The sequence below is a fragment of the Adiantum capillus-veneris genome, chromosome 30, assembly GCF_014529385.1.
Source record: "Adiantum capillus-veneris isolate H3 chromosome 30, ASM1452938v2, whole genome shotgun sequence".
NCBI lineage: Eukaryota > Viridiplantae > Streptophyta > Polypodiopsida > Polypodiales > Pteridaceae > Adiantum > Adiantum capillus-veneris.
In genome coordinates, this window is record NC_140960.1 from 67,191,870 (window position 1) to 67,336,048 (window position 144,179).

The following is a 144,179-nucleotide window of genomic DNA, read 5'->3' on the forward strand; positions in this document are numbered from 1 at the left end:
TGGAGCGTTTGGAGGGTGGCAAAGTGTGGAATCTTTTCAAAGGTTAAACATAGACCTCTGAGAGATTGTTCTACAAGCTGTTTACAGCGAGTTGCATAGCCATTGCCAAGCATTTTGCTGTTCTTTTTTAGGCGCTTGGCGATGTCCATCTCTGTATGTACATAGGAAAAGCTCTGACTTTTAGCATTCAAGCTGGTGTCATCCCCATTAGGCTGCTCCTCATTCAGGATTCTGATTCTTGGGGATGTGAATCTTGGTTGATATGTTGTACCTACATAGACCTGTTGTGACGGTTGCGGCGGCTGGCTTTTTTGCAAGCAAAAAGGATTCTGAGTCTTGTGCACAGAGTTATGTCTGTGGGTGTCTATGATTGTTGAGCATACTCTCATGCCTATTCCTTGGTCCAACAGAATATTATGGAGAGAAGCATGTGGAGATGAGCTGCCTTGTGCTATGTGATCTTTGGAACATCTATGTCCATTCTAACAGGAGGCAGAGGTTTGCACCAATCAACTTGTTCCTATATTTGCATTGATTCTATCCCTGGAATTTGTGCAGGCGAAGCAGGCTGTTTTGGAGCCTTATGCCCTATGAGCCTCTGTATTTGTAAGCCTATTTTTGTATCCTCACATCCTTCTTGTGCCTTAAGTGAAGTTTGTCGTCCTTATTGGAGCCACCATACTTATTTGATCTTTTGCTTTCAACATTTTAGCTCAGGGGGTCCATCTCAAAATATTCAAGTGTAGCATGTATATTTCAAAGAATTGCAGAATCATGTGTACAAGATGTTTAAATTTGAAAGCTCAAAAAAAAAAAAAGGTTTATAAAAGAAAAGGGGTCAGTTAATTCTTGGTGGAGTGTGTATGTAGAGGTGTTTTATAAATACCTCTCGACGCATGTGTTGTAGGTATTTTTGAAAGGTGGACCCCTCGAGCATTTAGTGGATCAATTTGCTCATATTGAGCGAATGTTTTAGCTAGATATTTGCCATGGATGAGATCACTCTTCTAGTTGTTGGAAATAGGGTGGTGTCTAGTATTCGATGTTCATAAAAACACCGGGTTTTAGTGTATTTTTATCTAGCTAAAGTTGCAAAATCTTAGCTAGATTGCAAGCTTGCCTTGAAGACAAGAAGTAAAAATTTTAGAAGTTTTATTGTAAACATTGGCAAATGTCGCAAATTTTGATCTTAACCCCGAGTGTTAAGTGTGATCTTTTTCTCTAAAGTTAGAAAAAAATCTTTATAGGGAGCTTTGGTAACTATGAGTGATTGACCAAAGCAAGGAATAGAAAATGGGAGGTGTTGGCTCTAAATACAAAACATGTTCTGCATGAGCACGTTGGTGGTGTCTAGTGGGGTAAGGTGCATTTCGCACGGGAGCTGTGGCAGCATTTGGCCAATGTCATGGCTGTGTGTCTTCACAAGAAGTTTTGGATAGATTCTCACAATAATTCCCACATTATGACTTACCTCAACATCATGCGCTTCTGTGAGGGAGGCACGGCATACCTAGCTAGGTGTGATTGGGGGCAGGGGATCGTCGGCCCGGTGGGGGGGCCGGTGGTCCTCTGTCCCCAATTGTACCTATCTAGGTATGCAGTGCCTCCCGAGCAGAAGCGCATGATGTTATGCATTGTATGAAAAACACCGAAAAAGGCTCCCTTTTCCTACATGAGAAAATTTCTAAATCTTCTTGTGCTTGTGGCTGCAAGCGAAGCCTAAGGTTTGCAACTTTGCCAAAATTGGTGGAGTTATGTTAACTCTGCCTTTCTCTGTTATCCTTTTCTCCCTCTCTCTTCTCATGCTCTGTGACCAGGAGAGTTGAACTCAAGACTTGTTATTCAAGAGGGAAATGGCATAACCAATCTACCACACTTGGGTGAGAGAGAGAGAGCTCTTATTATTGCTTTCCATCCACATGCACAGTTTGAGACAAGCATGCCCTTTTTACACGGGCTCACAAAACCTTTGTATCAACACTACCTTTCTCTCAAAAGGCAATGCCAACAAAAGGACTTCTTGGTGAGGGTTGGATGTAGGGGATTTACCAATGAGTAGAGTTGACAAGACTTTAAGGTTTAGTGGCAAAGAAAGGATTCTTAAAATTGTGGGAGGATTAAGGAGTGGGTTATGAGACTTATAGGAGATGATGTTGAAGCAAGCCTATAGTAGAATATAGGGGCCGCCTTTGGCTCTAAGGTATCCAAAGATTAGAAATCAAAATTTGAGGCACGAGAGTATACTTGATTGTGTCTCTCAAAGGGTGCACCATGAGAGTTGTAGTTCTAGAGGGAGTCAAGAGCCTCTCCATCTTTTGTCAAACATCAAAAGGCATCATTCAAGTGATGGACAAAGTTTTCATTCTAGCAAAGGGTGCACCATGAGAGTTGTAGTTCTAGAGGGAGTCAAGAGCCTCTCCATCTTTTGTCAAACATCAAAAGGCATCATTCAAGTGATGGACAAAGTTTTCATTCTAGCAATGAGTATGATTCAAAGTTTTAGCTTGCTTAAGCAACCTTAGTTTGGATGGTCTCCCCTATGTCCATGGATTGACAATACTCTACAAGTTCTTCTCATGAGATAGCCCTAGAATTTTAAATGTCCTCTCTACCCATTTGTGATGCCCAATATGAGTGAAGGGAGGTCAACCCAAATGTAAGAGGTAGTGTCTATCCCTTTTACAACCAATGTAATTAGTGCAAGATCATCATCACAGATGCAAATCAATGCATACATATGAGATGAGGAAGAAGGCTCAGGATAGCTTGGAGGCCTATAATGCACCTCAAGAGAGTCCATGATAAATTTCATCGCAATTACTTGTTAACTTTTTGTGTTTTTACATCAGCTCTCAAATTCAAGGGATTTTGCTATCATCTATGCAGGATCTCGCCTCTACTTGCAGCCCCTTTCATTTTGCAGATTTTTATTGCAAGAAAACATGTCAAATCTATGTTTTCTTATAGTTACTATATAGCTCTGTTTTTGCAAGCTTTTGGAAACAATGTAAAATCTCTCTCCCAGCGGTGGAAAGTCTAGTTTAGATCGTATATAAAGAGAGCTTAAAGCTAGAGTTTGGTGAAAGTGAGAAATAGATTATAGAAACTTACAAAGTGACTTATATACTAAAAATCAGTTTAAAAACTTCATGGAAAATCCAAAAACTAACTAAAAACTTAAAAATAAAACAAATTTTAACGACAAAATAACAAAAAAGACCATCTCAACTTATGACAATCGCAATCAAAGAAGTTCAACATTTTCTCTCATAACTTATTGAAAACCAAAATACTTCACAAAAACTTGAAATGAACAAATATGTGCAGAGATGAGATACAAAAAAACCAGTGTCAATTACAAACTTTTACATTAATACATCACGAGAATGCGATGTCCTCACAAAGAAACCTTTTCTTTTTTGAACTGAACAACTTTGTCATTGACAACAGAGATATATTGCTTGGGCAATCTATATATCATTGTGAGATGCTTGCAAAGATGGTCGAGGTGTCAGTCGTTATTGACAGTTATCGTACACTGCATCATCATGTAAACATATTTGAAGATTTACAATGTTTTAAGTAGCAACATCAAAGTCAAGTGTCTCTTTTACTTCCATCGTTTGCTTTCACCTCATGTAAGAAAAGACCATTGGCAAGCTACGCTTTGCAATGTGGTATCTGAATACCAATTTCTTACCAATTACGCATCACTTTCTGGCATGTTCCATTAAGAAATAATTTCAGAGATTATTTAGAGGGCCTTTTAGAAGAGAGAAAAAAGAGCTATCCTGGGAGGTCATATGGAGGCCTTGTAAGAAATTATATTTCTCTCTCTAGAATTTTTTCTTAAAATACACTCACACTTATTGAGTATGTCCAAAAGGACAACTAGACACTCTAAAAAGTGAACCAAACTTTCCACCGATCTTTAAAAACACTCACCTTTTTATTCAATGCAAGTGTCTTTTTCATGGCGTACGCGTCACTCATTTAAAATTGCTTTTGTCACCGTTGAAATGGAAAAAAACATAAAACCGTCATTTAGTGGCAAAATTTGAAGCTTTTGATACCTCTAGTGTGTTCAGAGCGCCCAAAAACATAAAAAATGAATATCTACATGCCTCGTTTTGACACGTGAAGAGGGAGAAAAACCCAAAAAAACACTAAAAAGTGGATTTTGGACAATGTCACATAGAGGCCATTCCAAACCAAAAGAAATTGGAATAGCCTCTGCACGCCATTCTCCAAAAAATTGAGCAGCGACTATGTCATAAGATACTTGCATTGAATGAAAAGGTGACTGTTTCCAACAATTGCTAGGATTATTAAATGAGTAGGTAGGTACTATTTTCATATGTTTGTTAATATCAGTCTAGTTTTCTACGTATCGTTGGTTGTTCCCTCATTGAAAGAGCTCTTTTTTCTCTCTCTTCTAAAAGGCTCTCCAAATGACCTCTAAAATTTCCTAATGGTTGCAATGTACACATGGAGCTTATCTTCAAAGTGGCCAAGTGTTCACTATTTATCAACACATCAATGTCCTGAAAGGGATTCTCAGCAGCATAAACATCCATAATTTGATCCAAAGCAACCAATCACATAATGCCACCAAGTGTAAGCAATTGACAAGATGAAGTTTTGGGTATGGATTTTATTTTTATTGGAAATCGAGTCAGTTTGTACTTTGCAATGGCTCCATTGACTATTTTCTCAACTAGACCTTCATCTAAAAATGCTAAAATATCTTTTGTGTCTAGACACTTAGCTTACATCATGATTCTATATGATTTTACATCTTTTTTAAGTCATAAGTACAATTATCGACATAAAAAATGATGCTCTACTTTGTTTGCTTGCAATGGAACCCCCTCAGGACTATATACACATGCACATTTAAGAAGCTCGTTCATGGGATCGACGGCGCAGAACTGGGGCCCGATCGGCGAGACGATCTGGATCGTCCGCCTAGTGGGGCCGGACTCGGGGTAGGAGGTAAACCCGGGCAACGAATGGCGGGACGACGTGGCGCCGGGCGGGTGACGTGGCCTCAGGCGACGAGGTGCCACGTGGATAAAGGGGCAGGTGGATGGCCGGGGCGGCTTTCCGTGCGCGGACAATGATTGTCAGTTAGGGCGCCGAAAGGGATTGCTTCATGCAAGGTGGGGTGGTGGGGTGGCAGGCCAGTTTCATATTTGAATTGGGGAAGGTCATGCAAGAGAGCAGGTGTAGGGGTAACCCCGGGCTTCTGAACAGGGGGCGCAGGCGGGTGTTTTGTGTTGACGAAGATGCACGCCTTCGCCAGTGGAGGGGCAGCGGTTGGGGGGCCTTGGGGGTGGGATCTGAATGGGTTGCTCTTGCAGCTACAAGGCAATGAGAGCTTCGGGGAGCTTGATGGTGCTTGGAACGAGTCCGAGGGGGGGGGGGGGGGGGGGGGGGGCGGTTGGCGCTTCGGATGGAAACTCAAGTGATATGGATGAGGTGGAAGAGTTCTTTGAAGAGCATCAAAGTGGGTGTTTGGATGCATTTGCTTTTGCATCAACTAGGTACTTTGCTTTTGATAGAAAAACATACGGGCTTATGATAGCTTCTATCGAAAGTGGCCAAACGATTGCCATAAGTGCTCTCAAAGCCCATGACAAGCGAGGTGTGCTAGACTTGAAAAAATGGGCAAGAATGAGGGATTCACTCCACGTAATGGTTGACCAAGGTGGATCTTCACGTCTTGTTATTGGGAATGGAAAGTTGATTGCATGTATAGAAGATTGGGAAAGCATTGTTTCCGCATGCCACTCAAACGACCATTTATGCTTGCGGGCAACGATGGCATCCATTGCATGTACATGGTGCACAAGTATTAGACAGCATGGAATCCCACTTGCTTATGTGAAGGAGTTTTTGGACTTGTGTGTTTGTGCATCGTTGCCCGGGTTGGGGGAATTGGAGAGCCATGACACCACTTCCACAGAAAATTGCCCGGGTTTACAAGACAGACAAAAGAGTCCCAGCAAGGATGAAGGTGGTCGTCGTCGTCGAGGGGCTTCATTCAACTTGTGTGTCATCGCAATGGGGAGGCACGAAGAAAGGGCCACGGTCATCGAAGACTGTGCACGTCAAAGAAGTGTGGATGCCCGTTTACTATCGTCATTCAACGCGTCTATGATGTAATGGAATTTGCCTATTCAATTTGAGAGTAGCGGAATTTAATGAGAGTTCTTTCAAGAAATGATTTTGTGAGCATAGCGGGTAGACATAATTGAAGATAGCAACATAATCATAGCAATTAGTTAACTTGGTATGGACAATACTTTTGCAAGAGAGAGAATTTAGAGAACATGACAATAGTTGAGGACCGGATTTATGTGGAGCCGGTCCCCCCTCCAATAGGCATTTGTATTATGATTTCTCCCATAAAGAGAGACTTGTTACAATACATTCTTTGTGTTCCTTGTGACCTAGGTGAAGCAATGAAGATGGAAAGCTTCATGCATCACCATCATAGCATAACCTAAACTTGAAGAAAGCTTTAACTATACCAAGCCTCAGTCCCAAGACCTCAAACACCTTCAAAGGTGGAGAGAGCTAGCAGGGAATGAGGGTAGGGAGGAGGAAGAAGAAACATTTCGTAGGAGAAAGAATTAGTTCCTCACTTATCATACTCTTGTTGCTAGCATACATAATAGCATAGTAATGAAGAAGAAGGAGATGGTAAGCTTAAGCATTGAAGCATGGCTCTTGGTTGGATTTGCACTCCATAGCCAAGAGTGTTGGTGTAGGCTCTCAACCTTTACTTGCTTGGAGAGGGAGAGGGAGCTCTTGCACTTTGCATAGTACACAATGAGAGTGTTTGTGAGTGTGTGTGGGTGAGTATACCCCCTAAGCACCCCCCTAGCTTGCTTGGGTCGACCCCCCCTTGTAGCTCATGCTTGAAGCTCATTGGACCCCTCCAGGCCTAGCCAATCACAAGCAGGAGCCATTACAAGCAACATGGGTAGCCTTGGGACAAGTGTCCCCCTTTCCCCTTTGAGAGAGAGGACTTGATAAATGCAAAATCAATTAATTAAATATCCTAAATTATCATTGGACCCCTTGGGTGGCCAACCAATAGGCTTCAGGCACACCATGAGGGCAACATGAGGAGGAACTTGACAAGTGTCCTTGCTGCCTCTTCAAGCTGGGGCTTCCCTTGTGTGTGTGTGTGTGTGTGTGTGTGTGTGTGTGTGTGTGTGTGTGTGTGTGTGTGTGTGTGTGTGTGTTCTCTCTCATCCCCCCCCCCCCCCCTTGTAGGCTCGCCCCCCTCCTTGTAGGGATATTTTTGACTCTGGATGAGCAAGCCCCTTAGTCATCAAGCATGACTAAGCACTTGAAGTAGGGGGTGTTCCCACAAGCATCTCAGTCAAGCTTCTCAAGGCACCTCAAGCACCTTAATCATGCACCAAGTCAAGCACCTCAAGCATGGAGCCAGTCAAGCACCTCAAACATCTTAATCAAGCACCTCAAGTATGACAAGCACCTCAAGCAGGACAAGCACCTCAAGTATGACAAGCACCTCAAGCAGGACAAGCACCTCAAGCACGACAAGCACCTCGAGCTTGGGCCGGGTTCCCACCTCAAGCTCAGCCCTAGCTTACCTATGGTCAAAGGACTTCTACACACATTATTGGAGGTCTTCAATGAAGCTAACCCTAAGGTCTTATGCTCCATTGGTTAGCCTTGCTCTTAATAGACCATCTCCCATTTGGGCTCCTTTACTATTGGCCCCGTGTTGAGATAGATCTATAAGCACATATCTATATCTTAACACTTGTTCCCATTTATTCTCCCACATTAAGTGATCAATTTAATATGAGAAAATCATTTGGGTTGGTTAGATATTAGATTTTATGACATATGATATAAAGGAAAGTGTAAGGATAAGGGTTCATGTTGGGCACAAAGGTCATGTGTCGGGATCACGTGAGGATCTTTATCACTTGCCGGTGCATCCTACTGTGAGGAAACGATGCATGGAAGATTTGTTTGATGTTGGAACATGTCACCATGTCACAAAGATGAGTGTCTCCAAGGAGCTATTTCACTTCAATATGGCATTGCCGATAGAGCAAGTGTCACATAGATTCTTCATGATACCAAAGGAAATTCAAATGATGGCATATCAGCTCCGATCCAAAGGTAAATAAAGCCCTGAATGTCTCGTTGATGGGATAATCATAGGTTTGTATGGGCTTATCTGTCATGGTGCCTGGGTTTATTTTGGGATAGTGCCTGGGTTTATTTATTATTTTTCCTGGGTTTATCTGTCAGATTCATTTAAGACTTGAGTTTAATTGACTGCTTTTGTTTAGGGAGGCTAGGAAGCGATGACTGGTCTTCAATGTACCAGGAGGCTCTAAAATTAAAAGAGCAAAACAAAGTTCTCTATTGTCAACCCGGATGCCTTCGATGAGATGGAAAGGCCATTCATACTCATTATTCAAGATGATTGGATGCTCGGCATGTGCTTGTGTTTCTCAACAAACAATGCTTGGGCAATAGACTCCACATTCAAAACAAATGTTTTTGGGATGCCACTCTATGCAGCCGTATTGCCAAATCAAAATGGAATTGCTTTACCCTTGTGGTTTATGTTGTGCACACATGATGTAGGAACATCTCAAGAAAGCATTTCTTTGCAAGTGACACTAAGGCTTGTGTTCCACAGAATGAACAACATTCGCCCTCGAGCATTGGTGAGTGACAAGTGTATGACTTCATTATTGGCCATCAATAAAGTTGTTCATGCTGATCAATCTTGTTGGGAGGTGGACAAAGATGGGACAACTCAACAAGTTGCATCATTAGAAAGAGAATGGGGTCTAGGAGGGCCTCTTTATTTGGCAGTTTAAGGGAGTCAGACCTCTCATATTAAGAAAGCAGTCAAAGACCGGTTTTTGATGTCAAATAGGCAAAACGGCTAGTTTATTTGAATTCAAATTTCCCCCTGAAATGAAATTTAAAATCTAGCGGAAAAAACCATATCATGTAACATATCTATGGTAAGAGCTGGACGTGTAGATTACAAATCTGTAATCTCCGCTCAAATCGGAGACCATATGTAGGAGTTATCGAAGGCCAAAAATCATAAAGTTGTCCTTCCCCCTTTTTGGGGGGAAAAATGAATCCTTTGACCAATCTTACACCTCTCTTACACACCCACCATTCTTGCACACATGGCGTGCATCTATTTGTCAAAATGTTAATCACCTCCATAATCTCATGGCAAATAAAGAGGCCCTCCTAGACCTCATCCTCTTCCTAATGGTACTGTCTTGCTATGTTGGTTCCATACCAAGAAAGCATGGGTGGAGCACTTGCTTCCACAGGTTTGTAATATGGTTTTGTATATGTGTACGTTGTCGTGCAGCTCCCCCGACAACGTGGGTTTATCTGCGTGTTAGAGGTTTATCTGTTAGTGATTGGGTTTATCTGTTAGTGCCTAGGTTTATTTGTCAGTGCCTGGGTTTATCTGTCTATGCTTGGATTTATTTGTTTGTGCCTGGGTTTATTTGTCAATGCCTGGATTTATTTGATGGTGCCTGGGTTTATCTGTCAGTGTCTAGGTTTATTTGTCAGTGCCTTGGTTTTTCTGTGTGTGAGAGCTTATCTGTGTGGACTTGGGCTGATATGGGTGAACTATAGATTATCTCGTATATGTTTCTTGATATGCCTGCCCACTTTTTTTGCAGGCTCCTAAGGAGATGCGTGAAACCCTATATGCATCAATGGAAAATCTAATGCAATGTGGTACAGAGGACAACTTCGAGGCTCGGTATGCCTAGTTGTTGATAGAATGTGAAGGCCACCCTAATATTGTAAGGTATATCTGCAATGGTTGGGCTGCGAAGACATGCATCTGGCGACGAATGTGGCCAAAATATGGTCATTTATTTCCACATGGGCATGTGGACACTACCAATTTGGTCGAGCAACTATGACAATATGTGAAATACACGCTTCTAGATGCAAGGATCAATCGATCAGCCTTGGATTTATTGCATGCCCTGGTGGGTGACTCCAACACCGGGACACGAATGGGTGGCACTGCCATCGAGTTCTTTTGTCAAAAGCAAGAGATTGGTATAATATTTTCTTTTCATATTAATCAAAGCAAAGGCAATGGGTTTTTCTATGACTGCCTAGTAGGATTATTCGTTTGCATGAAGACTTGCATTTGTGCCTTGGTTTATAGTATGGTATAGGTTTATATGGTTGCTTGGGTTTATCTGTGTCTAGATTGCTTCTGAAGCTGATCACTGTATATTTTGTGTAGTTGACTCTGGAAAGCACAACATTTATGGAAATGATCGGCTGCAGACCACAAGACTTGCACGAGGTGAAGAAATCTTAAGGAGATATGCAAATGACCCATCGACGATTCAAGTTATTGATGAATTTGCACTCTTATTTAAGGTCTTGAGCATGTCATCCACAGGGACATGGTATCAAGTTAGTATACAGTCGGCATATTGTGACTGCCCAGATTGGTTTAGCAACTGCAAGCATCTGTATGGAATGCGACTCATCTTAAGGGACCTCTTTTCTCATATTAGCCATATTCTACCCATCATTGACACAGCCTGAGAGCTAGTCATGGAGCACGATCCTGAACAGTTTGAGGATACTACCATCGATGTAGAGCCTCCTCCAACACAAGTTTTGACTAAATGCATTGACGAGCTAAAAGCACTCTTGCACAACATTGAAGAGGGCATTCCATCATATAGTGACTCAAAGATCTTGTCATTGGTGGGGCAAGTGCGAGCAGCATATGTTGGCCTCTTTGCTCAAAGACCACCCATGGAGATCGATTTGCCAAAGAAGGGAAGTGTAACACAAGTACAGGCACATGTAACTGCCACTCGACTTGGGGCTTGGCCAACCTAGGCCAGAAGGAGTAAATATGCAAATCACGGTGCCCACACGGCCTGCTAGACAAACGGGTGCCTTGCGACATAAGCATCAAAGGGGCCGTAAGCGAGTTAGGTTTGCTTCGCAAAGGCGGGTTTACTGTCATCATTGTTGCACAAAGACTTTCTTGGTGGACGAGGGGGTCGATACATGCCACACTTGCAATGCATTGTTGCCTATGACTCCACGGCTAAGAGCTCAAGAAAAGCTAGGAGCATTGATAGGCCGACAAGCCTTGTTGTTTCATGGGTCTAATGCTTATGAATGCCTTGTTACATTCGTGGTATGCGGACCAAACAATGACGATGAGCGTTTGTTTGATCTGAAGTTCAATGATGGGGAAACCATGCATGGAGTATTGGCATCAGCTCATCGAATTGTACTTTTGTAAAACCTTGCAGTAAACATCTTCCTCTTGCCTTGCTGTTTTTCCCGGGTTTATATGTATCCCATGTTTGGTTATTTGTACTATTTTTGGACCTCTCAATCACCTACCATATCTTTTCACCTGAAACTGAGCAGTAAACATCTGCCTCTTGTCTTGCTGTTTTGCCCGGGTTTATCTGTATCCCATGTTTGGTTATTTGTACTATTTTTGGACCTCTCAATCACCTACCATATCTTTTCACCTGAAACTGAGCAGCAGTAAACATCTATCTCTTGTCTTGTTGTTTTGCCCGGGTTTATCTGTATTCCATGTTTGGTTATTTGTACTATTCTTGGACCTCTTAATCACCTCCATCTCTTTTCACCTGAATAAGGCAAGTTTTAAACTTATTATTATGGTGGTAAAGGAGTGGACTATTCTTACTTTGTACAACTTGATAGGCTTTTTGTTTTTCTTTCAATCAACCTTATATCTGTTTTGGGTTTTGCTCAACCTATCGGCACTACTTCTTGTCTTGTGATGGAGAATTTTGACTCATTACCTTCCCTAAAATAATTTTCAATACCTCTACTTTATACACTTAATTCCATAGCTATTTTAATTGACCATGGGCTACCTCTTTATGTGGCAGTTCATTCTCTATGCCCTCTTAGGATTGTATTTCTTGTGCAACTATTAGGTGTATAGTTTTTCTCAACTTTGATAGAGATTGCAGTGTCTATATAGTTAGATTTAAGTTATGCAATAATAATTTTTTATGTTAATATTAGACTAATTAGGTTCAAACAAACACACACACACACACACACACACACACACAGAGAGAGAGAGAGAGAGAGACTATCAACATAGTTTAGTTGTAGAAATGTACGTGATGCAAGTGGAGAAGAGATTTGTCATTCTAGTATGATTGTCTTATACTCTTGGTAGCATCTTCCTTTCCTCTTTCTACCATCATCATCATGGATTTTCACTACGAGCACTAATACTACTACCACTACTAATAGTTTAGGCACAATGGCAATGTCAATGTTTTTTTTGAAACTTGTCCAAGGAAAACCAAATGCATGACTAACGCACCAAAACATAAAACACGATGAGGCCTCATAAAACATTGGATGAGTTTTCGTGTGTGTGTGTGTGTGTGTGTGTGTGTGTGTGTGTGTGTGTGTGTGTGTGTGTGTGTGTGTGTGTGTGTGAGAGAGAGAGAGAGAGAGAGAGAGAGAGAGAGAAGCTTTCAAACCATATGGTGAAATTTGCCATGATACCAAACAACACAACTTGCAAATACAACTTGAATGACAGCTTGCAAATACAACCACAAAATCTACGCACTTCACAAGTTTTCACACATACCATGGATGTCTACCCAAGGCACACTATTCAAACTATGAAGCAACTTAATTTCATAGCTTAAGCCAAGAGAGAGAAGGGAAAGCCAACACATTGCATGCTAAAGCTGATGAGTATGTGATGCAAGTTCATACAAACAGCATTTTGATAATTGATAAAGTAAACCCGTTACACATATCAACCCAGGCAATCCATAAACCCAGACTTAATTTAACATCCGAACATGTAAACGTGGATAACATGTCAACCCAAAAAATTGTTTTAACCACCTAGCATAAGCCGAGGAGAGAATGAAAAGTTCACATTCCATGTTAGAGCTGATAAGTATGTGAAACAAAATCATACAAACAATCTCAAGCACGTGAAGATAAAATCTCTTGCGCCTCATCCTCGTCACTACTAACATCTTGGGCGCCATCCTCACTGTCCCCTTTGCCACTTCCACTGTCGTCATCCTCATCATCAGTCCCATCATCCTCACCGTCATCACCGCCACCACTTATGTCACCCCCACCATCGTCATCACCGCCACCACTGATGTCACTCCCACCACTTATGTCATCACCGCCACCACTTGTGTCACCCCCACCATTGTCATCATCGGCACCACTTATATCACTCCCACCACTTATGTCATCACCGCCACCACTTGTGTCACTCCCAGCATCGTCATCATCGACATCCCCATCGCTACCATAATAGGGATCATCATCCCCACTCCCATCCTGGTTAGACTCGTTATCACTCCCTCCGCTACTCCCCCCGCTGCTTTTATCATCGTCACTACGAACAATCAAGGTCCCCACTTTGATCCGGCGCTGCATTAAAACAGATTAATTTAAACTCAGACATACAATAAACCCAGGCACTTACAAAAACACAAACCCGATTAAAATAGTAAAGTTGGCTTCTATGACCATAGAAATTACCCTAGATTCGTAGCCTTCCTCCACGTGACTCTTGATCTCCTTTTTCATTGCCTCTTCCCTTTGATCGATCGTTTTCATGTGGTTGGCCACAAACTGCATGATAAAAGTATCTTTCTTCATGGCCGTTTGAGCCTTGCACGAAAGAACGTCCCAAGTGAGGGCTGCCCTATTCTTTGCTCTCTCCTCAATCCTCTTGCGATTTACTGCAAACTTTTGACTCACATCCTTAAAGCGTTGTTGGGCCCGTACCTGATCTCGTATACTTGACTTGGGCACATCGTTGTTGACACTCCCTCGAGGCCGCCCTCCGAGCCTTTGAGGGATGAAGACATCCAGCCCATGTACTTTCTTTAAGTGTTGAATCATCCGTGATCGCTTCTCCATGAGAGTGTTCCGACTCGCACATGGTGGTTCAGCCCGACAAATCCTCTCCAACTTACCCCCATTGATAACCTCAACATAAGGCGTCTACATCCAATACAATACAAAAGGCAAAGCAATTCAGTGAACGGATAAACCCAGGCAATAAAAAATACTAGACAGAGAGAGAGTTGCACACCATGCCGTGAGTGGTAAACCCGGGCAATAAGAATACTAGAGAGAGAGAGAGAGAGAGAGAGAGAGAGAGAGAGAGAGAGAGAGAGAGAAAGAGAGAGTTGCACACCATGCCGTGACAGGTAAACCCGGGCAATAAGAATACTAGAGAGAGAGAGAGAGTTGCACACCATGCTGTGACAGATAAACCCGGGCAATAAGAATACTAGAGAGAGAGAGAGAGTTGCACACCATGCCGTGACAGATAAACCCGGGCAATAAGAATACTAGAGAGAGAGAGAGAGAGAGAAAGAGAGAGTTGCACACCATTCCGTGACAGATAAACCCGGGCAACAAGAATACTAGAGAGAGAGAGAGAGAGAGAGAGAGAGAGAGAGAGAGAGAAAGTTGCACACCATGCCGTGACAGATAAACCTAGGGACTTCTTACCATAGTTGTGGAGGTAGTACAGCTTGCCCTTGATTGTTTTGCTCTCTTTACTTGAATCTTGGGCCGCTTTGAAGAGCCGACAAGGGCAAGAGCCTTATCCCCCGTCCCTTCATCCTCTTGCCCCGTCTCCACATGCTTTTTAGCCTTATTCTTCACACCATCCCTCTTTACAACAATCTTAACCTCTGGCACCTTCTCCAACTGCCCCTTGCCCGTGTGCCCTTTCACCTTGACCTAACCATTTTATCAAAGAAGAGGAAAACCATAAGATAAAAAAAGACAATTCATTGGCTTCTTGCACAACACTTGAGGGGCTTACCTCGTCAACAGCAAGTTTCCGCTCGACGGGATCACGAACTTCCACCTCTTTCATCCTCTTCACATTTTGTTGCTCGGGGACAGCCGTTCCTTCTTTCTCTTTCACATCGGCCTTGGCCTTTCTCTTGTTCACCTATGACAATGCACTCAGACATAAACCCAGGTGCAAGGACCAAAAACACTTGCAAGGCACACTTTCATTGCAATAGTCTACCTAGGGCCGTTTGTTGCATACCTGTGTCTTGGGTGGCTCGGAGCCTGCTGTGCCACTCAACTTCTTTGCTTGACCACTCTCTTGAACCTTCAAGGGAATTGATCCTTCAAGCACAATTATATCCTGCACACATTGCCACCCGTGAACACCTTACAGCTGACACAATTTTCAAAAAAATTGTACAATACCCGGACACTGACAGGTAAAGCCGAGCACTGACAGATAAACCCGAGCACAGACAGATAAACCTGAGCTAAACTCGAGCACTAACAGGTAAACCCAAGCACTGACAGATAAACCCGGGCACAGTCCTACCATTTTAGTTTGTTGGGCCTCCTTTGCAGCCTTATGAGCCTTTGGAGCTCCTGGTCGGGTGCCCGCTATGCCGCTCACCTCCTTTGACTGACCGCTTTTTTGAGCCTTCAACGCGCCTAATCCTTTAACCAGATTCAAACCCTGCACATCTTAAACACCTAAGCACTTAACAACTAGCAAAACTCGGGCACTGACAGATAAACCCAAGCATTTCTCCTACCTGTTTTGTTGGTTGGATCTCCTTTGGGGCCTTTGGGGCCAGGGCCTTCTTCATACTAGCATCTTGGCATGGCTCCTAAGGTACATCCGATGACAGACGAGCATCTTGACCTTGCACAAATCTTACATGTTTTGTTGGTTGGGCCTCCTTTGGGACCTTTGGGGCCTTTGGGGCCTTCTTCAAAACAGAGCCTTGGCCTTGCTCTCGAGGTACATCCGCCGACAAAGGAGCATCTTGGCCCAGTGGCATTGCAATCTTCAAAGGCGTTGCAATCTTTGGGGCCTTTGGAGCCTTCTTTGAAGCAACACCTTGGCACGGCTCTCGAGGTACATTCGCCAACAGAGGAGCATCAATCTTCAAAGGCGTTGCCCTCTTCAAACCCTGCACATGTGAACACTTAACAGCAGGCACAAATTTCCCTTAAACCACACAAATCTTCGGGCAATGACAGATAAACCCGGGCATCTACAGGAAGAGTCCTACCTGTTTTGTGCGTTGGATCTCCTTTGGGACCTTTGGAGCTTTCTTTGAAGCAGCACCTTGGCACGCCTCTCGAGGTACATCCATCGACAGAGGAGCATCTTGGCCCTGAGGCGTTGCAATCTTCAAACCCTGCACACGTTGGAACAAATAAACCCAAACGTCCATAGATAAACCCGGACATTCACAGGTAAACCCGGGAACTGTCTTACTTGTTCTGGCTGTTGGGCCTTTAAAGCCCCCTTCTTCCCTTCCTTGGTCACAACAGCAGCAGGCTTGCATGGCTCTGGTTCTACAACCGCCAATGGAGGAACATCGTCATTGTTTGGTCCTTTCCCCGCTTTCTTCTTCCTTTCCCCGGTCACAGCAGCAGTCTTGACCGACGAAGGCTCCGGAACAACATCGGGTTGAGACACTGCAAGAAGGAGCTCCCCCCCCCCGCCTCTTTGACCTCCTCAACCGGGGTTGGCCCCACCCTTGACCGCGTGGCTCTCATCGCAGGCGGCTTTTTGGCTCCCCCCCCCCCCCCCCCCCCCCCCCCCAAGCCCTTCCAGCAGGGTTCTTTGGCGGAGGTGTAGAGTAGGCGCCCCTCATTCCCGTCCTCCCTCCCTTCTTCGCCTTGCCCGCCATCTCTGCGCAATCCTAGACAGAGCTCCCCCTTGCCCACGATGCCCTTGAAACCCCCTGGACAGACCTGCGAGATGCCCTGAAACACCCCCTCAAACCCCAAAAGAGAGGTGGCAATTTTGAACGCCCATCTTGCAAGCTGTACTACGAGGTGCAAAGTGAAAGCAATCCGGGCGACATGGCGGGACGACCTGCAGGCTCCCCTCACTGCCTGAGGTGAGGTGAAGTGACACACCCCACTTCAAAATCATGGCAGGTGATCCCGTCGGATTTCCCCCCCCGTCATAATTCGTGCCGACGTGGATTGTCCGTCGCCATCTCACCCAAGTCCCGAGGCCACGTCACCCACCCGACGCCACGTCGTCTCGCCATTCGTCGCCCAGGTTTACCTCCTACCCCAAGCCTGGCCCCGCCACGCGGACGATCCAGATCGTCTCGTCGATCGCGCCCCAGTTCCGCGCCGCCGATCCCATGAACGAGCTTCTTAAATGTGCATGTGTATATAGTCCTTTAAACATTTTTGGATTCCAAAAAAGATCTTGCACTTGTAGTGTCACGTAGCCTATAACGATGGTGACTAGGTCTTTTGATCGTAGAGCTGGGAAGGCGAGGTTCAAGGGGAGACCGTCGGTTGTAGTGCCCAGGCAATCGGAATAATATGGACAACAAGCCACAAGTATAAATAGGGTTCGTGGATAAGGGGTGATACTCATTGTCTCATAGGTTGGGTGGTAAGATTGGCGACCTAACCCCTTAGTGTGTAGTGCCTGTAGTGGTGCTATGATGACATAACATTGATATCATAGATGGGTCTATCAGTGGTGCTATGGTAATATAACACTGGTATCAGCGGCCAGTCTATCTTCGCATGTGAAATCTCTTGCTCACTCTTCTCTCTCTCTCTCTCTCTCCCTCTCTTGTGCCACTACCTTGCACTATGACTTGTACCACCTCGCCCACCACTTGATGTCCACTCGTCGCCTCCATCGCCGCCATTCACCTCCTTGCCACCCCCACCTATTTGCTGCCTTTCATCGCCTGCAATGGCCACCGACGAAGTGCAGCTATTGTTCCAACTTCCTATCTCCGAGCCACAGAGGACAATCGCCAACACCATCATCCACCTGCTGAAACTGCTAACACCGCCGCCAACCTTCCCACACCTTCGAGAGGTGGTTCCCACAGGGCAGCGACCATAAAGGAAAGTTGGAGGACTCTACCAAGGTGGTCGCGACCGGGACCCCTCTCCTTGCGGTCGGCAAACATGGAACACAACACCTCTCTTCGTAGCATTCAAGTAGTTATCTAGAGGACTCTTCACGCGTGCAAGGAATACTTTTCAATGCCAAATTTTGGTTATATCAATTTCAGATTTCATAGTACGCACTCCCGCAGCAACTCATAACTAACTCCAACGCGGATTTGTTACTCTCGAAAGAGAAGAGGGTGATTATTTTACGTCTTGCTCATATTTTCAGCATTGTATACAAAAAGCTCTATTTTTTAATTTTTTGTGTATTTATTTGCTAGGAAACATTTTTTAAAAATGTTGCCCATCGTAGTGTGTCCCCACCACCCTCTAATTCTCTAGGTTTTTCGGGCTTCAAGCTATCATTAGTTGCAGGCTTAACCCTGATCTAGCTATCTAGCCATAGACGCCAAGTTCTTTTCCACTTTGGAGCACGTTTGCCAGTCACCTTACATGATTTGCCGATGCCCTCCATGGCCGTAGACCCCACCATTAGATCCGGTGTGCCCCTAGAAGCCGTCGACCATGACGATCTGCTTCTGGACGATGAGCTAGCTATTAAGGAGACCGACATGGTCAAAGGGGACAATGAGGTGTCAATGGATGATGATAACAAGGACTATTACCTAGCCAATCTTGTCGATGTCTTGATGGTGACGAAGCTCTCTAGCAGGATATTCAAATATTTCAATGCAAAATTGATCGCCTTGAAAAAAGTACAGGCTAATGTAGTCACGATGCTTTCGCATCTCCACACTTCTAGATGCATTGATAGCCACTTCAGGTGGCTCTCCTTTTTCTCGTAGTAAGAGGATACCCGCTGCACGGTGAGCATAGGGCCTCACCCGTAGTCACGGGGTCCAGGCAAATGTACCTACAGGGCCGTCCATAGAGAGAGCATCATCTCTGCTCAAGGATTGTAAATTGCGTATCTTTGGAGGTGAGGAAAGAGAGCAGAACAAAGATTCTATCAATATGTTCCTTACAAAGTGGTCGGACATTCATGCACTGTGAAAGTAGCCTAGACGTGTGTGGCCCGTAGAGGCTAGCTTCTTGTTGATTGGCAAGGCGTACAAGTGGTGGATGAGCTTGACTACTCGTCTTGCCGCTTGGGTGGAGTTCAAAACCATGTTTTGAAAGGAGTTCTTGCCATGCAACGAAGAAGAGAGAAACTAGGAGTCATGAGATAAGTATTCGATAGAGAACAAGTTCCTACTCAGTACATCTCGGACTATAGAGAGATAAGGAATTGATGCATTCCACACTTTTTGGGGCTTCAAGAGGGGCCTCACAAATGATTAATATCTTGAGTACATTGAGCTTCTTCATTCGGAAGTCTTATCCAAGGCAATTAAATATACACAAATCTATGACGACATCAAGTACCGTGGTGCATGAGATGGGAAAGGTAGGGCTAGGGACACGGAGAAAAAGGGGTCAGGGTTCAAAATAAAGGGGTTTTGTAGTAGTGAGAGGCAAGGAAAGAGGACGGGTTAGGGGCGTCAAAGTGGTCATTGGACTTGGCGATCCAGCCAATGGTTGTTCTTGCCTTGTGAGGATGTTCTTTGAACCATACTCCTGAAGATTGGCTATGAACATGAGCGTATTTGCATCCATGGAGTACTGGTTTTTTGTGGGTTGTGGCACGTGCATTGGTTGAGTGTAGTTGAATACCAGTTTCCCATCGTTTAGAAGATGCGAATGTTACCCTGGCATTTGTTGCGGCTTCGGTTGAGTGCTACCCCATGGAATGGGATGATCCCCTCCACAAGTATTACATATCCTCAATTTAGGTTGTTGTACAATTGGGTTCTGTTACATTGACCATTCAAAAGAAAAGAGAGTTAAAATCCCAAAAAAAAGAGCTACGTTTAAACGCAAAAGGAAAATCGTTGCTTTAGCTGAAATAAGGTAGGTCACACCAAGGCCAATTGCTCTAAGGTTAAAGCTAGCACTAGTGGCAGTGAGCCTAAGAGAGATGGTAAATCCTCTAGATAGTTGCACATGGTGCAAAGGCTCCCTCTCAGTTCTAGAGAGTTAAGGAAGGTGACGGTGTGCCACTATGATGAGCGTCATGCTTGTTCAATGACATCGGCTATCTAGTAGCTTAGCTTAGGTCCTCATGACATGGTGTGCATATATGATATTTTAGGTGTCCATAGAGTCACTGCTTTCATAGATGATGGAGCTAGCCATAACTTCTAAAACTACTTGTTGGTTAAGAAGTTAAGGTTGACCGCGATCGCAAACGATCATGAGTACATTGTTGGGTTGGCCAACAATTATGATAAGACCGTATGGAATACAGCAGTCTTGGGAGTTCCATTAGCCATACAGGACTACAGGGTTTCTCTTGACTTTCAGGTCGTGCACTTGGCTAGAGTAGATGTGTACCTAGATAGGGAGTGGTTGTATAGTCTGGGCCCTATTTTGTGGAGGAGTTATTTTCATAACACACTACCTTCTTATAGATTAAGCCACTCTGAAGCACAAGAAGTGGAAAGATAGTTAACGGAATACTTGAGAAAAGGCTTTATTAGGCCTAGTTCTAGTCCATGGGAATCACATATTCTTCTGGTAAAGAAGTACAATACGGATGTGTGTAGATTATAGGGCTCTTAATCAAATAATGATTAAGCACAAATATCTTATGCCGCTTATGGATGAGTCATTTGATCAAATCTTTGGGTCAAAGTATTTTTCAAAGATACACTTGAGATCTAGTTATCATCATGTTATAATTAGACTAGAAGATGTTGCGAAGACAGCATTTAGGACCCGTTTTGAGCATTTTGAGTTTTTGGTCATGCCATTTGGTGTAACCAATGCAGCAATGAAATTTATGACGTTGATCTTAGGAAAATTTGTAGTATTTTTTCTAGTTGCAGATATAGTAATTAGTCTAAAGTAAATCTCAAAAAGAACATAGAATATTTACGTATGGTATTCAAATTATTGAGAAAACATAATTATTTGCGAAGAAAAGCAATTGCAATTTCTTTGAGATCGGGATTCATTATCTAGGTCACATTTTATCCGTAGAGGGAACGCAAATGGGAGTTAAGAAAGTGGAAGCTATTCTCAGGTGGCCAACACCAAAACATATCAAATAATTGCATATTTTTCTTGGTATGTTGGGCTTTTATCAACAATACGTGGAGGACTATACGAATATTCACATTGACATACCAATTGAGGTCAAACAATACAAGTATAAGTTGGGGGGAAGCCCAACAAAAAGGCTTTGAAAAACTTAAGGTGGCTATAGTAGTTGCACCTATATTGAACATAGTGGATTCCATTGAATTGTTTGTCTTGGAAATAGACACAAGTAATGAGGCTATTGGAGTTGTGCTTATGCAAACTATATTGAACATAGTGGATTCCATTGAATTGTTTGTCTTGGAAATAGACACAAGTAATGAGGCTATTGGAGTTGTGCTTATGCAAAGGGGATGCTTGATTGCATTTGAAAGCAAAAAGTTAGTCATGGGTCACACACGTCCGCTCGGATGTGTGTGAGACTAAAAGTCGTTTGTCAAAGAATATGTCCATTGTGCGAAATTACTCGGGGGAGACCCCTCGCCCATCCCCGCTTCCTGGAAGACATACTCAAAAGCGATGGTGCAAAGTGCACTAATAGGATTCAATCCATCGTGCATTATAGGCGGGGGTGTTACACCAGCTGGGCTATGCCCATTCGACGACTTCTCAAGTCAAAAAATAGAAATTTTTAATGTTATCCGCCTTGTATGACAAAAAACGTGTCCAATTGTATATTTCAGGGCCCTGTTCAGCATCCACGTCTGATAAGGGCCTTAGATCGTGCTAAGCGTAATTATTCAGTCTATGAGCGAGAATTACTAGCTATTGTACATGCACTTAAAAGAGAGATATTTATATGGTGCCACTTTTGAGGTCCAAATGGACCAAAAAAATTTGAAATGGCTTTCAAGTGAGAATAAATTGAAGGACATAGAAGCTCAGTGGGAGAAAACCCTATAGGAGTTCGGCCTTCACATTTGTTACCAGAGAGATAAATATAACATAGTGGTGGATGCACTTAGTTGCATGCCACAAATTAATGACTCAAGCTTCACAGCCTCAAGAATGAGTTCTTGGAATTACTATGTGTCTTATGTGAGTATGATCCATCTTTTACAGAGGTGTGGTGCGATGTACGTGCTCACCATCTCACAAACGCAGTCACCTTCCTCATTGGCATGTAGTGCTAGTCTAGAGACTCTAGTCGTAGGTGCAACGAGTAGCAAAGTGAGAGTTAGTCCATATAGACTAATCAAGCCTTTGAAGTATAGTTTGTAGCCAGAGAGTTCTAACATAAATCCTTCATCACCTTTGACAGCTACGGCTTCAAAGGGGGGTGATAGACTTCGTCGAGAAGAGAAGTATGCTAACTACTCCATTGATGTCAAGTACTTACTCTACAAAAGTAGGGGGTGCGTACCAACTATTGGTGACTTTCAATCTCACATTCTTAAAAAAATTCACGATAGTTCAAGTGTTGATATCCTAGGATTCAGAAGACCTATACACTAGTTAAAAGACAATTTATTTGGCCTAGGCTTTTCGAGGACGTCCAAACTTATGTGCCAAAATGCAATAAGTGTCAGGTCAATAAACATGAGTGTGTCAAGATTGAGAGACTACTTCATCCTTTGGGGATTTCTCAAGGGAAATGGGAAAGCATTTCCATGGATTTCATTACCGGTTTACTTAAAACTAATCGAGGGAATGACTCAGTGTGGGTAGTAGTTAACAAGTTACCGAAATGGAAAATTTTATTGCCACAAAGAAAACAGTTAAAACACCATAAATGACAAAACTCTTTATTGAATATCTCTACAAGCTATATGGCATGCCCGCTAATATAGTGTCATATAGAGATAGGAAGTTCAATAGTCAATTTTGGCGGGAAGTCTTCAAAAGGTTGGATACTACTTTGAGCATGAGTACCGTTAGATCATCTACAGTCTAATGGTCAAACCAAAAGGGTTAACCAAATCCTAGAGGATATGTTGCGTTCTTATGTAATTAAGAAGCAATTTAACTAGGAAGAATACTTACCCATTTTGGAATTTGCTTACAATAGTTCCCACCAAACATCATCATTCACGTTGATGTATGGTTTCCAACCAATATCTCCTATCGTTGTAGGCTTAGAGAAGGAGAAGATTCAATCTGTCAAGGATTCAATTAAAGATATAAATGTTATGCTAAAAGTAGCAAAGGAAAGCATTTGTAGTGCACACAATTGTGCTAAGACGTATGCTAATAAAGGACAAAGAAAAGTTACCTTTGCAGAAGATTACTTTGTCTGCAAAGTTAGAAACCATGAAAATAAAAAAGTGTGACAAAATTTATCATAGATATTGTGTCCCTTTAAAGTTCTTAAGAAGGTTGAGGATGTAGCCTACAAGCTTGAGTTATTGGAGAGTTCTCAAGTTCACCTTGTCTTCCTCACTAGTAAACTAAAGAAATCAATTCATGGTTGGTGACTTAGTTTCTCGAAAGATTTTGGTTGATTTGATAGAGCCACCAAAGATACCATCTGAGCCAAAAAGGATTTTAGGATATCAAGATAGACAAACACGTCATAAGGTGTACCATGAGGTTCTAGTTAAGTGGATAGACTTAGACAAAGAAGCGACAACTTGGAAACATTGTAGTGAGATTTCCAAGAGATTTTTCCAAATTGTTTTTTAGAACAAAAAAATCTTTATGGGGGGTTGTCAAAGTCGGCGATGCACAAGCGTAGAGACCAAGGGGAGAAAGCGCGCGCGTGCACGAGAGAGAGAGAGAGAGAGAGAGAGAGAGAGAGAGAGAGAGAGAGAGAGAGAGAGAGAGAGAGTCTTTTGAACCAATCAACCTTGGAAATGAATAATTAAAAGTTTTACAATGGGGACATTGGGTTGCATATATACCCATCTAAGTAAATTTCCCTACACAGACTTTGACAAATAAGTAAAATAAATACCTAAATGCCAAAATAAATAATGGGATCACATTGGGCAGTTCATTTTGAGATGCCATAACTTTAACACCCACTTTGCAACTCATAGTGGATATAAATGGTGAGACCAAGTCAATGAAGATGCTACCATGGACATCGTTGAAGCTGCAAACTACCAGATACACCTTGGATTTGCTACCCTCAACTTTGTACCTTAGAAAATTGCCACCTTCAGCATTTGTTTCCTTATAGAAAATTGAAGTGCAGACCACACTACGCCCAAGAATACCCATTCATGAACTATGAACACATCACATCCAAAATACTCCAAGATAATGAACTTTGTGACACATCATGTCCATAATCCCACCAACAACAATGTATTGGTGCACTCATCCATAGTGTTTTAGGTATGTTTGATTGGTTCCCTACCAGATGCATGTGCCTTGAACTCTGACCCACAGGTTCAAACACCAGTAATTGAACTCTAACACAAGCGTCCAAATTAATTATATGGATCACTATTTGCCCCTCTCTGCCACTCACAAGCCTCTCACTTACTGAAGCTAGTGGCGGCAGTGGCCTCATGACTAGAAATCTGGTGACATGGCCATTGTGGTTACTACTATTGAGATCCATATGTTATGTTCATTTAGTGTGCTATAGGTGGAAATGGATTCGATAATTGTGCTAGACCGTTTTGACCAGGTGGATTCCATTGCTTGAAAAAGATAACACACAAAAGATAGAGAAAAAACGGTAGCAAGAAGAGCAAGGAGAACAAGGTGGTGGGAATATGGGGGAAAAGAAGGCCATGGGAAGATTCAAAATCTCTATTTTCCGGTGAAAGGGAAATAAAAGTATCGGGTACTTCTTACCTCAGTCTTTCAAACAAGAATCATTTCAAAAATTCAAAAGCAATTTTTAAAGTTGAGGTTCCGTAACGGATGTTGTCCCCTCATTTCCATAGATCACTCTCTCTCTAAATGCTAAAAGGCAAAGAAATGACCTCAAAATTCTCCTTATGGATCTTGTACCTGCACCTTCCAATTTTGGATTGACCATTTGCATTGTCGCATAGCATACGGTTGTATATTGTTTTGATCATATTGCATAACTTTTTTTGAGGTCCAAGCAAAGCGTATGTTGAGAATATGTACAACTATACCAGCTTTTTGTATGATTTCACACCATACCTACAATGTGTGTACTCCAGTTAGAGGGATATTAAGCACCCTTTTTTAGGTTTTAAGGTCCAATCAAAGAATGTATACAAATATACAAACACAATGTATGCAATGTATAGATGTGCACTTTGCTTAGAGCGATATCAAGCATTGCTTTGCAAATTCAATATTTCAAATGTATGTCTGGAGCTTTGCTCCATTATGCACAATCCAAAGATTGGGAAACTACCATATAATTTAAACATAGATTTTTTCCCAAAAGAGCTTGTGTATGCTATACATGCATTTAGGAGTCTCCAAAGCACATGCCATATCCCATTCCACTGTTTAATCACCAAATTTATGGACACTTTGCAAACTAATCAAATATAGAATTGGAGTTTGGAAAACCCAATGAATTATTTTGTAATCTTCTCTATCACCTTATGTCATAATCACACTGCTCAAATGCAATGTACATTTTTATGATTGCACTATCCAAATGCAATATACATTTTCAAATATACTTTTTTAACATTCCATGAACAATCGTATCGAGTGAATAAATAACTGCCCCAAAGGACCCAATCGACAAAAGGGCATTCTCAAATCTCATGCTAGAATACCTTGAGTCCCCTTCCGTAATCGATGGGTCCATTGCATGGCTCGTGAGTATGATAGTGACCCTCATTCTTTAGAATCTTGTATCATCAAGTTTCAAAACAAATTTCAAAACTACATCATAATTCTCTTAGCTTACCTCAAATAATTGAATTGCTTTTATAGGAAAGATCGTTCTCTGATCACTTAAATTGCACATCACTATGTTAATATAGGAAAACATAGATTTGAGAAGGCACCTCACAACAGCTCTATTGCCAAGTCTCTTTAGACCTAGTATTCTCCTTTGTTCTCAACTAATAAACCTTCTCCTCTAAATCTTCAAATGTTTGTTTATTTGCCATAAGCTCTTGTGCATACAGCTTGTTTGATGTATACATATTCATCTTCTCTTTTTGTACAATATCCTTTCATTACTCTACATTCTTAACTCTTATCTCAAATTGCCAAGTATAACCAGATAAATCTTGTCCACAGTTACCGATGACATGTAGCAGATGAGTACTATTGAAAAATGGAGGTGGTGCATTTTCAAAACAGATCCCTCCGACATATTGTCCCATCTACCACAAGTCAAGTGATGCTCCGCATTATTGCTCCTTTGTTCTCTCTCCTTGTGAGGTGACCGAAAAGTCTTGTTGTGTTACTTCAAGGGCTTGTTTGTTTGTTTAGTCAATATGCACATGAAGATGGCACCTTTCATGTGGTTGTTTAAAGGCTATGCAGGGTGAGTATTGATTGAAGTCCCTATATTGAAATTAATGTCATCTACAAAAACATTGTTTCTACTTGTGATGAATGGTGGATGGAGAGAAGAAAGAGGAAAAATCTATGGGAGGCCCTTTTGTCTCTTGACTTCTCCACAATCATGATCATGAGTATTATTCTACTTTCAAATTTTTAAGAAATGGAAGATCTAATTAAATATCTTCCTTATTTACGTGCATCCAAAACAAATACCATAGCACGATGAAGGTCTCAAAGATCATAGTTTTTTTTAGTATAATGGAAAAAGAAATAAAATGAGCCGACTTGAAAATTTGGCCATTTTGTAGCCTATGTTTATTTTCTCTCTCTAAGATGATGTGCCACTTATTAGAGGGCCCAAAATTGAGTCCATGTCTCTCCTAATGACACATCGTATATAAGACAATGCAATTCGCAAGCTTAGCTATCTTGTTGTTGTGTTCATAATACAAATATTTTAGGAGGTGTTGACTTTGTCAAGAGCATTAGCGTGCCAGCATTAGAGCAAGAAGCAAAAAAACAAGACAATACATTTCAAGAGGAGTTTATAACGTATTATGTACATCATTCTAACTAGCAAAAGCAATAATCCCTCTCCTAGTAACAACAGGGATGAAATATGCACCTAAGGCTCCGTCTTTTTCGTCTTCATTGCCTTGCAGCACAATGGTTTCTTTGCCTTCCGTGCCTGTAGGTTCCCATCCAAGCTTTGACAGGCATGTATTGTGGCGTCGAGGAGGAAAACTTTTGAGTAGTCGGGTAATTTACGTGGTCATTGCAAATGGGCAAGTGAAAATGAAATAGGTTATCAACTAAAGCAGGAGATTCACTACAAACAATTGAAGAAGAGAATGAATGCACCTGTGGGTTTTTTGCCATCATCTCGGGAACTAATCAATTGGAGGTTGCACGTTTGTGTAAGCTTCATCAAGCACAAATATGTCAATAACATCCTAGTATGTAGTTGTGCATGGAAAAATCATGCATTGCCGTGGCGCTCTATTCTTCTTGAACGGCATACCGCGACCTTGGAAAGGTGTTATCCAAGATGACGATGGGTAATACTTGTCAAACCTAAGCAGGCGGTGCATGTTCAAGCGCTGCAAGCCCCCATGCAATGCCTTCGACCCTACAGTTTTTAGCGCTGCAAACTTCATGTTGCAGGCCACCATGCGCTTGAAAAAATCCCCATGCATTGCCTTTATTAAAAATATCTCCATGCAGACTACCACACGATATTGCAATGCAATGTTTTTTCTAAAATTACGTCCACTCACCCTTTCACTTTCGAATGTTTCCCAACTTCCTACAACTAATGACCATTTTACCAAATTTTCCCCAACTAGTACCTCCTACGGATGTGTGTTTAATAGTAAGGTATTGTAATCCTCTAGTACTTGGTGCCACTAAAAATTTGATTGCTAAACTATACCAATTCCAAATGATTGTTAACAAGTCTCATTACTAGCAGACAACTCCGCACAAATTAATATAAAACTAGATGACTCTTTCTATTGAGTATAATGGACAATTGGAAGAAGACATGAACTAGACAAAATTGTCAAGGAGACATACACAGAATAGCAAGTGACTGAATGGATAGGTTATAGTTCTTGGATTGGAGGCAGCCATAAATTAGAAGGCTGTATACAACACCCTTCCGAGGGGGTTTACCCTTCTAGAGAAAGGCTAGATTGCTACCCTATAGTACGAACTTTGGAAGATAGTTTGTATGCAGAGAGAAAAGGGGAGTTTCTTTATGGCCTACAAAATGAAAGGTAGTCACCCTCCAACTTTGAGGGCTGATTGGAAGTGCTTGAGACGTTGGATGCTCGTCCTAACAAACAATTGCAAGTGAGTTATGCATAGTAACATTAATTAGACTAATTTAATCCTTACATACTCTGAAACGAAATAATAAGGCTCAAATCATGCTATCGTCGTCATGTACCATTCTCTCTCTCTCTCTCTCTCTCTCTCTCTCTCTCTCTCTCTCATGCTTGAGCCTATCCCCTCGTCCATGATACGCACTATCGCAACCATTCAGTTTCGCTCTCAATCTTCAATGTGAGAATGGACATTGGAGCAACGGCAAAAAGCCCCATCGACTATGCACACCATGCTCACAAGTTGGAGTCTCAAGTAAGTTTTGCTCACATCAGAACTTGCTTCCCTCACATTTTCAGCCATGACCTAGACCTACATACTTTCCTCTCCCATCCACAATGTGGACTCTCCATTCCCCCTCGTCACCATGATCTTTGAGCATCAAGTCACTCATCAGCCCCACACATAGTACACCACACGTATCTCTGGTCCAATAGGTCATATTTGACCTCCGTGGGCAATAATAATCTATGTGCGCCGGCACACGCACGCGGGCGTGTGTGCGTACACATGTATCAATAGGTGCACATCCTTCAATGGCTGACGTCCTCGGAGATGAGCTTTGCTATGTGGTTACCTAATGTCTCCACAAGCAAGAAACAATCCCACAAATAATACATTTTTTCAACGTAAGTACCTGAAGCACCAAAAAAAAAAAAAAAAAGACATCATATAGAGTGAATATCTCCATTAGCAAAACAGAAGTCTTCTAACAAAACCTGTGTCAACGTATCATATATACACGTTGCATTCGGCATAATTAAAGAAAAAGGCATCACAAACCTTCAGACACTTGGATATATTGATACAATCTTTTGTTTTTGTGTTTTGTAAAGGATTGTGTCTGCCTAAGCTCGCATTAGGCAGCACGAATCCACATGATTGTATCAGCAGTAGGGTAGATGACGTAAAAGGAAATGGATGTTTACCAAAAGACGGAAACCATTGCACAAGCTCTTAATTATTTTATTGTTTGATTGTTGGTGAAGCCAAGCTTGCCAAGTAAGGCTTCTTAGGACTAGGGGGCCTCTCTTCTCTGCTCGTCTCGAACTTTTCTTCATTTTGAGCGGTTGCCTCTGTATGCTGCTGCTTCACTTGTACCCTGCGCCATTAAAAAACAAGGTGAAGGTTCACGTTGGCTCTCCAAAACAATAAAATGGAAAGGAAGTCATGTAAGGGACATTTTGACAAACTAGAAACAAACAAAAAATTCAATGCTTTCCATTTCACATAAAAAGGTAGGTCCGGTCGATATACAAAATAATACCAAGGTGAAGAGTCACGAGGTCTTGCCAAAGTTAAGGGAGGATGAGAGTTATGGAGAGTAGGCTCAAATGAGCACTTACAATCGCATGTTTTCTTTTTGCTGTTTTAATTGTCCATTATACACACATAATCACGAATGCCTTATATGTTACAACCCGCCTCACTTAAACAACAAGGTGAAAGACACACATTCGCATTTTAAATCAAAATACAATGAAAAGGAAGTAAAATAAAAACAATAAAATAAAGGGATCCTCTGACAAACTAAAACAAAAGAATATTTTAATGCTTTCATAGGCGTGGGTCTAATAAGCATAAGACATAATAAAACAATTTAATAAAATGGACCTTTATAAAGGTCCTTAAATGAAAGGACTCTTTCGCAAAATAAAATATCAAGGAAAATTTCACATTGCGTGAATACTTCACATCATGGGATCAAAATCCTATGAATGCACTCCTTGATCCCTTGTTCTCTAAGGCCTTCTTGGGCCGGCCAATAATATCAAAATGTATACCTAACTCACTTCTTCTCTAAGGCTTGTTTTAAAAAAGCCAAAAACAGGGTATTTGCTGCGTCGGCCTTTCAAAACAATAAAATGAAAAGGAAGTCATACGAGGGTCTGAAAAGAAGGGCCCATCAACACACTAAAACCAAAGAGATTTCAAAAATTCAATGCTTCACACCCAAAGGTAGGTCTAGTAATTAAAAAAAAGGGAAAATTACCCAAATACTCTTGGAATTTCAGGAAATATACCTAGATGATTCCAGGATAGGCCCAGATTCACCCTTAAAAGGAAAGTGCAAGGTACAGACCCATGGTAGTCACCCACAAGACAATATAACCATCAGCTCCGTCATGCATAGTATTGACTAAATACCACGACATCCCCACTAACATCGTCAGTGCCCAATAGTGGGTGTAGAACTGGGTACTAACATATGCTCCCAAACACAACACACAACACACACACACACACACACACACACATGAGCATACATCAACACAAAGTTCAACGTACTGAGTTTCTGTCATGACTCCGGAGATCAAGGGCAGACTCAGCCATAATGAAGCCTAGCACTAAAAGAAGCATTAAATCGAAAAAATTAGCACAAAAATGAGGTAGTTGATAGGGCATACGCACCGCAAAAGATTGAAAGAATTAGCACAATATCAACTGGTCGTAACTCGGACGAAAACTTCACAATGTGAAGTCTGCATGTCCGCTATACGACTAAAAAATATACCTAGATGAATCCAGGATAGGCCCAGATTCACCCTTACGAGGAAAGTGCAAGGTACAGACCCATGGTAGTCACCCACAAGACAATATAACCATCAGCTCCATCATGCATAGTATTGACTAAATACCACGACATCCCCACTAACGTCGTCAGTGCCCAATAGTGGGTGTAGAACTGGGTACTAACATCTCCAAAATTCCCTAATTACTCCCCATATCTTGTCAAAAATTTCCAAAATGCCCTTTTTTTTCAAAAATCCTTGTTAAAATTGCAAACATCTCCAAATACATTTTTCTTTGCAACTCTGTATAAGAAGACTGCTTCCCTCTCAATAAAAGATCTTAGAGCTAACATTTTAGATATTTTTTGAGAATTTTTAAAACTTGGGGGTTATTTTGGGAACATCCAAAAATTTCAGAGGTATTTTGGTAGTTTTCACTTTTTAAGAAAAGAAAATATTCAAACGTATGCCTATCTCCCTTCTTTACGAAGGCTTGCTATAGACCGTCAAAAGAATGCTCGATACATTAAAACATTCACAAGCTCATACTAGCACTAAACCATGCAACCAGTAGAACTGTATACACAAAAAATAAACCACAACATTAGAATGCATTTAAACATTCTCCTTTTCCTCACCTGTCCTTTCTCTTCTCCAAAAAGCGAGCCAATGAAGCTTTTCTTGCATGTGGAAGCTCTGTAAATGCGAAAAAACAAGGTGAGATTTCATGAAGGCCTTCTAAAAAGGAAATAAAAATGTAAAAGAAACAAACACAAAAGATACATACTAATAATATCTTTTGACTTTATAAAAAACACAGATGAGTAATGAACAAAAGACAAGTAGACTGCAAAAAGAGAAGAAAGATGAAAGGTGAGCCACACAGAAAACATTATTAAACAATAGACGAGCTTTGTTTTTTAGACGACCTTTGGCAAAAGGAAACTAAGACCTTTTAGACCGCCCAAAATAGAGTATAATCTAACCATTTAATGAGAACAGAAGCTTAAAGGCCTTTCAGAATACCAAAAAATAGAGCATAATATAACCAATTTAATCAGAACAGAAGCTTGTCATGTTCTGACAGTTTTCAATTAAGGAAACTCTTGAGCTTACCAATTAGAGCATACTCTAACAATTTAATGAGAACAGAAGCTTAAAGACCTTCTAGAATACCAAAAAATAGAGCATAATCTAGCCAATTTAATAAGAACAGAAGCTCGTCATGTTCTACCAGTTTTCAATCCAGTACGGAATCCCCTGAGCTTACCGATTCCCGCATGTGGCCTCTTTAGTGCAGCCTGAGGTTTGGGCTCCATTGTAAACGAAGGAGAAGGTAAAGGTGTTTGAGGTGAGGAAATGGTGGGCGTTAATGGGTTGTTGGTTACATTTGATGCAGGGGGCACACTGAACCCCATTGCCTTGCCAATACTTGCGGAGGCTGCACTCGCACCAGCGGTTCCCCCCACTGCCGCAGCAGCACCCATGTGCAGAGGTGTTGGGGACGGAGACTTCAACATCGTCGGAGAAAAATCTTTATTGCCTTCATCGGGTTGCTTCATGGACAAAGAATTTCCTGTCCCTGCTAGCAGCATAATAGCATTTGCCTGCAATTTAAACAAGGCCACCACAATGAATTTGTTTCAAGGAGTTAACAATCGTAAGGTCCCTTTTGTAATCTGTGCAACCTTATTGGTGGAAAAAGACTATTAGCGCGCTCTTTTCACAAAGGACGCTAGCAAGCATAGATCAACACGATACCTTGTCGGCTGGCACATCATCATACACATTCACTGTTCCTGAGTAAAATATGGTGAGTTGAGCAGTAGGCTGTCTCACAGGCGTACTTGAAGGGCTGGGCCTGCAACACAGGCAAAACACTATAGAACGTGAGTTTTTGTTGCCATTGTCATGGCTCACAGGAGTGATTAACTACTCTAGGCTAACATTGGACCCAACATGGCTAACTTATCATTTCATAAGACCCGTCCGTATTCTTAACGCCGTTCGATCTAACATAAATCTCTCCCTCTTAAGTACCATGTCTTGAGCTTAAGACTCACGAAAATTTGTGAGTCTAACTTATCATTTCATAAGACCCGTCCGTATTCTTAACATCGTTCGATCTAACATAAATCTCTCCCTCTTGAGTACCATGTCTTGAGCTTAAGACTCACGAAAATTTGTGGCCTCTTGGGATTGTTCCTACTAGGTCATTATTTCTGCTCTTATGTGCCTGTGGGCACAAGTATATGTGCGTGTGTGTGCATGCGTGCCTGTGGGCACAAGTATATGTGCGTGTGTGCATGCGTGCGCGCGTGTTTTCGTATTAAACATACTAGAACTGTCACAACAGAACGTTAGCAATGTTCAAAAGACTTATGGGCTCTTTGAAATCAAGAGAGTAGTACGAATCCTCAGTTTCTTATGGGTTTTGTACAAGAATAGATGGCAGATAAAAAGACGATCGACAGTATAATGTCATAGTAATAGAGGTGAAATATCATCGCGGTCCATCTTTTAGCAGCAAAAAACTCCAAAACCAGAGAATGGGAGTCCTGATACCTGCATCCATCCAAACAAGCAAAACATTTCAAACATTTCGTTAGACGTGACGGATATTGCAAGCATCAATGGACCCACCCACATGTTATTAATGTCACAGTTTTGAAAGTCAATTTACTGACAAAACTCACAAGATATCAGTCAAGGTACAGTGGTACAACCAAACCATAATATAACACACTTAGCTCAAAAAAAAAAAAAAAATCAGAGGCTTTATAACGTAACGAGACGGGCACCACGTGGTGCCAACCAAAAAGAACAGATTGAGACAAACATTTAGCACTTCAAGTAACTGAACCAAAAGATAGAGAGAATCCACATGAGACACCGAGTGGCGAAGTTGCACTCCTAGACTGCAATGGCCCAAAACGATGACGCCCCTTTCGGTATTTCTTTATATTACTTCGACAGGGTACAATTGTCAGGTGCAGCAGAAGTGTAAGGATTTAGCTCGGATCTAGTACTCTGCACACAAACACAAGGTTGCTTTACGTATTACCCTTGGTTCGCCAAGCCGAAGCACGCACAAAGCTCTAATACCAATGTCACGTACGGCGGAAGTGTTTAAGGATTTAGCTCGGATCTAGTACTCCGCACACAAACACAAGGTTGCTTTACTTTACTTGAAAGAACTGAACTGAACTGAACTGATGAAAGAGAGAGACGCAAAGAGAGAGAGAGAAAGAGACGGCACAGCATCTCGAGTCCCAACCACCCTCAAGGGCCCCCTTGCTCTATTGCCTGAGCAAGTACTTGCTTTATTACTTGCAGAATGTTGATACAATGATGCTAAATGCTGAGATGTTGAGATGCTAATGGGTACTTGATGCTATTGATGCTCGGTATTGATGAGGTGTTGAAGGATACTCCATAGACGCTTGATACTGCGAGGCTAAGGACTGGGTACTGCGGGTACTTGGTGCTTGGTATGGCGGGGTACTTTGTACTGTTGGTGCTTGGTGTTGCGGGTACTTGGGTTTAAAGGACATGGAGGTCCTGATGATCCCTACGCTAGGCTATGTAGGAGCCAAGCCAAAACGCAAGGGGTGCTAGATGCTAGGGTACTACATTGACGAGGACGACGCCGAGGGGTACTTGCACGGCGGTGCTGCTCAGGTACTAATGGGTACTGCGGGAGATGCTTGCGACGACGACGACGACGAGGCTGTGGGCTGATCTGCTATCGCCGGGGATGGTGATGGGCTGAAAACTGAAAACGCTGAAGGTAATGCAGCAATGACTTCAGCCGCAGTGAGGCTATACTGAAAACGCTGAGGGCTGAAATCTGATGGCGATCGTAGGGCTGAAAACGCTGATGGCTACTGGAGATAACGTTGGCTGATGGCTGCCCAAGCGTTGGTACTGCTGAGAGGCTCTTCTACTATTGCTTAGAGGGTTTTTTTTAAAGGTCCTTTAGCCAATTTCCCTACCTACTTTCAATAAATGTCATGTCAAAGTTATTACAAAATGACTTTAAGTGATTGTTCATATGCCTATATGGTTAAGTGACTTAATTGTGCAAGAGAGGGTATGCAACTACGACCGGCCTGGACATGCACCTTCTGCTAGAGGCTCACAAGGGTGCAAGGCTAGGTCCTATGCTAGACTACGATTGATGCTAAGACTGTAGTCCACGTGGCGCAAGTGAAGTGCGCACATGACAACAATTGTGGCTCTGTTGTGCTTCTCCACGCGGTAGAATGCCAGAGAGAGAGCCCACAACACGTATTTCAAGGCCCTGGCCCTATCCAAAAGGAGTTACATGAAAAGCACTAGGTTCTAAAAGCATCTGATCCCAAAAGCAAGAGCCCTTGGGGCTTTCTATACACTGCTTGTCACAAACTGGTGACGTGGCAGGTCCCTCGAACACACACACACACACACTGTTGACGTGGCAGCAACTCGAAAAACACACCGACATGCTGACATGGCAATGTACGGAAACCAGCAAAACGTGTTGGCTGGCTGACGTGGCACCGTACCTCTCCCCGTGTCTTACGCTAACAATACGGATTTCCGCAAATCACACTAGCTAGCTTTTGGGAATAATGCTTTTGAGTTAGAGACCTCTTGGGAAAGGGTCTTATCCAGCCGAGTACTTCACCTTACTGCTCTCTGGTGTTGTTGGTTTTGAAGAAAGACGGATCTTGGAGAATGTGCATTGATTATAGAGCTCTCAACAAAATCACCATCAAGAACAGATTTCTGATTCCTAGGATCGATGATATTCTAGACCGACTACAGGGATCCTCCTGTTCTGGCAAGATCGATTTGAAGAGCGGATATCATCAGATCCGAATCGCGTCGGGAGATGTCTACAAGACAGCTTTTCAGACGACTTTCTGTTTATTTGAATTTTTGGTGATGCCTTTTGGCCTTACAATGCTCCAGCGACCTTTAACCGAATGATGGATAGGATTTTCAGAGAGTACAGATCTTTTGTTGGCACTTTCTTTGATGACATTATTGTCTTCTCCAAGGATGAGGCAGAACATAGGGAACATCTGTTACAAGTCTTTCAGGCATTACGAGATCACAAGTTGGTGATAAATGCAAAGAAGAGTGAATTTTTCCTACCAGAGACACTTTTTGGGAAACATCGTCTCAGCAGCAAGAGTGCAGATGGACCTGGCCAAGATTGAGACTACACGTGATTGACCCGACTTGAAGAATGTCCATGAAGTTTGAAGCTTCTTGGGCTTATGTTCTTACTACCGGCGGTTCATTAGAAAGTTTGCAGAGGTTGCTTCCCCTTTGCATTTGTTGACACAGAAAGGAGTCCCCTTCTCGTGGGGACCCACAGAGGTGATTGCCTTTCAGACATTGAAAGAGAAACTGACTACAGGACCAGTTTTGACTTTGCCGGATTTGCAGAAGTCATTCAAAGTATATTGTGATGCTTGTGGTCGTAGTCTTGGTGCAGTCTTAATGCAAGATGGCCATGTCATTGCCTATGAGAGCGGATTGTTTTCAAGGCCAGAATTGACAGCACAAATATATGAGAAAGAGCTTTTGGCAATTATCCATGCTCTTACTCAGTGGCGACATTGCCTACTCGGAGCTTATTTTACGGTCTTCACAGATCATCAGAGTTTACGCTACTTCTTGTCACAGAAGCAGCTATCAGAAAAGCAGATGCGGTGGGCAAACATCTTGTCACAGTTTCACTTCCACATTGTCTATGTGCAGGGACAGAAGAACTTGGTGGCAGATGCTTTGTCCCGGAAACCGTTGGTCTTGGCTATTTCCGCGATACATCATAGAAGCTTCCAGGATATGGTCGATCAGTACGCCACAAATCCAGATTTTGCATATGTATTCGATCGAATACAGAATGGGGAGGTAGTAGCAGCAGGATATTCCATTCGGGATTCGGTCGAATACAGAATGGGGAGGTAGTAGCAGCAGGATATTCCATTCGGGATGGCTACTTGATGAAGAAAACGATGTTGTGCTTTACACAGCCGTTGAGGGAAAAGGTTCTAACCGAATGCCACTGTCCACCATTTACGGGTCACCACGGCATTGATACCACCTTGAAAGGTGTGCAGAGATACTTCTTTTGGTCGAGACTCAAGAAGGACGTGGACAATTTTGTACGCAGTTGCTTGGTATGCCAGAAGATCAAATTTGGCAGGCACAAAGCACAGGGATTGTTACAGCCTTTACCCATTCCCACCCGCCCTTGGGAAAGTAGTGCTATGGATTTCATTTTTGATCTCCCAAAGACACAGAGTGGGCACGATGGTCTCTGAACTGTTAGGAGTTAGCTTCTCCTTTCATCCAGATCGGAACTCTATTCCGGCGTAGTAAAATTAGTCATCACACCCATACCGTACTGATCTTCCACGGGTGTCCTGATGCACTAAAAAATTACATACCCAGGCAATCTCATCCAATTAAGAATATACAGTAGCTGGCACATCACAATGCAACACAAATGCATGTTACAAGACATAGAAACATAAAGCCGCCGATGAACACTCCTCCCGCATAACCTAACAAGGTTCGGGCCGAGAGATATTCAACGACTCCCTCATCACTCCTCCCGCATAACTTAAAAAGGTCCGGGCCAAGAGATATAGAGGCCTTTTACAACCAAACGCCCCCCTACACCGCAACCTGCGTCGTTTGGAGGTGTTGAGAGTAACCACTGCTCAGACTTCTTAATACTCCTCCCGCATAACCATCCAGGTCCGGGCCAGAAGTCACAACAACAATACTCCCCTCGTAAATAACCACAAGGGTCTAGGCCATGAGTAAAAAAAACAACACTTTTCAATCATTCAATACTCCCCCGCAAATAACCACATGGGTCCGGGCCATGAGTATGAACAAGCATTCTCAAACATGATTTCTTACTACTCCACCCAGGAGTAAAATCACCAATCATTGAAACCAGTATTAAAACTAGAGTCAAACAATTCAAATTGACACCAAGACAAGTCCAAAACAGATACCATCCATTTCAAACAAATTCCAAACAGGATCACTAAACAAGTTCTCAAACAGATTTCAAACTTAAAAAGCAATCTCGACATCAATCGAGCTCGAAAAGTCGATTGACTTTCCATCCCGGAACTTGCACCAAAAATTAGGGTTATGTTCATTCTATAAGGTCGTAGCCGAGCACAGCATGGTCCATCAGCTCTTGGACAGACAGTGTTTCTTTGGCGGCGATGGTAGTCCCGAGATAGCAATCACACTGGACCTCCAAGGTCATCTGCTCGTGAAGAGACATCTACTGAGAGATGTTAAGAAATTTCAAGTTATAATCTGCTAGGGTTTCCATGGCAAGCATTTCAGGATATCCCACTCTGCCAAAAGTTGCACTCCGAAGGAAGATGTCAAAAACCATATAACTTCGGGAAAATTTTTTTTTTTCTTGAAAGCTTGCCAAGTACTTGGAGTATGCTACTTGGTAGCTGCAGATATCAACATCTACATGGCACTGCTTGTGAGAAAAACAGTGACTTGAAACAAATATGGATCCTTCTCTTGCAAGTGATCTTAATTGGCTTATGCCCTGTAAGACATGAGCAGTGAAGACGGGAGCGCGCCCGATGCGCGATGAAGTAAGGGTGGAAGTGGCTAATAGATCTCTCAAATAAAATTCCATCAATAGCTCTGTCTGCTCTTTTGTAGGACCGGTATGCTTTCAGAAAAGCACACGCCTGATGCTCTGATACGACTGTCACAAGACAGACACCACGTGCCAATAGAAAAGAACAGACTGAACAAACTTTTAGCACTTCAATAACAACTGAACTGAAAGAGAGAGATGACGCGCGACACGGAGTGGCTAAATTCCACCCCAGAGAGTATTGGCCCCAAACCTTGGCGCCCCTTTTGGTATTTATTTATATTGCATCAACACAGTACAAGCCGGTACTCTAGACTCTGCACCTTCTCCAAGAAGCATGCCAGAGAATGAGCCCTAGCCTCTTTTTTTTTTTTTCAAGAAAAAGATCCTTCTATTAGTAACTGAAACTGCCCATAGGGCTACAACCACCTCTTCAAGAGAGGGCTACAACAACCATGGTGGGAGACTCTCCCAATGAAAAAACCAACATATGTACAATGGGGCTAAATCAAGAAATGGGAGGAGGGAAAAGCCACACAGGTGTTCGGTAGTGCCATCATAGTACACCCTGGACCATGGTGTAGAAGGGCCCAGGACGCCAGAGTCGTAGGAAAGCCTCTCTGCGCTCCCGCATGCGGTCAGAGCTGCCCTGTAGTCCCTCGAGCTGTCCTCTGAGAGTGTGGATCAGCTCTAGCCAAAAATCGCGTACACTCTCTGCTGGTGACACAGGGCGAGCCTCAAAGATGCGGAAACAACGGGCCCGCCAGATGAACCAAAGTGTCAGGCCACTGATGAGCTCCCAACACTCCTCTCTCTCTCTCGCAGCACCACTCCTGTGGAGTAAGCTTTGTAGCAAGCTGAAGTGTAGGCCGCCCCTCTTACATCACTATCATCCTGCTGGTGGAGGATAGCTCAAACTGAAGTGTCGGGCCCGTGAGGGTGAACCAAGCCGCTGCTCCCCAAGTGTACTGTCGAGCCGTGGAGAGAGCAGGCATCAGCCGAAGAACTCGTAGCCACACCTGTTGGGCCAAGGGACAGTCCCACAGACAGTGACGCTGACTCTCCACAAAATGGTCACAAGCTGCACATGCGACCGAGAGACCACTATGCACTAGCAAGCTCCCAACTGCTGTAGCTCTGTATGCGACCAGCCACTGAAACAAGGTGACTCGCCTCGGCTGTCTGGAGTCCCACAACCTCTCCCAAAATGCTGCCAAGAACTCAGTTGTGAGACCCTCCTCCTACCAATGAGGTGCTGCAGCGGGGCGGGCCTTTCTCTGTGCTGCTAGTATATGACGTCCCAGACGAACAGTGTACTGAAAGAACGGGACTCCTGGGTGGTCTGCAGAAGAGAAGGGATCCCTCCATAGCCACTCACCAGGATTCCATTGTACTCGTGCCAGTGGACAACACTCCCAAGCCCGCAGCCTCCAGTGTCCAGTCTCAAGAGCTGTTGGGTCGGGCCTTTCTCTGTGCTGCTAGTATATGACGTCCCAGACGAACAGTGTACTGAAAGAACGGGACTCCTGGGTGGTCTGCAGAAGAGAAGGGATCCCTCCATAGCCACTCACCAGGATTCCATTGTACTCGTGCCAGTGGACAACACTCCCAAGCCCGCAGCCTCCAGTGTCCAGTCTCAAGAGCTGTTGGGTCGGGATCTATGACACAAGTCCTCCCGCAAATGCCCACTACTCGAATCCTCTGAAAACATCACTCTGCCACCTGCGGGGCCTCTACTGAAACTCGCTGAAGGCGTCCCCCACCCTGGAGCTCGAAGAAAAGGGATGGAACACTCTCTGAGTAAGCCCTGATTGAGATGAGAACCTCCAGTCGTGTGAAGGCTCCCATCCACCGGGGTGCTACTGGCTCGAGAGGCGTGAGCCACTCAGCTGGAACTGACTCTGAGATGTCCTGGCACATGCTCTGCACCCCTCTCATGCCCTGTAGCTGAAGACCCTGCACCTCCTCTAACAAACCTATGAACTCTAGCCAGTCACCTAAAGAGCGCGCTGGACCCGCTGCCATGGGACCCCAGGAAACATGAGGCCGACTGCCAACCAAGTGGCCTCTCTGAGTGCTAACCATGGGGTTCCAGACGAGGGACTGCCGTAGGCGCTCCTCCGTGCACGTAGGCTATCTCTGCTCCAAGCCACGCCGCAAGAGCTCCCAAGATTGAAGCAAGCTCACAGCGAAGCGGTCCTCCAGTCTCCTGCTCAAACCAACTCTGCGCATCTCTGTGAAGATCCATCTGGTCAAAGGTTGCCAAGGGCCTCCTGCCTGAGGCACCCTAGCACGAAGTTGCTGTAGCAAGAACTCCTTCCAAGGCTCCTCACCTGGAAGAAGTCCTCTAACAATGAACTTCCCAAGAAGGGCTCTACTCTGCTGTGCTGGATCAATGATCCCAAGCCCTCCCTGTGAACAAGGAAGAGTGATGACCTGCCAAGCCACTTTGGCTCGGGCTATCTGAGTGTCACGTCTTGACCAAAGGAAGTTCCTGATCAGCCTCTCTACCTGGCTGATACAAGAACTCGAGAAGATCCAGCAGGAAGTGATGTACCAAATAGTCGCCAACAACACCTGGTTGGCAACTACTACTCTGCCAGCCAAAGAAAGTCGTGTTGAGCTCCAATGTAACAACTTTCTCCTAATAGACAGGAGAAGGGGAGCAATCTGCTGCTCGGGAGACAAGTCCAAACCCACCTGACAGCCCAAGTAGCAAACTGTAGTCCCTGGGGGAATCCACCTAAAACCCTCTCCTGGCATCCAATCGGGCACAGGAGCACTACCAACCGAGAAAGCCACTGTCTTTCTCCAATTGATCAGTGCGCTCGATGCACAACAGAATGTCTCCAGAGCCTGCTCACACCTGTGAAGGTTGGCCTCCTAGCCATCTAAGTACAAGGCTGAGTCGTCGGCAAACTCAGCGTCCAAAAGCTCATCTCCCCGAATAGGAAGTGCTAAGCCCTGTAGACCAACCTACTGCGACACCAAAAACCTGCTCGTCGCCTCCGCATAGAACAGAAAGAGGAAGGGAGCAAGAGGACAGCCCTATCTGACCGAGCGTGTAAACATGAAGCGATCACCTCTACCTCCTGCCAAAAGTACCTGACTATGAGCCTGTCTATATAAAGCTGACACCCCTCTGATCCAAGCATCTGAGAAGCCCATCCTACGTAGAGTGCCCTCTAGAAAGTCCCAATCAACTCTGTCATATGCCTTCTCAAAGTCGAGAAGAAGAATCACGAGGTCCTCACCACGGAGTCGTGCCAGGACAGAAGCCTCCCATGTTGTCAAGGATACTGCGTTCCTTGACAAAACTTGTCTGAGTCCCATGTATAAGGCTCTCTAGAAGTGGCTGAATCCTCAAACTCAGAGCCTTGGCAAGAATTTTGTAGGCTGAGTTGAGGATGGTGATGGGGCACCACTGTCGAATCTCATCCAAGGAGCCACCCTCCTTGGGAATGAGGTAGATCAGGCCCTCACTCATGTTGTCAGGCATCACTCCTATGTGCAAAATGAAGCACTACAGAGATCTGGGCCAAGCAGGTCCCAATACTCCAAGAAAAAACTGGGAGTCAACCCATCCTCACCTGGACAGCTACCACGGGGGAGAGCCCTAAGAGCTGTGTGCAGCTCCTCAAGCTGAAGTGGCAGCTCAAGCCTCTGACGCATCTCCTCAGTCACAAGACAAGGCATCTGTGCCCAAACCTGCTCCCTGCATGCATCCTGACACTCTGATTGGGGCTCTGCAGACAGTAACTCACGATAAAAGTCAGTAGCAACTGCACGCATATCCTCGGGCTCAGAAGCAACTGACCCGTCTAGCCTCCTCAACTGACTGACCTTGGCATGCGAGTGTCGAGGTCCCACTGCCTCAAAGAAAGCACAAGTCACTCTATCGCCCACCTGAGTCCACTGAGATGCTTGTCAGTGAAAAGCAAACTCATGCCGTCTCTCCTCTGTACTAGCAAGCTCCTGTCGAGCCTGCTGTAACTGCTCCTCCAACCAAGGACTGTCTGGATGCTGCTCCTGCATCCTCTGTAGCGAAGCAATGCCCCGTCTGAGATGCTGCTCCTCCTCTCTCGCGGCATTCCGGCGAGCCAGAGACTCCTCGAGAAAAAAGCGGCTAATTTGGGCTAGGCCTGAGGCCACTCTGTCAGCAGGAGACTCCTGCCTGTCCAAGCTCTCTGTCCAAAGAGCCTCTACCCACTCTCTGAGTGCCGAGTCCAACAAGACTCTCTCTGGGATGCGAAGCATCGTGCTCCCACTCCTCTACCTGTCTGCTACTGTGAGGATCACTGGTGCATGGTCCGAGAAGGAGGTCCCTGCCAAAATGCCCACTGTCCCGCCCAAGTCACTGAAATGGTCACTGGTGTAGAAGCGATCTATCCGCGATAGATTCACTCCTCCCACTCTGCAGTCCGACCGAGAGAAGGCAAGGCTGTCTGAGGGCCTCACAAAACCAGAGTGCTGCCAAACATCCGAAACCCTCAGTCATACAAAACCTCTCCCAAGCTGCCAGCTCAACTCCATGCACTGTAGCATGGCTGCCACCAATCCTGTCAAAAGGGTCCTCCAACATGTTGAAGTCCCCTCCTATGCACCAATGTTCTACTGGCGACACAGACTCAACTATCTGAGACCAAAACTCTGTACGAGCACTCGCCACATTGGACGCATAGATGTTCAGGAAACCCACTAGGTCACCCTGAACCTGCATAGTAATCCACTAAGCCCTGCCTGGCACAATAATCCCTCTGCCCACAATGGCCTGTTGCAAAGAGTCCGCAATAGTCATACATACCCCACCCTGGATGCCTCCAGGTCCAAAAGCAACTGACCAAAAAGTATCATATCGTCCACGCAAGAGCTGACCACAACGTCTAATGCGGCTCTCACACAGATGGTGCACTTGAAGCATAAGGAGATCAATCTCTTCTCCCACAAGGCAGCGCTGAAGCTCCTGACGCAGTCGGCCCCGCTGACGCTGAAACTGGGACCCACCTAGTCCCTGCACGTTCCATGAGACGATCCTCATGGGGAGCAAGAGAGAACAGATGTTGCCGTAGCAGCTAGACGGGCTATCTTCGAGGCTGGCTTGGATGGGGAGTAATCCGCATCCGAGCGTCCTCTAAATAGGCGTGACTGCATCGAGTGTCTGGCCCAAGCCCAAGCAGAACGGGCCGTACGTAAAGCCACCTCCTCTGTCCAGGAGTCCTCATGAATGTATACATAGCATGGCAAGCACTGTGTATCGACAAAGAAGTAAACCACAATGTGTCTACATCCTGCTGAACTGGATGTGTCACTGCAAACTTGGCCAATGGCCACAAAGTCTGGAGCATGTCTGTAACTCCTAGTTCTCCCATGTGGTGAGAGAACTCTAGGACCTGAGTGTGCAACCATCCCAACACTGAGTCGAGAGTCCACTCTGTCTGGTCTCTGCCGCAAAGGGGTAAGGAGAAGCCAACTGCTGAGTCCAAGGCCTTTGTCCCCCTAGCGGCAAGGAACAGAACATGGACCCTGAAGCAAGCTGCCTCATGGTCTGCTGAGGGGTCGCCGAGAAAACGAGTGAAGCCGTAGTCGAAGAAGTCCCATCAGCGCCGGATGTCAATGCTCGTCAGACCACGAGGGACAGCTGCAAGGGAAGATGTCTGTACCTGCATAGGGGGTCGAAGGAAGGGCTGTCCCACTCTCGCTAAGCGACTCGTGGCAAAGGCGGTGCCAAGAGATCTCCTAGCCGCCGGAGAAGGCCCTGCCCCCTGGGTTGACTGTGGAACTGAAGCAGGAGGGGGAGGGGGGGGAGAAGGAGCTGGGGGGAGTGGTGGAGAAGAGGGGCGGGAGGGAGCGGCAGAGATAGAGGGGCAAGAGGAAGAGGCGGCGGGAGCAGGAGGCGGGGGGGAGGATGAGGAGGAGGGAGGGAAATCTGGGGGGGAGGGGGGTGTCGAAGGTGAAGCTGGGGAGGGGACTCGAGCAGGGACCTCATTCTGCTCAAGAGGATCAAACCGATTTCCCGTGGGAACCCACTGCTGCTGAGTAGGCGCCTGAGGACCACTCTGAGTGCCAGGCTGACGCTGTGGCCCCTGACGTCGTCTACCACGCGCATGCTGCCATCCCTCCTCCGCTGGAGCCCCAGGCTCAGAGGGTGGCTCTGCATCTATGCGTTGTCTCTGTCTATATCTGCTGGCCAGCCCTTGCAGGCTGGGACTGAGGCTGTGGTGTAGGTCGAGGCCTCCTCCGTGGACAGGCCTTCGCTAGATGGCCCATCTGTTGACAAATGAAGCACTGGTTCGGGAGGCCCGAATACTCCACACTCTGTCTAAACCAACCCCCACTCACCCGAGGCAGAAGAATAACCTTTGGGAGCGTGTGAGTGTCTCTGACCAAAACGCGAACTGAGGGAATGCCAGCCGCCTTGGCAGCTACTGAGGCTGCCGTGCGAGGTGTCTCCAGGACGGTCCCAATGGCTGAGCCGATCCTGGAAAAAAGTGGTAGGTACTCCCTCTGCAAACCCGGAACGCTGACTGAGATGGGGATGTCTGCCTCCTCTAGAACATCCGAAGCAGGGTCAAAACCATGTCTCCACTGTCAAAAGTGGGCACGTACTGCTCGGATGGTCAATGGACTCATGGCAATGACCTTGGACGCCATCTCAGAGGTCTCAAACTCGATCTGGTAGTAGCCTCGTCCGAGTATCTGCATGTCCAAGATCTTGCCCACCTCTGCGAGAAGGCGGGCCTGGAGAAGGTCACGCAGCTCTCCTCTGCTAGGTCGGGTGCCGAGAATCTTGCACATGACAGAAGTCGCCTGCAATCGCTCTACCTCTGCGGCAAGGCTCGCTTGCTCTGTCGACGAAAGAGCAAGTTGAATGGTGGGCTCAGCGGGGTCGGGCAAGTCCCTCTGAGGCGGAGCTGGAGCCTCCATCTGTGTCTACTACTGCGGCGAAATGAACGAGCGGTGGAGAGAGACTGCAGACGAGCGCCGAGCACTTGCCCAAAAAGAACAGTGCTACACGAGCCAATGTGCAGAGAGAGAGAGAGGGGGGGGGGGGGGGGGGGGGGGGGGGGGGGGGGGGGGGGGGGGGGAGCAGCCGGATAATGTGCGGGATAATGTGTGGGAGCGCAAGCGGGATTGGGGGGGGGGGGGGGGGGGGGGGGGGGGGGGGGGGGGAGGGGGAAGGCAACGCGCAGCCCGCGGGACAGCGCGAAACCAGGAGGGGGGCAGCGGGCGGCTGGGGGGCAACGTTCAGGAGCTGCGGGGGATGGGGGGCAACGCGCAGGGATAGGCGAGGGTGGAGGCAGCGCAGGGGTAGCGGGGGGGGGCGGGGGGAGGCGATGGCGCAACGAGGGGGGGGGGGGGGGGGAGGGGGGGGTAACAGTAGCGAGCGCGTTCCCCTAGCCTCATATTTAAAGGCCCTTGGCCTGAAAAGCAGTTACAATAAAAAGCCTTTAAAACTCAAAAGCTTCTGGTCCAAAAGCAAAGCCAAAAAGCTGCCAACGCAATTTACGGAAATCCGTACAGCCTGCCACGTCATCAACCAGTGCAAAACGCGAAAATCCATACAGCTTGCCACGTCATCATGTGAGTGCAATTTTCAAAAATCTGCCACATCAATTTTTGTGTGTGTGTGCGGGTCCTACTTTATTTTAATCCCTTTATGTCACCAGGACCCCATCGAACGGGGCCCCCATAAGTTGGTAGGACTACTTCTTCTTCTGCTACTTGTTCATCTTAGGGTTTAGGCCCCTCGGCCAGCATCTATAAGTTGGCTCCATTCTTTAAGCTCTAACACGTCAGCAGTTTGTGAAAATCTCTATAGACATGATTGCAATAAGGATTAGTTAATCGGACATCTGTAAGGTCCCGACTGGATCTAGATGCGATTGCTAAATACGTTGCCGATTAATCATGGTCTGTGATTGGAATGAGTTTTGAATGTGATTTGTAATGTGACGTCCGGTGATGTCAAGTGATGTCTTGTGATGTCCTGTGATGTGACTGTCGATTGGTACATGTGCTAGATGTGTTGTTCCTAGTGCGTCGATACTAGCAGTCAATGTCTGCTAAGACAGTTTATTGCCTCTGTCTGTTTTGTAGGCGTACTCAAGGGCGATTATAATGCTTTCAAGAGGGGGGTATGTCACAAACTGGTGACATGGCATGGCCCTGGACACACATTACCAAGTGGGACAGCAAACCGAACACACTAGCTGAACAAGCCCGAAAAACGTGGAGGTAGTGACACGTGGCAGCTGTACGGCAGCTCCGTGATCTGCGGCGCAAAAAGCGGACAGGCTGTACAGATTCCCTGCTTTTGCGTTGACCTGCTGACGTGGCAAAGCGTACGAAAATCCCAGATTTACGATTGCTATTTGGGGGCAGCTTTTGGGCCATTTGCTTTATTTAGAAGGCTTTTTAAAAATTGACAGCTTTTGGGGCTCTATTTTTGGGCATCCCTTGTAACAAATAAATAAGTAGGCACGGCCCTCACTTCTCAGAGCATCTGGACGCAAAGTCTGAGAGTGAGAACCCTCCCACTCTCTTGTACTTTGAACACAGATTAATACAAAAAGAAATACCGAAAGGGGTGTCAGTCTTTGGGGCCAATATCTCTAGGCATGGAACTCTGCCAAGGCGTGTCGAATCAATTGTGAATTGTGAACTATTTTTGAAGTGAATCTCTGTTGTGAAGGCGGTAGAATCTCAACTTCGAATGTCCGAGTTTGTTACAACAGGCCAAAGAGTTCGAGAGCAGCAAAGGAACGTGGCAGTAAAGGCAAGATGAAAGGAGGATTGGTACCAAATTGCATGGATACTCACCCAAGACTAATTGATGAAAGCACAGAACTTTGTCGCGCTTGGGGCAAAGTGAAAGAGCAAGAAGCCCCGATTTTCTTTGATAGAGGAGCAAAGCCAACTTCATTTCACCTGAATTGATGGCGCGTCTCGAGATTACACCCAACATGCTGGGACCACCAGCAGAGGTAGTTCTAGCGGCACCCAGACGGGACGTAGCCATTACACCTGTCATTGGCAAACTTCGATTGGCATTGTCAAGGGTATTTAGGGCACGAGGACTTTTACATAATGCTTTGGAAGGTTGACGTCCTCCTAGGAGTCCCTTGGTACCATAAGGACACATCGTCTCAGCAACAGGAGTACAAATGGACCCGGCCAAGATTGAGACTATATGTCATTGGCCAGATTTGAAGAATGTTCATGAATTTAGAAGCTTCTTGAGTTTGTGTTCTTACTACAGACGGTTCATTCGAAAGTTTGCAGAGGTAGCTTCCTCTTTGCACATTCTGACACATAAAGGAGTCCCTTTCTCGTGGGGACCTTACAAGTACTCCCCCTCGATCTTCTCAGAATCTGTTTGTAAAGCTCCCCTTCAAAGAACAACTGCAAAAATTAGCATGGAGGTATCCATTCAACCCTTCAAGAAATACAGCTCACAGGTTGTTCCTTCTCTAGTTGCATGCTTCAGTTCTAGTCACTCGTTACTTCAAGGCGGGTGTTCTTGTGCATTTCTTAACAAACGGCACTACTCAGTGGCCAAGGTGACTGCCTTTCAAGCACTGAAAGAGAAATAGACTATTGGACCAGTATTGACTTTGCCGGATTTGCAAAAGTCATTTGAAGTATATTGTGATGCTCGTGGTCGTAGTCTGGGAGCGGTCTTGATGCAAGGTGGTCATGCGATTGCCTATGAAAGCTGATTGTTTTCAAGGACAGAATTGACAGCACAGATTTATGAGAAAGAGCTTTTGACAGTGATCCATACTCTTACTCATTGGCGACATTACCTACTTGGAGCCGACTTCACGGTCTTCGATGATCATCAAAGTTTACACTACTTCTTATCACAGAAGCAGCTTTCGGAAAAGCAAACGCTGTGGGCTAACATCTTGTCACAGTTTCACTTCCACATTGTCCATGTTCAAGGACAGAAGAACTTGGTGGCAGATGCTTTGTCTCAGAAGCCGCTAGTCTTGGCTATTTCCGCGATTCATTATAGAAGCTTCAAGGACAAGGTTGATCAGTACGCCTAGATCCGGATTTTTCGGATGTATTCACTCGAATACAGAATGGGGAGGTAGCAACAGAATATTCCATACGGGATGGCTACTTGATAAAGAAAACGATGTTGTGCGTTACACAACCGTTGAGGGAAAATATTTTGACTGAGTGCCATTGTCCACCTTTTACGGGTCACTGCGGCATTGACACCACCTTGAAAGGTGTGGAGCGTTACTTCTTTTGGCCGAGACTCAAGAAGGATGTGGACGACTTTGTACGCAGTTGTTTAGTATGCCAGAAGGTCAAGTTTGACAGGCATAAGGCACAGGGATTGTTACAGTCTTTACCCATTCCCACCCGCCCCTGGGAAAGTATTGCTATGGATTTCATTTCTGATCTCCCTAAGACACAGAGTAGGCATGATGACATTTCGACTGTCATTGACAAATTTAGCAAGCAAGCTCATTTCATTCCACTGAAGAAAACAGTCAAGCCGGATCATTTAATGAGATTGTTCATTGCACAGATTTTTAGACTTCATGGCATGCTTGAGACAATAGTCTCCGATAGAGATCCCCCATTCACGAATTTGTTTTGGAGGGCTATTTGGGAGAACATTGACACGCGGTTGTAATTCTCATCATCTTTCCACCTACAAACAGATGGGCAATCTGAGATTGCAAATTCAGTTGTACTGGAATTATTAAAGTCTTACGTTTCTTATCAGAAGACTCAATGGAAAAAAAAATCGCCCTTGGTGAAATTTGCCTACAACAACACGATATACTCTTCGACGGGGAAGGCGCCATTTGAGATCATTGAAGGTGCTCCGAAGGTTCCACCCTTCCTTATCACGAAAGATAAAATTTTTGAAGTCGACCAGTACATGAGGGACTTCGATATTGCATTTTCCAAGGTCTGGGAGGCTTTAGCGAAATCTCAGAAACGACGCAAGAAGGCGGTAGATCGACACCGTCGCGATTTGAAAATAGAGAAAGATGATTGGGTGCTCTTACATTTTGAGAAGGCACGCCTAAGAAAGAAAAAGGAAAAGGAGTGGCTTTTTCCAAAGCTTAGCATGAGGTATTATGGCCCTTTCCAGATAAAAGAAAAGATAAATGATGTCTCCTTTAGACTAAAGGAGCCCGATACTTGGAAGATTCCCAATGCATTTCATGTGAGTCTATTGAAGCCTTTTAAGGCGATGTGCCCGATGATGGGGAGCCAGATGAGCAACCCGAAATCGTTCCAGAACAAATATTGGCACACAAGGACCAAAAGATCAAAGGTAAAGTGATTAGGCGGTTCTTGGTTAAGTTCAAGAACTATCCTGCATTGGATGTGAAGGTGGATGGAGGAGGAGGACCTAGCAGATACTCCTCAGATTTCGGAACTTTACCTTGAAGCATTTGGTTTAGCATAGTCTACTCCGATAGAACCCAGACTTCAACGAGGGTCAATCTAGTGCAACAGGTTTGCACAAGAGGGGAGTCACTCTGCTTTTTTGTCAACGGATTACCTCGATTTTGAATACAGTCATTGTCAACTGATGTCCCCTTTGGGTTTCAGGGATACTAAAGGGCTGAGTAGAATTCTGTTGTATGACTTTATAACAGGAATTCCCAAAAATGAAAATGATTGATTTGTACTTAACTTGTTTGAGTGCAGGAACTTTTTTTTTCCCTTTAGCGAGCTAGGTGGCCGAGCATTTCTCTTGCAAGGTGAAGCTTTTGTCACTGATTTTAGTCCCAAGTTGAGACCTTATACACCGCCTTGAGGATGGAGAGTCCGTTCAATCTTTTAGAACTTGCACCCTTGTTAGTTTATCCAAGGGATCCTTGGCAGACCCCGTTAGGGGCATAACAGTGCCCAAGAGTCCCATAGGGCCCCAAAGACTGCGGGACTTGGTTTTCCTCACCTGCCAAAATCTTGAATTACCCCGACGGGTTTTCGAAAGAAATTGCCATACCCAACTTGGGCGTCGGCTCGTAGGTGGAGTACCGATCCGATGACTGAAAGACGAAATGACTGCAGCATTTGATTGTCACAAATCTCTATAGACACGATTGCAATAAGGATTAGTTAATCGGGCATCCGTGAGGTCCCGACTGGATCTCGATGCGATTACTAAATACGTTGCCGATTGGTCATGGTCTGAGATTTGGAATGAATTTGTATATGATTTGTCGTGTGATGTCAAGTGATGTCCTGGGATGTCCGATGATGTCCGGTGATGTGACTCGTCTTGTACAAGTGCTAGATGCGTCGTGTCTAGTACGTCGGTTCTAACAATCAGTATCTACTAAGACAGTTTATGGCCTCTATTTGTTTTGCAGGCGTAATCGAGGGCATTTACAATTCTTTCAAGAGGGAGGTATGTCACAAACTGATGACGTGGCAGGTCCCTGGACACACACACACACTGTTAGCGTGAAAATGTATGGAAATCCACAGAACGCGCTGACAGTCTGACTAGCACCGTACAGATCTCCACGTTTTACGCTGAGAGTACGGATTTTCGCAAATCACGCTGGCCAGCTTTCGGGAATAATGCTTTTGAGTTAGAAGCTTTTGATTAAAAGATTTTGGGACTCTACTTTGAAAGCGTAAAGTAGAAGGTACCGGTAGGTGTGCGTCGCGATGTACTGCAGGATTGAGGCAAGAAGTAGGAGGCACAGAGCAGCAGAGAGCTAGCGCTAGAGATCGAAGCAGGGGGAGAGAGAGAGAGCTCACGTTTTTTGGAAAAACTCAATAAGTGAGTTTTGGGTTTTCCCACTTTTATTATAAGTGACTTTAAAAACATGTGTCCAGGTTCAATGTGAACCTAGAGGTTCAATGTGAACCTAGACGAAGTTTAAAAATGTGCAAAAAGGGGTTATTTAAGCCTTTAACCCGGCAACCTCCCACTTAAAGGCATAAATGACCCCTTTAAGTTAATCAACTCCCACCAGCTGTATGCAATGCTCATGTTGAGCCTTAGCAAGACTCTTGGTGAGAACATCTGCAGGGTTATCCTGTGTATGGATCTTAGTCAAGGTGACTAAACCATCCTCCAATACTTGACGTATGAAGTGATACCGCGCATGAAACATGGCATTTTTTGCTAAATAGACAGCACTCTGGCACCCACAACCAAACACGGGTGTATGAGCAGGCATGTCAAGTTCTTTTACAAGTCTGCCCAACCAAATGGCCTCCTTTGAAGCCTCTGTGGCTGAAATATATTCAGCCTCAGTAGCACTCAATGCCACAATTTTTTGCAACCTAGAACACCAAGAGACTGCACCACCAGCAATGGCAAATACATATCCAATGGTAGATTTCCTGGTATCCATGTCACCTGCCATGTATGATGTCTGCAACTTTAAGTCACTTTTTTCATAACAGATACACTTTAATTGTGTACCTTTCAAATATCTCAAAATGCATTTGACAGCTTCCCAATGCGCTTTGCCAGGCTTCGCTTGTATCGACTAACAACTCCCACTGCATAAGCAATGTCAGGACGAGTGGCAACCATAGTATACATAAGAGAACCACAAGCTGATGCATATGGGATTCCCATCATTGCTTTCAATGCCACCTCATCCTTTGGGCAATCTGCTTAGCTAAGCTTAGTGTATGGAGGTAAAGGTACTCCAAGAGACTTAGCATCAACCATATTAAACCTGCCAAGTACTTTTGCAATGTACCTTTCTTGGATAAAACAACAATTTCAGCATTCTATCTCTTTTAATACGCATGCCCAAAATATGCTCCGCATCACCCAAATCCTTCATAGCAAATGTTGAATTTAGCTTACGTTTCAGAGCATCAAGACTAGTCTTATGTTTCCCGGCAAGCAGCATGTCATCAACATAGAGAACAAGAATGATGGGACTACCATCTTCATCCCTTTTTGTATACAAACAATGATCTGCATAACTGCGTTTAAAGCCTTGAGATAGCATAAAAGTGTCAAACTTCTTATACCACTGCCGTGATGATTGTCTCAAACCATACAGAGCCCTTTTCAGTTTGCATACAAGTTCCTCGCGTGCAGGAACTACAAAACCTTCAAGTTGTTTCATGTATATGTCATCTTCAATGTCACCAAGCAAAAACGTTGTTTTTACATCCATTTGATTCAATTCCAGATCAAGCACCGCAACAAGAGCAAAAAGGACACGTAAAGTTGTAAGCTTTCTAACAGGAGAAAAAATTTCTTGAAAATCAATTCCTTCTTTATGTGCATATCCTTTTACAACCGATCTTACCTTGTCTTGGGTTTTTCATCCACAATCTTAATCTTGTATACCCATTTGTTTGGAAGAGCCTTTCTCCCTTTAAGAAATGGCACAAGATCCCAAGTATCATTTACATACAAGGATTTCATTTCCTCTTGCATTGCAAGCTCCCACTTACTGCTAGACTCACATGACTTAGCCTCTTTATAAGTAAGAGGTTCACCCTCATCTGTTAACATTACATGATGCAAAGAGGGATTAAATCTCTGCGGTTGCCTTCTCAAACGAGTTGACATGCGTACCCAATGATCTACATTCTCAGGCAACGGTTCTACATCATAAGGCAACTCATTTTCAGCTCTATCATGCTGCTGAAAATCATTTTCAGCCAATTCAGGTGGCTGTCCATCCTCATTAGGAGCATCAAAATCATGTCCTACCTCTTCTGGCTCAAGGTTAACCGACTGATTATCAATTTCAGCTTGCGGTAATGCATCATGAGGCTCTTTTTCAACATCAATGGGTGGCATAGAAGGCTTAAATCTGATTGTTTTCTTGTCAGCATCAGATTTTGTAACATTCTTAAGAAATTTTGCCTCATTGAACACTACATCTCGGCTGCGTATTACCTTTCTAAACAGTGGTAACCACCCTCTATAGCCCATTTCACCTTCTTCCCCATAACCTAGGAAGACTCCTTTAATGGACTTCATATCAAGCATTGTTCTCAAGTCATTGCGTAGATGAAGAAAAGCTTCGCAGTCAAATACTCTCAAATGATCATAAGAGGCAGGTTTGCCAAACCAAACCTCCTATGAAATGTCATTTTTCTGCGTACTATTAGGAGAGCGATTGCAAATATGAACTGCAGTTTTCAATGCCTCCCCCCTCGGAAAGATTAGCGGTGGAAAACATACAACGCACTCTCTCGCATAATGTACGATTATACCTCTCAACCACACCATTGGAAGACGGATTATAAGGGGCTGTCAAGTCCCTTTTAATCCCATTTTCATCACAAAAACGCTGAAATTCAGCAGATACATACTCTCCTCCATTGTCAGATCTGAGACATTTAAGTTTAGTACTCTTTTGCGTAGTGATAAAAGCATGAAACTTCTTAAAAGCATTAAAAGTCTCACTCTTACTTTTCAACAAATGCACCCATCCTTTCCTAGTACAGTCATTAATGAATGTAACAAAATACAATGCACCACCAAAAGACTTAACAAGCATAGTGCATACATCGGAGTGAATCAGATCAAGAGGATTAGCTTTGCGAGAGACACCAGAGTAATAAGAAGATTTCTTTTGCTTTCCATAAAGACAATCGTTACAAAAATCCACGTTTTTGCCTTTTATGTCAACCCTCTTCAGAGAGGAAAGCACATCAATACCCTTTTGGCTCATATGGCCAATCTCTTATCGGGCAAAGCTTTGCATCGAAGATAGTACAAAGTACCTCTTTTAGACCCTTTTGCAACAAGCATAGAGCCCTTAAGCAACTTCCATGAACCCCCAGCAAAGATGGTAGTATAACCATGTACATCTAATTGGCAAACTTTTCTTAATGCCTCGTACAAACCTGACATCATTCAACACAAGCTCTTAGACCCTTTTGCAACAAGCATAGAGCCCTTAAGCAACTTCCATGAACCCCAGTAAAGATGGTAGTATAACCATGTGCATCTAGCTGGCAAACTTTTCTTAATGCCTGGTACAAACCTGACATCATTCAACACAAGCTCTTTACCGTTGTTAAGAGCCAAACGCATAGTACCCATTCCCTCAATATTGCAAGCAAAATTATCACCAAGGTACACCTTGCCATAATTGCCTGCAACATATGTAGCAAAACACTCCAAAGATGGAGTCACATGAAATGAAGCACGAGAATCCACTATCCATGACTGAGATAGGCCATCATTAGCACTAAGCAATGCATCAATGATATCTTTCTTCGAGATAAGCATATCTTCTACGTTAGCTGTCACCAAATCTGAGGGGCAAGAAGCCGCAACCAAGATTTCCTCAACGTCTGACTACTCCTCAATGACCACACTAGAGGATACAGTTGCATTCTCAGCATCCCTGGACGAATCACTTGCTAATTTTTCCCCTTTCTTCTCATCTTTCTTCTTCTTTTCTTCCGTTTCCTTCTTCCTTTCTTGCTCTTTCTTGAAATACCTGCAATCAGGTTTCTTGTCACCCTTTGCCACATTGATAACAAGTGACATCCTTATCTTTTGTCTTGCTCTTACTTCTATTTTGAGTCATGTTGCCCGCATCACGCTTTGATTTATACCTCTTGTATTGTAGGCAGAACTGCCACCTTCCCCACTAGACTTACGTCTAATCTCTTCATTGAGAATAGACCCTCTCACACCATCATAAGTGAGGGTGGGACCGTTGCTCAAAGAGACAACCAAAGTTTCCCAAGTATCTAACAATGTCATAAGCAAGAAAATAGCTTTCAGCTTATCATCGAATTGCTGAAGCCCATTGTCCTGCACAACTGACTCAACATACATGTAAAAGCACTCAAATACTCAGAAGCTGACTTCGAGTCATCAAGCTGCATAATCACCAACTTTCGCATCGAATGCACCTGGTTCACAGGCATGGTGTTTTCATAATGAGACTTTAGCTTTTGCCTTTGCATAAGCAAAGTCCAAACACTTGATGTCCGTCAAAATGTCATCATTGATAGCCATTTTGATGTAGGCTATAGCCTTCTTATTTAACCTGGCCCACTCTTCGTCAGACAAACCTGATGGCATATTCTGTTCCAATGCATCTTCACAATCCTTTAAGAAAAGGATACCTTGCATGCGTTCTTGCCAAAGATCGAAGCCTTGACCATCACACCATTTGATTTCCATCAAACTTTTAGTGTCAGATACGGAAGAGGAAGAAGCCATCTTAATTCAACCACAAGTGTGTATACAAGGGAGATGCAATAGGCTGAAAATTTCAGCAAATAGTAGCAACCACAAGACTTTGCATTCAAAGAGCCACAATTTCTTTACATGAAAGAGTCCAAATCTGAAATTTCAGCTGAAATGTGCAATTTCAAGAACCTGTACTCAGCTTTTCACTCAATTTGTCACAACAAACATCAATACATGTGATCCCACGCTGTTTTGACCTGTAATAACCTGTAAATCACCTGTTTTGACCTAAAAACAGCTTGTTTTGGGCTGTTTTGGCAGTTTTGGTAACCTTTTCAACCCCGGAAGCAAGGAGCTTTGCGATGGAAGCGAAATTGAGCACGGAAGAGCAAATTTAACTCGCTGTCCAGTAGACTGCGCAGGGCTGTTTTGAAACCCTAGGGCTCTGATACCAGTTGAAAGCGCAAAGCAAAAGGTACCGGTAGATGCGCGTCGCGATGTAGTGCAGGATTGGGACAAGAAGCATGAGGCACAGAGCAACAGAGAGCTAGCGCTAGAGATCGAAGCAAGGAGAGAGAGAGAGAGAGAGAGAGAGAGAGAGAGAGAGAGAGCTCACATTTTTGGGAAAAACTCAATAAGTGAGTTTTGGGTTTTCCCACTTTTATTATAAGTGACTTTAAAAAAATGTGTTCAGGTTCACATTAGGTTCAATGTGAGCCTGGACGAAGTATAAAAATGTACAAAAAGGGGTTATTTAGGCCTTTAACCCAACATACTTTTGGGCATCCCTTGTAAGAATAAATAAGTCCAAGGGCCTCATTACTCAGGGCATTTGGACGCAGAGTTTGAGTGTGAGTTCCCGGAGAGTCTCTTGTACTTTGCACACAGATTAATATAAAAAGAAATACTGTGAGGATTCTATGTACTAATCCTTAATTAAGTACTTAAACTCATGATTAAGACTTAAGAAACTTAAACTGAACTCAGAAACAAGACTTAGAAGACTGTGTGTTGATTGATTGAATGACTGCATGAAATTGAGTACAATAGGCTCCTTACATAGGAGACGAAGAGACACAAATGAAAAGACATGTCTCCCGGTGAAAAGACAAGACTTTATACGTAAAGACACATCCTTTTGGCGAAGAGTTGCAACCATTGGGCGAAGAGTCGCACCCATAGAGCGAAGGGGTGTGACCAGTCGTCGAAGGAGTGTGGCTTTTGGCGAAGAGGCACGTCTCTTGGGCGAAGAGGTGTGACCATCCAAGCGCAGGGGTCCTCCTTGGCATGGCACTTCGCGTATCTACAACTAGGAGTAGATGTAATGTTGTTAACATAGTCACAATCGTGACATTCCCTCCCTCTTCAAATAAAACCCAGGGTAGTTTTACTTTTTTTTACTTTAGCGAGCCGAGGGGCCGGTCACCTACTCTCGCAAGGTGAAGCTTTTGTCACTGATTTCAATCTCAATTAGAGACCTTAAACACCGCCTTGGGGATGAAGCGCCCGTTCAATCTTTTAGAACTTGCACCCTTGTTAGTTTATCCAAGGGATCCCTGGCAGACCCCGTTAGGGGCGTGACAGGGTAGTTGTAGAAAACTCCGGGAGAAGGAAATGTATTGTTGTTGTGCTTCTACATCCAAAGCTGTTTCTGTTAAGTCCCATGTCATGGCACTGTTATTGACCATCACTATTTTGCCAAACTGAAAACTGATCATATCTACAACTTGTCTCATCTTTGTCAAAAGTATGAGTATCACATCTGCAACTTGATTAGTGCCTTTGTCAAAGTCTTTTGTAGCTTCGAGCTTTGTCCAATAAAAGATTGAATCCGTATCTGTTTCGAGTGAAATTATTGATAAACTGACTTGAGTTTTCTGTTGAGTTATGCCATTGGTTGGAAATCTGTAAGGTATTCCATTGGTTTGTTTGGAACGGTAAAATCCTCCTAAAGGGATGTCATAGACTGAGACAGAGTAGTTTTTTAAGGTATATCCGTCTGTAAATGTGTCCAAAGATTCGATTGCAACCACTGAAGTCATGCTGCAACAGTCTGCATCTGCTTTATCCTTTGCACCACTAAAGGCAAGGACTGGAGTCTTCAAGTTTGAAGAATTATCATTCACCATAGCATCTAGTATCTGTTTAGAGACAGACTGTATTTTGCAAGGGCGGTGACGAGGTGAATTTTCCTACCTAGATCACGATCAAAGAAGGGTTTATGTGCTTGTTGGTTGTCACATAAGAACTGGAATCTTCAGCTTTATCAGCGGGTATTAAGGCGTCCAGAGTAGGAGGAGCATGGCATGGCTCGCAAGGGGGAAAGGGCATGTTTTAAAAGATGTGTCCTTTCGAAGGGGGTGCATCACTTGGAGAGGCTCCAAGAGGGTAAAAGGGACATGGGGGGGCTAGTTTGAGTACCTCCACGCATCACGCGGGACAGGGCACCGCCATCACTGCCATGTCAAACCTCCGAGACTTTAAGAGAGCATCTTGCATTCCACTAGTGTGCCCGAAAGTGGTAATTTAGCACATGTGCGGGAGGAAAAGAGGGAAAAATCTTGGGGATTTCATTCGTTCTCCTTCTTCCATACAACACACGTGCGGGTTGTCGAGGGGGGTACGATGAGCGAAGAGGCTAAGTGGTCTGCATAACCCACGGGAGGAGGAAACAAAATTTCTATGATACCACTATGAGGATTCTAGGTACTAATCCTTAATTAAGTACTTAAACTCATGATTAAGACTTAAGAAACTTAAACTGAACTCAGGAACAAGACTTAGAAGACTCTGTAATGATTGATTGAATGACTGCCTGAAACTGAGTACAATAGGCTCCTTATATAGGAGACGAAGAGACAAACGAAAAGACATGTCTCCTGGTGAAGAGACATGACTTTATACGTAAAGACACATCCTTTTGGCGAAGAGCTGCAACCATTGGGCGAAGAGTCGCACCCGTAGAGCGAAGGGGTGTAACCAGTCGTTGAAGAAGTGTGGCTTTTGGCGAAGAGGTGTGACCATCCAAGCACAGGGGTCCTCCTTGGCATGGCACTTCGCGTATCTGCAACTAGGAGTAGATGTAATGTTGTTAACATAGTCACAATCGTGACAAATACCGAAAGGGGCGCCAGTCTTTGGGGCCAATACCTCTTGGCACGGAACTACGTTGGGCCGTGTCGTCTTTTGTGGACTGTTTTAAAGTGAATCTCTACTGTGTAGCGGTAGAATCTTGACTTGCGGTGTCCAAGTTTGTTACACTGCTGCCACATCATCACAACCAACGCAATTCGTGGAAGGTCCGTACAGCCACCACGTCATCATCTCTACACAAGTTTGGGGTGTGTGTGTGTGTGTGTGTGTGTGTGTGTGTGTGTGTGTGTGTGTGTGAGTGTGAGTTTGCTTTAGTTTTATAGCCTCAGGCCCCTTGGCAAAGGTTCTTCAATTTGTTGGGGGTTAGGATTTTTAATCCTGACCAATTTTAGTAATGGGTCACTCGACAAGAACCTATAAGTTGGTAAATCCTTCTTTTTTTCCTCCTCCTTCTACTAGGCTTTATGTAACGGAACGGCACCACATGCCAACGAAAAAGAATAGACTGAACAAACTTTAGACGTTTGAAAACAACTAAACTGAAAGAGATACATTTCGCATGACACTAAGTGACAGAGTTCCACTCCAAGAGAGCACTGGCCGTGAACTGTGGCGCCCCCTTCGGTATTTCTTTATATTGCTTCAAAGAAATACGGCTTTGGCAGCAGTACTCTGCATCTCTCGCGGGAATGATGCCAAAGAGGGAACGGCCATCCAAAAGACTTCACATGAAAAGCTTTGAATCTAAAAGCATCTGGCCCCCAAAGCTAGCGCTCAAGGCAACCAGTGCAAATTACAAAAATTTGTATAGTTGCCATGGCAACATGTCAACGCAAAACGCGGGTGTCCGTACAACCTGCCACGTCATCAGCCTTTATGCAAGTTTGGAGAGAGAGAGAGAGAGAGTGTGTGTGTGTGTGTGTGTGTCTGCTTTATTTTAGGCCCCATCAACCAAGGTTCCATAAGTTTTTGGGAGCTAGGATTCTTAATCCTAACCCATGGGCCACTCGACGAGGATCTGTAAAGTGGTGCGGACTTCTTCTTCTTCTTCTTTTCTCCTTCTTCTTCTACTAAGTAGTTTTTGGCTGTAGCGGAAGTCCATTCTCAAATGGAACTTTGGCACAAAAGGCCTTCAGGTTCTCTCCTCTTTAGGGAGATTTGATGTAAAATGCCCTGGTCTCGACTTTTGTAATGATTGCATATATGGAAGACATGTAAAGTCTTCTGATTACTCTGGTGTCGCTAAGAAGTCTAATGCTCTCGACTTGGTACACTTCGATGTATGCACTATGCATGTTAGTTCATATGGGGGTGCACGATACTTTTCTTCTTTCATAGATGATTTCAGTAGAAAGTCATGGGTGTATGTATTAAAGGGAAAAAATGAAGTGTTGGATGCTTTCAAACGGTTTCATACTTATGTTACCACACAAAAGGGCTTAAATTGAAAGCAATTAGAACGGATAATGGGGGAGAGTATGTCTCTAATGAGTTCAAGTTTTGTGAGATGCATGGCATTAAGCGGGAGTTGACAGCTCCTTAAAATCTTGCATCAAATGGCGTGGCTAAACGATATAATCGCACACTTTGTGAGAGAGTCAGATGCATGTTGTCCACGGCTAATCCCCACAAGAGTTTTGGGGAGAGGCTCTTAAAACTGCAGTTCATGTATGCAATCGCTCTCCAAACCGTGCTTTGAAGAATGGCCTTCCTGAAAAGGTTTGGTCTGGCAAACTTGCTTTATATGACAATTTGTGTGTATTTGGTTGTGAGGACTTTGTGCATGTACCTGCGGACCAAACTTGACGTGAAATCCATCAAGGACGTCTTCATGGGATATGGAGATGAGGAGAGATGGGTTACAAAATTTTGTTACCTCAGGACAGGAAGATAGTACGCGGCCAAGATGTAGTGTTTAATGAGGCAAAAGTTGCTAAATAATGCTACACAAAGTGATCTTGACAAAAAAAGGTCAAGTTTCAACATAAACAGCCAGCCATAAATCAGCCATTAGCTGAAGATTTTGTGCCTATTGATTCTAAAAATCAACAGCAACCCGTTGTGCTATTGCTAGAAGATCATGGACAGCCAATGGATGCACGGATGGGGTAGGACATGGTGAAGAACATGCTGAAAACAGACTACAGCAGCAAGAAAATGCTGAAAATCAGCCACCTAATGATGGTATGGTCATTCCTGAGGATGTACGCCCATTGCCACAAAACATGGACCATTGGGTAAGAAGGTCTACAGGTGTCAAAAGCCAACCACAGAAGTTCCAACCATCTTTGGATTGCATTTTGTTGACAGATGAAAATGAGCCTCTGACATACCATAAGGCACAATCATGTGAAAAAAAGAGTCAGTGGGAGCTTGCTATGCAAAACGAGATGAATTCTTTGTATGCAAATGATACATGGAAGCTTGTACCTTTGCCTAAGGGTAGGAAAGCTATCCCTAACAAATGGTTTTACAAAGTGAAATGTATCAATGGGAAGCCCAAGTACAAAGCACGGTCGGTTGCCAAGGGTTACAAATAGAATGAAGGTATAGACTTCTAAGAAGTCTTATCACCGGTGGTGAAGATGACTACTCTCCGTGTTTTGTTTGCCCTCGCTGCTCTCCTTGATTTAGAGATGAATCAAATGGATGTAATCACTGCTTTTCTTCATGGTGACTTGGATGAGGAGCTGTACATGGAACAGCCGGAGGGTTTTGTCATTCCAAGAAAAGAGTATATGGTATGCAAACTAAAACGCAGCTTGTACGGGCTAAAATAAGCCCCAAGACAGTGGTACAAAAAGTTCGACACCTTTATGCTCAGCCATGGATTTAAACGCAGCCATTCGGATTGCTTGTACATGAAAAAGGCCGAGGATGGAAGCCTTATTGTGCTACTCTTATATGTGGATAGGATGATATGCTGGTTGCAGGCAAGCATAAGAGTAATGTCAATGCTCTTAAAAAGCAGATGAATTCAGCTTTCTCAATGAAAGATTTGGGGACAGTTGAACACATTTTGGACGTGCGGATTAGAAGGGATAGAGAGAAACGCTTGTTATTTCTCTCTCAAGACAAGTACATTTACAAGGAGCGACGGTGAAGTTTGTGAATACGCTCTACGAGTTGTTTTCGTGCTTGTGCTTTTTGCAGGTACTCCGTGACGGAGAAGGGGTGAGGAGGCTTTGGCCTATGCTCGGCGATTCCAGAAACAAAATCCGAGACGGTCTGCAAAGCTTTTTGCTCCAAGAAAAGACGGAAAGGGAATTAAGAGCTCCTCTCTCGGAATTTCCCTTGACAGGAAGGAAACGCGTCTAAGATCTAGAACGGAGGGGTTTTCTCAATTCTTGTGCTTGTTAATAAGATTCTTCTTGAATAAAGACTCTCTTTTAGGGGGGGGAGTCCCAATACTATGTCGATCTTCTCCCTCGTCTCTTTTGGTCAATATTCTATTTATTTTCAGCTTATTGATTATTCACGTGCGTTCCCGTTTTGTGATAGGCACCATCGAGTTCCACCCAATGGAATAGTTGGAACAAACTTGGACACCCCAAGTCTAGACTATGTCGCGACACAATAGAGATTCACTTAAAATACTTCACAGTTACTGAGTCGACACCACACGGAGTAGTTCCGTGCCAAGAGAGATTGGTCCCAAAGACTTGCGCCCCTTTCGGTATTTCTTTTTATATTAATCTTTGAGCAAAGTACAACTCCCATGGGTGCTCGCTCTCAAACTCTGCGTCCAAATGCTCTGAGAAGTGAGACCCCCTTGGGCTTATATTATTGATACAAGGGATGCCAAAAGCAGAGCCCCAAAAGCAGTAGCACAAAAGCTTCTAACTCAAAAGCAATAGGCCTAAAAGCAGCTAGCGCTGTTCGCGGAAATCCGTACAGTAGTGCCACGTCGGTAGCATGAATCGAGGACGTCCCTACAGCTTGCCACGTCAACAACGTGAATCGCGGGCTTCCGTACAGCAGCCATGTCAGCAATTCTTACGCATTATTTTTGATGCCTATGTGTCCCTTTGGCCCCTCGGCAGTTGTCCATAAGTTCCGTGCCAAGAGAGATTGGCCCCAAAGATTGGCATCCCTTTCGGTATTTCTTTTTATATTAATCTTTGAGCAAAGTGCAACTCCCATGGGTGCTCGCTCTCAAACTCTACATCCAAATGCTTTGAGAAGTGAGACCCACTTGGACTTATTTATTGATACAAGGGATGCCAAAAGCAGTAGCACAAAAGCTTCTAACTCAAAAGCAGTAGGCCTAAAAGCAACCAGCGTTGTTCTGGGAAATCCGTACAATAGTCCCACGTCGGTAGCATGAATCGCGAACTTCCGTAAAGCTTCCCCCGTCAACAACGGGAATCACAAACTTCTGTACAATAGCCACGTCAGCAATTCTTACGCATTATTTTTAATGCCTAGGTGTCCCTTTGGCCCCTCGACAGTTGTCCATACAACTTATTAGTTGGTCATGCACGTCATCGGTTTGTGACATAGATCCTGGCCAAAGGGCCTAAAGCCTGGTAAAGAAGAAGAAACAGAAGAAAAGTTAACTTATGAAGTCCTACCGAGTGCCCCAAATTATTAATGGGTTAGTATTAATAATCCTAATCCCCAAGTTCCAACAACTTAAAGGAGCCGGCAGAGGGGCCTACACCATAACTAAAGCAGATGCTTTCAGACTTCAGTGCTTTTCATGTATAGCTTTTGAGTTTGGGCCAAGGGCCTTTAAACTTGCGGTAAAGGGCTTGACACGTTTTTAGACTACCAAGACACCCATTGAGCCCTTGAGTTCATAGACGTCGCCTTCTCGAGAGATAGTTTCTCGGAATGCTCCAAGGTGCGAAGGGCGGCATCTTACTTGAAAGGAAATGCACAGACATGGTGGTGTACTCTGTTGTTACGCAGAGAAGCACCCAAGAAGTGGGTAAAATTCAAGAGAGTTTTCACTTCTGCCTGCATAACGAAAGAAAATGAAGATGTCATCAATGCTTGGCATCATCTGATTATGACTAAGAAAGATACGTTGGATACTACTACCAAAGGTTTTGGGATACCAATTTGCCAGTGTCGTCGTTTTGGAGGGTCACGTTGAGGGACAAGATTGAGCAGTTTTGTTGTGGTTTGCAAAAAGAGATTCGACGGTATTGTCTACAACAGAAGTCTTGACTCTATTCAAAGACTTATGTGACATGCCAAGCAACGTTTTGGTATTCAAGCCTACTCATTGACTTATCCTACACAAAAGCCAGTGTCCACCTCAACAGGGTAAAAATCTTCCAACAAATAGAGAGAACCAAGGGAATCGGATGAAAGATCATCAAAGGATTCCGGAGAAGTAAGGGAATCAAATGATAGTGCATCGGAGGGGTTGCTTCAACAGGTTGGTAGAAATCCATCAAATATGACTCCCTTCGAAAAAAAGCTACCCTGGAGACAATACAAGCTTCCTAGCTCGCTGACCAGCACAACACAAAGCTCCATTCAAGGGAAAGCTTCCCTAGGAGGCTATATGAGCTTCCTAGCTGGCTAAGGAGCAACTAGCACAAAGCTTCTTCAAATCTTCAACCAAAATGTATCACAAAGTGATGATGTGGCTTACCTGACCAATGAGAGAAAGAGAGAGAGAGAGAGAGAGAGAGAGAGAGAGAGAGCACTGAGCTGAAGACATGGCACTGTACGAACAAGCCGGATTTCCGTCACGAAACGCATCACGTTTTCTGGGTGCTGATGTGGCAAGCCAAGAAACACCTTTTAGGACGCATTTTTTTTCACAACTTTTGGGTGCTAGCTTATGTAATGGCTGCTTTTATGCCCAAATTCCCTTATAGGTGTGCATTCAGGGTCCTCTCTGCCAGATTAGTGCATGGTTGCACAATTGCAAAGAGCAACTCCAAGACAAGTGTACTTTGTGACTTATTAATATGAAAAGACGCACCAAAAGGGACGCTTGACCAGGCCAATGCATTTGGGTAGAGAACTACACTCTTACCGTGTCTCGACTTAATCAATTTAAAGTTCCAAGTGTTTCAGCTTTCGAGTTCCGACATGGGTTTGCTGCTAATTCACCGCCTCACAGGTGGCTTGACGGTTACAATATGCTTAGCAAGATCAACTAGTGGGCCATTGAGACCGGCAAGATTGGCAAGAGGAACGCCGAATCGATAATGAAGATAGGTATGTCCTTTGGAATGCCCACAAACCATGGCAAGTCCTCTGTATGATGTCTCATGAAACCACCAAGTAACTCCTCAAAGATAGAGGCTCCTCGTGGGACTCCTAGATTGCCGAATAATGAAATCTCTAGATGAAATCCTCGTCTTTGCAACAAATGTGGCTGCGAATGTAGGCTCACCATGCCTGCGAAGTTCCGAGGTGGTTGCTCTGTATTTGAAACCTTTGGCTCCAGATTATCCTAAGATAACCCTAGAGATGCACGGCAAACTCAGCCATAATGAAGCCTACGACTTGAAGAAGTATTAAATAGAAAAAATTAGCATAACATGTACAGTATTTGTGTATCTAAAAACAAGTGCAGGTGTAGATGACATACTTCAAATCAACCTGCAACACTTCACATAAAAACATGAATGTAAATTTTACTCAGGTTCTGAGATAATAACAACACCATATGACGACACACAATAGAAGTACCTGGCCACAGCTTGAGGTAGGCTTGTTTGTTGTAAAGTAAGATGGCCAGTCTTACTTGGTGGACCCAATGTAGGGGCAGCAAGAGCTAGGTCATGTGATGGAAAAACCTGAGATCGAACTTTATTAAACGAAGTTTCTGTGTCTGGCACACAAGATCTGTGCTCCTGGCAGAATCAGGTAATGACACAATATCAGAAAATAACCCAATCAAGATACTAGATAGAATTCCCCAAAATAATACATGACTTGCAAACGACATCCAATCAATTATATTTTGGCGCACATACTTGAAGGCAATTTTCGTTGGCACGCTTCTTAACATGAGGACATAACTTTCATAAAGTGAGAGAGGAAGAGTACCTCCGGGAAACTATTGGCCTGCCAGCCTGGAGTAATTGCATTATTCCTACCACCTTGGAAAACTGCTAGGACAAACCACCATACTCATTGGTTAGAAGGAACACCTTGAGGCATCAACATGGAGCACTCTAAAATTCAATAAAACTCTTATAACGACCTAGAAACAGCCAGCTATACTAGGGTACACAATAAACAGGCCACTTTCATCGCTGCCATCAGGCCTCAAGTCTTCAAGAAGCACTGATCTTGTCCCACACACACTTTGCGTTCACCAATTGCAGCTTACACCATTCCTCCCAACATTTAGCTTCATAACTGACAGGGAAGTTTGCTTGTATGCTTTGGTGCATGTGAAGATGGAACAACTCTAAACTCCTGCATGAATTCAAGCTTCATATGCCGTGTAGAGCAAAGATGGAATAATTTTAAGCTCCTGCATGGATTCAAGATTCATATCCCAAGCTGGATGTAGCATTTGCCCATGAAAACAAAACTGATCATCCTAAACTTCTCCATTTAGCCCTTGGGGACCTGTCTTTCTTCTATGAGAGAAACCTTGTGGCATTAAATTGTGAGAGACACAAGGAAAACATGTATGTCATGGCTACCTGCATTTGAAGCATCTCGGTGGAAAGCTTGAATCTCAGAGCTATTTTTGTCATGAGCTCTGAAGCTATTACTGCTGTTGTTGCTGTTGGCGTTCAGGTTGCTTTCGGCGCTAGAGTAGATCTGATCAAAGATGTGCTTAAGAGCGAGTGCAGAGCTCTCTCGGGTGCGCAGAGAGAGACCAACAGGTGGAGGAGGTTTCAATGCTTGCTGAAATGGAGGAGACTCTCTCTCCAACACCTCCCCCCTACTGCTGCTATCGGCTGAAAAGAAATCAACCACATGATGTTGGCCATCTCTAGCTGCCATTGCGCTTTAGTGGATGCAGCAAGGGACCCTCTACACACAATCATCGAGAATGAGAAAAAAGCAGCGAAATTAGACAGCTCAAGACTGCGTGCAACAGATCAAAGCTAGAAATTAAGAATGAAAAAATGGCATTTTTGCTGCGTGCATGAGACTAGGTTAAAATTCGCCTGTCTCTGGAGCTTCCATGTAGTTACGGTGAGGCTTTCGAAAGGGAAAAACGGAGGATTTCCGCAAAACAGACTTACAAGATTTTACAAGAAGAGCTACATGGCTTTCTGCGAGTGAGGAGGAGGAGAAGAAAAAGGGAAAGATGCAAATGTGGGTTTGTGTTCTGCGTGGGGGAAATGAGCCATGGGCATTAGGGTTAGGGCTTCTAACACGAAAGTACCACTGCTCTGCTACTTCGTCTCTACGTCTTTCTTCTCTCTCTCAGAGACTCTTGACTATTGAGGGAGTCTCATCAGACTCTGAGTTAACTCGTAGCCATACTAGATGACAAAAAATCATATAAAATTTCGACTGTCGAAAAGGAAAACGATTCGTTTTTCTTTTTGAGCCAGCAAAAACGCGCGTGCCAAATGGTGCCTCATTTTTTTAATCTCCAAATTTAAAAATTATTTTTTTGTCACTATCAAAAACTCCTTTGATAGCTATAGCGGACTTATAGGCTTGGTTCATACCAGGCACCGTGCTCGCAATGTGAGCCGTTGATAGTCGAAAGGGAGAGCAAGCTGGCACCCTTTGCCTAGTTTCGAATTGAGAGGCTAAACAGTGGGAGAAAAGGGCGTATGTTCGTGGTCGTGTTCACTCATTCCGAAAAAATGTGAAGATATGTCTTCGAATCCAACCGAAACTTGCCCTAGAAAACGTCGAACTATTGTGCGCTTTAAGACCGTGAGCCATAAGCTTTGCAGCTTGAGCATGAAATGTCCATGCCTAAGGCCAACACTTTACCCTTGCATTATCACTCGTTGGCTAGAAGCAACTTTATCAACTCCTAATATATGATTACCTGCATCTCATGTGCGCAATGGGTGGGCTCGTCAGAACCAGCCCTTCTTCCAAACCCATTCAAAAGAAAGGCGCTTTTTCCTTGACTTTGTGGCGGATTGGCTACAACACTAGAGCCACCAATCTCTTCACTCTCCTGACGCTTGATGCGAACAAAACGACCACCAATAAAGCAGCAAACACTGCTCGTGCCTTAAATCTAGCACTTAACTAGAATCATTTGATAGAGTGAGATCAACTACACTTGGAAATTGGTTCCACTCACATGAGTCGACTAGTCTCTTTGTGTTCACGTGGCAATAAGTTTCCGTCTCGCCAAGGATAGATGCAGTGTTCCAGGCTTTGTGAGCAATGTCATTAAGCATTAAAATACATGTGATGGACTATTCTCCAAATGTGCACAAAGAGCCCCCCCCAAGTCAACAAACCTTCACATCGAGTGGGCCTACATTATGACATATTTGTGTGGCCTTTCAATGGCATTGTTTCGTAGGTGCTCAGGTGCCCATCAGTGTTTAATGTTTTATCATCCTTATGGAAATGTCCACAAGTGTTTCCGCTTATTGTTAATTATCCAGCTCAAATGAGAGACCACAATGACATTTGCCCTCGTTGGGCACACTGCATTATCTTTGTTAGGGTGTCCACGAGGGTCCACAATAAACCAATATGTAACTCAAAGAACTTAGAGTGCTCCGCCATACACCTTCTAAAGGCGTTCTGGAGGGCCCTTCTCCTCAAGGTAACAAAGCCCCATACCTACACTGCAACATGCATTTGAATGGAAGGTAGCAACCTGGGGGGTTCTTCAACCACCCCCCACAATATTGACTTGCCTTTTGAATGGTTTGTATAGGGTCACAAGTACTGGTTGTCAATCAGTGCTAGTTACTCTATACGAAGGGCTCTTCATATATGAAGGGGATTGGGGGAGCCCTCTTAAAAAACACCTCTCCTGCATGCTGGCAGACCCCCATTCTCCTACTGCTTGCGAAGTTATGCCCATAGAGTTTGCTGATTTGGGTGTGAAACCCTTGTAAGTTGTTAGTATAAACTTGAATTTTAGTCATGAGAAACTTTAGATTATCCATTAAATTATTGTTATCAGGTAAATAATGAACACAAACAGCATATACGAGCAAATCTAGGCAAATAATTTAGTAAAGCAAATTTTGGAAATAAAATAGAGACTATGCTTATTTTGGTCTCTTTGAAAAGCTTGTGAGAGTTTCTTTTATAAAAGGATAAAGGCCGATGGGCATGGGAATTCATGCACGTGATCTTCATTTTTCGGCATCCCCTCTTTTCTTTGTATTCACAGTTGAGTCAATGCCACCATGTGCTATGCATGGCATTCACCATCTAAGGGCTCCTACCCATGCTCCATTGTAAGTGTAACTTTTGTAAGGGCACTTTCGCACGGGCGGGGGTTGACTCCAGCTTGGCGGGGGTGACTTGGATTCGCACGTGGCGTAGTTAAAAGGCATCGTTGAACGAAGCCGTGGCAATCTCAACTCTGCCGAAAACGGCAGAGTTGGCCATCCTCAGCATAGTTAACTGGCGGTGCATTCACTTGAGCGCGTGGGCGTCAACAGGGACAGCTCATTTTCAGCTCAGTTGTGGAGCACCACTGGCTAGACCCGGTCAACCAAGCGTCAACAACGTCCACGTGGCGGTTTGCTAACGAGCGTGCGAACGCTGTGCAAAGTCAGGTAGCGAGGGTGACGGGGGTTGGACGGGAGTTGAGCCGACGGGGGTTCTACCTTAGCGTGCGGACGAGCTCTAAGGAAGCCATTGTAAAGGTGAATGCCATGTGCTTCCATCATGATAATCATCCATGTTCACCCTTTGCCTTTAGGCCATGAGGGATTGTAGCTTTGTAAAGATAGTTTCTCACCAATCGATTGTGGTTGTTATGTGCAACTGCTCCTACAATTGTAACTTTCCAAGAAGAGTTTGTCCCAACAGGTTCTCTTGGTGTGTGCTTTGCGCTAATGCACATGTAAGTTTCTCGATTAAAAAAAAAGAAGAACCTTTTTTTTTCCATTCGACATTAACTTTGTTAAATAACCGAAATTTGTGTGTGTGCATCTTGTTTGTTGGATTAGTTGGCCTTCAAAAATAAAGGCCACTAGTACGATAGGCCGCCCGTAACTCTCTCTCTTTATCGTGTGCAGAGGGGCTTCTTTCAGTTTTGGAGTTTAGCCTTCATGTCACAGATTTTGCCACGTGTAAAGGGTTCCCCCTTCTGTCATATTATGTCTCGTAGTGGCTCTCAACAAAATGAGGGTTGTTTTTCATAAACAAAATTAGGGCGGGGTAGTAACCCATTTATTTTCAACATTGAGGGTTGTTTTTTACTAGCTATCATTTTTGCCAACGAGATGTTGGCTTGGTGGTAAGAGCGTCTCATGATTGGGTATCCGTTGCACTTCTAGCATGTTATGGTTTGTCTGCTCTTGGTATTTTTGTGTACCTATGCTCCCTATGTCCTCTTTGGTCTTTTGGTAGGTGTACCTATGCTCCCTATGTCCTCGATGGTCTTTTGGTAGCCTATTAATATCAACACACTCACATCTATGACTCACTGTGAGTTTTGCACACAAAAAAAAGAGTGTCTATACATAATGGTTCTATTTCTCGTAGCATTCAAGTTACTTTCCCTAAAAAGACATCGTCTCCACGTTGAATGGGTGTCGTTTTTTTAATTGTTCAATACGAAGAAAGTTTTATTTCAATCAAAATTGTCAACACTAAATTTGTGAATCTTGTGTTGATGACTCAACCACCAGGGTGAGCATAACCTCTCCTACATAAAATGCCACCACCTCCTTGGTGTTGAGGCTACTCACAAAGCAAATCTTGAGAGAGTTAGGGACCGCCATCTAAGGGGCCTCTCTAATCACGAGATGACTTGGTGAGAAGGGATATTTTTGCAAGGCCACTCCTACACTCTAGAGATGGTGGCCTCTATGTAGTACATGTGAAAGCATAAACTTGGTTTAAGGCGATGGCATTAACGAGAGGGGAAGCCTTTGGCTTTGTAAACAAGAAAATATAAAGAGTTACTTCAAGGGTAGGGAAAGGTCTTTTACTGACCTCCCCGAGTAAAAGACCTTTCCCCATAAAAATTGCGACCCCATGGCGATCGACGGGGAGCCGGGAGCCATGGCGAGAGCAGTTTTTACGGAGGAAAAGGTCAATAAAAGACCTTTCCCGCTCGTCAAGGTCCAGGGGAGGGGGGCCAAGCACTAGTCTCTGACGACGAAGGGGTGCAATCATATTACGCACACTGAGGTGGTGTTTAATCATTGGCAATAATGATTAGTGGTGTTGATGTGTCAAACATCTGACGAGCTTGGCAAAAATTGATGTCCATAATGGTTAGCAGATGAATGACAGAGCTCTCCTGCCCCACGACCTTGGACCTTGACGATCCAGGGTGAGTGAGAGGTGGCATTACCTCGTGTGCATCTCTCGAAATCCATATGCTCCTAGCATCTAAGGTTCTTAGTTGAACTTTCAATATTTGAACCCTTCACGTTGAGATTACGAGGGTCAAGCTAAACCACTAGGCTACAGGCCTATCGTGGCTTTTGTGGTGGCCTTAACATTGAAAAAAAGAAGGTAATGTGTCCCATCTCCTATCAGGACAAGGGTCCTGTACCCTACAAACTAGGATAGTCATGGACTACGGCCAAGGGTCAGGCTAGGCAGTGTGGACAGGGGATCCGTTTAGGGCAAGGGGCTTGGAGCTCGCCTATATAAAGGGAGGTTGGGAGGAGGATCTGAAGGCCTAGTTCCCTAGTTCTTACACTGGTATCAGAGCTTAGGAGTCTCTCTTCCACTCTCTCTCTAGGCGTGGTCTCTTTAGGTCCCTAAAAGCAAGCTCTTTGGGTGCGAACCGTGGCTTTTTGGGGGCTTTTCCAAAAATAGACAATTTTCTTGCCAAATCGGGCGGCTTTTCCCGTTTTGGAATTGTGTGTGTAGTGGGTGATTTCGCGAGGAGTTTGGCTTGGAAGGGGCGCCATGGGGAGGTAGGGAAGTTGCCAAGAGGCTACGGCCATAGCCGGCCTCACCTAGCCACACCATCCTCTCCTCGTACTCGCGCTGTGCAGAGCTCATTGCCTACGTTTTTTTCCCTTCAAAAATTTGCTATTTTCACATTTGTAAGGCCTTTTGGCCATTAGCCTTAGGCCTTGGCCCCTACTAGTGGCCCTTCCCACAGGCAAGGCAGCGCCTTCGTGTGCCAGCAAGCCTCCCCTAAGTTCGAGTGATCTGGTGGAAGGCAAACGACCGCAAATACTTGTTGAGCAAACCAGATTTGGCAGTTTCGCACACCACGAATTCCAACCGATTTGCCGTTTGCATAAGATGCAAATCCAGTTATCGTCTACTACGCATTGATCCGTGTTTTCAAGTACATCCTCGGTTGCAAATCAATTGCTGATTTCGCGGTTGCTTGGGATTTACAATCCGACTTCGAATTCGGCGTTCGGTTCAGTTGAAGACATAATTACCCAGTTAATTATCGCAACCTGCTATGAGCTAGTGCTGAAGTTCCTCGATGATTTCACCTCTTCACCAATTCTACCGGGACTTGAAATTCACCTTCTTTACGACCGCCAGCGAGGTTAGCACGGCTAACTACCTCTGTGTTCGATACGGCTACCAGTTTTTGTTGCACTTCAAGGTACTGTTTTCTCTTTTGTTCGCACAACACAGATTCGCCATGAGTGCGGAAATTGATGATCAACACATGTTTGACTTTGAATACCTGGAATTAGCTACACCTGTGGATGTCATGGGGCCGGATACTCTCACGGAGGGTACCATCGTGGCAAACAGGGATGGATGGTGCAAACCCATGTGATCAATCTCTGTCTCCTCATTTATCAAACCCTCCTCCTCAGAGCATGTTGGATATTCTAGAGGATGACAGTCAATTGCCAGATGCCAGGGAGTTTGTCACTCGACAGGACTGGAAAACTTTTGATGCCCGATTTCGCAAGCTCGTTGTCAGGGTTCAAATCTTGGTTACACAAGTAGAAAATCTTACCCAACTAATTTACAGAATGCTACCAGAATCAGATATCCACTTGCCAGCAACCCAAGGGGTTGCCAATTTACCAGTTATGACCAAAGAGGTCCAACATGTCAAAAATAATTCGGTTGTCGGAACAAATCAGGGCACAACCAATGTGGTCAAGAAGCGCCTATCACCATCCGACTTTCAACGTTCAAAAAGTCAAAAATTATGCTTTATTTGCTTAGGAACGCATCAAAAAAAGCAGTGTCCACATGTGCGACCACTTAAGCATGATGCATGAGTTCGTGATTTGACATAAACTCCAGTTTTGGTGCACGGCACAGTAGTTATATGGCTTTTGAACATGTTATGCTTAGCCATTTTCTCATACTTGAATATGGATTTTTAGCGTATTGTAAGTTTTTTTCAAATTGGGTACTGGTACGTCCCAATTGTTTTTCTGCCATAGTCATTTTTGGTACGATCAGTCACATCATCTCGGCTTATACGATCTGCCAAAAACATTATGAGATGCATGCAAGATCACTGAATTAGGGTGTATATGATACACGTGTCCTACAACTTTACGTTTCGCATTTACTTTGGACAGTATTGTGAAAAGCCAAATGCTTGGCCCATTTCACATGACACAAGGCTTCTAATTTGTACTCCGATTAACTCAGCAACAAGAGCAATTGGAAACCAAGTTTGGGGCACCTACATTATTCAGGATATCATCTCATCGAATCCCTACCAGTCTAACCGGTGCAAGGCACTTAGGGTGTTGACTTTCACGGTTGTCACGGTAGCCATGGGCTTCTGTTTTTGTATGCAAGGCATGCTACCCAAATGGTATAAAGTACGCTCTCACACAATCACTCTGTCAAGGACACTATTCGTTATGCATTGTTTCCCATAATTTTCGGTTGCTATCAAGGCACACACCACTAAAAAGAACCTAAAACTTCTACTGGATTCACAACCCATACACGGTAGACAGTCAAGATCTCACTTTTGTTCCCTCTCGCGATGCGGGCATCATACAGTTAGATGGTTGCATGCTTATAGGATAAGCTGCCAGTCAGGCATAAGATGTCTAAGCGCACACATTCTGGGCACACACACACTAGACATTTAAGGAAAGTTCCTCAGCCCAGCGTGCTCTTCTGTTCGTACTTCACCCCTTTTTCTAAGGAACAACATGAAAATTTTCTACAAAGATTGGTTTCAGGTTTCGCTACTGAGTTCTCCTGAGTCAAGATGCTCTAAAACTCTCAGCTAGAAATTGGGCAAGGTGTCATTCACATTAGTCTTCATCGGTTTGACGCTTGAACACCAATTGCCATGATGGTTATGAACCACGCACTCTGGCTAAGAGCCATTGCTAAACCTAGGAAAAGATCCACTTGTTAATATTCCTTGGACGATTGTTCTCAACATCGAACATCTCTATACACATTTTCATTAATTGACAAGCAAGCGTCTTGTCATTACGGATGTTTAGGGTGTCATTTTTGCACTACATGTTTTTCAAGTTGCTTCCACTCAACCTGTACACGGTTAACTATGTTGGTTACCGTTATCTGCTCGTTGAGCACTTTCTACAAAGAGTCTTATCAAGGGGTTTGACTACGTAGATTCTAATCCAAGGGAATGGTTTGCAAGGGCAACTCCCCGGGTTCCCAGTGCAATGCTGTTTGTTTTTTTTTCCCGATAGGGGACGTGCTCCTCTCCACTTGAATCTCCAGGTACGCATCTATTGATTTGGTGTTATTCCATTTTCAGTATGCTTTGCTCGGCTTTTCAAGACGTATAAGTACGCTTGAATGTTATAGAGCCATGCCAAGGGCATGTCGGCACAAAGTACTTTGGGCCAAGTGCCCAATCTATCTTTCTGCCTTATGTTGTTACGAACCTACTTGTAGGGTTCAATTTGGCACATGTTGTCACATGGGATACAACATGGTCTAGGAACTCAAGGAGTTCGATTTAGCCAGTGGAGCAAGACTAATGAGGATCCCTCTCACTCCCGTCGTAGAGTGTTTGCAGTTACCTCCACACACAAGTACATCTTGTACTTGAAGGATGTTCCTTTTTACACATCCTTACATGAGACATATTCCACATGTGGAGAATATGAGTCTCTAGACTGACACTGGCGCCATTATTTCAATTATGTGTCACGACAAAGTCCCTAGGTGCTGGTCACATCTGTTTTCTAGACCATTTTTTAGCACTACGTATCAGGAGCAATTTCGTGGCCAGAAATTGTCGGATACTCAGAATGACTTGTTAAGGTACAAGTACTGCTAAACAACATTACAGATGGTTGTTTATACATATAGCAAGGCTATAAGTTGTTAATGAAGAAGTTTCATTGTCTGTACCTAGAAGTGATCAATGTTTCACCTTCTATTGTGATTCAGACGTTTCGTCAAGGCTTGCAAAAGATTGCAACTAAAAGTATTTAGTTTCTTTTCAAAACTATTTACGTTCCTTTTAATGTGTGCTAGGCGCATCACATTTGCCATCAGTATTGGCAAGGACCATTATGGAGATATAGGTTCGGGTTAGTTTTTGCTAAATGCATGCACACTAGGTGTTATGGGTCCTAGTGTTTAGCAAAGGCTGATTTGGAACGGCATGCATATTCCTCAGGTTGTTGCTTACGAAGCATTTTGCACTCTATGTGCACTATCTCTATGAGATTATTTTTGGGTCTACTAATCACCAACAGAGTTCATGGCTCGGTTTGGGCGTTTGTAGATTTTTTCAAGTTAACCACGATGGTTATTTCGGACATTGTTGATTCCTCACCAATGTTATACACTACTGTGATTTCCTGTTTACCAGTCATCTGGCATGACTGTCTGTAAACCGTGCGGGAAACACACCTCAGTACTGTCAGTTATCCAAGGGGATAGGAAGATTACAAAGAGTAATCTTCTGCTAAAGGATCTGCTAAGAGCATACATTAGCACAACGCATTTATGAATAGATGATTTTTCTCCCTATTTTTAGAATTTGCTTAAGTACGATTTTCGTCTTTGAACACCTCTTGTGGTGGGGTTGGAGATTGTGTCAATACTTTCATACGTCAAGGACTTACCAATGTGCTGACAAAGTATGTTGGCAAGTAACCTTAATTAGGGATGAATCTGTAGTTCTATGTGTTCCAATATGTTCAAAAGTCTGACATAAGGACACACCCTACTATACTTCTTTGCAGCTATGAAGCTTTTTAAGATACTCACGCGAGTTGTAAATCTGGCTTTCAACTTCATGGACAGTTGTGCCAATGTTTTCTTGCATTATTCCAGTACCTTCAGAAGATCTGAACACTGGTTATGCCTTTGGACAACTCTTAGTTATGGTTCCTCCTTTACAGTACTCAAATGAGTTATAAATGGAGTTACCATTTAGACCCAAGTGCTTGCAAACGGACAACAATGTTGAAAATCAAGATATTGCTCTTGGTTTCATTGAACCTCCTCACTGCATCACGTTTGGGATACCAACCCAGAAAACATCAATCTTCTTACGAAGATATCACTACTATTGTTTTCGAGGACGAAAACTCTTCTTTAAGGGGGGAGTAATGTCAGGACAAGGGTTCTGTACCCTAAGAACTAGGATAGTCATGGACTATGGCCAAGGGTCGGGCTAGGCAGTGCGGACAGGGGATCCGTTTAGGGCAAGGGGCTAGGAGCCTGCCTATATAAAGGAAGGTTGGGAGGAGGATCTGAAGGCCTAGTTCCCTAGTTCTTACATCTCCCCCCTTTTTTTCTCCGCTCTTTTCTCCCCCCTCTTCCTTTCCTTTTATTTTTAATACCCCTCAAATTCCTAAAATTCCTAAAATACCCCCACATTTTATCATAAATTCCCACAATGCCCTTCAAATTTTCCAAAATACCCCTGGTTGTGAGACATTTTGTCATTAATTCCCAAAAATTTCCTTCTGCACGATGTAGAGAACTTGTCAGTGCATCCCCTTCCCCTTGAGGCTTCTCCCATCCCTTCGTGATCCACCAAGTTCATTTCCTGTGTTTGCCTTGCTTTGCCCACGTGGGATGCATAGAAGCCAATGCATCCACTTCACTTGTAGGATGCTCCTACCCCCTCGTCAAGCCTCTCCTTGACTATCGAGTGTCTGCCTCCGCTCGAGCAATGCCCTGTAGACGACACCGCACAAGCATGGGTTGTGCGTTAACGAAGAGAGATTGCACGCAGGCGTCACCGGCCCCTGCCCCCCTTGTCACCTTATCAGCATTATAAGTAGCCCTGCATACCAACACGTGCGAGGGAGAGGGAGTGCCTCTGTGGATGACCAAGAAACTGGCCCTTCATTAATCGACCTCCCTCTCTTCGCCAAGCACTTGAAAACAGATCTCAATTCTCAAAAAGGAATAAAACTTAAAAAATATGGAATAATCCAACCATAATAGATACATGGGTATTTTGAGAATTTTTGAAATTTTAGGGGTTCCACAAATTAGAGGGATATTTTTTGTCATTTCCCCCAAAAAATTCCCCTCCCCAACAAAAACAAAAAATCGAGGATCTGGCTACCCACCCCTCCATGCGTCGACGTCGATGTCCTGCCCTTACCAGGTGAGACTGTCCCCCTCTTGTTTTCCTTTTCTCTTTAAACAAATCAATGAAGAAAAAGTTTTCCTTTTTCTTTTCTCTTTCTCTTCGCCCAAGGGATCTCTTTAGATTCCATCTAATGGAAATGTTGGTACTACCTATTTGGTACTACCTATCCTATTCAAGGCTTTACATGTAAATTTATAATTGATTTCAAATTAGTGTGGTTTAAAAAAAAAACAAGCAGTCAATGGCCAAGAGCATATTGAAGTGCTCGTGTGTTGATGGTTTCCATATCAATGATATGTGCTCAAGTTCCCTTTCCAAGGTGGAGGAGCTTTGTCAGGCCAAGGGCCAAGGGGGCTCCGTATGGCTAAGAGTCGAGGGCTTGGGCAGGCCAAGGGCCAAAGGTATAAAATTAAGGGATCCTACTTACTAGAGCCAAGGGCTATAAGTAGGGAGGTTGGGAGGAGATCATTATCTCGGTCCACCCTTTGGTCTCACATTGGTATTAAGAGCCTCAAGTTTTTTTTGGGAAGCAAAGGAGTGGTTTCTCTGCACATGCATGACTTGCATGAAGCATGCAAGCCATGGAGATGGGGATCGAGGAAGACCACGTGCAGGATGGCTAAGCAATCTCGACTCTCAGCTATTAGGTTTACGCAAACCTTATCCAATCCAAACATTGTTGGCAACAAGTCATCATGTTGCATAGAAAGTTATGAGAGAGAGAGAGAGAGAGAGAGACCTAAAAGTTTTAGCCATTGAATGTTGATTCTTGAACTCAAGGGCTTACAAGCTCACATACTTATACAAGGAGAGGAAAATTTTCAAGGAAGGAGAGGGCATCCATGCCTAACTCTCTCCTTCATTTCAAGAACCTTAGGAAACATTTGGTTTGAAATGTAAAAGTGAAAGGTAAGTAGCAAGTACTATGATGGTAGAAAATGAAAAGACTTAGTTTTGACTTCTCATATCTGTCAAAAAGTCACAATACTATATATATATATATATATATTTTTATATATTTATATTCTTTACACTTTTTAGCAAGGTCATGGACTTTTCCTCCAGCCTTCAATTTTGAAGGGTGATTACTTTTGTTTTTGTAACTACTTCGCAGCTTGGGAAAATAACGAGCAGCGAGATGTGTCATGCTTCGATAAGTTGGTCCGCCTCAAACGTGCACACGCATGTGTGTGTGCGTAAGAGAGAGAGAGAGAGAGAGAGAGAGAGGGAGAGAGAGAGAGATCATGTTTCATTTTCTACGGCAACGCCATGTGTGTCGCCGCAGGTCTTAGAGAGAGAGAGAGAGAGACATCTTCGTTATTTGCTGCAACTGTGTGTGTGTGTGTGTGTGTGTGTGTGTGTGTGTGAGAGAGAGAGAGAGAGAGAGAGAGAGAGAGAGAGAGAGAGAGAGAGAGGGCCAATCCCATTCAGTCCTGTTAAGGAGTGTGTGTGTCTATTTTTGTTTGAAAGCGAGAGAGAGTGCCATTGATTGGCCTTGGCGCTTGATAGAGAATGCCCCCCCCCCAAACTCAAGCATGAACACAACCCACCACTTACTTCATGTACAACTTCTCAAATGTTATCGCAACATGCCTCATGTAGTCTCCTCTATCAACACCATTGGGGGCTACCAACAGCTGATCCGCCACGAGCCCCACACCCTTATACAACCTCAATCCTTTGTTGGCCAAGACGCAAAGACTCTGGATCCAATACATGTTCCACTCGCCACAAGCGCTTGTTGAGCCACCTACTCTTCTACCACTGCCTATACACCACCCTTGATCCCGACGACCTCCATTTTTGCTTGCGGCCCTTCACACCACGAGAGAGAGAGAGAGAGAGAGAGAGAGAGAGAGAGAGTCCCACATCCATCTCCACATTTTTTTCGTCTTTTTCGGCCAGCAAGCGGGATGCTACAATGTTGAGAGCTCCAACATGACCATCCAAGGCTTTTAGCTTTCCCAAGTTTTCACATCTCAAACTCCTCACATAGGCAAGAAAAAAGGGGTTCTGTAAGAGGACAGGTGGCATTGCCTGTTGCTACAATGCTCATGGCAACGATCGTGCAAGGCGGGTCTTCGATTCAATGTTTGGGAAATGTGTCTCAGCCATGTTGTTTTCAATTTAATAAATGCCAGTTGAGGACAAGGGAAAAAGAAGAAATTCCACCCCAAAATAGCTGTCCGCCACCCTTGATCCCGACAACCTCCATTTTTGCTTGCGACCCTCCACACTGAGAGAGAGAGAGAGAGAGAGAGAGAGAGAGAGAGAGAGAGAGAGAGAGAGAGAGAGAGAGTCCCACATTCGTCTCCACACTTTCTTCGTCTTTTTTTGGCCAATCAGCGGATGCTACAATGTTGAGAGCTCCAACATGACCATCCAAGTTTTTTAGCTTTCCTAAGTTTTCACATCTCAAACTCTTGACATAGGCAAGAAAAAAGGGGTTCTGCAAGGGGACATGTGGCATTGCTTGCTCTGCTACAATGCTCACGGCAACGGTCGTGCAAGGCGGGTCTTCGATTCAGTGTTTGGAAAAATTTGTCTCAACTTAATATCATGTTGTTTTCAATTTCAAAAATGCTTATTGAGGGCAAGGTGAAAAGGAGAAATTATGCCCCAAAATAGAGAAAAATAGTGTAAACCTGCAAAATAAACCTAATTTTCCTCTTGGAAAATTAAAGGAAAGCAATTTTGTATCTTTGAAAAAATGATTTTTCCATAACACTGATGTGATTGCATTGGAGGATGATCATTGCCAATCGAGGGTATTGGCCTTGGTCTTGGAGTTAGCAATCCTTTGCTCATTTGGATCCTCCTTGGTGTTGCATACCTAATGTGGGCCCTTTGCCTCCCCCTAGAAATGATGACTCCGGTCTCTTATTGTAGGGCTGTCTCCATGTCATTTTGCTTACATTTAGAGCCTGGTCACTTTGGAACGCTAAATAGCCTTCCAACTTTGTTTGCAAATCAAGAAAATCGATCACTTCGAAGATAAATGCTTGATTTGACTGAGTGATGAGATAGATCTTGAGCAAGTTCCTGCTAACCGAGAGGGACTGTGGGACGCATGTCTAACCTCACCATCCTATCTTATTGTAGTATCAGCGAGAACTACGATTAATTTGTCAATCCATGGGATGAAGCTAACTCGACTAGTGCATAGAGGCTACAAGAGGTTGTCAATCTCTTGGAAAACAACTAACAACTCGCATCTAACTCAGGCTACACTCAAGTGACTGAAATCACCAAAAGCCAATCGCTCATCGGCAAACAATTCACATCCGTTACAGCATTAAATGACATCCAAACGTAATGAAACTTCTAGGACATGTTTATAAGACCTAAGCACACATGCTTATAGTCTAAAACCCCACTTTAGGTCAAGTTCCAAAATCGTGATTATTAACAGCAGTGGATTTTTTACCTAGTCGTTTTCGACCAAGAATGCATCTAAATGCTTAGCAATGATGCCCCAATACCCTGCCTATGCTTAGTTTTCGATTTAAAAGTGTAAATTCCTAGTTATGATGAAATTATGTTGTGCGACGCCAAAAGCTACGAAATACTGTGATGTGTTTACGTCAATGCGTGGTGCTCTTACCTGCGGTTTCAATGCAACAAACACATTCGCAATATGACAATCGGAGAGGGAGTAGGAAGTGCGAGAAGGAGAAGAGTGAGCGCTGTTAGCTCACGCAGTGTATTTCTTATCCAAAAACTTAATAAAATCTTTACAAAGTTGGCTTTTATACCTTAGCCAAGGTCTAAAATGTGTAATGTCCGACGCCCAAGACCTTTAAGGCTCCACACTTATTGTATCTGCAACCTAGGTACACTAACCGACCTATGATTTACACCTTGGAACTCTTATTGAGCCCGTAACACGTTACAATTATCACAATGGCTAAATAATTCGAGAAATTACAATACATGGCCATTTTGGAAAAATGTGTAACTCCAATCTTCACTGCTTCTTTGTATTCATCCTCGATGTGCATTTGTACGCCTTCGATCTTTGGTCTTTAGTAGCTTCTATTAACTGATGTTGACTCGGTTAACATTCCCCCCTTCCGATTTTAGTGCTCGTCCTTGGGCACTGTTGAAAAGCGTCTGTGGAGGTTGTGGAAGGTTTTTGATTGGTTGTTGACAGACTGATTGTCTTCATATGTCATTGAATTTATTGATGAGGTTCAATTTGCTGCAGCATCTTCATTGGTCCCAATATGTCTGATGTGAGAGATGATGTTACATTTGTCCGTTGTAATAGCATAATGAGGAGGCTTCTATTTATTTACGAAAAGTATGTACAAGGGAAATAGAATGATGAGGTTCTAAATTAGGGTCTAATACCTGGATGACCAAAGGAAAAAAACCCAGTGAAAAAAAAGTGCATTTGGGATACGCGCATTATTGGAGTACATATTAGCATGGAAAATATTAATAAAGTTCTCAAGGGATTATTGGCTGATAGATATGGAAATAAAGAGACATCAAATATGAAAGGGTAGCATGATGGAATATCTATTGCCTGTTGTAGTCCACTCAAGGTGCATAGGTGGAAGCAAAAAAGAGTGTCTAATGCATCTATCCAATGGTGGGACATCCTATTTATGCATACGCAGAAATGCATGGAAAACAATATGCTGTGCCAGAATGATTTTGAGGGGTCTTCAAAAAGATAGTGTAGCTATAAAAGCATATGACATGGCTTTGCTGGCACCCCTTTAAGAATGGTTTTCGTTGGTGAGGGTATGTGCTCTCATCTTACTGTGCATTGTGCGTGAGTGTCGGACTCTACGACACGCCACCAATCGTAAGTTAATAGACTTTGACTCTTATGCTCATCTCACTCAGCATGAGCAACACGACTTTAGATATGATCAACTCTTCCAGCTTGAGCGTAAGCCTAATAACTACAACTCTTAGCACAGGGTTTAATATGACTTGCAGCTTTGGGACTAATGCTTTGCTCTCATTTTATGGCTCAGCAGCCCGACTCTAACTATGCCAAAGAGTGTTTTTTGCACCCTAGCAACTTGAATTTTCACATTCTTGTGCTTACTACAAACATTTCTTCAGGTAAAAGTAAGCTTGAATCCTCAAAAAGAGGATTAGTGAAGGACCAAGTTGGCATTGAAGGTTTCTTTTGCCATACCTATTTTATTATCTTTGAATCTGCATTCGCGTTGGTTGGGTCATCCTTCTTTGACTGTGAAGACTTTATTATCTGTTTGATTTTCCAAATAGGCCGGTTGATAGGAGTCTTTGATGTTGTTGTAGGCCTTTGTTCACTGTCGGCATTTGGCTTTTGACTAGGAGCATTGGAAGACTTAGGAATCCAAATCTCTTGATGACATTTGTAACTCCTTTGTTGACTTTGCCTTGCTCTAGGTCTTGTTGAGTTTTTTCTAAATCCCTTTGTACAACTATCATACAAAGTCTGCACTTGTTTATGCATACCAAGAACAATAATAGTATTTTGCTCATCTTATATCCCTTAAGTGGTAGTGTATTTATAGATTACCTTTTCCATGTTTGTTTTAGTAATATAAAAAACCTAGCTTCCATTATAAGTGGTTTGTGTGTATACACACGTTCATGTATTTGTGAATCCATGATTAAGGTATGCTAACAAATTCCCCTTCTTTTACATTCAAAAGCACCAATTAGTATCATCTTTTATTGTAGTTAAGTGTATGTTTAATGTGATATATGTATCTTCATGCTAAGTATACCCACATTTTCTACAATCAAAACACTATTAATGTGGTTTAGAGTTATCTTACTGGTGAACTCATAGCCATACCCCATAAGAATTGAAAAAGTAATACAAACCATAGAATTCTCATAAATATCAAAGTATAAAGTCTAAACCTCGTGAGTAGGTGCATAGGCACCTACCTGTATGCAAATCAAGATGCTACACAAGCTTGATCTGGTGAAGAGAGGCCAAGGTTTGAAGCAAATATCTAGCTGGAAGGTCAAATTTGGATAAAATTTCTCAACTTATGCTCAATTATGTTTTATGGTCATCAAAGTGGAGTTTGAATTTTTTTGTGTGACATCTAATCACTTGAAATTGTACACAAGATTGAAGAATGCACGAATATGGTGCGTGCGTGGAGAGAGAGAGAGAGAGAGAACACAGGATGTGGGTGGAGCAACTCACCACAATATGTGTGAGAGAGGCCCTTGTTCTCCTATCTAGTAAAGAATCAATTGTGTACAAGTGATGGGCGGTCGAGCACCTCTAGCACGTTTGAATGGGGTAAGAGGCACACCGCCTTAACCCCAACAATCTCCCACTGAACGGAATATGTATCAACAATAAGTGGCACTACTATAGGACCTACTAGTATGTACAAGAGGTATATGGAGGAATCTTGTCTCAACATATACCCACTGGCTCTCTCAAAGTCGATGCATGCCATTGTATGGGCTCTAGCAGTACGCAAAAGTGTATATCCTTGCTAGAATCTACACACATACCCTACATGTATCTTGTAATGACCTGGATTGCTCCATGATGCATCATGATAGTGTCAATCTCATCACACAACTAACAATCCCAATTGCAAACGTTCCCATTCAGGACTTCTTTTCAAATTTTGCTCCATGTTTCTCTTGGTATACACTTGGTGGCAAGGCTTCAAGGACCCTAAGAGGAGGACCCGATGCATGAAAATCACAAAAAATCTATGTATTTATTTTGTACATAGCTATGGTTTTGACACATTTGGATCTTGAAAATAAGGAGAGGTAGGAACAAACCCCATGAAAACGGAAAAAAATAAAAAATCATTGGATGCTGATTCTACCCAATGGTCACTACCTGGCGGTCACTATAAGTGAAGAGTAAAAGTCAATAGTGAAAGGGAGGAGAATCTTATGCATTATTGAAATGGATTCAACAATATGTTATCAAATTCAAGCATAATTCACTTATGGACACAAGGATTGCACATGGAGTCAAGAGGGGACCACCTGGAAGACTTTTGGAAGGAAAAAGACGAACACATATTTTTGTGGGATTTTTCTCTATTTTTTCCATTTTGAATTGAAAAATGTTTTCAACAGCAAAGTTGTAGCGTTGAGTTGATCTTTCTGCCTCTATTATTTTTAATAATTTTTGGAGCTACGATTTAGGAGATATAGCCAAAATGATGGAGTCTATCTGTCCACATGGGAAGAAGTCATAATTATCCAACTCCACATACATAAATTTTTATATGTTTCTCTCCATTATTACTGGATTTTCTCTTATTTTATCAAGATTCTCTCAAAGATTAAAAGGACACTTTTGGACCCAAGCTATGGAAGGCGGCATGGAGACAAAGCTCGCCATGATGAAGGCGATTAGGAGGAAATTGGTCAATAAGCAGGGCACATGGAGCTCTCTCATTGGGGGAATGCCTCTAACTGAGGTTACTTTGTAATAACTCCTCTTGCTCATACTCTCTTCCCTAATCACTCTCTTAGCCTATAAAAGGAGGCCTTCTCTTTTGTAAACAGACACACACTACACACACACACACACACACACACACACACACTACCCCATACCCACATACCCACACACCTACACATACACACCCTTGTGCTACATGCTAGTAGCATGAACCCTAATCACATAATCACAACACCATCACCATCACCATCACCATCCACAAAATGAGCACCATGTCTCCACACACTTATAACGAAGGATTGAAGGCACGATTTCAAGAAGAATAATGATGGCTCCACTCATTATATTCCTCGCCATCAACTCCTATCCCTCCATTATGCATCCTACGGTCTTGTCCCCTTCTCATCTTCTTTCTTTATGCTACCTATTGTATTCATCTTTTGCACGCAATCAACACACCCCATCTTGGTGCCATACCTTGTGTCATTTGGGATATACTTCATTGTGAATATGGTTTATCCTTGTTTCTTTCCATTTACTTATGTTGAGGTGTGCGGATCTGCCACCATACACACATACTCTCTCTCTCCCTCTCATATTCCTATCATCTTGGTACTTGCATCTTAAGGTGTGTAGATTTGCCACCTTTAGTATGAGAAGTGAACATAATTGCATGTTTCCCTTACCTCCTTATCTTCCTTACTACATGCACAAGTAGCAAACCCATTCTCACTCACTCACCATTCCTCTCATCTTGTTTTTTGACCACCACATCCCACACTTGGGCGTGGATCTTGAACTTGTTTTTACCATCTCGGATTGCTCGTGCTAATCACAAATCAAGAGCATCAAGAGGGAGGGCTACTAAATGTCATCACTACTGTCAACCAAAGCATTCCTTCAATGAGTGCCAAGAGAGGAGGTGAAGAACAACGGTGAGTTTTCCATTTTAGAACCTCATCAGCACTCTCACATCAGTCAAATTTTGTGTAGCACCAAGTGTTTTCTCTCCAACAGTCAGAGAAGAGTCGTCAACTACATCAACCACAAAGTCTAAGACACAAGTTCTAAAGCATTCGGTGAAAGCAAGTGGGCATACGCTCTCTCTAGACTTAGAGAGTTTAAGTACAACCACCCAAGCATTTCCGCCGCATGAAAAATGGAAAGCTGATTAAGGTAGACTCTTCTTGCCTAGTCTATTTTGAACCCAATATGGAGGATTATGTGGACTTCTACAAGAGGTAGAGGCATGTGGTGAAGGTGTCACTTTGTCAACACTTAAGGTATGCAACTCTAGTGGTCAAAGCCTTGCCCTACACCCAACATGGATAATAACAATAGGCCAGAAGTATTTCCTTTTTGTTTCTTGCAACACATGCATGTAAACGTTTTCATTGATAGGAAGATATTCTACCAGCAAAAGATTGTTTTCTTAATCGAAGAAAAAATGATTGGTGAAATCCTTAGATCCCCACGTCCCATCATTTTACCCATTCTTGATTACTATCACTCTTTTGATGTAAGCATCTTTATTATATTCTACCCTTGTGCTCTTCTTAGCTCCTACTCAAGTTTTCCACGCATGTATAAACCTTTATGAATCACTAAGTCGTTCCAAAATATAAAAAATGTGACTGTCTGCTCATTGATTTACTGTAAGGTTTCCAGTTTGTGAAACCTTACAAATTGTACAAAGCCTGTTAAATTTAACTTGGTTATTGAAGAAACAATGTAGAATGATCCAACTGTGATTGATATTGGTATTTTTGGAACCGTAACCAGAGCTTTACCATGGTTAGAATTTTTCAGAATCAGATTTCGATAAAATCTGGAAAAGTTACGAGCTCTGAAAGGTTATACTAGGAATTTAATTAGTTAAGTAAAATTGGATGGTTTCAGTAATTATTATTGTTAAAGACTTTTTTATCCTAAGGTTCTAGAAATTGCAGATATTTCCAATTTTAATCATTAAAAATCAGAGAAATTAGCAGAAATCGATTCTGGAAGGTGGGGGGTTGTGTGGAGCTGTGTCGAACCTGCCCGGGACAAAATTAGTAGCAGGTGGCGCTAGTTGAAAGTTGGGGCCTTGCTTGAGGTGCAAGAACTTGCCAGACACAGCCCAGGAGCCCTAAAAAGCTATAAAAAGACCCCCTTCCTTCACAAAAAATTAGACTCGGAGCCTTGGCAAATTCTCTCTCATCTAGAGGGACCTCTATGCAGAAATCACTAGAGAACTCTAGTTGGTTAATCAACAATAATTAGCATTAACCTTTTTTAATTAGTAAAACTATGTTAACCTATCTACTTTTTTCTTAATTAATAGAAGATTAAACCTATGTATACTCTAAAATTCTATTCTAATTCTTAATTCTGTGCTGGTTATTGAGATTAAGCTTAGGGATACTAATTTAATTAATTAATATATTATATTATGATTGAAATTACTCATTTTAATCATAAATTAATGACAATTATACTAATTAAACTTTGATTAAGATGAGATAATTATCAGAGTTGGTTACACTGTCAATATGCTAGGAAAATTATATATTAATTTTTTGAGTAATTTTTGTAATTATTTAAGCAGAATTACACTGTTTTTAAGGAAAAAGTAAAGGAGAAAATGATCAAACTAAAAATATTAAAAAACTCACGATAATTATCTTAATCTCAGATAATTAGTTTAACTAATTATCTCAACAGAAATACACTGTTTTAAAGGAAAAATAAAAGGGAGAAAATAGCAAACTAATCCAAAAAGCTTTGAGATAATTATCAAAAGTAAAACTTATCTTAAGAAACCCGTGATAATTATTTTAACTACAGATAATTAGTTTAATTAATATCTCAGTAGAAAAACACTATTTTTATAAAAAAATAAAAGGGAGAAAATAGCAAATCAATCCAAAAAGCTTTGAGATAATTATCAGAGGTAAAACTCATCTTAAGAAACCCTAATAATTATCTTAACTACAAATATTTAGTTTAACTAATTATCTCAGCACAAAAACACTATTTTTATGAAAAAATAAAAATGAAAAAATAGAAACAAATGTCAAAAAGCTTTGAGATAATTATAAGAGGTAAAGCTTACCTTAAAAAATCCATGATAATTATCTTAACTATAGATAATTAGTTTAACTAATTATCTTAGCAGAAAAACACTATTTTTAAGAGAAAATAAATGGAAGAAAATAACAAATTAATCCAAAAACCTTTGAGATAATTATCAGAGATAAAACTTATCTTAACAAACCCATAATAATTATCTTAATTATAGATATTTAGTTTAACTATTTATGTCAGCAGAAAAACACTATTTTTTAAAAAAAATAAATGGGAGAAAAAAAAAATTATTCTAAAAATATTTGAGATAATTATTAGAGGTAAAACTTACCTTTAAAAATCCATGATAATTATCTTAACTATAGATAATTAGTATAACTAAATATCTCAGCAGAAAAACACTATTTTTAAGGGAAAGTAAATGGGAAAAAATAACAAATGAATCCAAAAAGGTTTGAGATAACTATCAGAGATAAAAAATATCTTAAAAAACTTATGATAATTATTATAATTACGGATAATTAGTTTACCTAATCATCTTAGTAGAAAAACACTGTTTTTATGGAAAAATTAAAATGGAAAAATAGAAAATTAGACTAAAATGCTTTGAGATGATTTTTAGAGGTAAAATACATATTGGAAAAACCGTGATAGTTAGCTTAACCATAGATAGTTAGTTTAGCTAATTATCTTAGTAGAAAAACACTGTTTTTAAGAGAAAATTAAAGAGAAAAATTTGTAAATTATGTTATATGATTACATGCTATTTATCACTCTTAGAATACATAATAAAAAGTCTGTGATAATTATGTCAAGGTTAGAAAATTAGTATAGATATTTATTTGAGTCAAGCTATACTAATTTTAAATAAAAAGTAAAGGGGAAAATTAGTCAACCATGTTAAATGATTATATGCTATTTATGAGAGTTAGATAACATGATCAAGAGGCCGTGAAAATTATTTCAAGGTGTGAAAATTAGTATAGTAATTATCTAAGTCAAATTTTACTAATTTGAGTTAAAAAGTAAAGAAAAAAAATTAGTAAATCATGTTTGATGATTACATGCTAGTTTTCAAATCTATATTACATTATGAAAAAGCCATGATAATTATGTCAATGGTAGAAAATTAACAGAGATATTTAGTTTAGTCAAATTATACTAATTCTATCTGAAAACTAAAGGGGAAAATTAGTAAATCATGTTATATGCTTACATGCTATTTATCAGAGTTAGACTATATGATAAAGAAACCGTGATAATTATTTAAAGGTTAGGAAATTAGTATAGATAATTATCTAAGTCAAATTATACTAATTTTAGCTAAAAATTAAAGATGGAAATTAGATAATTGAGTTTGAAAATTAAAAGATAATTACAAGAGGTCACAAACATCCTTATCTACATGTGGTAATTATACCATAGTTAATTAGTGAGTTTAGAAAATATAATTGACCAAAAGTCCTATTTTTAGCAAAAGATTAATTAAAATAAATAGACTTTACGATCAAAAGTTTTTAAGAAAATTATAGTAAGTGTAAACCTATGATATAAAGTTGAAAAAATGAAATCTTTAAGAGAAAGTAAATAGAATAAATATTAAGCTCAAAATAAGCAGATTCCAAGCTTAAAATTCGATGGGAAAATTAGAGAAAAGATATACAAAATTATAAATAAATTAGGATAGCTTAAAAAGTCCTTAGGAAAGCTTTGGAAAAAGTTATCATGCTTATATAGACAAATAAGAAATTACTAGGTCAAGAATTTATCAATTAAAACTATAAATTTAACTTAGATTTGAGTAAAATTGGATACAAAGGTTAAGTCTAGCTTTTGGATAGTTTACCTAATGATTAGACGCCCTTTTTATAAGGATAAGAATTTATGGCACCGGATGACGAGGACAGAGCTCTAAAATGAACTAGAGCGTCGCACGATGATGAAGCTGGGCCCTAGTAGTAGGCCTACAGAGGAGAGTCTTCAGGCGCCAGCGCAACAGCAAATGATCGACCACTCACAGGTGGATTTCCATTTGTTCAATTAAGTCTTTAAATAGTTTAAGTTCTTTAATAAGTTAACATTGCATACGTAAGGAGTGAGTAAGAATCAAAAACGGAATAGTTGATCAAAAATGGAAGGTAACTTCTAGGAAACCAACATGCATTTGGTTATAAAGTAGGAAAGAATTGTTTGGGTTAAAACTGATTGAATTAGGAAAGATATGATTGATCATCCTTAAGACAACTTGTCTCAAGACACCTCCGACTCCTTGGTATATTTTGATGAATAATGATGGCTTTTCAGCCACGGATAAGTCGGTTACCCCATGAACGATGAGTTTCTACTCCGTGTCATGTCTTGATGTTTCTACATAAGCTAAGATACCGTTTTTATCCTAGGGGAGTCCCCCGGTTGTATGGACAACTGGTTTGGTGTATGGGCACCAGGAACCTTGGGTGGGGGTTTATCCACTCCGGATTGTGAATAAGGAATGGGTGCCCTTTTTTCACCCTAAGGTGGACTTGAGACAAGAAGAGTACTGGTCATGGTTATTATGGACAATGTTTAGGTTGACAATACCCTGTTTTAAGTTTAAAGATGTCTGGTTGTTAAAAGATGCTTTTCAATACTATCTTTAATACTTGACTGAAGGAATTACTGTGACTGAAAATTAAAAGAAACCATTATTTTAAATGTTGAAACAATGTGATAGTAATTAGAAAATAAATGAATCATGTGTGAGTGCGGGGTGGTAAGTGGGGATTGACTAAGGTTGTCAATCAAAGTTGTCAATCAAGGATGGGTGGACCTGATTAGTCAGGTAACTATCCATTCCCGCGCACTAAAAACTAAGGTTGTCAATCAAGGACAGGTGGACCTGATTAGTTAGGTAACTATCCATTCCCGTGCACTAAAAACGTCTCTTCACTTGGAAGAGGAATCCACCGGCTGTGCCCTCACATATGTTAAGGGGAAAAAAAGCGTTGGTTAAGAAAACCTTAATCCGAATGATGGAAGTTATAGGGCCGGAATAGTTTTTTTTATATTCAACAAGTTGTCCCGTTTCCACTGCGAGACAGGACTAGGTCTCCTTCTAGGGCTATACACCTAAACCATTATTAATGGTAAGGGTGAATTCCCTGGAATTCTTCTTGTTTAGGAATTCATATTTTATTAGGCCTAGAGACCTGTCAAGGGTTCCATCTTGCTTTTGGTGTCGGCGTGTTTGGGGACCTCACATTTACTACCATGGCAAGTGTCTCTTTTCCCACATTCAGTGGCAAGAAGGGAGAAGACATCACCATTGATTTTTTGGATAACTTTGACATCACTTGTGTAGTTTCCAACAAGGATGACATTGCCTCATGGCTACGAATTTTCCATCTACTAATGAAAGTAGGGGCCAAGTCTTGGTACAATGCTTTGCCCCAGGCTACCAAGGATGCATGGAGACTTACTACGTGCTGCATTTGTGAAGAGGTTTGGTGGAGACACAACCTCAAAAAAGTTATGGCAGCTGCAGACAAAGTTAAGCAGGGAGGTCTGCTAAAGTATGCGAAGAAGGACCGTTTCATTGTTGGCCTGTGGTGGTGGGTGGTCGCCGCTTAAAGAGAAGGTGAAGGGGATATTCCCTGCAATGTATGAGTTGGCAGTGGAAGTAGCCTACCTTAAAGACAAGAAGCTGCACATGCAAACAAGATTCAACGAGTCAAAGAAATCAAGCTCAGTCCGACTAACCCTAGTAATTGCAACAGTCACTCAGGATTGTCATAAAATCTAATATCTAACCAACCCAAATGATTTTCTCATATTAAATTGATCACTTAATGTGGGAGAATAAATGGGAACAAGTGTTAAGATATAGATATGTGCTTATAGATCTATCTCAACACGGGGCCAATAGTAAAGAGGCCCAAATGGGAGATGGTCTACAAAGAGAAAGGCTAACCAATGGAGCATAAGACCTTAGGGTTAGCTTCATTGAAGACCTCCAATAATGTGTGTAAAAGTCCTTTGACCTTAGGTAAGCTAGGGCTGAGCTTGAGGTGGGAACCCGGCCCAAGCTCGAGGTGCTTGACCTGCTTGAGGTGCTTGTCGTGCTTGAGGTGTTTGTCCTGCTTGAGGTGCTTGATTAAGGTGCTTGAGGTGCTTGACTTACTCCATGCTTGAGGTGCTTGACTTGCTACATGATTAAGGTGCTTGAGGTGCCTTGAGATGCTTGCCTGAGATGCTTGTGGGAACACCCCCTAGTCCAAGTGCTTTGTCATGCTTGATGACTAAGGTGCGTGAGCTCCTAAAGTCAAAAGCATCCCTACAAGAGGGGGGGCGAGCCCTTTTCCTAGGGATTAGAGAGAGAACACACACTCACACTCACAAGGGAAGTCCCAACTTGAAGAGGCAGCAAGGACACATGTCAGGTCCCTACCCATGTTACCTTCATGTGTTGCTTGAAGCCTATTGGCTAGGCTTCAAAGGGGTCCAATGATAAATTACTTGAATTATCTAATTGTTTTTGCATTTATCAAGTCCTCTCTCTCAAAGGGGAAAGGGGGACATTTGTCCCAAGGCTACCCATGTTGCTTGTAATGGCTCCTGCTTGTGATTGGCTAGGCCTGGAGGGGTCCAATGAGATTCAAGCATGAGCTACAAGGGGGGGTCGACCCAAGCAAGCTAGGGGGGTGCTTAGGGGGTATACTCACCCACACACACTCACAAGCACTCTCATTGTGTGCTATGCAAAGTGCAAGAGCTCCCTCTCCAAGCAAGTAGAGGTTGAGAGCCTACACCAACACTCTTGGCTATGGAGTGCAAATCCAACCAAGAGCCATGCTTCAATGCTTGAGCTTGTCATCTCCTTCTTCTTCATTACTACGCTATTATGTATGCTAGCTCAAGAGTTATGATAAGTGAGGAACTAGCTCTTTCTCGTATGAAATGTTTCTTCTTCCTCTTCCCTACCCTCATTCCCTGCTAGCTCTCTCCACCTTCGAAGGTGTTTGAGGTCTTGGGATTGAGGCTTGGTATAGTTAAAGCTTTCTTCAAGTTTAGGCTATGCTATGATGGTGATGCATGAAGCTTTCCATCTTCATTGCTTCACCTAGGTCACAAGGAACACAAAGAATGTATTGTAACAAGTCTCTCTTTATGGGAGAAATCATAATACAAATGCCTATTGGGAGGGGGACCGGCTCCACATAAATCCGGTCCTCAAATGTTGTCATGTTCTCTAAATTCTCTCTCTTGCAAAAGTATTGTCTATGCCAAGTTAACTAATTGCTATGATTATGTTGCTATCTTCAATTATGTCTACCCGCTATGCTCACAAAATCATTTCTTGAAAGTACTCTCATTAAATTCCGCGCGCTATTCTCAAATTGAATAGGCAAATTCCATTACATTGGTATCAGAGCATTTGGTTTCTCTTTTCTTGCTTAAGAAGAGAGGTCCTTAAGTAGCCTATAAATGGTTGATGTTGTTAATTATAATAGAGTAAGTGGAACTGGGATCTAATATCGATTTTGTTAAGCCCACTATGTGGGGGATGGTGCACACCTCGGGAGCTTTGGACTTAATAATGGAGTCATTTTAGACTTGCTTACGGCTTTACCATTATTGAGCCATAAGAAGTCCGAAAGGAGCTAGCCCTTGGCAACTCTGCTATGTTAGACCTACTCCTCTACTCTCTATAATTAACCACTTTGAGCCGTGGGTGTAGATACTTAAGAGCCGATTTTCAAAGGCTAAGAGGAGTGGCAACTAAGGTTTTGTATTGCCAAAGCGTACACTAAGTATAAATATAAATTTTGTTAACATGGCTGACAATAATCAAGAGAGTAGAATGAACATTGATAGCTTTGATTTTGCACATGAAGGTGCTAATGATGATGCTCCCATGTTTGTGAATTATCTCGTCACTAGGTTGCAACAAGCTATGGGCAACCCTGTTTTGCAAGCCGAAGTTACTCAACAACTTTGTGCTTATGGAATTTCCCTTCCTCTCCCAGAAGAAAGAGAGCTTAGGAGGCCTCTTGAAGAGACCCCCAAAAGAAGACTCTCTCCCATTCGAGAGGAGGAATCCAAAGAGAAAGAAAGCAATGAAAGTCTAAGTTCTTCTGAAGAGGTGGCTCCACGAAGACGGCGGTCTAGACGATCACCTACTCCTCCCAAGAGGAAAAGAGCAACCTATAGTCCTTCTCCTCATCACTCTGAAAGGCAAGAGAGGAAACAAAGGAAGAAAAGGGCTAGGAAGAGGTCACCCTCTTCTCCTTCTTCTTCACCTTCCTCCTCTTCCGATGAAAGTTATGGCTATTCTCCTAGAGAATACAAGAGGGGAGGACATCACAAATCATTTCCTGCATGGCGAAGGTCACAAAAGCTAAAGAAGTTCAAGGAGGGAGGAAAGAGTATCTCTTTTCTCACCTATGATGGTACCTTTGGTGCTACCGACAAAGTGTTGGCCTTCATCCAGCAATTTGATGCGGCCTTTGGGGACGAGGGCTTCACAGAGTCCTCCAAGCTACGCCATGTAGCTATGCACTTCCAAAAATCAGCTCGTCAATGGTGGGCTAGCCTTCGTGGCAATGGAGAAGCCCCAAAGACATGGAAAACTCTACGAGTTTCCATCATGAAGCAATTTCTTCCAAGCGATACTAAAGATAAAGTTCTTACCGAATGGTGCGGCTTGAAGCTTCTCTCTCATGAGTCTATCAACAAGTATGTAGACAAGTTTTGGGATTTACATCTCAAAGCTACTGTCTTTCAAAAGATAGACTTTTTCGAGCAAAGACAGCAATTCTGTGCGGGATTACCTGAAGAGATGGCCGAATACATCAACTCTCAACGGCCCTGTACTATTACCGAAGTAATCCACCACACCATGGTTGCTTCACACATCAATTTCCATCAAGGGGCTAGACGTAATGTCAAGCCCATGGAAAACAAAGATAAAAATGATGCAAAGGGGAAATCCAATGCTCAAAATAATTCCCAAGGCACTTCCAACAACAACAACAACAACAACAACAACAATCGGTCCAAGGAGAAGGGAGTTTACAAAGGTAAAAACAAACTCTCTCCTGAAGAGCTTGAAGCTTTTCGCAAGGACCATAAGTGTTTCAAGTGTGGGGAGCAAGGACATGGCTATCGTTCTTGCCCCAAGAAGAATACTCGCAATGAGACTCCTAGGGCTTCCACCATCGAAGCTCCAAAAGAGGATGCTCATTGCAAAGGATCATCACTCTCCTATGCTTGGGGAAAGGTAAGAGAGCATGATGCCTTCATCTTGTTTGACCCTGGCTCTACTCTCAACTTCATATCAATAGAGTTGGCCACCAAGTTGGGCATTCAAGCTTTTGAGATGGGAGATATAGTAACAGCCGATGCAGCTTTCAAGGGACAAAAAGCCTCCGTTACTCCCTTGATTGGGAAGTTGAGGCTTCATGTCCAAAGCTATGTCGACAAAGAAGATTTCTTCATCTCTCCTCTCCAACATCAGGATGTTATCCTAGGGGCACCATGGTTTGATCGCATGGCTGCCAACATGAAGTTCCCTGAAAGGAGAATTTACTTCACCTACAGGGGAAATAACATGTATATAGATGCTAGTGAGCGTGGTCGCACTATTCCACTTGTAAATCCTCTTTCTTTTGATAAATCAATGAAGAGCTCAGTTTCTGCGTACATGATTTATGTCAAAGAGTCTCTAAAAGCTAATAATGTTTCATCAAATGAAAAGGATAGGAATCAAGAAGAGTTAGACTTGTCTACTTTTCTAAAAGGATTCCAAGATGTGTTCATCGATGATATCCCTATGGACCTACCTCCAAAACGAGGGGATGATGACCATCGTATTGAGCTCCTTCCAGGAAGCTCACCGCCTAACAAACCTCCTTATCGAGTCTCACAAGCTCAACAAGAGGAGATTATGAGGCAAGTACAGGAATTGGTAGACAAAGGGATGGTGAGGCCTAGTTCCTCTCCCTTTTGTTCTCCAGTCCTTTTAGTGCAAAAGAAAGATGGTATATACCGTATGTGTGTGGACTATCGAGCACTAAACCATATCACTATCACTATCAAAAACAGATTTCCCGTGCCTCGGGTAGAAGATCTGTTTGATAAGCTACAAGGCTCTACCTACTTCAGTAGGATTGACCTTAAGAGTGGGTATCATCAAATAAGGATAGTGGATGAAGATATCCTAAAGACCGCGTTTCGCACAACATTTGGTCTTTATGAATATCTAGTCATGCCTTTTGGCTTGACTAATGCACCAGCTACTTTCAATCGTCTCATGGAGAAAATTTTTAGACCATATCGTAAATTCACTGGAGTGTTCTTTGATGATATCATCATCTACTCCAAGTCTTTGGAGGAACATAAGCAACATCTCCAAGTGATTTTTCAAGCCTTGAGGGAGAACAAACTTTTTCTTAACCAAAAGAAAAGTGAATTCTTCCTTCAAGAGATTCAATATCTAGGTCATATTATCTCTCACGATGGTATTCGTATGGATCCATCAAAGTTAGAGGTAATAAAATCATGGCCTAACCCAAGGAATCTACATGAGCTAAGAAGCTTTATTGGTATGTGTGCATACTATAGACGCTTCATAGCAAAATTCTCTCAAGTAGCAGGACCACTACACGACTTAACAAAGAAGAACGTTAAGTTTGTATGGACTGCTAAGGAGCAAAATGCTTTTGAAAAACTCAAAGAGAAGCTTACTTCCCAACTAGTCCTCGTGCTTTCGGATCTCTCAAAACCATTTGAGGTCCAATGTGATGCTTGTGGTGATTGCCTTGGAGCGGGTTTGCTTCAAGAAGGGCATGCCATAGCATATGAGAGCCGAAGGCTCAATAGTGATGAACGAGTCTTGGGCATTTATGAGAAAGAGCTTTTAGCTGTTCTACATGCCCTAGACACATGGAAGCACTACCTATTGGGGACTCCATTTATCCTACGAACCGACCACCAAAGTCTCAAGTATTTCATGACGCAAACCAAGCTTTCCGACAAACAAATGAGGTGGGCAAATTTTCTTTCGCAATTTAATTTCCATATTGCTCACATAGCTGGTAAGCACAATCAAGTTGCCGATGCACTTTCACGACGACCAAAAGTTAATGCGGTGTCTATAGCTACTCACAATGATCTATCCTCTATGATAGATGAATATGCTACTGACCCTGACTTTAGAGACATAATGTCAGCCCTTGCTTTGGGGAAGAAAGAGGAACCATTCACCTTGTAGGATGGTTATCTTCTCCACGGCAATAGGCTATGTGTTACCCATTCCCTTCGTGAGAAGGTTATGTATGAATCCCATGCTCCTCCATATGCAGGGCATAGAGGTATTCAACCTACTCTCCGAGGAGTAGAGACGTATTTCTATTGGCCTACCATGAAAGTGGACATACAAGAGTATGTTTCAAAATGTGTAGTATGCCAAAAGACCAAGTATGATAGAGGGAAGCAACCTGGATTACTCCAGCCATTGCCTATTCCAAATTCACCATGGGAGAGTATATCCATGGATTTCATCTTTGGATTGCCCAAGTCTATCCATGGGAATACAGGAATATGGACAATAGTCGACAGGTTTAGCAAGCAAGCACATTTTATTCCTGTCAAAAAGACTATTAAGGCACATCAAATGGCAACTCTCTTCATATCTCAGATTTTCAAGCACCATGGATTACCCACATCCATCGTGTTAAATAGAGATCCTAGAATGACCAGTAATTTCTGGAAAGGTCTCTTTGAAAATCTAGGAACAAGATTGAATTTCTCTTCGGCGTATCACCCACAAACGGATGGCCAAAGTGAGATAGCCAATCTTATGATACTCGATCTACTCAAGACTTATGTTACCAAAGTAGATCAACGCTCACAATGGGAAAAGTATTTACCTCTAGTAGAGTATGCCTACAATAATACTGTACATACTTCTACGGGGAAAGCACCTTTCGAGATCATAGAGGGAAGACCTAAAAGTCCCTTGCTACTCAAAGTACATGGGAAGATCTTCGCCGCCGATGAGTATAGCCGTGACCTACAAGAATCTTTTCAAAAGATTAGGGAGGCTATAGCCATCTCTCAACAAAGTCAAAAAGCTGCTGCTGATAAGCACAGAAGAGCCTTAATGTTCAAAGAACATCATTGGGTCTTACTCAAGTTTCCTAAGGCTCGATTAAGGCAAACGACAGGCAAAAATCCTACGGGCCAAAGATACTATGGTCCTTTCCAAATCTTGAAGCCCATTAATGAGACGGCTTATCAACTCAAGTTACCCAACCATTGGCTTATACACAATGCCTTTCATGTAAGCCTACTTAAGCCCTACAAAGGAGAGCCACCAACTGAACCAATTATTGAAGACCCTCCCGAAGTTGAAGACCAAGAAGAGGTGCTACAACCCGAAGCTGTCCTTCGGCATGAAGACAAGGTACTACGACATCGTAAGATAATCCGACGATATCTTATTAAGTTCAAAAATTATCCTTTTGAAGATGCTAAATGGATGCAAGGAGTACAACTTAAGGATAGTATGAACCTTGTCAATGCTTACAATGCTACATTAGAGTAAGCAAACGTACAAATTTCTTTTAAATGACTCATGTTTTTGTCTTATATGACTAGTCCTCTTTTTAATTGTGCACAAACTTTACTAGTATGCATGCTTAGAATCATGTTTGTGATGACGACGTCTCTCAAACACCAAGTAGAATTTGTCACTCTACTTTGGGAGAATGAAATGGACTAAAGAGCAGACATGCTTGCGGCAACTATGTCTCCCAAGCACCAAATGGATTAGTCATCCATCTTGGAAAGATGTCGTAGGGTAAAAAAGGGATCCTCTACCCGCTAAGTACGATTGACTAATGACTAAGGCTTTATCTCTTCTACTTCATAGTCGAGGACGACTATGATTTCAAGAGAGAGGTAATGTCATAAAATCTAATATCTAACCAACCCAAATGATTTTCTCATATTAAATTGATCACTTAATGTGGGAGAATAAATGGGAACAAGTGTTAAGATATAGATATGTGCTTATAGATCTATCTCAACACGGGGCCAATAGTAAAGAGGCCCAAATGGGAGATGGTCTATCAAGAGCAAAGCTAACCAATGGAGCATAAGACCTTAGGGTTAGCTTCATTGAAGACCTCCAATAATGTGTGTAAAAGTCCTTTGACCTTAGGTAAGCTAGGGCTGAGCTTGAGGTGGGAACCCGGCCCAAGCTCGAGGTGCTTGACCTGCTTGAGGTGCTTGTCGTGCTTGAGGTGTTTATCCTGATTGAGGTGCTTGATTAAGGTACTTGAGGTGCTTGACTTACTCCATGCTTGAGGTTCTTGACTTGCTACATGATTAAGGTGCTTGAGGTGCCTTGAGATGCTTGCCTGAGATGCTTGTGGGAACACCCCCTAGTCCAAGTGCTTTGTCATGCTTGATGACTAAGGTGCTTGAGCTCCTATAGTCAAAAGCATCCCTACAAGAGGGGGGGCGAGCCCTTTTCCTAGGGATTAGAGAGAGAACACACACTCACACTCACAAGGGAAGCCCCAACTTGAAGAGGCAGCAAGGACACATGTCAGGTCCCTACCCATGTTACCTTCATGTGTTGCTTGAAGCCTATTGGCTAGGCTTCAAAGGGGTCCAATGATAAATTACTTGAATTATCTAATTGTTTTTGCATTTATCAAGTCCTCTCTCTCAAAGGGGAAAGGGGGACATTTGTCCCAAGGCTACCCATGTTGCTTGTAATGGCTCCTGCTTGTGATTGGCTAGGCCTGGAGGGGTCCAATGAGCTTCAAGCGTGAGCTACAAGGGGGGGTCGACCCAAGCAAGCTAGGGGGGTGCTTAGGGGGTATACTCACCCACACACACTCACAAGCACTCTCATTGTGTGCTATGCAAAGTGCAAGAGCTCCCTCTCCAAGCAAGTAGAGGTTGAGAGCCTACACCAACACTCTTGGCTATGGAGTGCAAATCCAACCAAGAGCCATGCTTCAATGCTTGAGCTTGTCATCTTCTTCTTCTTCATTACTATGCTATTATGTATGCTAGCTCAAGAGTTATGATAAGTGAGGAACTAGCTCTTTCTCGTATGAAATGTTTCTTCTTCCTCTTCCCTACCCTCATTCCCTGCTAGCTTTCTCCACCTTCGAAGGTGTTTGAGGTCTTGGGATTGAGGCTTGGTATAGTTAAAGCTTTCTTCAAGTTTAGGCTATGCTATGATGGTGATGCATGAAGCTTTCCATCTTCATTGCTTCACCTAGGTCACAAGGAACACAAAGAATGTATTGTAACAAGTCTCTCTTTATGGGAGAAATCATAATACAAATGCCTATTGGAGGGGGGACCGGCTCCACATAAATCCGGTCCTCAACTGTTGTCATGTTCTCTAAATTCTCTCTCTTGCAAAAGTATTGTCTATGCCAAGTTAACTAATTGCTATGATTATGTTGCTATCTTCAATTATGTCTACCCGCTATGCTCACAAAATCATTTCTTGAAAGTACTCTCATTAAATTCCGCTATTCTCAAATTGAATAGGCAAATTCCATTACAGGATTGCACATGGAGTCAAGAGAGGACCACCTGGAAGACTTTGGAAAGGAAAAAGACAAACACATATTTTTGTGGGATTTTTCTCTATTTTTTTAATTTCGGATTGAAAAAATTTTTCAGCAGCAAATTGGTAGGTGTTGACTGATCTTTCTGCTCCTATTATTTCTAATAATTTTTGGAGCTACGATTTAGGAGATATGGCCGAAATGGTGGAGCCTATCTGTCCACACGAGAAGAAGTCATGATTATCCAACTCCACATACATAAATTTTTATAGGTTTCTCTCCATTATTACTGGATTTTCTCTTATTTTATCAAGATTCTCTCAAATATTATACGGAAGCTTTTGGACCCAAGCTATGGAAGGCGGCATGGAGATAAAACTCGCCAAGATGAAGGCGATTAGGAGGAAATTGGTCAATAAGCAGGACACATGGATCTCTCTCATTGGGGGAATGCTTCTAATTGAGGTTACTTTGTAATAACTCCTCTTGCTTATACTCTCTTCCCTAATCACTCTCTTAGCCTATAAAAGGAGGCCTTCTCTTTTGTAAACGAACACACACACACACACACACACACACACACTATCCCATACCCACACACCTACACATACACACCCTTGTGCTACATGCTAGTAGCATGAACCCTAATCACATAATCACAACACCATCACCATCACCATGCACAAAATGAGCACCATGTCTTCTCACACTTATAATGAAGGATTGAAGGCATGATTTTAAGAAGAATAATGATGGCTCCATTCATGATATTCCTCACCATCAACTCCCATCCCTCCATTATGCATCCTACGGTCTTGTCTCCTTCTCATCTTCTTTATCTATTCTACCTATTGTATTTATCTTTTGCACGCAATCAACACACTCCATCTTGGTGCCATACCTTGTGTCATTTGGGATATACTTCATTGTGAATATGGTTTATCCTTGTTTCTTTCCATTTTGCTTATGTTGAGGTGTACAGATTCGCCACCATACACACATACTCTCTCTCTCCCTCTCATATTCCTATCATCTTGGTACTTGCATCTTAAGGTGTGTAGATTTGCCACCTCTAGTATGAGAAGTGAACATCTTGCATGTTGTCCTTACCTCATTATCTTCCTTATTACATGCACAAGTAGCAAACCCATTCTCACTCACTCACCATTCCTCTCATCTTGTTTTTTGACCACCACATCCCACACTTGGGCGTAGATCTTGAACTTGTTTTCCCCATCTCGGATTGCTCGTGCTAATCGCAAATCAAGCGCATTAAGAGGGAGGGCTAGTAAATGTCATCATTACTGTCAACCAAAGCATTGCTTCAATGAGTACCGACAGAGGAGGTGAAGAAACAACGGTGAGTTTTCCTTTTTAGAACCTCATCAACACTCTCACATCAGTCAGCTTTTGTGTAGCACCATGTGTTTTCTCTCCAACAGTTAGAGAAGCGGCGCATGCAAGCAAGATTCAACGAGTCAAAGAAATCAAGCTCAGTCCGACTAACCCTAGTAACTGCAACAGTCACTCAGAATTGCACATGGAGTCAAGAGGGGACCACCTGGAAGACTTTTGGAAGGAAAAAGATAAACACATATTTTTGTGGGATTTTTCTCTATTTTTTCTATTTCGAATTTAAAAAAGGTTTCAACAGCAAATTGGTAGGTGTTGAATGATCTTTCTGCCCCTATTTTTAAAAATACTTTTTGGAGTTACGATTTAGGAGATATGGCCAAAATGGTGGAGCCTATCTGTCCACATGGGAAGAAGTCATGATTATCCAACTCCACACACATAATTTTTTATAGGTGTCTTTCCATTATTGCTGAATTTTATCTTATTTTATCAAGATTCTCTCAAATATTATAAGGAAGCTTTTCGACCCAAGCTATGGAAGACACCATGGAGACAAAGCTCACCATGATGAAGGCAATTAGGAGGAAATTGGTCAATAAGCAGGGCACATGGAGCTCTCTCATGGGGTGAATGCCTTTAACGGAGGTTACTTTGTAATAACTCCTCTTGCTCATACTCTCTCCCTAATCACTCTCTTGGCCTATAAAAGGAGGCCTTCTCTTTTGTAAACGGGCACACACTACACACACACACACACACACACACACACTACCCCATACCCACATACCCACACACCTACACATACACACCCTTGTGCTACATGCTAGTAGCATGAACCCTAATCACATAATCACAACACCATCACCATCACCATGCACAAAATGAGAACCATGTCTCCACACACTTGTAATGAAGCATTGAAGGCACGATTTCAAGAAGAAGAATGATGGCTACACTCATGATATTCCTCGCCATCAACTCCCATTTCTCCATTATGCATCATGTCCCCTTCTTGTCTTCTTGCCCTATACTATCTATTGTATTCATCTTTTGCAAGCAATCAACACACTCCATTTTGGAACCATACCTTGTGTCGTTTGTGATATACTTCATTGTGAGTATAGTTTATGCTTATTTCTTTCCATTTTTCTTATGTTGAAGTGTGTAGATTTGCCACCATACACACACACACACACTCACTCTCTTGCTCTCATATTCCTATCATCTTGCTACTTGCATCTTAAGGTGTGCGGATTGTCCACCTCTAGTATGAGAAGTGAACATACTTGCATGTTTTCCTTACCTCATTATCTTCCTTATTACATGCACGAGTAGCAAGCCCATTCTCATTGTCATAATAACTAATATCTAATTCTCCTACATGATTTTCCCATGTTAAACTGATATTTAATATGGGGAAGTGCCAGGGGAGCAAAAGCTAGATTATTGGTTAAGCTGGCAGACCGGCCACAATAGGGATCCAAAGGAGGGAAAATAGGGATCCAAAGGGGGGGCCATCTGCAAAAGAGCAAGGTGCAACAATGGGCTTAAAATACCCTAAGGTTCAGCTCATTAAGACTTTGAAAATGCTAAGGTTCCAAAATTCAAAGGTTGTGTCCAAAGGTCAAAAGCCTAGGAAAATTGGATGCTTTGTGTGTGCTTAAAAAGTCTTCATGCATCCCTACATAGGAGGGGGCGAGCCCTAGAAGTAGGAGATGAGAGAGAAACACACACACACATACACACACAAGCTCCTTTACACAAAGGGAAAGAGGGACACATGTCAGCTCCCTAGCCCAAATGCCCATAAGGTGTACTCAAATCCTATTGGATGGCCATGGGGAAAGAGGTGAGAGAAGACTATGGGCTACTTGTGAGAAAAGTGGGCAGACTTGGGTCCACTCAAAAAATCCTAGCTCACCGGTGGTTTCTCCAAAAATCACCAAAATTTTGTGAGGTGATTATTTAGCTCTTGGTCCATATTTTCTCTTTGGACCACCGCTTTAAATTCGGAGTGGAGACGGGATATAAAAAATATCACCAAAATACCTGTTTTTCTTCACAAAAAAGTCTTCAATGGCCCCCCTTTTGTTGAATTTGCATATGGCTCCAAAGGTGAGCCCCTCCTTGCATGAGAGCATGACCTAATTGATTCTTAGGGGTTTGAAAATATGCATTGTTGTGGATTATGCATAAATATAATATATGGATATGATGAAAAAAACAGGTTAGTGTATAAACAATTTGTGGAATCTAGAATAGTGTCACATATATAAATATAAAATGAAAAAGAAATATATTTAAAATATAAGGAATCAAATAAGGGGACCCTCATTTATTTTTATTGAAGTATATTTATTTACAAGAGATAAGAAAAAATACCTCTAGGAAATAGGAATTTAGTGAAAGGCAATGACTGATGGTTAAAGGTATTTTTGAGGTTTTTCTTTGGAGTGGATTCTCACCCAAAAATGAGAGAAGCTTGCATAGAATAATTTCTTATAGGATACATAGGTTAAAAATATTATGATAATGGTGAGTAGATGTACATAGCATATATAGAAAAATAACGCACACCTACGTAGAGATATTAAAATAAATACCAAAATAATATTTAGGCCCTATGTACAATGAAATATTTACACACAAATGGGCCATAATATATTTTATTTTTTGGCTCAACTAGCTCAGTGACTAGCTAGCTGAGGGTTTTAAGAAGATGTGGGAAAAGCCCCCTAACTCACACACGCCTATGTACAATGAAAAGGTAAGAATAGCCACAGTGTTTAGGTGATTTTGGTAGGATGAGGTAACTCACTATGGCAATTATGGAGAGCCGAAAAACGGCTATCAACAGCACCAGCTCCTATCAAATTGCTAATAGCTCAATAGTGATTAAGTCGTAGGCAAGCCCCGTAGGACTCCATTGTTAAGACCATAGCTCTCGACGGTGATGCCCCGTTATCTGCACGAAGGCAGGCGCACTGCAAGGCAAAAAATTCCCTATTCTACTTATTGAAATGCAATTAATAGTACCAAACATTTAAAGCTAGCTTTAGGACCTCCCTTCTTGAGCAAGAAAAGAGAAACCTTGTGTTCTAATACCAAATGTAACATTTAATGGCCTAGTAACTTGTGTGTAACGGACAATAACATGAACATAGTGAGCATTTCATTAGAATAGATTCCTAATGAGAATAACAAGAGTGCTTGCGTGGAGAGAAACAAAAAGTATAACACCTAGTTAGATAGCATAAACAATACTTTAAAAGAGAGAGAAAGTAAGCTATTGACAACAGTTGAGGACCGGATTTACATGGAGCCGGTCTCCCGTCCAAAAGGCTTTGTATTATGGTTTCTCCCATCAAGAGAGACATTTTACAATACAATTCTTTGTGTTCCTTCAATACTAGCTAGTGCAATGAAGATGGAAACTTCAAGCACTAAGCAAAACACTTATTAAACACGACATCAATTCCCTCATGGTCTCAGACCGAAGACCTCACACACCTTCGAAGATGGTGAGAGCTAGCAGGTTATGAAAGTAGATTGAGAGGAAGAAGGAGTAGTCTTACGAGAAAGATGTACATCTCCTCACATAATCACTCATATTAGCATAGCTTAGCACTAGAATGGTAACAGGACACTTTTATGTCCTTGGACACTTTTGTGTCCTGTTAAGTGACCATTTTGCTTGAATTATTTGAAGAGTAAGAAAATGAATTTCTAGGTGCTATATATCCACAAAGTTGCCTTATGAGCTGAAAAAAACTTAGCATTTTTTTTGGAGTATCGATCTCACCATTAACCTTACTCGTGCACAACATTTTTGAACCTAAACTTTGTGAAAAAACGGGTCCTGTTTTTGGCTTTTTTCCAATTTTTGGCAACTATACCACTCTAAACTTCATGTTTGTGAGGTTTAGATGGCTAGAGGTTAGGCTTTCATAGTTCTCAACATGTTTTGATGCTTGTAGGGAGAGCTAAGTGTTAAAATTGAAAGTTATGACCAATTTACAAGAATTGCATAATCTTGTTTTTTGGCCAAAATCAGCACTTTTATGATTTTTTTGGTGGCTTTCTTGATATCCAAATTCAATTTTGATTGTGTAAGTGTAATGTATAACATAAAGCTAATCTTCCTTGAGTTTTGGGGGACCTAATATGCTATATAGCATAGTATCTGATGATGGTTGAGTTTTTTGATTGTTGCAGAATACGATACATTTTAGAGTAGCAAGTATAACTGTCTCAATATTGCTAGTTTCTTAGGCCAATTGTGTGTATTTTGTAGGTAGTAACCATATCTAATCATAGACTACAAACTTGGCTAGATATTGAGTAGTTTCTATGGGTTTCTAGAGGTCATAATGCTAAACCCAGTTTTTTCATGTTTGCTATATTTAGCACTTTATCATTGCCCCCAAGGTTCCAATTGTAAGAGATCCATTATCTTTTTGACATGCTCCATGGCTCCTTTTGGATCCAAAGGCCCAAAGGGAACTAAGAAAACATGTATATAGTATCTGTATTGAGCGTGACTATAGAAACTTTGATGATAGGTCCGTAGAATGGCAAAAATGCAACATTTTTGTACCTATTTTTTTCCCCAAAAAAAAATTAGTGAGGTAGAAGCAACCATATATTTTGGTCACCAACCCATTGAAGTTAACGGGGCATTTTATCTCATGTCCTACAAAAATCCCCACTCTTATTTATATGCAATCAACCATAAGAAATTGTTGTTTTGGGCAAAATGCACTGGTCCATCAACTTTGGAGGCTTGTAGTGACCAAGGGATGAGAAAAATTACAAGTTTCTCATTTTTTCCATATGTAGTAGCTATTGAACTATAAGCTCATGAAAGGATTTTTCAAAATGAGTGGATCTACTATGGTTTTGGAATTTTTTCCCAAAACCTTGAAAGGACACTTTTATGTCCTGTTAGGTTACCATTCTAGTGCTAATTAGCTTAGTAATTAGCATGGTAGAGGAGATGAGCATGCATTGAAGCTTGGATCTTGGTTGGATTTGCATCACAAAGTCAAGAGTTGTTGGTGTAGGCCTCCCTTCTCACAAGCTTGGAGTAGGTGATAAGCTTTCCACTAAAGCTTGAGAAGGAGAGAGAGAGTCTTCTTACTCCACACATGGACTTGTATGCACTAATGCCTTTGAAAAATCAGCCCCCTCTCTCTCTTGGTCGACCCCTCTTGCTATTTGCTCATGCTCACACCCTATTGGCCCATGCAAGGCTTAGCCAATGAAATTTATGCAGCATAAGTGATAGCCTTCTAAGATGTGTCCCCCTTTTCCCTTTTGTGAGAGCTTTAGGTAATTAATTAATGCAACTAAACTTTCATTAGACCCCTTTGCCTCCTGGCCAATAGGAATCAGGCAAGCCATTGGGCTGCTGATTGGACCCCTTGGGAGACTGTCCAATAGTCTTCTAGAGAGCTTAATTCTTATTGGTTCTTTTATTAAGTTTTTTAAAATTAATTAAACTAAATTTAATCTAGCTTAATTCGCATTACCAAGAGCTGAATAATCACCTCACAAAATTTTGGTGATTTTTGGAGAAACCACCAGTGAGCTAGGATTTTTTGAGTGGACCCAAGTCTGCCCACTTTTTTCACAAGTAGCCCATAGTCTTCTCTCACCTCTCCACACTTCTACACACACACACACACACACACACACACACACACACACACACACACACACACACACACACACACACACTCATTCCTCTCAATCTCTCACTCAAACGTGCATCTTCCATGGTTTCTCTCACCTTCTTCACCATTAACCTCCTCTCTTACTTCCATAGCTTTCATATGAGCTCTACATGTACATACACAATCTCTATTATTTCCAAAGTACAATTCCATCTTACCCCTTCTCTATTATTTCCAAAGTACAATTCCATCTTACCCCTTCTCTATATACATAAAATTCAGCATGTAAACCATGCTTAACCTCTGTAGATTGAGAAATCTCATCAACCGAATTGCCATTTTCATCGCGGTAATCAACCTTGACGGTGGTGGCATAAAGAAGAGAAGAAGAAGAAGATGATTGATAGTCATTTTGGGAACCTACACAAGTAAGTACTTCTTCAAGCTTCACCATCACAAGGATTTCCCCACTTCATTCAACCATCCACCTCATTATACCCATTGTAAATATATCATTAACTTTCTAGTGATTACTAACACTAACCACTAACATACTAACACAAAATAGCCATTGACCTAACCATAAAAGACACCTCACCTAAAGACATGTGCATAGTAACTCTCTCTCTCTCTCTCTCTCTCTCTCTCTCTCTCTCTCTCTCTCTCTCTCCTTCCTTAAAACTCTACTTTCACCTTATCTACCATCAATAATGCTCTCTTTTGAGCCCACATCCATGACTCAAGCAGACAAAGAAGGCCCGCAATGTTTTGATATTCAGAAAAAATCATAATCCTGATTTGTTAGCTTGTAAATTAGGATTTCCAATAATCTTAACGAGGGGTCTCCAACCTATAAATAGGCCCCTCTCCTTCTTGGAAAAGAACCTGCAATATCTCACATAGCACCCCAATTGGCTAAGCCTTGCATGGGCCAACAGGGTGTGAGCATGAGAAAATAGCAAGAGGGGTCGACCAAGAGAGAGAGGGGGCTGATTTTTCAAAGGCATTACTGCATACACACTCACACTAGTCCATGTCTAGAGTAAGAAGACTCTCACTCTCCTTCTCAAGCTGTAATGGAAAGCTTATCACCTACTCCAAGCTTGTGAGAAGGGAGGCCTACACCAACAACTCTTGGATTTGTGATGCAAATCCAACCAAGAGCCAAGCTTCAATGCATGCTCATCTCCTCTACCATGCTAATTACTAAGCTAAGCTATGCTAATTTGAGTGATTATGTGAGGAGTTGTACATCTTTCTCGTAAGACTACTCCTTCCTCTCAATCTACTCTCATACCCCGCTAGCTCTCACCATCTTCAAAGGTGTGGGAGGTCTTGGGTCTGAGACCGTGAGGGAATTGATGTTGTGTTTAATAAGTGTTTTGATTAGTGCTTGAAGTTTCCATCTTCATTGCACTAGCTAGTATTGAAGGAACTCAAAGAATTGTATAGTAAAATGTCTCTTTTGATGGGAGAAACCATAAAAGAAAGCCTTTTGGAGGGGGGACCGGCTCCATGTAAATCCGGTCCTCAATTGTTGTCAATAGCTTAATTTCTCTCTCTTTTGAAGTATTGTTCATGCTATCTAACTAGGTGTTATACTTTTTGTTGCTCTCTCCACCCAAGCACTCTTGTTATTCTCATTAGGAATCTATTCCATGAAAGGCTCACTATGTTCATGCTATTTTCCGCTACACACAAGTTACTAGGCGTTTAAATGTTACACTCACTCACTCACCATTCCTCTCATCTTGTTTTCCGACCACCCCATCCCACACTTGGGAGTGGATCTTGAAATTGTTTTCCATGGCATGTTTGATTGTGTATATGTTTGCACCTTAGCTGCATATCTTGCTAGGTGGTGCCCCTATTGTGTACCTCCCATGATGAGGCCATCGTGTATAGTCTTAGTGTAGAGGCAACCTGGTCTGTTTTGCACTTCCACCTCTTACCACTACAACTGCTATGTCAAGTCTTGACACTAAGAGGTTATACATGAGAGTCCCAAAAGTTGATGATAAATGTGTAATCTCTGCTAGCATATATGTGCCAATTGCATCAACTTCATGTGCAGTGACCTCTACCACTCTATCCATAGTAGGTATCTCAATGCTCACTGCACCACCACCAAAACTAGTCACTCATGGATGCATCAATCATGACTCGAGGGTATTTGTCACTCCTTCATCATCCATAGGGATTATATCCACATGTCTAGTATCACCATATGAGCCTTTAGCATGAGCATTTCAAAGAACTCGATATCATTCATCCCCCGGTAGAAGGAGGCATCGTTGACCTAAGAAGATCAATCTGTCTGTCCTGCTAGAGCATGGCCACTCTAACTTTGCATCCATAGAAATGTCGTGCATAGCACTCTGGAGCTCATCCGTGAGAGATATGTGTCTAGTCTCTCACTGACATGACACTAATGTAACCGAGACTATGCCATCTCTCACCTCATATACATGCATAGGGTAGACCAAGCCAATTCTAGCTCCTCTCGCAAATGCGATGCATGTCCCAAGATGGAGAAGGAAAGTGAGAGAGACAACACAAGATGTGGGTGGAGAAACTCACCACAATATGTGAGAAAGAGCCCCTTATTATCTATCGCTATAAAAAAATCAGGTTTGTACAAGTGATGGGCGATCGAACGCCTCTATCACGTCCAATTGGGTTAAGAGTGCACAAATGGGGTGTGTGTGCGAGAAGAGAGAGAGAGAGAGAGAGAGAGAGAGAGAGAGAGAGAGAGAGAGAGAGAGAGAGAGAGAGAGAGAGAGAGAGAGAGAGCACAGGATGTGGGTGGAGCAACTCATCACAATATGAGAGAAAGAGCCCCTTATTCTTCTATTTAGTGAAGAATAAAGTGTGTACAAGTGATGGGCAATCAAACGCCTTTGGCACGTTTGACCGGGGTAAGAGGAGCACCACCTTTACCCCAACAAAGATGCCTCAAAGAGAGTAGGAAGGAACATGGTTAATCTCCCATGAAACTTCTCACATCACAGGTTAAGAGTTGTAGAAAATTCTAGCCAACATTTTTGTAGGAAATTTCAAAGAAAAAGAGCTCAACATGGTCGAGGCATCTATATTTCGACAGGAGCTATGAACTCTCTATAGAGAATCCAAAGTCCTAAAAGTTGTCAAAAGTGTACATCTAGATATATATTTCAAGTTATCACCATAGGGCACCAACAACCAAAGGGCACATGATCTAATGAGTACAACATAGTACAATGGAGAAGCCACTTTAACCAACAAGGATAGATCCTTTGTCAAAGTAGGAATCACCACAAACATCATTATGGAAGCCCTCCACCAACACACAAGAAATTCCAAATTGCTCACAAGGATCATACCCTTGGATAATGATAGTCTTTGTGAATTAAAAAAGGGCAAGATTTTGCCTTTAGAGACCTAATTTACTTGGAGACAGATTTGGCAGTTAGGCTAATCTCCCAACACGTCTAAATGCCAAAGCCACCAAGACATATATAGATGATAAGACACATTTGTAGACATGTAGTAGTGTTAGTGTGTATACGCGCTTCACCAGGGGCACTTTTCTCCCACTGGGTTTTTCCCCCTGGACATCTGGTGTGAAAGGACACCTTATCTCTTAGGGTCTCATATAAGCTTTGTAGCTCTGAGTTTGTATATACTCTATTATTCTAATACAGAGAGATAGACTACAGAGATCTCGTACGCAAGCTCTGTATCTTCTCCTTCTCCATCTTCTTCCTACTCTGAGTTGATGTCTTCCTTCTGTTTCCTGTTTCATCATCTTCAACAATTGGTATCAGAGCAAGGTGATTTCCAGAGCCTCTACTTGCGTTTTCGCGTCCGTGCGCGCAATCGCAGTTTTTAGGAAATTTGCTCGTGGGAGCATCCTCGACGTTCCGAGAGTATTATGATCAGGTGACCTGCAGGTGACCTCAGGTTTTATCCCCCTTTTGAAGCCGTTCGAGCCCTCAGAATTTTGTTCTGAGCAGCGTAGCAGAAGTTACTTTTCGGAGGCGTTTAGATCAAGAGGGTGTGCTTTTTGACAGATTTTCTTCAGGTAAACAGTTCTTTTGGGAAGCAGCTTGTCTTAGCTTTGTGCTGAGATTTTGTGTAGAGTTTTGCTTACATTCGAGAGGAGATTTGTGAATCTCTTGGAGGTTCTTTTGCTCTCTTGTGTGCATCCATAGTATGGCTCAATCTACGGAGAAAGAGATTTTTGGTGCGTTTACATCCGAAGACAAATTGGATGGTACCAACTATTCTCTTTGGTCTTTTATGGCCAAAAATGTTTTGGTTGGTAAAGGATTGTGGGATTATGTATCTGGAGATGAAGTTCGTCCAGGTAGCATTGCACCTGCCACGCCTGGTCGTGGTGAAGCTGTTGGTGCAGGACCCTCACAAGTCACTCCACATCAAAAGAAATGGGATACTAAAGATGCACAAGCTATGGCTGTGATTGCCTTAACCATAAAGAGGACAATCACACCACATATCAGATCTTGCAGAACTTCTGAGGATGCTTGGAACACTCTGCAAGCTATGTTTGGAGGAAGAAACACTGCCAGAATAGAGTTTTTGAAGAAACAACTTGACAAAATACAGATGGACAAAGGTGACGATATCGTCGAGCATCTTACAAAAATCAGGGATCTTAAAGAGCAATTGCTTAGCATTGATGAAGTGATTCCAGAGAAGGACTTGGTTTCCAAAACACTCAATTCACTACCACCATCTTATTTGACTTTTCAGACTTCTTTGACTCTGTCTTTGCGAGCTAATCCCGAGCCTCTTCATTTTGAAGAGTTAGTGGCTTTGCTATTGCAGGAGGATCAATCACGTAAGAACAAGTCTTTACAGGTGGATGGTATGGATCATGCTCTTGTTGTACAGAACAAAAACAAGGGTAAAGAGAGTGCTCATCACTCCAAGTCTGGTGCAGGATAGTCTTCAGAGAAGTCTAAAGGTGATTTCGACAAGTCCAAGAAGAAAGGTAAATGTCACTACTGCAAGAAACCTGGTCACTACATTAGTGAGTGTAAAAAGTGAATTGCTAAAGAAAAGAAGAAAGAGTCAAGTTTGGTTGTTTCAGCTTCTGGTGATTCTTCTACAGCTAAAGAAGAGTCTGCAAACTTTGTGCAGGATTCTTATGCTTTCTTAGTATATTCAGATTTTTCTGCTTACAGTGTTGACGAGACACAAATGATTTGGTACTTTGATAGTGGTGTATCCAAGCATATTATTTCAAGGAAGGATTTGTTTTGTTCATTGGATGCAGCTCCAGCAGGAAAGAAGGTGACATGTGTAAATAATGCTTCTTATCCAATCAAAGGCGTTGGTAAGATTTTGATTACCATTTCAGATGGTTCAGATTTATGCTTGCCAGATGTCTTATATGTTCCAGGGATCAAGAAGAATTTGTTGTCTGTATCCTCTCTTGCAAAAAATGGTCTTCGGGTCATTTTTGAGGATGACAGATGTGTTGTATGAGATCGAGAGAATGGTTATTCTCTTATCACTACAGGTACGCTGGAAAATGGACTATTTGTGCTAGATCGTTATGAAAAGCAGATTCAGGTATGTATTGCAGAAACAAAGACTCAAGCCATGCAGGATGCTGAGTTGTGGCATGCTAGATTTGGGCATGTTGGTTATGGCAGTTTGATGACTTTACAACGTCATAATATGGTGCATGATTTGTCTTTATTGGAGATGCTACCAAGACATGTATGTGAAGGTTGCGTTTTTGGAAAGATGCACAGATTTGCATTTTCGCAGGATGGTTCAGTTAGAGGGACACGAAAGTTGCAGCTTGTACACAGTGATGTATGTGGTCCTATGAGGACGCCATCTATAGGAAACAACCTTTATTTTGTGACCTTCATTGATGACTTTTCCAGGTTTTGTTGGGGGCATCCACTCAAAGAAAAGTCAGATGTGTTTGCAATTTTTCAACATTATGTCGCCATGGTTGAAAATGAAACAGGTTGCAAAGTACAGACTCTTCGTACCGATCGAGGAGGTGAATACATGTCAGGTGCATTTAAGGATTTTTTGGGAAAGAAAGGCATTAAACACCAATGCACTATGCCATACACACCACAACAGAATGGTGTTGCAGAAAGGAAGAACAGGTCTTTAATGGAGATGGCTAGATGTATGCTCAAGGCTAAGAGTTTGCCTCATAAGCTATGGATGGAGGAAGTTGCTTGTGCAGCACATGTTTTGAACAGGTGTCCTACTCGTGCCTTGAAGACCATTACTCCATATGAAGCTTGGTATGACAGAAAACCTTCAGTGAGTTATCTTCGTGTTTTTGGTTGTCTTGCTTATGCTCACATCCCTCATCAGTTACATGGGAAGCTTGATGATAAGGCAATCAAATGTATATTTGTGGGGTACAGTAGTGGAAGTAAAGGTTATAGACTTTACAATCCTGCTACAAACAAGATTTTTGAAATTCGTGATGTAATTTTTGCAGAAACTACTGCTCAATCTATGGTTGCTTTTGATGTACCTCATATGCAGACACATGATGTATTTGAAGATTTGCTTCCTTCTTTTGTGGAGAATCAAGAATCACAACAGGTTGATAATCTTGATCAATATTTTGATCAGCATGTGACACCTCATGATGTAGAGGAAATTGTGCGTGAAGAGCAAGAAGTTCTCAGGGAAGAAAGAACCTTGCCTAAATGGGTTCAGAAAACTTTGCAGGATATCAAGTTGGATGCACCGTTGCCACGAAAAACACGTGCTGGTACTGCTTTTGGTAGAGAGCAAGTAGATTTGGCTTGCTTTAGCACTCTTTGTGATGCAGATGAGCCTGATTCATTTGAACAAGCTTTAGAGTGTGTTCAGTGGAAAGATACTATGCAGCAAGAAATTGATTCTATTCATAAGAATCATACATGGGATCTAGTGGACTTGCCTACAGGTAAAAAGCCTATTGGTACAAAGTGGGTTTTTAAGGTAAAAAGGAAACAAGATGGTACTGTTGACAGGTACAAAGCAAGGCTTGTGGCAAAAGGCTATGCGCAACAGAAAGGCATAGATTATGATGAAACCTTTGCTCCTACTTCTCGTGAATCCACAGTTAGATCACTAGTTGCAATTGCTGCTCATCATGGTTGGAAAGTGCATTAGTTGGATATCAAAATTGCTTTTTTGAATGGTGATTTGCAGGAAGAAGTTTATGTAAGTCAACCAAGTGGTTTTGTTGTAAAAGGTCAAGAGCAAAAGGTATGTAGATTGCGTAAAGCTTTGTATGGTCTCAAACAGGCTCCAAGAGCATGGTATGAGAAGATACATACTTATTTGATTGGCCAGGGATTTCAGAATAGTCCAACAGAAAGTACTTTGTACGTCAAAAAGAGAGATGGAGTTCTCATTATGCTAACACTTTATGTGGATGATATGCTTCTTACAGGCAATACTGCAGATGAAATTGAAGCGTTTAAAGATGCTTTGAGAAAAACCTTTGAGATTTCCGATCTTGGTTTGCTACATTATTACTTGGGTATTCAGTTTGTGCAATCAGAGGATGACATATACATGTTGTAGGCAAAATATTTGCATAAAATTTTGGACAAGTTTGGTATGCAAAATTGTAAACCAATCTCTACACCCGTAGAAATTGGATCAAAGTTGAGCATGCACGATGCTGGAGAACCTTTTGATGTACATACTTATGCAGCAGCGGTTGGTTGCTTGATATATTTGGCAGGCAACACTCGTCCAGACATTCAATTTGGGGTTTCACAAGCAAGCAGATTTATGCACAGCCCAAGTATGCATCATTGGCAGGCTGTGAAGCGCATACTTCGTTACCTTTCAGGTACCCCTAATCTTTCCATGTTCTTTCCAAGGGGGGATATGTATGGAAAGCACAGTTCTATGCAGCTTCTTGGTTACATCGATTTAGATTGGGCTAGTGATTTTGACACACGACATTCCACAAGTGGGAATTGTTTTTTCTTGGGAAATGCATGTATATCTTGGCTAAGCAAGAAGCAACCCACAGTGGCTACATCAACTTGTGAAGCTGAGTACAGGGCAGCTTTCACGGCAACAGTTGATTGTGTATGGATACGCAGGTTATTGGCAGATCTTTGTGAGTGTCAACAGGCACCCACTACCATTTTCACTGACAGTCAGAGTGCTATGGCAGTTGCAAGGAATCCAGTATTTCATGCAAGAACAAAGCACATAGAGGTTCACTACCACTATGTCAGGGAAAGGCTACATGTAGGGGAGATCACACTAACTTATTGTCCTACACAGGATAACATTGCAGATCTATTTACGAAGGCGTTATCACGAGAAAAGTTTGAAGCTTTTCGAAAAGCTTTGGGCTTACTCTCATACACATGATGATCTGCTACCCCTTACGGATTCACACTATCACTACAGGGGGGATTTGTAGACATGTAGTAGTGTTAGTGTGTATATGCGCTTCACCAGGGGCACTTTTCTCCCACTGGGTTTTTCCCGCTGGACATCTGGTGTGAAAGGACACCTTATCTCTTAGGGTCTCATATAAGCTTTGTAGCTCTGAGTTTGTATATACTCTATTATTCTAATATAGAGAGATAAACTACAGAGATCTCGTACACAAGCTCTCTGTCTTCTCCTTCTCCATCTTCTCCCTACTCTGAGTTGCTGTCTTCCTTCTGTTTCCTGTTTCATCATCTTCAACAACATTGTCATAGTAATGGAATAAGAGCTAACACAAAAAAAAACTATCAAGTGTGACTTCCTAGGTTATCTTTTGGAGAAGCTCATAGATGGAAATCTAAAGTGTGGAGATAAATACAAAGCCTACATGAATTCTAGACCTGTGCTCACAAGGATTTTTTAAATCAAGAACTGGGCATGATTGATCACTTGCCACTGTTGTAGTTAGAGTTAGATCTCATCTAGGAGACTAAACACCATGCTAAGTCCATACAGTTTTTTGAAGCCACACTACGGAGGAAAGGGACAAGGGGATCAAGTTCTCAAGCATATGCTACAGAGGAAAATCAGCTACAATAGAGTCCAAAGATGAGAGAGAAAAGGAAGAAGTACCCTTTGAGTACCACAATAGTGAGCCAAAAGCTGCAAGGCAACATCCAAGGAAAAGAAGATTGAAGACTCTAATATAACAAAGATGAAAATAAGCAACAAATGGAAGCAACCTAAAGAGAACAAAAGATAGAAAAGCAACAAAAGAGGCCATTGCCAACTCAATAAAGACTAATGATGAAGACAAAAATACATGTTTAGTGAGACAAATGCAAAGATTGTAGAAGGAAATCAAAAGAAAAGGTCAAGAAGATTTAAAGTTAACACAAACTCAAAAGGAAAGGATTAGAAGTGTGCTAAAGAGGAAGGGTAAAGAAAAGGAGGAGAGTGCAAAAAAACAAAGACAGGAGGGATTTATTTAAGAATTCTTTGATAGTCTAGTACCATCTCCAAAGGAAGCTATAGATGCCCAAGTAGAAAATGCAACAACACCAACCTCAAGCCAAAAAAGAGCCAATACTTGCTTCTACAATTGAAGAGCCCCCTACTAAACCACAAGAAGAAGAAGTGGTGAAAGAAGCCCAAGGAATTGAAGTAGAAACAACCATTAAAGCCACAACCTTGTAAGAACAACAAGGAGAATCTACTGAGATGCTTGAAATTTCTCAAGTCCAAAAAACTACAAAGACTAGAGATTCACCAAAGCCCACTTAAGAAAAATGCTAAAAAGCAAGATGAAGATGCAAGAAAGTGCTAACACCTTGCAAAAGCATAGATACCATAGGAGTGGTAGGACCTTCTAGACATAATGAACAAGAAAGTGTGCAACTACCACCAGACTTTGAGGAGGTAGAGAATATTTTCTATGAAAGAGAGCTACAGATGGTCAAGGAATTTGATATAGAAGCCACTGTCAAAATGATGGAAACATAGTTCATCAATCACTGATCTATCATCTGGACTAGAGACAAGAGTTAATCAAGGTGAAGTTGCACACAAAAGACAAAGTGACTGAAGAGTAGAGTCTAAAGATAAAAGTGCTAGAGTTGGAGAAAGAGACAACAGAGTTCCAAAAGGGCAAAAGAGAAGTTAAAAAACAATTTATAGCTACATATGTGGATGTAGAGCCTCTTATTGCACAAGATAGCCAAAATCAATGGGACTATGAAGAATCTAGAACAAGAAAATGTGAAGAAAAAGAGTAATATGACTAGACGGTAACAACATAGGAAAGTGTCAAATCCATATTTACGGCACTATATTCAATAAGATGAAGCTTGCCTGAAAATTGTTGAGCACTAGTTGTACATTGTTGCTGAGTTCAAGATAATTGGTGAGTTGTGTATTTCTCTTAGCAAATGTTAAGTTATCAATTCTCTTATTGGTGTTTGAATAGGGTTGCAGGGAAACACACACAGCTTGGAGAAGATGAAGGAAACTAAAGGCACAAAACAGAGACTGTATTACTTAGTGTGCAATGGAAAGATAGATAGCCCTAGAGTGATGGGTGTATATACAATGCACGGGGAAAAAGACCTCCTAGTGAGGGGAAAAATTCTTGGCGGCCCTACGTGTGTTCACACAGATCACTACCACATGTATATGGAAACAAATCCCCCCTAGGAGTGATGTGGTGAACGAGAGGTGGAACATTGAGTATAGGCAAGTGCCATGCTCGGAGAACATAATCAGTCCACAAAGGGGAGTAAGCCCAAAGCTTTGCGGAAAGCTTTGAACTTCTCACGAGACAATGCCTTTGTAAAAAGGTCTGCAAGGTTGTCCTGTGTTGGCACATAAGCCAAGCTGATATCTCATGCTGAGAGCCTCTCCTTGACATTGTGGTAATGCACCTCAATGTGCTTTGTGCGAGCATGAAAAATTGGGTTACTCGTAACTGCCAATGCTCTTTGGCTATCAATGTAGATAGTGTTGATAGTGTCTTGTCCAACACCCAAATCATCGATAAGGCATCTGAGCCATACACACTCAACCGTACCTGTGAAGGCTTCCTTGTACTCAGCCTCACAACTAGAAATGGCTACAATAGGTTGCTTCTTGCTCAACCATGAGATACATGAACTACCAAGCATGAAACAAAAACCACTTGTGGACACTCACGTGTCAAAACAACCAGCCCAATATGAATCTACAAAAGCATGTAAGTCTAACGACAATGATCCCCCCTTGGGATAAAACAAGCCAAGATGTAAAGTGCCACTCAAGTAGCAAAAAATCTTCTTGAAAACATGCCAATGCTTAGACCCTGGGCTATGCATGAGTTTGTTGTCCTATGAGAGTGCAAAACTGACTATCCTACCTCGTGTTGCATACATAAATAAGGCAGCCAATGATAGTTAGGTAAAGAGTGACATTGGAAGGATCACCAACATCATGAAGACTCAATTTCAAACTTGTTTCCATGGGAGTGGCAATAGGTTTGCAATCCTCAAGTCCAAACTTACATAGCAATGTCTCTATGTAACTTTTTTGACACAAGGCAATACCACCATCATGCTTCTTAAACTGTATTCCCAAGTGTTAGCAGCAAGCTAACTCAAATACCATTTTTCGGAGCTCTCATTGTAAAAAAACTTATTATTTTTATAAATCGGGGATATTGTAACTCCTATTTTTTGGGTAAACCTTGTAATTGATGAGCCGAGGCTACAAGCTTCTAGATTGTATCAACCTATCATTACCTATCTTTAGTTAGAGCTCCCAAATTATTAGTTTTGACCACCAAAAACCTTGGCTAAGATATAAAAGCCAATTATTGTAAGTTATTATTAAGTTTTGGATAATGAAATACATAGCGTGAGCTAACGACCCTCACTTCTCTCCTTCTCACGCTTCCTACTCTCTCACCGGTTGTCACATTACAGTCACGTTTGTTGCATTGTAACCGCATGTAAGAGCTCTACACATTGACGTAAACACATCACAGTATTTCAGAGCTTTTGGCATCACCGACCCGTGGCCTTATTTCACCATAAGTAGGAACTTACACTTCAAAATAAAAAACTAAGCATAGGTGGGGTATTGGGGCATCATTGCTAAGTATTAGGTGCATTCTGGGTCGAAAACGATTAGGTCAAAAATCCACTGCGGTTAATAATCGCGATTTTGGCACTTGACCTAAAGTGTAATTTGAACCCATAAGCATGTGTGCTTAGGTCTTATATACATGTCCTAGAAGTTTTGTTACGTTTGGATGTCATTTGATGTTGTAATGGATGTGATTTGTTTGCCGATGAGCGATTGGCTTTTGGTGATTTCAGTCACTTGAGTGTAGCTTGAGTTAGATGCAAGTTGTTTGTTGTTTTTCAAGATATTGACAACCTCTTGTAGCCTCTATGTACTAGTCAAGTCAGCTTCGTTCCATGGATTGACAATTTAATCGTGGTTCTCGCTAAATCTGCAATAAAATAGGAGTGAGGTTAGACACCCGTTCCACATTTGGCACCGCTGTTGGGGATCGAAGAGACCTAAACTAGAAAAAAACACGATCGTCTTATGAATTTATCCTTTAACTTCCTCTAGGATCCCTAGAGTAAAAACTTTCTTTTTAAAAACCGCATAGCTTAAAATTGTCGTCTTTTGATGTGTAGAGGTAGCTTGGAAGTAATCGTACTTGTCGAGTGCCTTTAGAATTGTAGGATTATAGAATTAGATTAGGATTTTGAGAATGATTGATAGATGAGACAAATCTTAAGATCAATGCTCAAGAAACCATAAAAAACAAGAAAACGAGTGTTTGTGGACACTTTCCACAACCCCATTGCATGAGAATCTAGGAGTAGGGTAAGTAGGATCCGAGATGGATTTCAGAACATTGCTCTCTCCGAAAGAATCATTTTGAGTTGTTATTTGAAGTTGCAGAATTTCAGGTCTACGGATAGAAATAGCACGAAAAGACTCCAAACCACTCAATCCGACTGGAGAGTATGCTTAAAAGTTGTATGAACCAGTGGGTAAGCTCAAGGACACTTTAAGGTAAAAATTTCAAGAGTTTGCAAAAACTCAGATTATTTACTTTTTCTTGACATTTTAGGCCAAATTAAGTTTTGACTTGATTCATAAGCTTAAAATAACTCATGAAAAGACTGTCCATTGAAAAAGTGCAAAAAATGTTCATTTTAAGCCTGAAGTAAATAATCGTGATTATTTACTTTCAGCTCAAAATTGACCAAGGTTGATACCAGTGACTCATTGCATGTGTACAAACAACTTTTGTAAAGGCACAAAGGATCCGAATCACCAAACTGGGAAAAAACTGCAAAAAAACTAAAGTTTGTATTCACTTTCTAAAACTTGAATGTAAATTGAAAAAAAATTTATCCAAACTCAATGAAAATTGATTCATAGGCTTATATTGATGTGATAGACACGTGTACATGCTCACTTGACCAAAAAGATGCAAAAAGTTGCCAATTATAAATAATCGCGATTATTTACATCTGTTTCATTTTTCAACTTTTTTGACTAAGTTAGCATACCACTAGTTTTACCATGTTGTAATAAGCCCACAAACCAAATTTGGTAAGATTTGGATAATTGGATTGAAAATTGTGACCAAATTTGCAAAGTCAGTCTGCGAACAAAAAACTAATGACCATTTGACAAAAAATAGTCCAAACTTGATGAAACTTGGCTAGAGACCTTAAGTTGAAGTGATCTGTGTCAAGATTGGGATAAAAACTTGCAAAAAAATAGCTAGAGTAAATAATCATAATTATTTACATCTGCTTCAAAAATTGACAATCTTGCACATTTGAGCATACTACAAGGTCAAGCATATCAAGTAGATCACAGAAATCAATTTTGGTGAAATTTGGATCACAAAAGTGAGATTTAAGCCAGATTCTTGAAATCAGAGTCTGCGGACATGAAACAGTTGATAAACTTGAACAGATTTTATCCAAACTTGTTGAAACTTGTCCAAGGACCTTAACAAGTTGTATACTTGGAAATTCAAGCCAAAAAAATACAAAAAACTGACAAAAGTAAATAATCACGATTATTTACTACTGCTGCAGAGAGATACCATTTTTTACTTTTGAACTTGTACAATGTTAGGCCAGCGTAATACAAAGCCACCGGGAAATTTTGGGTTCAATCGGATCCAAATTGGTACATGTTCACTCAGTTTCCAGGTTGCAGATTAATCCTTTGATTTTTGCCAAAGTCAAGTATGAAAATCTCAACTGCTGACTAAATTAGCTTGAATTGAAGTGATACACATAGAACAATCACAATAGTTAGCAAAAATTACACAGTCTTTGTGAAAGAATAGCTAACTTGGTCAAATTGATACAGGAATCAGGTTGCATATGAGGAATCGGCAGCTTGATAAAAATTGCAATCAAGTCAAGTTTTTTGGAAGAAATTGACAACAAGTCAATCCAAAGGTAAGTACTCTATCCAGGGCTTCGCAAGTCTATATGAACCTTAGATCTGGTCGTGTACTAGGAAATCAGGGCATACTTGGAGAAACCTCCAGTAGAGTATCCACTGAAGAAAGCGTGAATCAAGGCAATTCCTTGCACACTATTCTTGAAGAAGTCTCAGACACTTTTCAGATTCAACGTCTGAAATGTCTTCCTATTCGACTCTCTCAGAAACCGGAACAACAATGCGTTACATGCATATACTCTCATTTTATAAGACTAATCGCCATGGAGCTCAGGTTTACCTGGATCCTAACGAAGAGTACGCTATTCGCATTGATGACCATGGTATCGAGTTCGAAGAGGAAATTAGGGCAAACAAACAAGGAAAAATATACATAGATTGAAACAAAACTTAGTATTTACAAGTCGAAAACCCTCACGTGATAGACAAATGGGGTTAGAAGTAAGTACCATAATTCTATATATGGCCGTAAGAGAAGGACCACCAACTTTAGAATTCGAGGGATACGATCAAGTTGATTTGAAGCCTTTGAAACGGCTTAGTACAGATAATCCTAGGATCGGAGTCTATTGTTGGGAGGATAGAAATGTAAAAGATCTTCTGTGGACTTCGCATGCCAAATTAGGACAACTAACACCCATGAAGATCATCCATATCTTCAAGATCAAGGATAAGGGATCAACAAATCTACCAACCTACTTGTTTAGGGATTGTTATAACAACAACTTTGTTATGATGACTCCTGAGGAGGTAGAATAAACCAAATATCAAGGATATTCCATAAGAGATTGGATATTGGGACAAGGACCAGAAACTATTCCAAGAGATGAACACCGTGAGAGATCTTCTAAGAGTACTGTTAAGAAACCAAGAACCACCTCATCACGAAGAAAATTGGGTCACACTAAGGCCAGTCCAGAGCTACATGAGTCAATATTTCCAATAGATTGGTTTGAAGGACTCGGAACAGAACCAACTGCCAGGAGATCGAGAGTTGAACCAAATAGACGTGTCAGACCAGCTGATTTTCAGAAATGGGTCAGAAAATACAATGGATCAGGGGATCCATACGACCACTTATCAAGCTTTAAGCAAGTGCTAAGAGCAAAACGCATATTTGATTTCCATACTCAATTCGAGGGGTTTGGAATAACCTTAGAAGGAAAAGCATTGACATGGTTCCAAAACATTCCACCAATGTCAATCATGGACTTGAACACATTAGCTCAAGGATTTGTAGCTGCTTGTTCCAAAATGGAGATCAAACACAATACGGTAGCTCAAATCTACAGCTTTAAACAAAAACATGGTGAGTATGTTAGGGATTGTGCAACTCGAATGAAACAATACATTGCCAGATGCCTAGGGCTAGAGATACCTACAGAAGAACGATTAGTATCATTGTTTCTAGAGGGACTGCTAAACAAAGAACTTCATGCTATACTCTATAGCAAGAAGCATACAACCCTAGAAATGTGTGTGTCAGATGCTATTGACTTAGGAGAAAATTGTGATATTTTCAACGAAGAAGACGTTCCTAAGGATAACCAAAGTGAGAAAACAACATCCACTAAACCAGCACAAGTGGGGACGACTGTTGCAACACCAATTTCAGTCATAGAAGACATGCTCAAAAGGATGAATGACATGATGAATAATATGCAAAAAGCACCTATGAGGGGACCAAGGCAAGGGATACCTCAACATGGAAAACCAATTAGACCGTAGAAATGGTGTGAAATCGAGGGTAAATGGACTAACCATGAGACCAATGAATGCTACTATCGACCAAAGTATGATGGGAATGTTTAGTATGTGCCCATGAGGCCACAAGGACAACCTCATATACAGATACCAGCCTAATATGGCACTAGCTCAAAGACCACCTATGGGTATGGAAAGACCTCAATCCATGTTGGGTCAACAACCTTCGTATCTAGGACATAATGCAGTGCCTGTAAAGTACATGCATCCAGAGGGAGTCATAGATGAACAAGCACTAGTGCCTGTTACTCCCTATGCTGAGCCTAGTCCATCTACAATAATGGTAGAAGGAGATTGGTATAATTCACATCCACCACCAATGGAAGAACCTGTGACTTATGCCCCATAAGAGCTTGCACCAATGTATTATGTGGCTAATCAAGGTGTTAGACCTCCTATGGTAAGACCCATGATTACTCCAAGAACTCAAACTGTCATAACTGTGGTGCAAATGATTATTGGAAAAATGAATTCCCAGAGCCTGACAAATACCTCAAGCCAGTTGAAGCTTATTGCATACGATGTTGCAAAAAGGAAGGACACTTCTCGGAAGATTGTCCTAAAAATCCTTTAAACAAGGATAAAACAGTAGTGGGAACGTAGTCCAAGTGATACCTAGTACCTCATCTGAGAGTGAACTGATTGTTCCAATCAAGGTAATCACTAGAGCCCAGGCTGAGAAAAAGAAACATTACTCCTCTAATGATTAAAAAAATACAAAAATTATCTCTCAAAAGACCAAAAGAAGCAAAATCAAAAGGTATGAGATGAGAAAATAGAAACAAAGGGTTGAAATCAAGGAGAAAGCAAAGAAGCTATTCCAAGAAAAGGTGAAAGAAACTATTCCAGGAAAAGGTGAAAGAAACTGGAAGCAAAATCAAAGAAACAACCGTGAAATCCGAAGGATCAATTTTGGTTGATAAAATTTTTGAGCCTATTAATGTAGCCTTGGAAGCCTACCAAGCAGGACTTAAAGCAAGCCAAAACATGAAAAACAAATGGAAAAACTATCCTTCTCCAGACATGGAAGCAGCTAAGCTTGAAGCATATCAAAATTTGGTCAGAATCACGCAAGAGATGCTGGAAAAACAAAAACCCAAGCTCGAAAGTATGGCAAAACCTGAGGAGCTTGTGATAAGAGACAATCAAGAAAAATCCAAAGTGGTGGTAGAACCCCACATTGAACCAAAAGAGCCAGAACTTATAGTGCCGGACAACGAAGATGCCTTAGACAGAATTCCATTCGTAGAGGAGGAAGTTTGGTTATACAACCTCTAATTCAGCTCCTATAGAGGAAGTTTGGTTATACAACCTACCTCCTGAAATGGACATAGATGTACAATCCTTATATGGGGATTGCGGATCTGAAGCTTCAGGAATGTCTAAACCATTGACCTTGAAAATATTACCTTTTACTTGGGAGATAACGAAGATGAATCCATAGTGTGTAAGACCACTCATGTAAAAAGAGCGGAACAGACCCTAGAAGTAGAACGCATCCATTCAATCATGTCTACACTTATCCAATGCACTCTTACTTTGGGAGAATTATTAAAACTCAGACCATATTTATGGAATGATCTACAGAAAACCCTAGAGAAGGTGGGGATAACGGGGCTAGTCACAAAAATTTTGAGAAAATTGAAACACGAAATGGATAACAAAGAGATTTGATCTGTTCCATGCCCTCATCAGTTTGTATGCTTACTAGATGAAACACATGAATGAGACTATGATTCTTGGAATCTCATGGATGCAGACATACAAGGCAATACCAGATTGGGATACGAATCAGCTCAAGCTATCACCTAAAGGCGAACAACTCATTGTTCCAATTGCACCAAGCAAGGAGGAATGGAAAGGAAGTTACCAGCAAAGCAAACCACGAAGTAATCAATCTTCTCCATCCTATCAATAAGCAAATGCTACAAGTAGCATGCAAGGAGTCAGGCAAATTTGGGTACCGAAAGCATAGCTTAAGGACTAGCCGACTCAAATCTGGGTGCCCAAAACATCATCGACAATACTAAAGACGGTTCCAAGGGTCAAAATACAGAGGCGAGCATCCCCGAGAAAGGAACCTAACACAAAATGGATGTGGAAGAAAAAGGAGCACTTATCTTTTTGGCAAACTGCAAAATCGATCAAGCAATGGAGAGTTAAGCCTCGGCACACTCAACCACACCATTCTACACCAAGCAAACCAAGGTATCAATGGCGAGTAAAAGCTCGACAACAGTCAAAAGTGATACCAACAGCTCAGGCAATCAGTGTGCTAAAGCATCGTGATGGCACAATCAAGCAAAGAGCACACAAGCTACAAGATTTGCTCTTTGGAAGACAACATTAGAAAGCCTCGACATCAGAAATCCTTGAGTTAATTACTCAAGACCCAACTCTTGCATAGCATATTGGTTTGACCTGCAATGACCTTCAAAGCATGGTAGAGCCAACCAAGGCTATGCATAGACACGATAGTTCAACCCATGCACAAGTCGTCCCGGAGTACGCCATCTAGGAGGGGTGGAAGGCCACTAAGTAATTAAGGGCATATTTGAAGAGGGAGGAAAAAGTTGACGTTAACGTGTGATTTTTTACCAAATTACCTAATAATGCCTCTTATAAATCATTAACATGGAATTTAACTAATAATATCTTTCCGATGAGTGTAAATACTATAAATACTATCAGAAAAGCATCAAAATATAGTCCTTTTTTGTTATTTTTCATCATTTTTCTTGATATTGAGACTTAAAAATGAAGAGATCCAACAAAAAACAATAAAGCTGTGTCTTTCAATGGATTTTCTTAATTATTGGATTTTCACTTTGCTTTTTTAGCGCATTTTGTTATTTTCTTTGATTTTTTCAATAAATAGGTCAAAATTTAATAATAAATAGCAAAGGAGCTCATATGGAAAAACTGAAGACACGGTGGTGATAAAAAAGACAAGACGGACAAGCACAAAAAATTTCAATAAAATCAGAAGATGAAAGCGGGAAGCCTAAATTGGACGGCCGGACCTACTTTTGCAGAATTCTTGCAGAATGAGCTACATGAATCCGATTGGGGAAATTTTTGAGTTTAACATAGATTTCACAGCCTAGTAGGACTAACAGGGGAATTTGGGGAAAAATGGTTCGGGAAGTCCAAGTATAGATACCCAAGGTAGGCTAAAATCACCTCATTTTCACGTGTTGCCTTTGGAGAGAGAGCCTTTCTACCCTCTTCGTACGTATTTTTCGAAGTCCACAGTCACCTGTTTTCAGCACCGTCTCACACGAGACATGAGGGGTAAGTTCTATACTTATCAATGATCCATTTGTAGGGCCGGTAGCTAGTCTAAACCCCTGGAAAAAACCCTAGAATCCGAGCAGTGCACGAAGACTTACGACCAAAAATCGACCATAGCTGCCTGTCAGCTCAACCAAATCGGATCAGACTTGAACTATAGCATGCCCCAGCATAATAGAACACTTCTATGTCAACAGTTTACCATTCGGCAACGGTCGAGGGGGTCCCAAGTAGAAAAACTAGGTTTTTGACAAATGCCAGAATTGCATTTTGATTCCACAGACAGCTTGCATACGAGGTCTATACACAATGTATATGATTGGTTTCATAAAATCAATCAAGCCAAGCCCTCAAAAAGCAGAAACGACTCGCTACAAAGCGTCAAATTCGATATACGAGGTCAAATTGACTCCAAATGGGCCAAAATTGGAGGAGTTGCTTCACGACTATATTGCGGACAAGTCCATAGCCTCAAAAGGAACTAACAAATCCTAAAGGCCATGTAGTCACAAAAATCGGTGATTTGAGAGTCGACAAAGCACAAAGTGTTGCGGTCAAGACCAAACTGACCCAATTCAATTTAGGACTTGTTTTAGGTGTATAGAATGTGTTTAGGTCAAAATTTTCAAGTTTTGCAAGAAAACATTGACTCCTGTAAATAATCGAGATTATTTACTTTTGCACTATTTTGGCTTAAAAATTCTATCATCACCTCACCTATCACTTGTACACACCTATTACATGCCAAATTTCAAGTATGAGCCAAAATGATCAACTATAACTTGAAAAATTACCAAAAAACGCAAAGAAGTCCTTGCAAGCCAAATTCTGAGTTATGAGCCACATTTTTTGATCCAAAACACCTCATATCATATACACAGGATCTACACCATGCCTAGAACTAAGTTGTACAAAAAAACTTTATTTTGATGAAAAAAGTTAATAATCACGATTATTTACTTTTTGGCCAAAGTGGGGGAAATTTGCAACTTTGCCATCATAGATCCAAAGTACATGATGTTCTAAGTCCACAAGCCAAGTTTGAACAAATTTGGAGCTCAAAATATCAAAATTCCTTTACATCTACCGTTTCAAAGACCTAAAGCCTAAATCTGGCACCATTTTCATCCTGTGCACCCAAATGAGCCCATATTTCACTCAGAGGATGTATTTGGTATATACTTCAAGCCTATAATGTCAAACTTGCAAAAAGTTGAAAAAATTAATCAGCTGTAAATAATTATGATTATTTACTTTTGTTGCAATTTTTTGCTTTGACTTCATGATTTTGGTCTTTACATGTTTTTATGCATCTATGCATGTTCAAAAATTGATTTGAAGCAAATTGGACTCAATTTATCAGCATTTTAGACTGGAGGAAATTTTAGTGAAAAATCTACCAAAATTGCTAACTTTGATACTCTATTCACTTAACAGGAGCCATGCAAGTTGCATAGAAGGCCAAGAAGAAGCTCTCGCAAAAGGAGAAGCTGCAAGAGCTACCACCATATCAACTGGACCCCAGTTCAGTCAAAACTGCCAAAGCTACCTATTTGTCAAGAGAACAGTTGGAAGAGAACAACACCACAATGTTCACAGGTAGATTTAAAAGCGAAGATGGACATCAGGTAGAGTTTTAACTTCTACCAGAAGAAGTATATGATGTTGTCGCAAATTCCGAGACCAAAGAAGCCAACCGAAGGCTAAGGCTCAAATTTTTTTATGAACAAAAGCCATGTGGAGTGGAGTTCCAAAAAGCTTATGAGCTCTTATCCACGATCAAAAAAGATGGAATCACTCAAATCTCTGACCAGCAAGGGAACAAAGTTGAAGTGGTGATAACAAAAGAGATAGTGGCAGAAGCTCTCAGACTGCCAACAGAAGGAATGACAATGAGGGCAAGAGATAGAAAGACGGTAGGAACCTTCACCAAGAAAAATGTCACTACGGCATTTGTCGACCTCATCTAGAAACACGTGGAAGAACCTGCAAGACTGTACCACCAGCACTTTCACTTCCTCGCCAAGAGACCGCCAAAGTACACTACACCCAATCATGCAGTTGCCACAACATTTACACAAGTTCTCAAATCAACAACTAGCCAACCAATTGACCATGCACAGTACGTGTTGTCCACACTAAAGGGGACAAAGAAAGAAGAAAAAATAACATATCTAGGAGCACCAGAGGTTCTAACAAGGATTGCCTACCATGCTATCGGCATGGTCGACAGCTTGCCGCCTGCCCCAAATCAGAACACTTGGATAGTGTCAGTACAACCTTCCCCTCGAGCCACAAGATCTACCAAGAGAACATACAAGTCTGATAAAGAGTCTTTTGAGAGCTCGCCAGAACGACATAGTAGTGAAATCTCCGATAATGAGGAAAAAAGAGCATGAAGGGAAGAGATGAAAAGAAAAGTAGTGGCAGCACATTAGGAGGAGCCGCAACAAAAATAGGCTAGGTTTGAAAGAGAAAATCACTCCTACGAACACAACCGCCAAGCACAAGGCAATGACCGGGCAAAGTGGGTACCCATCGAATTGAAAGGACCAAGAACAAAGCACCATACTAGGAAATAGGCAGAAGATCCCACATAACTATTGGAAAAAATGTATTAGGAAGCAAAATCTTTGAAGCTAAAACAAGCCCAAGAAGTGGAATGGAAATCTAAAAAGACGGAGGAGCAGCAAAAGCAAGTAGAGGAAGCAACTGCACAAGGAGAAGCACAGCATGAACGAGGTGATATGTCTCCCCAACCTTCTTCACCTGCTTCAGAACAACATGATCACCCCATGCCAAGCCCACCGCCATCACCAGCAGATAAAGCCACATACGCTGAGCCCACAAAAGAGACGGAGCCTGAACAAAGAGAAGCAACTGATTCTACACGACAAGCAACTACTACACAAGAGCAACACAAAGAGCAAGAGCTAAATCCAGAAAGGGCAGCAAGTCCTACACCAGAGGATACCACAAAGTTTGAACAAACAAAAGCTCTGGATTCCAAGGAAACACCTTCTACCTCTACACAACAAGAAAAGGGCGAGGCATCTATGAAGCCTCAAGATGACAAAGCGGAAGAAGATCAGCCATAGCCTCACGGGCAAGAGCAACCAGCCACCACGACGCAGTCAAGAGAAACACAAGAGACTGCCGAGACATCTAGGCAGTCAGCAAGAAATGAAGATTAGCAATCAAATGATGAGGTAATCCTACAAGTCAACGAATATGCAAAGCAAATGCAGGACATGACGGGAAGACTCCAAACAACAGCACTTAGCCGAAGCACAATGGCTAAAGAACTAGAGATGGTGATTGACAATCTCCAAGGGGAGTTAGATGACAAATTAAATATCATCACCAATCTAAAAATGCAAGTGCAGGAATTGAAAGCTGAAGCTGAACAACATCAGCTAGCAAGGGATAAACAATAAAAGGAGATGGAGGAACTCGGTGACCTACTTACGAAGTTGTCAGATGCTTGCAAAGCCAAAGGTGAATAGCTGATAGAAGTTACAAACAAACTTCTAACTACAACCCTGTCAGTTCAAAAAATTCAAGTACAGTTAGATGTAGCAAACGCCTCCCTGCAATACTCAAAGTAGAGAATAAATAATCAGGCAACTTTCTTGCGGCAAATACGAGAAAATCCCACAGTAGCCTCGATCAAAGAAACAAACGAGGTCTACAAAGCATTAGAGAAAAAGAACAAGGACCTTGAGCTAGAGCTTAAATTGGAGCAGTCTCAACGCAGAGACCTGGCTTTAATGTGGGTGCAATGAGAAGAAGGGCTGCTAAAAGAAATAGCTAAGCTTAAAGGAGTCAACCAGCTGTTGCTGAGAGATGGCCGGCCAGAAACTCAAGAAGAAGAAGGAACTTTGGAATAGCCATAGATATATATCCCCTCAATTTCTTTTGCTGAGATGGAGACACAACGAACAAAAGGGCTAGGTGGCGAGGATGAATTCCAGGTACAAATAACAGAAACTAATACAGTGCCAATGGTCCAGTTGTCAAAAGCTGAGGAAGATGCACTGAAAGAAAAGATTACACAAGAGGTGGATGAGCAGTGGAAAGCAGTGATGGATTGGGAGTTGAGAGTTCTTCACTCCGTCAACGTTACACAAATCACTCCCAATCAAATCAATGGGCAACGGCATCAACAATCCTTGTCACATTCTTTGATAAAAGTGGAGCTGCTCCAAGTCAAAGAAAGGTTTTACAAAGACATGCAAGTAGAAGGAACATATCAAGACCACCCAAAGTGGAGGCTGAGCTAGTTGAACAAAAATCCAAGGTATTTGATTCTGTTCACAAGAGCACTTGCGGCACTACAAAAGGATCATACTTTTTGTCTTGTACCAAGAGTAAGGACTTGGCAAGGACAAGACGCAATAACAAAGAAGCGTCCAACCTGGCTTGACTACCTAAGGTTGCCTGCTCCAGAAAAGGAACACTGATAGAAGAATACCTAGTGAAAACCCTAACGGGCGCCATGTCATTCTTCAAAAGTCTTCCGGATCTATCATGTGCAATGCTATATAAAATCTGCCAAATGCTGCTCACCTGCATCGAAGTTTTCCATGAGCCAGAGCAAGCAGGTGCCCCATGGATGTCATTCCTCGAGGGTAATAAAGGATTATGCTACGATCTCAGTGGTCAACCTTCCAAAGAAGTCCTCTATGGCTTCTACGCTCGGTGCATGTTCTTACCATCACACAATATGTTGGCATTTCAGAAGCGTTCTAGATAGGGTTCTTCACTTGGCGAACAAAGATATTTGGACCAGTGATCAGCAACCTGACATCGAGATTTGTAGGGTACTCAGCAGTGGAGCTTAAAAACAACCACAATGTAGTTTTTGCAGGTGCCAGATAAAGAGAGAAAGATCAGATATGAAAAGGCCCTAAATGCGCTTAAAGACCGCCTCGCTAGTCGTCAACCAGAAGACTATTTCAGCCCATAAAGCTGTGTCAAGGGACGACACAGGCGAGGAGGGGGGGAATGTCAGCAGCAAGCTAACTCAAATATATTTTCGGAGTTCTCATTGTAAAAACGCTTATTATTTTTTATAAATCGAGAATATTGTAACTCTTATTTTTTGGGTAAACCTTGTAATTGATGAGCCGGGGCTACAAGCTTCCAGATTGTATCAACCTGTCATTACCTATCTTTAGTTAGAGCTCCCAAATTATCAGTTTTGACCACCAAAAACCTTGGCTAAGGAATAAAAGTCAATTTTTGTAAGTTATTATTAAGTTTTGGATAATGAAATACATAGCTTGAGCTAACGGTGCTCACTTCTCTCCTTCTAGCACTTCCTACTCTCTCACCGGTTGTCACATTGCAGTCGCGTTTGTTGCATTGCAATTGCAGGTAAGAGCTCTACACATTGACGTAAACACATCACATTATTTCGTAGCTTTTGGCATCACAGATCCACGGCCTCATTTCATCATAAGTAGGAATTTACACTTCAAAATAAAAAACTAAGCATAGGCGGTGTATTGGGGCATTATTGCTAAGCATTTAGGTGCATTTTGGGTCGAAAATGACTAGGTCAAAAATCCACAGCTGTTAATAACCGCGATTTTGGCACTTGACCTAAAGTGGGATTTGAGACCATAAGCATGTGTGCATAGGTCTTATATACATGTCCTAGAAGTTTCATTACGTTTGGATGTCATTTGATGTTGTAATGGATGTGATTTGTTTGCTGATGAGCGATTGGCTTAGGTCTTATATACATGTCCTAGAAGTTTTGTTACGTTTGGATGTCATTTGATGCTATAACGGATGTGATTTGTTTGTCAATGAGCAATTGGCTTTCGGTGATTTCAGTCACTTGAGTGTAGCTTGAGTTAGATGCGAGTTTTTTGTTGTTTTCCGAGAGATTGACAACCTCTTGTAGCCTCTATGCACTAGTCGAGTCAGCTTCATATCATGGATTGACAATTTAATTGTGGTTCTCACTAAATCTACAATAAGATAGGAGTGAGATTAGACACTCGTCCCACACTAAGTAATGATGCAACAACTCCAAATCTTTCATCTTGAAAGTCAAATCAGTCTTAAGTTCAGCAATATGTTTCTCATTTGGCCGAGTACAAATCATTCACATAGAGAACGACAATGAGAAGTACATCACCCTCATGCTTTACATACAATGTGCTTTCTGTTGGACTCTTAGCCTCGTTTTAACAAATGAGTGTCAAAAACTTATCATACCAAGTACAAGGAGATTGCTTCAACCCATAGAAAGATTTCTTACACTTGCACACTTTATCCTCTTGTGCTTTCTTGACAAAACCACGAGGTTGCATTACATAAACTTCCTCAAATATGTCACCATTTAGGAAAGCAGTCACAATGTCTGGCTGATGTACATCCCAACCAAAATGAGCTACCAATGCACATAGAAAATGCACAATAGTCATAGGACAAGTGAGAGCAAAAGTCTCTTCATAATCTATGCCTTTTTGTTGTGTATAACCCTTTGCAACAAGTCAAGCCTTATAGCAATCAATCTCACCATTCGACTTTCATTTTAACTTGTAAACCCACTTCGTACCAATGGCCTTTTTGCCAAGAGGCAAATCACATAAAGACCATGCGTCATTTTCGATAAGTGCATTATATTCTGATTGCATGGTAGCCTTCCAATTTGTTGAATTTTGTGCTTCATCAAAAGACAGAGATTCCTCAACATCACATAAATTAGACACAACCAAAGCATAACTTGAACAAGTACGACTAGACAAAGGTGCATCCAAATTACCATCATGCAAAGTATGCACCAGCTAGTTAGGCATACCTCTAGCTTGCTCATTCTCAGCCCTTTCCTCATCAAGTACATCATGTGCATCTGCATTAGTAAAAGACTGATCTGTAAAATTTTCAGAGACCCCCATAGGCTGTACATTTGTCTCATTGGAATTTACATTCAAACTTTCGCCACTAAAAAGAGGCAACAAAGTGTCATAAATGTCCTATGAGCTTACATTACTGTCTCTAGTACATGACAACAAGGGCTAAAGAGAATCTTCCACAAACACAACATGTGTGAAACCAAGATAAGATTTGTTTGTGCATGCTACAACCTGTAACCTTTTCTTTTGGTGCTATACCATAAAAAATACATTTGATAGCCTTATCATCCAATTTTTTGCGTTGTAATTGTGACACCAAAGCATATGCCAAACAACCAAAAACATGCATGTGTTCAATAAAAGGATTTCGATCATGCCATGCTTCACATGGAGTCATAGAATGCAAAACTTTGGTAGAACACTTGTTAAGTACATATGTGGCACACATAATAGCCTCAAGCCAAAATGAATGTGGTAAAGCTTGACTTTTGACCATACATCTTGCCATTTCCTGAAGAAACCTGTTTTTCCTCTCAGCAATACCATTTTGCTGAGGTGTATACCAAATTGTACATTGGTGTTTTATCCCATGACTAGCCAACAATGCATTAAATTCATGAGAGATATACTCCCCCCTCAATCAAAACGGAGGGTGTCCATAGTACATTTTGAGATATTTTCAACCATAGCCAAAAATTTCTTGAAGCACAAAAACACTTCAAACTTTTCCTTAAGCGGATACACCCATGCATGCTTGAAGTAGTCATCAATGAAATTCATGATGAAGTAGAGGTAATTACGCAAGGACGGAGTTTGCATGGGTCCACAAACATCACTATGCACAAGCTGCAACCTGCATGTGGCTCTAACTGAACCATCCTTTGGCAACTTCGAACGCACCATCTTACCCAAAATAGAGCCTTCACAAACATGTTTGACATGTGCTTCAAGAGACGGCAAAGAAGCAAGCATTTCATATTTCTGCAAACGCAGTAAACTGGAAAAATTTAGATGCCCAAGACATGCATGCCAAAGTTTTGTATCTGACATAGCCTTAAAATCCACAACTGCATTTGCAAAATTTTGCTCACACTTGTCGTACAAAGTGACCTTATACAACCCACATCATAAAATCCCAGATGCAATAATTTCATCACCAAAACTGAGATCATGTACTGTACATCTGTCATTCACAAATTTGACTACAAGACCAAGTCTAGCAAGTGCATATTCAGACAAAAGATTCTTCTTCATCCCAGGTACATACAATGTATCAACAACCATGAAAGAACTGCCATTTGTAGTAGTAAGCATAATCTTTCTAGCTCCCTAAATCGGATAAGAGGCATGGTTGACACAAGTTACTGAATTCCCATGAGGGACAGACTCAAGAGAGGTAAACAAATGATAATGGGAGGTAATGTGCTTTGTAGCACCACTGTCAAAATACCACACATGTGAATCTGCAGCAATTGATAAACATGCATCATGGATAGAAGGATCATAAGTGCACTATGCACTAAACGCCCATTCTCCATCAACATCAGCAACACAATCTCCTTTCATAGAAGACTCAACAATAGATGCTTGAACACATGTGTGTTGTTGTTAGCGATGGCAAATGATGCACCTAATGTGAAAACTGCTTGAAAAGAGGAAAAATGAACCGGGAATGACACATGCTATATAGCACAAACCATAGAAGATTTTAAGGGACTTTTTATGCAAAAAATGGCACTGATAGAATTTTTGCACAAAATGACGAAATTGCATGTGCAACACTGCCCGTAGTGGAAATGAAGGCTGAAATGAGCTGGAAGTATTTGTCAACCTGCTGACACTCGCCAAAGCTCACGAAAATCAAAGAAAGTGAGCAGGCATGTGTTGGAGCTAATGGCGACTAAGCCGGGAGGAGGACTCAACTTGCTCTGATACCAATTGTTGGAATTAGGGTTGCAGGGAAACACACATAGCTTGGGGAAGATGAAGGAAGCTCAAGGCACACAACAGAGAGTGTATTACTTATTATGCAATGCAAAGATAGATAGCCCTAGAGTGATGGGTTTATATACAATGCACAGGGGGGAAAACCTCGTAGTGAGGGAAAAAATGACCCGACAGTCCTAAGTGTGTTCACACACATCAATAGCATATGTATATGGTAATAATTGGAAGTTAACCTATATTGTTTGTTTCAACTAGGTTTCAACAATTTGTCTCTATGATGCAGAGTGGTCCCATAAGGAATCATTAATATTGATTCACTGCTCAAGTTGAGGCGAGACTACATTTATTGTGAGGGAGGTGGTGTGTCCGTTCGCATGTGTATGGGAAGGGAAAGAAGAAGAGAAGTGTAATTGGGGGAAGCAACACACTAGAAGGAGAGAGTGTGTGTTTCCTTTTTTGTATATATGAAATGGGTGAAATAGTTTTAGTGAGTTAGTAGGTGGAGGGTGTTAGTCATGGGCAAGCGGCCATAGGCCTTTACCCCAACAATATCCCACTTAAAATCCAATGTGGCTATAAGTGGCTATGACTAAAGTAGTATGTACATTTGTGAAGCACAACATCTTCAACCTTATACAAATTTGTTCACCCTACACCCATTACCTCGATGCAATGTGCAAATGGCTCTTTAGCTAGGCTCTGTTTAAGAGCATCCACAGGGTTGTCATCATTGGGGACCTTGATAGCTCTAATTACTTATCCCTCAATGCATCCCAAATGAGATAATACCTCACCTCAATGTGTTTTGACTTGGAGTGAAACATGATATTTCTTGCCAAAGCAATGGCACTCTGACTATCACAATGCAAAATTGGAACGTGATAAATGTCTAAATCCCCCACTATATAGCTTCTTTGTTCGCATCTAACACTACAACATACTTAGCCTATGTAGTGGAAGAATACATACAATCTTGGAGAGATGATCTCCAAGAAATGGCTCCTCTTGCAAATACAAAAATATAGCCATACATAGATCTTCTACTATCTTTGCAACCCGCATAATTTGCATTTGTGTACCCAATAATAGATGCATTGTTGTTATTGAAGTGTAAATATTTGGTCGCTATAACCTTCAAGTATTTAAGGACGTATTTCACTACTATCTAATTTTCTTGCTACAATATACTGAATAACCGCTCCCACTACAAATGCAATGTCTAGCCTCTTGACTACTATAGCATACATAAGACTGCCTACAGATAAAGAATATGGCACACTTGCCATTTACGCTCTCTTAGTATTCGATTTGGGAGAATCTTCCTTGCTTAGTTTCAAATATGATAGTAGTGGGATACCTCGGGGGTGCACTATGTAATCATGTTAATGTATAACATGGGTTCGAAAGGAGGGGTTTTAAAATGCAAATAGTTTAGGTAATTTAATAGAGATACATTGAAATAAGGGGTTTTTATATTCAATTTTGGAAAAAAAAAAACCCAAAATAAGGGGTCATTTTATTCATTCAGACATGTTAAAAGAGGGGTTTTTTTAATGCCCAGCGAGTGCATGTTACATAAGGGGGTACTAAATGGTGAACCCCCCAAGTGGGATACTCACTAACTGTTGCCCTTGCATATTGAAACATTGTAATATCTTCTGGATATAATATTCCTGAAACAACTCAAGAATTTCCTTTTTCCTTTCTTGATACACATACCAAGAAAATGATTTGCTTCACCCAAATCTTGCATAGCAAAGTTTCTACTCAACATTGGCTTCAATTTGGTAATCTCCTCAATGGAGTTTCTTACAATGAGCATGTCATACATATTAAATGAGAATGACCAAAGAACCATCATTGAGTTTCTTTATATACAAGAAGTGATTCTCTTTACGCCTCCTAAATCCTTGGGATTACATGAAAGCATAAATTTTTTGATATCACTCTACTTGAACCCTGCTTTAATCCATAAAGCGCTTTCTTGAGTTTTCATACAAGCTCCTCCCTAGTAGGCTACCATGAAGAAAGGTTGTCTTCACATCCATTTGGACAAGCTCCATGTTCTCAAAGGCTATAGGCCAAGCAATGTGCAGAGTGTATTAAACTTGCCCACGAGCGAGACGATTTTGTCAAAATCAGCTTCCTTTTGCTACTTGAATCCCTTCGCAACCAATCAAACCTTGTACTTAGGCTTGGGATCATCAAATGTAAACTTCTTCTTGTAAACCCATTTGCAAGGTAAGGCTTGCTTTCCTTCTAGAAATTCAGCCAAGTCCCATGCCTCATTGTTGACAATCGAGTTGTACTCAAATTGCATGTCCAACAATCACTAAACCTTGTCATCTATTTTCATGGCTTCTTTGTAACAAGATGGCTCACCATAGTCTCTCAGCATGACATTGTCTAACCCTAGATAAAACCGTTCCAGTGGATGTGAGGATCTAAGATTTCTCAAAGCTTGACTACTGTTCTTTGCCCTATCAATTGGTGCACTACTATGCTAGGTTTCATGCCAATTGGATGGATATCCATCACACTGCATCATACTAACCTTGTCTATTCTTTTGAAAATATAGAAAAATAAGGAGTAGTGAGGTATTATTCTAATTCTCATCGAGAGCTCCAACAACAGTATGTGTTTGCTCTTCTTCTCCCTTTCACTCTGCACACACCACTTACTCTTCAAGTGGTATTAGAGCCAAAGGTTGTGGTGCTACTCCTCTCCTGGCGTTTCCCTCTTCTCGACAAGCTTCACATTGGCAAATGGATCAAAGCTCGGAGCTTCCATAGCTTTGGAGGCATTCTGAGCTCAACACATTGAGCTTACACATCAAAGTGGCAAGGGATTAAACACCACAAGCCACAAGAGGTGAGAGATTGAGCTTTCTATGAGCTCAAATAATGAGAGAAGCATGTTATTCACTTTAGGGTAGACTGACAACATGTCACTGTTTTTCTCATAGCTTGAGCTACAAAACTCAGATTCAAAATATTTTTCTATCAAAACAAAGACCTCTTTAAGCTCTACGACTTTGTAGTTAGCTTGTTTGGAGTGTAGCTATGTCTACAACCAAAAACACAAACTTGTTTTCTCAAGACAGATTGTGTGTTCAGGTTGAATAAGAGAGGAGAGAGAGTGTAGAGAGATAAAGAGAGCTTCATCTCAACTTCAATATTGAAATCCTCAAGACACATATTTTTCTTCTCAACATCGGCGCGCGCGCGCGCGCGCACACACACACACACACACACACACACACACACACACACACACACACACACACACACACACACACACACACACACAGAGAGAGAGAGAGAGAGAGAGAGAGAGAGAGAGAGAGAGAGAGAGAGAGAGAGAGAGAGAGAGAGAGAGAGAGAGAGAGAGAGAGAGAGAGAGAGAGAGAGATTTAATTATCATCGACGGAGGTTATATATGACCCAAGGGACCAAAACAAAACATTACATCTGCTCTTTTGGAGTGAAGGTGTTAGATACTTATCAGTTAGGGACTGCTGGTCCATCAAGGGGAAAAGAAAAAAGGATAAGAACAAGAACAAAACCTAAGGGTGGTCAGGTGGAGGGGAAACTGGCTTGGGAGTTTGAAACTCCTGAATGATGGCTTTACCACCACGATAGACTGCCCATTTACCTTGTTTACAAGCTTCATGCATCTTTTGAGCTTGCTTGCTTTACACTTGAGTTGGTTTGTAGTCAATTCCTTGGCAATCCAAAGATTTGTCCCCTTGAGGTGGTAGGATTGGCGTAGCAGCTTTGTCCGTTCTTCTTTGTTTTTGAAAGTGAGGATACATTGGCCAGGTGTTACATGACTATGTGTGTCATTAATACAAGAGACAGTGTTGGGCTTGATGTTGATTGGTTGAAGAGTGTCATTAAGCTTGGTGATGGCTTCTTTGAGGGTGTCCTCCTCGGTGTACCATGGTGAAGAGAGTCCTCCAGTTTGATCTTGAGGGCAAGGGATTCTTGTAGTTGGCATTCTTGTAAGGCTGCTTGGATTTCATTGTTGATCTTCTTATGAACTACCGCATTGGCCGCCTTGACAGTCTCATTGAGAGAAGCTTCGACTTTGTGTTTTTTTGCAAGTAGAGTTTCCATCTCCTTTGCCGCATCCTCGAGCTTAGTGAAGCATTGTTTTAGTGCAGCATTCTCCAAAACAATTGCTTGGATCTGAACCTCTGGGGCTATGATACTTGCGTCTTGGCAAGCGGTGGAATCCTTCCTGGGTGTAGTTGCCACAATAAGAAAACTCTTGCGTTTGCTGGGGGTCGGCATGTGGAAGGAAGACGTGACTCGATGGGTAAACATTTGAGTGTTGTGTGAACGGTGTAAAAACCCTTGAAGCTCGGCTTTGTGTAAACTTGTGGGACACTATCCTTGTGGTTTTTCAAATCAAAGTCAAATGGGGCCTCCCTTTCCAGGCAGCCCATGACTAAGCCCATGATCAAAGCACAGTGCCAACCTAGCAGTACTGGCCCTTCTGTTGAGAGCCTGCTCTCATAATGGATGCACAAAGCCTCAAACTAGAGCTTAGTGAACAAACGAAGAGTCTTGCAAGCTCTTGAAGTGTCGAGTAGACGGGCAGGTTGTGAGCAAGAAAACTCCCAAATAGTTACAATCATGAGAAAACCCAAATAGGTTGCAACTTCAAGGTTAAGGAAGCAAGGCAAGGTTGACCTTGTGACGAGAGCCGAGTGCAAATCTCTCTCTGTGCTCGGGGACCCCTGTAGGGTTGCCCCTCACTGGGGGGGGGGGGGGGACAATGAGAAAGCTTTGTTAGGGTGTTATGTGCGAGAGAGAGAGAGAGAGAGAGAGAGAGAGAGAGAGAGAGAGAGAGAGAGAGAGAGAGAGAGAGAGAGAGAGAGAGAGAGAGAGAGAGAGAGAGAGAGAGAGAGAGAGAGAGAGAGAGAGAGAGAGAGCATGTCAGCTCTCCTCCAACATCGACACCCAATTTTTTGGGCATTAATGACTTGTTTTCTCATCTTGAAGCATGGGCTTCTTCCTCAACATCACTGTGCATGGGTGAGATGCCTCTTCCATAGAGGAGCATTGGCATCAACTTCCGTGACATTGACTACATGTTTTCACATGCTCTTTGGCATTGTAGAGATAGGGTATAGATTGCCATTAGTAGCAATCTCATGCATTTTTGAAAGAAAATTTGTATTTCCATATGTATTTAGCCATGATGTATTTTCTTTGTGATGGTGTTGCTTATGCATGGCAGATTCTCAGAGACAACTCTCAAATATAGTTTTACACGCATAAACACCATCATAGGTTCTCTTGACATAGTAAATTTGCAAGCATCTTTGACAGCCATTATAGCTCCATTGGGAGTTTTTGGATGCATATGATTTATGCGTGACTAGCACTTGATAGTGCTTGTGCTTTTTTGAGAGCGTTTACTCCTTGCAGGGAGCAAGTTATGTGATTTTTCTTGTATACTCATTGTCTCCTATTTGAGCACGTATCCTTCAGTTTTGCAACGACAATTTCACATTTTGGATGCACGTTGTATTGTGGGATAATGCCATTGTACGTCTTTGTGGATCCAATTTTGTCTTGATTTGACATTCCTGGTTGTTTCTGAGACTCAATCCAAAAGAACCCTTTTTGAGACTATGGCTAGTCATGTCTACATAAACTTTTGTGAACGTCATTGCATAGAAGCCGAGCATAAGGGGACAGGTTACCCAATGTGGAGGGGGATTAGGTTGCTGGAGATCCCCATTTGTGGCCTCGCCATAGGATGTATAGATAGGTATAGGTGCTTTGACACCAAGTTGGAAATCGTTTGATAGATCCTTTGAGCAATATATTCCACTTTACGCCCAAGTAGCACTCTTTGTTGGTTTATAAATTATATTTGGATCAATTTTGCTTCAGATTTTGAGCTCTATACATAGAAGACTTTGCCAGATTTTTCTCGCGAGTCCTCTAGTTTGCTTATAGCACTCTTTTTCATTGACATTTCATTGTTTTTACTAAGTTTTTAGTTGAGATTTTCATCTTTGTGCAAAGGAGACTTTGGCCAAAAATTTCACTTTACATAAATTCCTAGTCTCATTCTTGTGCATTTGCTCTTGTTAATCATGGCTAGAACTTCTAAGAAAGAAGAGTATTATATCAAGAAGTTTGATGGCACAAACTTCACGATATGGAAGTAGCGTATGTTTGATGTCTTGGTCAATAAGGACCTTGCAATGCCATTGAAAGAGCATAAAGAGTGTGTTTACACTGATGATCAATGGGAGGATCTTGATTCTTGTGCTATGGTGATCATTTGCATGCACCTTGGTGAGTTCATTGTTTTTACAATTATGGACAAGACTATTGCAAAAGAACTATGGGGGACTTTATGCTCAACATGGGATGGTAAGAGTGCATCCAACAAAGTGTTTTTGATGAAGAAGCTCACGTGTTTGGACATTAAAGAAGATATCAGTGTTGTTCATATTTGAATGAGTTCAATAGTTTACTCAATTGACCTCAAAGGGGCTTAATTTTGATGATGAAATGAAAGCCATTTTCTTGCTATGCTCTTTGCTTGTATCATGGGATAAATTTAACATTGCAATTAGTAACTTTTCCCTCAAGGGAAAGCTTGTTTTCAGTGATGTTACTAGTGCTTTTCTCATGGAAGAGTTTCGACATCGGTCTCTTGATGCTAGTGGGCATGGTGATGCATATATGGCTAGTGGAAGTTGCCAGAGGAACAATCAAAGGTGGAGAAGTCGTAGTGGTAAACGTGGTCGTTCTCAGGATTGTTCACAAGAATGCACGTACCAAGAGCCGTGAACATGACATGAGAAACATAGAATGCTACCATTTTCACAAGAAAGGACACATAAAAAAGGATTACCATTTATTGCAAAGAGAGAAGGGTAAAGCCATTGTCATAAGTTTTGCACCTCCTAAGAGGAGTGTGAATATTGAGGAGCTCAATGTTGTTGAGTCTCCACCCCGTCTCCACATGATGATGTTGTTCCTGATGTGCCACAATTGTTAGACGTAGTAGTCTTCACTTTTAATTAAAGTCTAGAGGTGTTCTTAGCTCTTGATGAATGATATGCATAGAATTGGATTATTGACTCATGTGTCAATTTTCATGTTACTCCGCACAAAAATTGGTTCTTCAGTTATGCCTGTACACATGGTTCTTCAGTTATGCCTGTACACATGGTTCAATTAAGTTGGGTGATTCTCATCAGTTTGAGATATGTGGCATTGGAGATATGAAGTTGCATATGTGCAATGGTACCGAGTTCCATGCTTCTAGGTGTTAGACATGTGCCAAAGCTATCTAAGATCTAGGTTTCAGTTGGACAACTTGATGATCTTGGATACACTACAATGTTTGGCAATGGTGCTTTGATTATCAGAAAAGGTAACTTGGTCATTCTTAAAGGCCAAAAGTCTGTATCATTATATTCCTTGTATTTATCTTCTGTGAAAGAAAATTCTATCTATGTAGTTGAGTTTCCTTCTACTGAGTTGTGGCATAGCCGTCTTGGTTATATGAGTTAGAAGGGAATGAAGTAGTTACAACATTTTGGCTATATCCTTGTGAAAATATTTTGTTTTTAGTTTGTGTGAGCATTGCATACGCGTGAAATAGACTAGGCTTACCACTTTGCCGCTGGATAAAAAGTTAGGAAATCCTCTAGATTTGGTTCATAGTAATCTATGTGGACCTATGCCGCATAATTCCCTGGGGGGAATTATATTTCTTGACTTTCATAGATGACTCTACTCAAAAGGTGTGGATCTACCTCTTGAAGAGGAAATATGAAGTCTTGGTGTCTTTCAAAAGTTCCTAGCTATGATCAAGGACCAAGCATGCAAGAAGTTGAAGGCTTTGCGCACTAACAATGGGGGAGAGTATGTCTCCACTGAGTTTAAGGACTTGTGTATCCAAAAAGGTAGTTTACAATGCCATGCACACATGCTCAAAATGGAGTTGTTGCACGAGCGACTAGGACTATTCAAGAGAGAGTCACTTCCATGCTATCTATGGAAAGTCTACCTCAAGAGTTTTGCGGCAAGAGCCTATTATGACAATGGTGCATATAATCAATATGTTGCCCAATACATCGTTTAACTACAAGATTCTATAGGAGATGTGGATAGGCAAGAATCATAATTAGGAGAGATTCCATATATTTGGAGGTAAGGCATTCTCACATGTGCCAAAAAAGCTTAGAAATAAGATGGACTCCAAGTCAGACAAATGCATCTTCATTGGCTATGGTGTAGATGGAGAGATGGGTTATCATTTGTGGCACTCAAAATCTTGGAGAGCTATTTGCAACTCACAAGTGATCTCTAAATGAATCAAGGATGCTGAGATAGCCTGTGAAGAGATTATTGCAAAGTGAGATTCAAGGATGTAG

General features: G+C 42.0%; 3 protein-coding genes across 5 annotated transcripts in view; 1 reads left to right on the forward strand and 2 right to left on the reverse strand.

The window, feature by feature from the left end:
* LOC147418131 (uncharacterized) overlaps positions 1–693 on the forward strand; it is a 3,534-nt gene extending 2,841 nt beyond the window's left edge. The window contains exon 1 of the mRNA XM_086506882.1: positions 1–693. This exon is cut by the window's left edge and continues 2,841 nt beyond it. Within this exon, the coding sequence (XP_086363008.1) occupies positions 1–47 (47 nt within the window). The 3' untranslated portion in view covers positions 48–693.
* A 12,199-nt stretch (positions 694–12,892) lies between these two features.
* LOC147418132 (uncharacterized) lies at positions 12,893–17,386 on the reverse strand. The gene is made up of 14 exons (XM_086507005.1): positions 17,075–17,386; positions 16,591–16,982; positions 16,361–16,522; positions 16,152–16,280; positions 15,795–16,049; positions 15,669–15,723; positions 15,578–15,589; positions 15,449–15,498; positions 15,155–15,256; positions 14,921–15,052; positions 14,602–14,829; positions 13,867–14,085; positions 13,618–13,710; positions 12,893–13,506 (listed from the first exon to the last, which is right to left on the reverse strand). Exons 1-14 carry the CDS (start codon positions 17,145–17,147, stop codon positions 13,042–13,044), a joined length of 2,367 nt encoding a protein of 788 aa, XP_086363131.1. The 5' UTR covers positions 17,148–17,386; the 3' UTR covers positions 12,893–13,041.
* An 11,703-nt stretch (positions 17,387–29,089) lies between these two features.
* Positions 29,090–67,263, reverse strand: LOC147418133 (uncharacterized). 3 transcript variants are annotated; one of them, XM_086506700.1, is made up of 8 exons: positions 67,131–67,263; positions 66,436–66,772; positions 65,828–65,889; positions 65,468–65,631; positions 32,691–32,790; positions 32,200–32,536; positions 31,568–31,625; positions 29,090–29,518 (listed from the first exon to the last, which is right to left on the reverse strand). In XM_086506700.1, the coding sequence occupies exons 2-8, from the start codon at positions 66,740–66,742 to the stop codon at positions 29,383–29,385; spliced, it is 1,164 nt and encodes a 387-aa protein (XP_086362826.1). In that variant the 5' UTR covers positions 66,743–66,772; positions 67,131–67,263; the 3' UTR covers positions 29,090–29,382. The 3 variants fall into 3 exon arrangements, with proteins under 3 accessions (XP_086362826.1, XP_086362825.1, XP_086362824.1); XM_086506699.1 differs by having other exon boundaries at positions 66,910–67,219; XM_086506698.1 differs by having other exon boundaries at positions 66,988–67,218.
* Between the last annotated feature and the right edge of the window lie 76,916 nt (positions 67,264–144,179).

Coding starts and splice junctions, on each gene's coding strand:
- LOC147418132 (XM_086507005.1), bottom strand. CDS start 17,147: ATGGCGAGACGACGTGGCGTCGGGTGGGTGACGTGGCCTCGGGACTTG. Junction 14,830..14,920: donor GGAAACTTGCTGTTGACGAG/GTAAGCCCCTCA, acceptor GGTTAGGTCAAG/GTGAAAGGGCACACGGGCAA. Junction 13,507..13,617: donor AGGAAGGCTACGAATCTAGG/GTAATTTCTATG, acceptor GTTTTAATGCAG/CGCCGGATCAAAGTGGGGAC.
- LOC147418133 (XM_086506700.1), bottom strand. CDS start 66,742: ATGGCAGCTAGAGATGGCCAACATCATGTGGTTGATTTCTTTTCAGCC. Junction 65,890..66,435: donor CCGAGATGCTTCAAATGCAG/GTAGCCATGACA, acceptor TTGTCCTAGCAG/TTTTCCAAGGTGGTAGGAAT. Junction 32,537..32,690: donor ATGATGTGCCAGCCGACAAG/GTATCGTGTTGA, acceptor TTTAAATTGCAG/GCAAATGCTATTATGCTGCT.